We start from the raw sequence: 112,938 nt of genomic DNA on the forward strand, positions 1-112,938 counted from the left end.
GGCAGACAGACACTTATAATTTGTAAATGAAAATAAAATCTTTGGATTATTTTTTATATATTTGCCCTGTACATATTTATATTTGTACTCTTTCCAAACTGAGCTTTAAGGCTAAATTTGTTTTGTTTGCATTGTAATTTGATTTGCAAATGAACAGAATGCAAATTCTGACTTGACTTAAATTTGTTTTACTTCTATAAGCAAAACCCAAAGCAAAAGTGAATTGGAATTTTCACTTTTCTACTGCCACTTGTATGATATGTTTGTTTTTTCTTATAAAAAAAAAAGTAAATGGATTCGAATTGATTTTAGAATCTATTCGTAGAATCTGAGCTGAATCAAACACTGAAATTCTTGTCAAATTCGGATTGTGCACAGAATTGAGATTCCATCCAAATGGCATTTTAGTAAACAATGGAAAATGTAGAAAATAGAATAAATCAAAATTAACAACCAAAAAATCCGAGAGGTCGCAAACCATAGAGGGCAATCCGCAGCTCGCCGAGTCGCAGGTGCAAAAAAAGACTGTTGAATAACGCGTAAAGAAGCAAGGGTATATATGTAATTTTTCTGGTCTTAACTTCTCTTTAAAACCTTCCAAGGAGCGAAACAGGAAAAAAAAATTTAAAAAGAAATTCTCTGAGCTTTTCAATTTTGTTCGTCCATGGCGGAGGTTTCGGATCTCCACCTCTCTGTAGAAGATGACGAGGAAGGAGTAGAAGATATTGAAGATCTAGACTCTGTTCCTTACTGGTCCAACGACTTGGATCATGACGACATCTACGTCTCTGATTCCGACCCTTTCTCTCCCCGCCTCTCCGAATTCGTTCCTTCAGATCCGTCTGTTCATGCTCAGGTTTTCTTCGATGGGGATGACATCGACGAGCGGGAGGCCTGCGGTCATATTGGCGATGGAGACAGCTCTGATTCCGATTCCGTCGCCGATGTGAGTTACTTCAACCATGAAGATCGGGTAAGCTTCGTTATGGATTTGTTTGAACGCCGTGCGGAACAATCTCATATTGTTGGTAATAATGATAGGGTGGATAACCCGTTTTCGGAAACCCTAAACGACTCGAATTTTAGGGTTTTTGAGGGGAATGATGAAATCGGCTCTAATTTTCTTGACCTAGGGTTAGGATTGGGGTTGGCTCTTGATAGACATGCTGGGGAGGATGATGACAGCGGTGGGTTTATGATTCGGGAGCGTGGGGACGATTTCTTCGTGGGTAGACGACCTTCTGTCTCTGAATCTGGTGATGATTCGAACTACCGTTCCTTGGACCCATATGAGGAGAGCAGTCCTCGGCTTGTTAACATTGAATCTGATTCTGGCGATGAAGAGGTGGGAGTCTTGGGGATTGATTTGCAATCTGGGGATGATGATGATGATGGGTTGGATCGAGCTCCTGATGATCTGGGTCTTCCTCTTTGTTGGGATTGTCTCCATCTGGAGGATCAGAGGGACGCCAATGAAGATTTTGAGTGGGAGGAAGTCATTGATGCGAGAGAGGTTCTAAGTATGGTGATAGATGCTGATGAAGAGAGATCAGTTTCAACTGAAATCCATGAAGTTCGATCTGAAGAAGAAGCGGGTGAAGACAGGGAAGAAACCATGAGGAATTTGGAGTGGGAAGTACTTTTAACGGCCAACAACTTGGAGAGGAACCAAGAATTAGAACACGAGGAATCTTACCTGGCTGATCCTGATGCTTACATATATCCAGCAGAGTATGAGATGATTTTTGGACAATTTGCAGAAACTGAAGCTTCTCTGAAGGGTAGTCCTCCTGCTGCAAAAACTGTTGTTGAGAATCTTCCATCAATCTTTTTAACTCAGGACGATGTGCAGAACAACAATGTCCTTTGTGCAGTTTGCAAGGATGAGATTTCTACAAGCGAACAAGCAAAGCGGCTCCCGTGCTCCCACCACTACCATGGAGACTGCATTATTCCATGGCTTAGCATTCGTAATACTTGCCCTGTTTGTAGGTACGAGTTACCTACAGACGATCCTGATTATGAGCGGAGGAGGACCCAAAGAGCTGGTCATCGCCTGTCAGGTGATTCTCAGGCCAGAAATGATTTTGAAATATTTCCCCAACACTAGGATGTGCAAAATGTAGATACAGTTTCTGGAGAGAGTCCATTTCTTTTTTTTTTCTTTTTGTTTTTGTGACAGCAATAATGTTGGTGATTTTCATCCTTTCTGAGTAAGAATGTATGTTTCAGATTGCAAGTGTAGGATCTTTCTATTAAATAAATGTCGCATGATGTCTGGTTTGCTTGTACACCTACCCATATCATTTGGAATCAAATGTAGGTCTTGAGGATCTCTGTACATATGGGCATTACCATTGGTTTTTATGGTTTATTCTTCACATTATATATCTTGTTTTCAAATTCTCATGGGCATTAAGAGTATGCATCCTCAGGAAAAATGTGGATAATCCATTGGACAAAGCATTTGCTACTCTTTGTTATGTGGGATGATTTTTGTTTAGGGAAATCTTCAATGAAGCCCACCTCACAAATTTTTGTTTGTCCGTACAGTCACAACAAATTGTAAGTTTCAAATCCTCACTTTATGACACTGCACCCTCCTTTGTATTGGCATCAATTCCCCTCATTGTCACTGTTCTCAACTGTACAACGTAATAAAAATTTGTTGGATGGGGGTAATTGAAGATTGGCCATTTTTTTTTTAATACTGTTGAACGGTGCAGCTGTACTCTGTCAAATGCTACAAACCTGAGAGAGAGTTAAAATTAGCTTTGCATCTTCTAACCCAAAATTGCAGCTTAGGATTATGTTTTAATACCATATCGCCCAGCCAAGCAATTTTGTATACTGTCTTATAAAATGTTTTTATATTGTTATTTTTTTTAGACTATAATTATAAAATAGACATTATTAAACAAAAAATATTCATTTTTCGTGTTTATAAACTAATTTCTTTTTATTGTTTTCTTATTTGTTAGGATTTAACTAACACAAATATTGCTAACTGCTGTATTGAAGCCCCAAAGACTTCAAAATATGAACTAACAAGAGAAGAATTTAAAATTTTGTCTAATCAACACATTTCTTCTTCCACATCTTCTTCCATCTTTTCTTTTCTTTTTTTCTTATAACAAAAATAGGGGTCCAGTCCCTATATTTTTTTAATTTTCTTTTGTTTAGTCTTTTTCTTCTCATAAATATGTTGATTTTCTGAAATTAAACATGAAGTTTATAATTTTCTTATGAAAATTATGGATAGTTATTGAGAAAAAGATGGTTATGAAACTTAGGGAACTACCCTAGAATATGTGGTTTTTACTTAAAAATAATTCATCCCCTAGGCACAAGGCACCCCTCGGTTGCCTAACCTTGCCTTGGCGCCTTGAAAACTTTGTGCATATTATCTTGGTTGGTGCTTGTACATTACATATTTCTTTTTTTTTGTATTTATTCTAGTTTTTTTAAAAGCAAGAAGTAGAACCAAAGCCAAAGGGTTCCTAGTGTGTGAGACACAAGGTGCAAGGTGAAATGCATGCTTGAAAGAAGTGAGGTGCCACTAGGGATGCAAATGGATCGGATCGGATCTTTGGATCTAATTTGATCTGAATCCAATCTGATTTTTGATTGGATCATAGAATCTAATCCGAAGATCCAACCAGGGGTGATCCGAATTCGACCAAATAGATCCGATCCATTTGTACCCCTAGCTGTCACCTTTTGTCCTAAAAGGAAAAAAGAAAAAAAAACTTAGTACACAAGAATATATAAATAGAAAGAAATATAATAATTTAAAGTGCTGGTAGCTCTTGTTTGTAAGTTCAAGTCGTACATGGACTAAATTGTTTAAATGTTGAGCATCATATAACATCTTACACCATAACCGCAAAACTGTCAAGTAAAACTAAGTTTCATTCATTTTATCTTGATCTAACTCACTTGACATGATAATGTCTATTAGGATGCATGAACCATGAGAAAAAGATTTGCTCTGCTTGAAAGGAAAGAAATTTTGGGTGTGGTTTAAATGTTTCAATTCGAGTTGGTGGGCCTCAAATTTGGGCTTCAGGTAAGGCAGGCCACATGAAAACTTCAGATGAGAGGAAATATTTTAATTCTGGTAATTACTTTTACAGAACCAGACTTTTAAAACAAAATAAACTTGTAAGGGAAAGGCTTTAGATCCTGAGTGTTCCAAAAGAGGTTTTAAAATTCATGATAGAAATTTGTATATTTGCCAATTTGCATGCTTTGATTTATCAAAAGAAAAGAAAAAAAATTGCTACATTTGCAAAATCATGTTATTTTTGTTGTACATGACAGTTGTTTTTGTCCCGAAAAATAAATATTAAGGAATACCTAAAGAATGATAAATATTAAGGTTCGGTTTGGAAGGAATATAAATACAAATATGTAAAGTGTAAAGCCTTGTTTTCTGTATTATTTAGTATGTATTTATACTGTACATATGATTAAGTTAAGAGCTTCTGGAGTGTTTGGTGACGAGACGGTGTGCATCAAACTGTAGTGTGTTAAGAATTCTTGCAGCTGATACCTATCTTCTCTTTTCCCATCACTATATCTTCTCTTTTTCCCATCACTTGGGAAAAAAGTTACCTATATATGATATTATAAAGGGCTGCTTATTAATATAAACTATACTTACCTACCAATGATGTATAAAAGAAAAGATTTCCTAATCGGGTCAATTTGGGATGCCTATTTCTACCGGTTGGACTGTCCTGCTCCATCACGTAGAGTCCGTGTTCTGTGCACCCCATGGGTGCATTGGATTTGTGCACCCATGAATCATGTTCCAACACGTCCATCAGGGGAAGTATAACGTTAACAGTCAAAGGCCCGTTAACATGGGTTTGGCCGTTCAACTGGACACAAACCGCCAAACCCATACACACCAGTGACCATACCACAGCGAATGACTCGAACCAGCGGTTGTCGGCGGCAATGGTGAGAGCTCCGGCAGCACGTTCTGGCCTTTTCTTCTCTTCTTTTTCTTACAAGGGGCTTCTTGTGTCAACAAAAATCACCCACCTGAACAACCACCGACCATACAACCACCAACGGGAACGATGAGAGCTCCGGTGATGCGTTTCTGGCCTCTTTTTCTTCTTCTTCTTACAAGGGGCTTCTTGTATCAATAGAAATCACCCACCTGGACAACCACCTACTTGTAAGGTTCAAAATATCGATATGTCCAATACGTTGGTAGGGGTATATCGGGCGAATCAATTGTGTTTTTTTTTTTTTTTTTCTGAAACCGATTGAGTGGGGGCGGTTTAGGGCTCCTCCACCCCCTGAACCGGTCAGACCCCCAATACACCCACTATAAGGGTGTATCGGAGGGGTCCCGGAACAATAAGTATCGATATTTTGAACCTTGCCTACTTGGACAACCACCGGCAGGGACATTGTGGCCAGTTTGAATCCGGTTGAACCGCCAAACCTGTGTTAACGGGCCTTTGACTGTTGACGTTGTGCTTATTTCCCCGGTCAACGTGTTGGAATGTGATTCCTGGGTGCAATCATCCAGTGAGTGCACAGAACGCGGATTCCATCAGGGTTGGTCATTTCTTTGCACTCCTTATCACTTTAGTATAGTTTAAGCGATTCCCAGACAGTTATGATCTGTTTTAGACACTATGTTGCATAAGTATTGTAATCCGAAATTGTCAATATAAATGAAATGAAGGTGGGACGAACAAGGGGACTAAACAATCTTCCAATGAAAGATGCCCAGGAAATCTCAATATGACCCAAACAGCGTATTTCTTTAGTTAAATCTTGCGCTAGAACTAGAAGGGAGAGTAGAAATTTCCCTTTTAATACTACTTTTTGGATCCCTGGGGTCCCATCAAAAATTGCCTCCATGGTGTGGACTGCTGTGTTGAGCAAGTGCCTTAAGAAGAAAGAACCTTATCGTAAAAGGATTTGATACTGAAAGAACTTAAAGAGAAGAATTTTCAATGTCCTGTATAGTATTTACACAATAAGTTGTATGCGTACAGGATAAATACAAACAAAAGCAGACATAAATGTATTTGATTACAACAGTATACGAGTTTCTGAATTTGTTCTTTTATCTCAAATGCTGGGTAACCGAGTGCTCTAACACATACGCTTTCACCTTTGCTTGCTTGCTATCTGTCATCATGCCGGAGACTCCCAAGAAGACAAATCTGAGGTTGGTAGTGGCTTGCGCAAGAGGAAGATTATCTGGAGAACTATTTGGACTGTCTGGAGTTGGACAGAGTTGAATTTTAGATTTTTTCTTTTTAGATAATTTCTCTCAAGAGGATAAGGTGCCAAGGAAGGTAGTAACTGCATTCTCTTGGTTAGCTAATTCAGACAAAATATACAGAATTGTCCCTTTCCTAAAGTCCTCCGGGTTGTTTTCTTGGTGTCGTCTATCAGTATTTCGTCTGTTTGGGTATACAGTTTTAACCTTTGAAAGCCGTAATAAAAAACTAAACAAAGAAAAGAAAAGAGGGTTCATTAAAATGGTGTTGTCATGCATCCAGACCTGACAAAAAGTTGACCCAATCCGAAAAACAGAGTTAGGGTCTCATATATAGCTATTTGAATGTGAGAATGGCTCGATTCGATTCGACCAGATCCAAAAAATTGGGTTGGGTTATGGGTCAATCCGTTGACCTGATTGTCAAGTCTAATTGGGACTATATATGCATTATTAGAAGTTTTCACTCTTTAATTTTTTTATTTAGTCTTTACTCTTTATTGTTTACTCTTTAAATTGTTATACGTTCAAGTTTTTTTTTATTTTATACTTGGAATTTTAAGGTTAATTCCTTTAATTTTGGCATTTTTTATGTAGTTTTTCTTTAATTTTTTAAATTTCAGTTATTTTTTTGGAATGACCCAAATTGACCCATGGGTCAATCCTAACCCGAACATTTAGGGTCAGGGTCTAGCATTTGATAACATGACCCAAAATCAACCCAAAGTGTCTTGACCCAACCCGAACCCGACCCACCCAACCCAATTGCCAGGTCTGCATCTAATGGCTGAAGAAAAGAGTTTGAATTTTCTGTACATTTTCATGCACATCCTATCATAATGTGCCAGGTCAGTCTCATACTATTAAACTCTTACACGTGCAAATTGATTAACGAATGCTGGGAGAATTTCCGTTTCTTTGCTTTGATTTTTAAATATTAAAAACAATAAAAACAAAAAAGAGAAGAAACCTTTTCTCCTTTACTAATGGTTCTGAGGAGGATTTCTTTGACCTCTCTATCTACAATAGAGGAGAAACAAAGTAAAATCTGTTTCTAATATGCAACAAAGGGCAAACAACAAAATTTATTGTTTATTTACATCATTGCATGTTTCCTTTCCCCATTTCCCTCTACAATGGGAGAAGCAATAGATCACCCATGTCTTTTTGTGCAAAATACCCTGAAACAGGGTGTCTCCTCCGGTGCAAACAAAATCTAACCTGAACTTTCTAAGCAACCACAACAGATATGAGAACCTCCCATCATGTGATTTAACTTTATGCTTGGTTTGAATTTGGTCAGGGCTTCTATATTTGGCCGAGGCTATCATGCATCTTTCAAAGTGCTTGCAGTGCTCTAGAACGATGGAGAAGATAAGCTCCCAAATTTGTCTAAACCATCATTGTTGTGTCTTGAGTAGACTGTAGGCATCTCCTTCTTCCCATTCCATTTTTAACGCTTTCATCCAGTTCTCTTTGCAAAAGCCTTCTCACAACAAAAACAGAGAACATGGGCTAGAAATTTTTATATAAATCTGGCTTCTTAAAAGGAAATGGCAGTAAACCCCTTGAAGAAGAAGAAGAAGAGAGTTTTCTAATTCTTTAATGTATTTTAATATTTAAAAGTAAGGAAACAATGCAAAGGGATGCACTTTCACATCCTTAACTAGTTATAGAAATTTAATTGTGCGATGATGATCTGGCACATTATGATAGGATGTACGAGAAAATGTGCAGGAGATCCAGACTCCTAGGAGTGATTTGCTTGAATCTTGATCACCGGCTGTTCCAACAGGACTGACAACACTCCACTGACATTGTACATTTCATACATCACGGGTTGCACTTTTATGTAGGTATGTCATTTGGTACAATCCGATCCAGTCCAATGTGAGTCTATTATAAATGGACCAGGTCCAATCCAATTCAATGATTGTTTTGGATTAATTTGGACTGGTCCAATTCAATGTTTGGACTGTTCAAATTCATTTTTATTTAGATTGGTTTCGACCCAAATTCAGTCCATTCACACATATATTCTTATCTTATATTAATGGATTAGATATTGACTTAATCCAACCCAATCCAATATAAATTTGTTACAGACGGATCAAGTCCAATCCAATCTAATAAATATTTGGGACCAAATTGATCCAATCCAATATGTCTTATTGGTCCGTCCAATCCATCCAAATTGATTTTAGACTGGACGGGATCCAATCCAAAACCGATTTATTAACACCCTTACTTTTATGGTGGTCTCTAGTTTCATAGTGTAATCATCTCACTATGTGCAATACCGGATCAAGTTGGCAGGGTGTGGGAAGGTGTTTCATTGGTAGGAAATCCCAACTCGATTTGCTTCATGTTGAAGGATCTAAAAGAAAAAGAAAATGTCAACAGAAAGAATAAAAGGGGAAATAATGGTGGAAAAAAAAAGGTCTTTATGGTGGGAAAAGATTAGAATTTATTCTATAGCAGACAAGTTGTTCAAATGATTGGATGAGAGAGATTTCATTGAGCAAGAAGTTGAGAGGGTGTGGGGAAGAAGGCACAAGAAATGTGTGGAGTAGAAATGGTTATTCTGGTAGCAAGGGCTTAATTGAGGAGTCTATCCTATGAGGTGGATTAATATCTAAATAATGGGTGGGTAGGTAGGTAGGAAGATTAATTTTGCAAGTGGAAGGGGCGAGTTCGGGTAACAAGTAACAAGAAAGAGGTTGCAGGAAGGGAAGGGTAGGCGGCATTGTTGTTCGATTGGGATGGGTTGCTTCTTAAGCTTAAGCAGTTTTACTTTTCTTTTTTGCTCGCCAAGGTTCGCATTCAAGGAGCATGGTTTTGAAAATCAGATTGGATCAGACGATCGGATCGGCTGATTCGGAAATCAATCAGGTGACCAGTTCTGTTTTATTCTAAAACTATTTGTTTGGTAAAAAATTGTTGATTTGGTCAATGATTCATTTATAAGGGTGATTGAACCGTCAATTCGGATAATGATTTTTGACATTTTTTTTTAATTTTATTTACTTTTTATTTTTAAATTAGAACAAGCCATTCATTTGAATTGAATGGTTGGACCATTTGACTCAGGAATCGATCTCTAGAACAATTTCATATCCAGTCCAATTTTTAAAACCTTACAAGTGACAGTGGCCATGGATTGGGGCTTTCTTTTCTACTTTTCCAATTTTTTGGGCTGTGTGTATGTGCTGTCAGGATCTGGGCCGATCTGCTGCAAATACATGCCATGCAAAACGGGCTGCCTAATCAATCATGAGTTTGGTTATGTACCCAATTTTGCACCTGTATTTGCAGCAGAGCACACTAGTGTGTTAGCTGGCCTGTTTTATATGTCTATGTTCACAGCAGATGGAGAGTTGTATATGTGGGTAGGCCGGTAGTAACGGATAGGATGATTTTATTTTATATTTTTTGATATTCTTATTTCTTTTTTTTTTGGAGGGTTAAAATAGGGTTGTCTAGAGTTCAAATCTGCACCCCACAACGTCCCACAGTACATTCTCGCCATATATTGAAAATATCAGAACCGATGATATCATCATCATCAGGAGATATTCTGTGAGGCGCCCCCTTGTGAAGCGCAGATGTAAACTCGGTTCTCTGTGTTCACGAAGCTAAAAAAAAATGGAAGCGTCCATAATGAACCATCAGAAATCAAGCATATTCTTCAGCCCAAATATTCCTCGGCTAAAAAGTGGGCCTTTGTGTTTTCCGTTGCACCTTGCATTCTTGGGCCTTTCATGTACTTTCTCCATATTACTCGTGTATATGTTTTATTTTTTTCTTTTGGGGGAGGAGGGGCTAAATTACAGAGACTACCACTTACTTGTTCATCGGCCGAGCTGGGCCTTAACAGAAAATTATTATCCCGAGCTCAGCAAAAGTTGATTATATTGGATAAATCACTGTTTTGCACTCCCAAAGCAAAATACTTTCATCCAAAAGTTGGATTAGACTACTGTTTTGGAATATAAATGTTGGATTAAATGTACAGAATGACAATGGCGTGGACTCAAATACTTGAGAATGATTCCGCTCATACTGCCACTTGAATTGACACATGAGAGAGAGAGAGATCTTAGTTGATAGAGAATTGATGAAGTTTCCCGGAGATAGGCCAGCTTACAATAAACGAAGACTTCAGCTCTGTCATGGCCACTCTGGAAGACGAATGAGGTTGATCTTTTAACCCTGTGTACTGAATTTTACGGTTCAATCCAAATCACATTCTTCTTTTCCATTGAGGCTCCACACTCATTGTCAGCAATTTCCATTAGTTGCCTTTCATTCTTAAGTATATAGACAATGGATTATTTATAACATATGTTAGAGAATAAAAGCCTATTCTGGAACCTCATTTAATAGCTTAAGTTTTTTGAGATGGTATCTGAGTCGCTTTGACCAAATGGTATAGTATTCGATCCTAATTGTTTCCTATTATAATTAATTAAATGAGTTTCTATTTGTCCACCTTCAAGCCTGATGAACTTTTGTGTGAGTGGGCTTGATTGAAAATAAAAACCTAATCAGTGACTTCACCTAATAACTTAAGCTTTTAGGTTAAACTGTGTTTGAAAATATAACTTTATATACATACCACTCTAGTTTATATTTTCAAAGCTTCATTTGGATGGATTGAATTTGGGGATGAAAATAGCCCTTAAGATTCCATTTCAGCTGTTTGTGAGCATTATTGTATGAGTGGATTGGAAATCCCTGGGGTTCCACTAGAATGCCAAATTCAAAGCCCATAATCCCGTGTTGATGATTTTATGCCCACCCAAAATGGACCCATATGATGAAATCCATATATTCGTAAAATTGGCTATTCAAATTCTGCCTCAAAACCCAAATCCACCCAGCTCCAAAACACAATCTAAGGAGAGAAAGTCATTTCAAACTTCCTTTCTCGGATTTCTCCAAGGGGCTGCTCATTAAGAAAATTGCACAGTTCCATTCCTATAGCTTGATTAGAGTCAAAAAGAAAAACAAAATAAGTTGCTTGTAACTGTAGCTAGGGTTGAAATTAAACCCAAATAGAAGTGAAGTGGCCCATACCCTTTGGATTTGGAACAATGCGGTTGGATTATGAGAATCAAGAGGTGGGAATTTTGGCAGGTTTCCACAAGGCATTCCACTTTACTTTGCTTAATTGATATCTTAAAATCGCCTTTCCACAGCAATTCTCCATGTTTCATCCCTATAACCTTTTTTTGTATTGCAACCCAAACACGGCCTTAAAAAAAAGAGGATTTTGAATCTGTAGAAGATTTGGCTTTAGGCCAAGCACCCATATATGCATATAGAACAGATAGATAATATGAATGGGTCATATCATTATCATCATCCTCCCTCCACATGTCTGAGAAAAGGGGAGACGTTCCCCGAAGGTTTCTGGACATGCTTTCCACCCACAATGAGCCATCAGTTTTCAACGTTGAAGAAAAAAAAGCACTTCTCTCTCCTCTCCAGAGAATTGTTATCAGAGAGGGAGAGAGAGAAAGAGATCCCTCATGTTCATCATTAATTTGGTTGAAATTAAACAAAACAATCTTTCTAACTTCCAGAGCTATGGCTCATGGCTCATCAAACACACTGGACCTTACAGCATCTTCTTCATTGCTTTTTTTTTTTTGGTGAGTGGTTTCCTCTGAACAATCATCTTCTTCTAGACATCTACACTACAGTACCATCTATAAACTTCACAGTTTGATTCGATTTTGTGATTTGTGACCTGGCTGGTTAACCCAAGTACCAAGATTTGGTTCTGTCTTTAATTTGATTCGCTGCTGTGCTGTGAATCAGAGGAATAGGTTCAAGTGAATCAATTCGTGGTTCGTGGATGGATATGATGGCCATATGGGAACCTGGCAACTTATGAGAAGAGAGAGAGAGAGGCCCAAGAATTGTTTCTGGTTTGGAGAACGATGATGTGCCAATTAAGGGTGTTCATGAAAAATCGAAAAACTGAAAAATCAAACTGAATCGAGAAAATTGAATCACAAATTGTGGTTAAATGAATCGGTTGGTTTGGTTTCGGTTCAGAATTTTTGAACAACCGAAGGATCGATTTGGTTTTTGATTAACCTATAAAAAAAATCGACAATTAACCGAACCGATCAGTATATATATTTATATGTATATTTTATATATAATTTCTATGTATTTTATATAAATATATATTCATTATATATAAATATATACTTATATTATATTTATAATTATCTATTTACAAATATATTATATATTTTTAAAATATTTATAATATATTATATATCATTTATTATTTATAATATTATATTATATATATATATTATAAATATAAAAAACCAAAAAACCAAAGAACTGAACTGGTCAAAAATCGATTGGCAGACCGGTTCAATTTCGATTTGATGAAATGAAAAAACTGATACCACCAATTCGGTTTACAAAAAAGGGCCATGATTTGGTTAAATAGCTGAACCGTGGACACCCACGTTTGATCATGGCTGAAGTAGCTGAACTGATTCACTTATTGCTACGTCTTTTAGTGGATAACCAAGTGTTTAGGGATGTAGTAATGAGGAACCCAATGTAATTCACCCTCTTCAATGGCTTTATTCACTGAAAGACAAAAGAATAAGCCATTCTGAATGTCTCAGGTCCCTTCCCTTTTTGGACCCTAGAAATAAATCCATCCTGCTCCAAACCCTGATGATATTCACAAAGATCCGTATTGTAAAAATATATCCAACATTTTTATCCGAATCCGAAAACAATTTGGCCAAGACATGTGGCATGTGCTGGAACCGACCCATGAGCAGGACCGGTGTACAAAATTCCAGTATAGATTTGGACCTCTACATTTGGATCTGGACTAGCTGGGTCCTCTCCGAAGGACCAAAGCCAACTCGCTTTTTGGGCCCTGTTCACTCATTGTCCTTTTATGCTTTAGAGGCCCATGGCCACTGTGGCTCGTGGTGCTAGCATTCGTCATATTCGTCTAAACTTGTGGAACATATATGCGCCTTCCTGGATGTCAAGTCAACGAAAGCACAATTTAGGAATTGTTGTCGATTGAAGTATAAGACAGCCGAACAGTATCAGAAACTGTTATTGTATACTAAGTTCTCAGACTGGAGAGACTATTTGGCCCGTTGGATGCCAACAGAAGAAGCACAGAATGTTACGGCCCAGCTCTTTTCAGTTAGCTGTGGCAGTTCTTGATTCAACCTGCCAACCCACCTTTTCAAAATTTCTGTTTGTGTCTAAACCAGACCTGACCCGAATTACCCACCTTTCTCATTGGTAAACCCATTGACCCAATTGCACCAATTGTTTAATGCAGCCTTGGATAAGCTCCCTATGCTATGCCAATGCTTCTACAACATTTAGGCTGCTTTTGGTTGCATGTAGAATGAATTCCTCAAAAAATGCTATTCAATAGGAAGAATGAATTACTTTTACATGGGTGTCAGTTGAATCGAGAAACACCAATTTCTTCTTGGAAAATGACTTATCAAAGAGTAGAAAGGATGTCATTTTCCTACAACTACCCATTTTGAAAAATCATTTTCCTTCCATGGTCATTTGCTTAGAACCAAACACTGCAAAAAGTATTTTCCATGAAACTAATTCGTTTGCCTCTTGCTTTAAGTGCATTCAAATGAAGCCATTATCAATATCAAACCATAGACCCGACAATTAAAAGTTTAAAGCTCCTCAATCTTCTTTTACAAATTTCATTTGAATAAAGAAACCCACATGATGACAAACCGACAATGACACCCACACTTATTAATAGGTTTAGTGGTTTCTCTAATTGACTAGAACACTTATTGGATTGAGTGGCACATACCCACAACTTTGTTCGGACAAGTGTTCTGTTATTTTGACTGAGAGAGAGAGATAGAGAGAGAGAGAGAGAGAGAGAGAGGGCTGAGTAATTCAACCCAATTCAATAAATCAATATACAGTATGTTTCAATATATTGTCCCAAGGCAATTTAGCTGGAACCAAAATCCAAATTATTAACAAAAGGGGCCATGGGAAAACAAAGCTGTCCCCCTGACTGACGGGGAAGCAATCAACCAACCACTTATCCTCACTGGAGATGTTATTTGGCTTTAATGGGGGTTGGGTCTGGACGTCTAGTTCACAAATGGACTTGGGGGGTTTTTGGTTTCCGAGAACACTATTACAAGGATTTGTTTTTCATATTGTAAAATATATCAAACAGATTTTAAGATCTAATAGGGGAATGCATCAGTCATAAAAAGGGGTGGAGTTTTTAGGCTTTAGCTCAAGTTAATAGGTTGGTTTGAATCGATTTTTGGTCAGTGTAGTAGTGACTCCCCAGCCCAGCCCAACCTCTTTCTTTGGCAATACTTGAAAGAGGAAACTGAATCAAGTGGTTATCTGGGTTAATTGAGAACAATAATGGTCTTGAAATTCTTGAGCCAACTCGCCAACTTCTTGGATTTGGAGATAGAATTGGTGGCAAATCAACTTCCCTACGTACAGGATGGCTTGGATTGGCCACATCATCCATCCAAATGGCAAAAGTAAGGCATCCTATTTCCGATAATAAACCGGGTGCCATAGTAAAATGACAAAAATACCCCTACTTGTATTGATAAGGTTGAATACAGAGGGATGTTATTTCTTATTTGTCCTTTAAAACATTACCTTTTGACTATTAGTTAGGTTTCTTTTGGTAGGCCTCACAAAGTCACAAGCAAAAGAAAAAAAAAGGATTTCTCTTTTTAATCTGGCCGGCCTACTCAGTTGAGATTATTCTTTTTCTTTAATTTTTTGTGGGTGGGGTGCTTGATTGGTGGGTTGGTTAGATCAGTGATTGCCACCCTAGGCTCATATATATGCTAATATTTTGATTCTGGGGGATGACAATAAATATGATTCCAATCTTAATAATGAAGCCTCATGGTTTAGTTTGGGGTCGCTCATGATGAGACAATAAAATTGGGGGGGTTGGGACCATGGAATGGAAGCATCAGAATTCAGAACATGAGCAATATTCATCGAATATCTTCCATTAATGCCGTAAAGTGTTTCCCAGTAGGGATAACTTTCCTTTCAAACGGAAGCATCCTGAGATGGTGTGTCGCTGCCTGGCTACTTCTCCGTGGACTGTGCTTCACGGTTGATGACGATTGCATGGGGGGGCATTCAGCTTTTGAGCGTAGCCCCAAAATTCGATTTGTCACCGTCCATGAGAATAGTCACAAGTGAATGTGAAAGGAGGGACCCCGTTTGCCATATGAACAACCAGATATGGAATTGCCCCAGGACCCAGGAATCTTTTCACTTGGCAGTAACTTAACGCGGTTGCCCACATCAATGACTTTTTACACCATCCCCATCCTGTGTTCAGTGTTCATTCATTCAGTAAGTGACTAAAGTTCAATTCAACAGCCTTTACATCAACAAGGTGGTGTTTGATAACTGCTGATCAAATAGGTGCTTGAAGTGGAATGAAGTAAAAAGTAGTCAGTAACTAAATATAGAAGTTCACTATCTAATGGATATATGACTTGGAGTGATATATAGAACAGATCAACTAGAAAAGAAACTGGAGAGAGAGAGAGAGAGATCTGTCTACTTGTCTAGAAAATCTTTTACCCGAAATAATAATGGCTTAAGGTCAAAGGCCTGCTAACAATGTCTTGAGCTCCATTCATTTTGGAAATTATAGAACAAAGCAAGATCAGAAGGATTCTAACCAATTTAGAATCATAAAACAAGATAAGGGTACACAAATAAACAAACAGAAAGCGATGGAGAATGGTCTATGTAAGACAACCAAGTGTTTGCTATCTTGTATTAGATGGAAGTGGCAATGATGATCGACCAAGTCGAGCCAGATTTTAACTGGGTTGAAACTGTAGGGTCAAATCCCTTCTGGAATGAACGAAAGTGTCAACTTAAGCCAGATGCGGATAGAGAATGTACGTCAATACTCAAAAGCTAATAGAATCAAAAACTTAGTTCCATACTTCCATGCCTCATGTATAGAGAGAGACCTGCCAAGTGCCAACCAAACCCATAAACGAGTTGACCCAGTTTAGGTGGATTTGTGGCTGGGACCAATAGTTACATCCTTCATAACTTGGTACCAATTGACTTTGGCACTAGTTAGCAGTATGTGTCAGAGAGCGGGTTCATTAATAATCCAAGTCTGAAATGTTTGACATATTGCTAGGAAGGAATATTGGAATAACCATGAAAACATGGATGCCCAGATGACCACCGGGTGACATGTCAAATGAGCTCCAAGCTCGACATGTGGCCTTATATGGTAAATATCTACATCATAAAAGCAACAGCATCAGCATCCACCAGAGCTAGAGTGAAGAACTACACAACTAACTAGGAGGGAGATGATGATGTTATTTTATATATATATATATATATATATATATATATATATATATATATATATATATATATATGTAATAAAGTAATGCATGTCCCTTAAGATGACTATGATGGGTTAGGGTATTGAGCATTTCTAGCTACTTCAATAATGGGATCGATACAGTACAAAGAATCATGTCATTAATTCAGAGAAGGCTAGCTTAAAGCAGCTCAATGCGCCTGAAAATTTGAAAGAGTGGTTGCTTAATTTTTATGTGACTCGAGAGCGGTAAGCTAGTAGAGCTGGCTTAAGTTGACAGCTAATAGCGACGTTCTTAGGAGCTCCATTCGTTTTCAATGGATCATGGAATGAGATCAGAAGGTTTGCCTTGCCACTAATCATCCTACACAAAGCAAGATTATTCTCAAAAGACATGGCTCTGCATCAATAAACAAATCGAAAGGAACCTGGCATGGAATGAACTCTAGGAGACATCCAAAGGTTGCTATCTTGGCACTAGGTAGAGAGTATGGGGTATCAACAATTTAGGTCGGAAAATGCCCAACCTGGAATGTGATTTAAACTCATTAATTTGAGAGATAGTTACTTAGACCTGATGATCAGGTCAGTTCACACAAAATAATCTGGTCTGATCCATGATGGGTCAATCTGGATTAGCCTGAATATATATATCCAGGCATACCCCAAATCAGGCTGAAACTAAATTTGGATTTGGGATTATATTTATCAATAAACCCAATTCAGTTTTCAGATTGGAACTGAATTGAGTTGATTTTATCAATCCAAACCTGGAAGATGCCAGGTGAGTTTAGTGGATTGATGGGTCAAGACTGAGGGCAGAGATGGGCACTTGCACAATGGCACATCGCCACAGAATAATAAGTGAACGATAATAACTCAATAATCAAGAATGGTCTCCGCTTCGCATGTAAAAGGCGTAGGAGTTGAAAATGTAGCAATGTACCATAAATTAGGCATAATAGGTCTAGGCCATGTGCATCACAGCAAGGGAAACAGTAACAAAAGCAATGACAGCAGCATATGAAACAATGGAGAGAGAGAGAGAGAGAGAGAGAATGCAGAATTGAAATCCGAATAAACAATTAATCATATACCCATTTCCTGAAATGCGTAAAGGACTTTGTTAGTGGTTGAGGACCTTCTTGCAAGTACGCAAGAACATTTATATAATCATGCGTGCAAATTCGAATCACTCAACAAGGCACCCACCAACCACTATAAAAATTTAAAGAGAGAACAAAGATGAAAGATTATCGAGACACGACAAAGATAGAAAAGGTTAAACGAGACACATAATACTAGTTAATAACCCATGCCAAAAAAATAGTAGTTAATAAACCCATAAACTTTAAAAGCTGAAACCTTTTGGTGTAGCAAACAGATTTTTAAAATTGAAGAATAAGTTACAAGGCAAAAAGATGGAAATGGTGTGTGTGAGATGATGAGCTTATCCTCTATCACCCAATCACTTCGCAACTCATGACCTCACCAAGAGTGGAAAAGTTGATTTTAGTGGGCTGAAGTGGAAACAAAGCCCACATGGTAGTACAAGTGAGGGTACCACGAACTTGAAAATTCAGCCCCTTCATCGCCATCCATCATCATCCATCCCATGATAGGTGATGTGAAGGGTCCATAGTAATGACATAGAGCTATAGTCTGCACACATACACACACAGAGATTTCATTTAGCTTCTTTCTTTCTTTTGAGTTGAAGGCGGTTCAATCCAGTGGCAAGGTGGTGCCCGGCAGCCATGCGCGACTTTTAGAGGGACCCACTTATATTATCTACCTATCCTGCAACCGTGGCTCTCGGTTCTCTGCTTACTTCTGTTGGATAGAAAAGGATAACCGTTAAATCGAATCCTCCTCCGTACCTAGCCGAGGCGTCATTCAAAGGGCACCATGTTCCTCCTTCCCTCAGCAATATCTTTTCTCTTCACCACCCTCCTTTGGATGAGAAAGAAAGAAATGGTGAATTTTCAAATTCCCCCACCTCACAATTTTTTATCTATTTGTACAATTGGGAATAGTGACCAGTGGTGGAACCTAATAGAGTATATTATTATAAGTAGGGGTTTTGGAAAATAAAATTAGGAAACAAATAAAAATTTGTAAGGTGAGGTCAAGTAAAGTAAACACTGATAAAAAAAAGGTGAGGTACAGTAACGATTTCTCAAAAGAAAAGGCTCTAATCGCAGAGTGGGATCCCTCCCATCTAAAATTTTAGGGCTGCCCTTAGGTGCTACTGCAAATCTAAAGAAATTTGGAACCCAATGATCAAAAGAGTCAAGTCTAAGCTGATCAATTACTAGTGTGACTGCCATACTAGGAGAGGGGATGGGAGAGGAGAGGAAGTACAAGCTGGCGGGGAAATGGAGACTGGAGTTGTTCATTGAAGCCAAATCTTTCCTGTTTCAGCAGGGAAGGACAAAGGGGAAGGCTCACTTGAAAATCAGAGAAGGGAGCAGGGCGACGATTCTCCTACCAGAGGAGGCCTGTGTGTGGTTGAAAGGTTTTGTAGATGGAACTGTTAATTCCTTACGGGAAGAAGGTTGGAGAAACTCGCTGACCTGTGAGAACAAGAGGTTCGAATTTGTGCTAAAAAGGAATGGAAAAGGGTGGTTCATAATGGTTACCGAACTCTTTGGTATTAACAAAAGGCAAGTGTTGTGTATTCCAGAAGGCCTGAAGCGAAGAGGGTGGGCTTCCTTCGCTTTTAACCTTCAGGCTTTTCTCTTGGAGGTTGAAGGGAGAGTGGAAGAAGCCCCTGGCTTGAAGGATTGTCATCTTTCTGCCCTATTTAATCAGGTGCCCTGCTTTAAGCATTACCCTGAAGTTTTGGTGCCCAGATCGACTGCCCTTCGACGAGTAGCTTTGGAAGTAGGGAGTGGGAGCTGGGAGAAGAGGGTGGTCCTAGTGGCTGATAGGGTGATAGGAAATTGGATGAAAGTTTTAGAAGTAATTGCAGAGAGGTTGGGATTAGATGAAGATGTAATGTTGCTGCCTTTTGCTGAAAAGAAAGCTTTATTAGATACTGGAGATAAGAAACTGATCTTCAGTACTTTCCTTGTAGAAGGAAGTTTGATTCAGGCCTAGATTTGGGCTCCAGATTGTAACAAAGTTGAATCTAGAGCCGACAGCTTCTTGATTAAACTTCTCAGTCTTCCTTTCAACCTTTGGAATGATAAAATACAGAGGAAAATTGTTAGAGTATTGGGTGGAGTTCTGTTGGAGGTTAACTCAAGAAACTTGAGAGCTGTGGAACTTAAGGTTGTTGGGATTAAGCAGGAGAACTTGCCGCGGGCCTTCGAAGTTTTCTCAGAAGGTGCTTGGTACAAGGTCTGGTTAGCTTCAGAAGATGAAGCCTTGCTTTGGGGAAGACAAACAGAGGTTGAAGGAACTGACGAGCTTGCAGGCTGGTGTACACGTGGCCTCCAGGGGCTGGCGGGAAAGCCTGGCGTGTGTGGGCAAAATACAGAGGAAGGGGAACAATCGCAGGGGTGCCCCAAGTCTCGAAGCTTTCCCTTTAAGGCTTCTAATTCAAATTTTTTCGAAGAGGGGTTGTTTAAAGAGGGCGGCCCGTCCTATGCTGACGTGGCTAAAATGGGAAAGAGTCGTTTGTGCTCAAAGTCTTTCTCTGAACCGGCTTTAAAGAAGGTTGGGTCAGACGGGTCAGTGGGTGAGCCTTCACTTGGTTTTAAAAGCCCACGTGACAACTTAAGCCATCACGTGGGGCGGGGCAAGCTTGGGGAGATGATAGATGACAACATTCATCTATCATCGACGGATAGCCGACGACGCGCAACTCAACACTTTTGATCGCCCGAACTCACGCTATTCGAGAGGTAGTACATAAAAGAAGGAAGAGGCCGACCAAGGTTGGTTAAGCTGCGGCTCAGATTCTGAATATGATGAAAGTTCGGAAGCCTGTAGGAGTTTAGGCAGTGCGGCAGATGAAGCTCTTTCTAAAGTTCAAAACAAGGACCCTTTTAGCCTGGATTGTTTGTTCTTAGGGGATTCGGTGGGGGAGGGAAAGGAGGAGGGGGAGGAGCGGGTGAATGATCTTAACCCAATTCTGGCTGAGCCCCCCCTAGTTCTAGTGCTTTGCAAGAGGCCGAAAAGGAGGTAGCTCGGGTCTTCTCAGAGCTGAACAAGGGTACCTCACAGAGAGGTACATACTTGGGTACAGAAAGGGGTCATTGTGTTGATACATTGACAGGGATTTTCTTCCCCCAACTCTGGGAGACAGAGTGCTCTAATTTCTCAAAAAAGAAAGTGACTACCACTCCTTCGCCTTTGCTCTCTCCTCACTTCTCTGCCTCAGGTAAATCCCTCAACTCTGTCAATACAGTTTTGGATACTGATGAGTGCTCTGTGTCTCTTGTTCCAGATTTTCTTCCCAACCAAGAGTTAGAAGCCCTTGGTCTGAAAGCCACAATGTGTCTACAAGGGGGGGGGGGGGGGAGTGGGTGAGGAAACTTACAGAGAAACAATAATATGGGAAATCTTAGAAAGCCTTTTGGGTGAAGTGGAAAGGAAGGAATTGCAGAGAGGGAGCCTGGAGGGGACAGAAAGGGCTGTAGTTGGAGGTAATGTGAGAAGGAACAAGAAGTTTCCTAGGAGTGAGGAGAGTGCATCTTTAGAAAAAGAGGAAACTAATGAGGAAGAGTTAGTTGCAGAGTTTGTGAAAAAGTTGGGGTGCAAGCTGAAAAACCCAAATGATCTAAAAGCCTACATGCAAAAGAAAGAGGACGGCAAGTTGAAGTTTAGAAGGCTGAGTGAAGTGGAGAGGTTAAAAAAAGATATTGAGGGGGACAAGAAGTTTGAAGTGAAAGGGATTAGAAGAAAATGGTCTAAATAGATCTTGGAGGAATTAGGGTTAAGGCTAAGAGTTTTCAATGAGAATCCTAAGTTGGAATGTGAGGGGGTTGGGCAGCATTAGGAAGAGAGCAACAATTAAAGAGGTAATTAAGAAGTTTAATCCGGATGTGGTAATGATTCAGGAGTCCAAAAGAATGGATTTTGATTGCAGATGGGCAAAGAGTGTGTGGAGTTCTAGGGGTATAAAGTGGGTGGTTGCTCCTTCGTGGGGTTCCTCATGAAGGATTGTGACCCTGTGGAAAGAAGAGATACTCATAGGTGTGGAGGAGCTAATTGGAGATCATTCTGTCTCCCTAAAGTTCAGACAGGTGGACGATGGATATGAATGGGTACTAACAAATGTGTATGGCCCCAATGACTATAGGCAGAGGGAGAAATTATGGGAAGAATTGAGTGACATTAGAGGCCTCTAAGATGGACCTTGGTGTGTGGGAGGGGATTTTAATGTAGTGAGATTTACGGAGGAAACCAACAACCCCAGACAGAGAGTGACAACAAGTATGAGGAAGTTCAATCAATTTGTGGACTCTTTTGAACTCAAAGAACATCATTTCCTAAATAATAACTTCACTTGGTCCAACCTTCAATCAAGGCCAATTTGCTCTAAGTTGGACAGATTTTTGTTCTCAACAGATTGGGAGGAACATTGGGGCAATATTACTTCTAGGGCTCTCCCTAGACTTACTTCAGATCACTGGCCTATAGTGTTGGTCAAGGAGGAAATAAGAGGAGTAGGGCCTACCCCTTTCAAGTTTGAAAATTTGTGGTTGACTCATCCGGGTTTCATTGAGGAGATCAGAGAGTGGTGGGAGCAAGCTAATCCGGTAGTTGATTGGGAGGGAATGAGGTTCCACAAGAAACTCCAATACTTAAAATCTCAATTAAAGGAGTGGAATAGGCTGGAGTTTGGAAGATTAGAATAGAGAAAACAAGTTCTGGTGGAGCAAATTGAGGATTTGGACTTGAAGGAAGAGAGAAGCCCCTTTGGAGAGGAAGAAAGGAAGTTGAGATGGGTTTTGAGGAAGCAAATGGAGGACATCTGGTTAAGGAGGAAATCAGTTGGAGGCAAAAATCTAGGTGTAAGTGGCTAAAGGAGGGAGACAGAAACACAAGATTTTTCCATTCAGTGGCAAATGGAAGGAGAAAGAAGAATTGCATCTCTAATTTGGAAGTTGATGGAGCAATTTTGTCTCAACCTAAGGATTTTAGGCCTATTAGTCTGGTGACTAGCTTGTACAAAATCATTGCAAATGTGCTGTCTCTCAGGATAAAGAAGGTGCTCCCCTCTATTATTGCACCCAACCAAGGTGCTTTTGTGGCGGGAAGACAGATCACCGATCAGATTCTCATTGCAAATGAGAGTTTGGAGAGCTTTAGGAAGTCAAAGAAGAAGGGAGTGGTTTGCAAACTGGATTTGGAGAAGGCTTTTGACTTGGTTGATTGGTCTTTCTTGATGGAGGTGTTAAGGAGTTTTGGTTTTGGTGACAGGTGGTGTAAGTGGATCTGGGGTTGTGTTAGGACTTGCCATTATTCTATCCTGGTGAACGGGTGTGGTTGACTTCTTTCTTGTGTTGAGAGGTCTAAGACAAGGAGATCCTCTTTCCCCTTTTCTTTTCACACTGATCGTTGATGTGCTTGGGCGATTGATCCATAGAGCAGACTCGAGGAATCTGATAAGAGGGTGGAGAGTAGGAAGGGAGGAGGTTCCCTTAACTCTTCTATAGTTTGCAGATGATACTATCCTTTTCTGTGAATGAGGGAATTTCAATTGGATCTGGAATCTAAAGTTGACAATACAACTTTTTGAGCAGATATCTAACCTCAAGGTAAACTTCGATAAGAGTTGTGTGGCGGGAGTGAATGTGACCGAAAGAGACCTAAGGGAATTTGCAGGTGAGCTAGGTTGTGCAATTACGGACTGGCCCCTGACATATTTGGGCCTCCCTTTAAGAGATAATATCCTAAGAGTGTTAGCTTTTGGGCTCCGGTAGTGAAGAGGTTTGAGAAGAGGCTAGCGGCCTGGAAGAGAAATGATCTTTCTTTAGGTGGAAGAGTCTCTCTCATTAGGTCTACCCTAACTAACCTACCTGTTTACTATCTTTCAATGTTTAAGATCCCCTCAAAGATTTCAATTCTTTTGGAAAAATTAATAAGGAACTTTCTCTGGGAGCCTGGAGAGGAGAAGAGAGATCATAGGGTGAGTTGGGAGGTGGTCTCTAGGTGTAAAAAATTAGGAGATTTTGGGATTGGTAATTTCAAGAAAAGGAATATGGCTCTATTGGGGAAGTGGTTGTGGAGGTTCTCTTTGGAAATGGATAATTTGTAGAGTAAGATTGTTGCTAACATTCATGGGCTAGAAGACAATGGTTGGGATCCTGGAATCTTGGCAAGGGCTTCAACTGCTTCTCCTTGGAAATCCATCCACAATCTGCTTCCAGTTTTCTCCCATTGGATCAGGTATGGTCTAAATTCTGGTAATCGAATAAATTTCTGGGAACATCTTTGGGTCAGGGATTCTCCTCTGAAAGACTAGTTTCTTTCCTTGTATCCTCTTTTAGACTTGAAAAATGAACCCATATCTTCGTTCTTGGTCCCTTTAGCCTCCACTTCTGGCTTTGGATGGAACCTTGGCCTACGTAGGGCAATTAGGGATACAGACTTGGATAGCTTGGTAGATCTGCTAGCCTCCCTTGAGGGTGTCTTTCTAAACCCTGCTAAGGGAGACACCAGATTTTGGACCCTTTCTAGCTCTGGTACCTTTTCTTGTGCTTCATTCTTTGAAACCTTAACTCATCCTCCTTTTCCCTTGGGGTTGTCATTTCCAGTTAAGGAAATTTGGAGCAGGCCTATTCCTCATCGGGTTGGTTTTTTTTGTTGAGAAATTTTCCTGGAAAGAATCAACACTTTAAACTTATTTCAGAGAAAGAGACCCAACTATTGTCTACTTCCTAATAGATGTGCTCTTTGTAAAGCTGATGGGGAATCTGACTACCACCTCATGGTCTCTTGTAAGGTTGCTAAAACTGTTTGGGAGTGGGTTTTCTCCCGTTTTGGGTGCTCTTGGTATCCTCTGGAGACTGCCCATTGTTTGTTTTCTCCTTTTTTTAGTTGGCCTAAGAAGCGAGGGAAGACTATGTGGAGGTGTATTAGGGCAGCGATTTGCTGGTCTTTGTGGGAAGAAAGAAATTCATGCATTTTTTCTAACAAGGAAAGAACATTGGAAGATTTGTTAGATCAAATCCTTTTAAGAGTTGTCCACTGGCTAAAATCTTTGGAATTGTTTTCAGATTTTCCTATGGATGACTTGCTAAGAAACTGGAAAGACATTGCTTCCACTGCTAGATGCAAGAGGACTCTTTGTTCGTTCTGGTCCCCTCCCCCCTCGGGCTTTATAAAGCTAAATTTTGATGGCAGCAACATAAGGAATCCAGGGCCCTCTGGGATTGGAGGAGTCTTCAGGAATGAGGAAGTGATTGTTATTGCTTTATTCTCTGGCTCTATTGGAGAAGGTGACTCTCTTAGGGCTGAGATCCTTGCAGCGCTTGAAGGTATTCGAAGAGCAAAGGAATTAAATATTAGCCGCTTGATTCTGGAAGGTGATTCGAAAGTGGTGGTTAGTTGGTTGAAGACAGAGGACAATGGTTTGTGGAACTTTAACAATGAAAAAAAACAATTCTTATGGCTGGGTAGGGACATTGAGATTCAGTACAGCTGGGTGAAGAGGAGTGCCAATTCATTTGCAGATGGGTTGGCCAAGCAAGGAGTGACTAGGGAGGCTGTTTTTTGGGCCAGTTTTTAATATTTTTCTTTGCGTTCCCCGTGTTTTATGTTTTATCTCCCCCTTTGTATCCTTATTCCTTCTCTTCTCTTAATTTAATGAAGATGATGTTATTGATCAAAAAAAAAAAAAAGAAAAAGAAAAGGCTCTAATCATGAAAGTTTGCTGCAATCCAACCTTATACTGTAATACATTTACCCCATTTATGTTTTTCCATTGAGTTGGTATGAATTCTTGGTTGAAGATTTTTTTGTTTTTTAGAACCCAACAGGAGCAGATTGGCTAATCCCTGAACCAGAACCCAATATATAGTCCAGTTTGATCCAGAAACCCACATGTGCATCAAGCAATCCAATAAACTTGGCATTTGAACCATTAGAGCCTCGTTGTAGTTTATTTTGCTGTAATGATTCATATTCTTGACTCTTTGGTCCCCTCAGGAATGTTAGTGGGAGATCCAAATCAAAGCAAACACTCCCTCCTACCCAAGAAAAGATTTACCTCAAGAACAAAATAATCACCAAAAGTTTCTAAAATTTTTGGTTGATGAGCACTAAAACCAGCTTTGCAGATTGTCTATTGTCTCACACACGCATCTACCCAACTAAGAACAGCTGGGGCTCATATGTTGAATGCCCTCTAGAAATTATATTGAACGTGTAACACATCACCTTTCTTGTCCCCAACACATCACCTTTCCAGAGCCCAACAGAGGCTTCCATAGTGGAGAATAAGATCAGAACTTATTTAAAGCAAACACACAGAATACAGTTAGGAAGCTTAAGATACTGGCCTCATAGCTACAATATATAAAATTACAAGATTTGGGTGGCAAGTTGCTGCCTCTCAACTTTCTTACAAATTTATCCAACCCAAGTAGGCCATCAAGGGGATTAAAAAAATCCAAACCAAATAAAGAAAGCTAGAAGCTATCGTCTGAAAACAGTGCATCTAACTTGGATATGAATAAACATGAGGTAATCCAATCCATTTCCAAAATTGATAAGTATTCAATTCGAACCATCTTTACCACAAAAAACAAGTTGTCATTACATCAGAAAAGCTGTTAATTAATTGAAGGGAAGTCCTTTGTGTGATCATTCTCCTGTGATAGATTGATGGGTGTGATCATGGGTCCATTAATTTGCAGTGGTCGTTGAGTCATCATTAATAATTTTCTAATTGTGGAAACGGAGCTCTGAGCTCGATCATCTTCAGGCTTCAATCATCTCTGAAGTCTTACTTGTAATTACGTCATAAGTTTTAGTTGGCTAAGCATGCTTCGTGCAGAGGTTGGTTGGGCTCAGGCTCACTGGAAGAGACGATATTAAAAACTCTTTTAAGATTGACTTCATCCAGATCCATATAAAATATATATAAATAATTGACAATTCTCATCAGGTTTCTTTTTCCAAAACATTCCCCATTTCTGATTTCTACAAATAATTATTCTTCCCACCAATCTAACTTTCTTCCCACCGATGTAAGCATTATTTTTATTGGGTACCCTTGTTTATTTGATGTTAACTGATGGTACTGGTACCCCTACCCACATTCCCCATGGATGCACATACATGCATCTTTTGCATTCATTGCATGCATGCATGAACCCAGTTCCACCACCCACTGGACCCATTGAACATTTTCCCAAAAAGCTTAAGCTAGCTGCTAGCCAGTGTGCCATTCTCAGTTCCCACGCCTACTTATACATATGACTACATGCATACATGACATGCCATATACCCACATGCATGATGAAGTGCACGGCATACCTCTGGGCTGGGATGTTAGATGTCTGCTCTTTAAGAAACTCTTGGGCGCTGTTAATCTAGTTGCAGAATGTGGGCCACTGATCTAACTTTTCTACTTATATAAACACCTCCATTCCCCATGCTTCCCTCCCCTTCTCCTTCAACAACACCATCTGCAAACTACTTCCCTTGACAGAGCTTCCTCTCCTCCTATCTTCCAGCTCAAATCTTAGAAGAAACAAGCTACCTCCAAAATTCACTGTAGAGTTCAGACAATGCAGCCAGGTGAGGTTGCCGGACTCCAGTACATGGCACCTATGGACCCCAACCCCTACACGGCTCACTTTAACTTCAGCATGATGCAGAACAACATGCCAGCATTCCATTTCAGCAGACTGTTAAGGCCTCCTCCCAATCCTCAGAACCTTCCTTCTGTCCATGACTTCACTGCACAATCCTCTTGTCTCAGCAACAATTCAACCTCTGATGAAGCAGATGAGCAGCAGTTGAGAATCATTGACGAGCGGAAGCAGAGGAGAATGATATCTAATAGAGAATCCGCTCGCCGGTCACGGATGAGGAAGCAGAAGCATCTGGACGAGTTGTGGTCACAGGTCATCAGGCTTAGAACTGAGAACCGCCAGCTCATAGACAAGCTGAACCATGTCTCAGAGTGCCATGACCAGGTCCTCCAGGAGAATGCCCGTCTCAGGGAGGAAGCTTCTGACTTGCGCCAAATGCTCAGTGGACTGTAACTTGATAATAATCCTCATGCTGCTTTGAGAGATCTTGAAGACGTCCCCTGCAACACAGCTCACCTAAGAGTCGAATCCTCAAACCAACTCATCACTAGTTCCATGGATTTGCTTCATTGAGATGAGAAAACCGTGTCTACTCTCTTCTTGCTCCCCCCCCCCCCCCCCCCCCCCTCTCAGTTCTCTTTCTCTTTCTTTCATTTTGTGTTGTGTAACGTTGGTATTGAAGGCAATCAGATGCCTTCATTTGAGAAATATGAGGTTGAGAAATCATGCAAATAACAGCTTTTGCATCTAAGCTTTTATTATGATGTCATATATAAATATATAAAGGTTACAGGTGTCTGCATGATTGCACTCTGCATTTAATGTGATTTACATTTCTCTCTGTTCTCACCTCTTCTCGCCGCATAAACATCTTGCAGCTTGTAGAGCAAAAGTATGTGAGGATGATGTCAGCACCAGCCAGTCGGAGACACATCAGAGATTCCATCATCACTTTTTCTTCATCTACCATTTTTAGAGCTCCACCAGCCTTGATCATAGAATACTCGCCTGAGACCTAGATCAAGAAAGCCAAACAAGCCGAATTCAATAGAGGAAAACAAATAAAGATGAAATCGAAAAGCTTCTGCTTCAAAATTTAGTAATGATTCTATCAGGTTTACAAAAAATAGAGCCAAGGAATGTACATAACATCCAGAGAGAATGCCCCTTGAACAACATACTACAGTAACTTTGAAGGTAATTAAGGCGAGGTCCCATAACCGGTCCAGAGTTGGACATGGTAACAGTAACTGACGGTGGTGGTGGTCGTGGTCCATATGATACAACTATCACAATAAGAAAACACATTTGAAAGCTCATCCACGATCCACCAAAAGCAAGTACTGTTCCTGGCTTTTTTGTGAGAGCCCCAAAGCCTGTCCTGTCTCTGATTTTTGGCCAGACTGTTTCTCAATTCAGATCGAGTCAAGGGTAGTAGAATGTAGATTGCGCTTTGGTTGTTGCTCATATGGTACAGTTCTCTGAACAGTAGCTAAAATTATTATTCACTTGGTAAAGACCCCAAGATAAAGAGCTGCCCAGAGTGTTCCTTCTTTTCATTCTCCCCTTTTGTTTTACTCAGGAAAAATTTTACCCGTGGAGTCGGTGCATACGGGAGGAAGGAACCAGTGACCCCTCTTCTGACACAAATTACCGTGAAAAATGCACATCCCATCAAAAAGTTCTGAACCCAATTTTTGGCGAAAGCATAGCTGATTAGCTGACAGCTCCACCCAACTAGCTTCCTTAGTTTTGGACCGACTCTGGCATAGGCTGCTCTTTGGGTGTTGGTTCATATCATACAGCTTTGTTTAGAAGTGCTGTATCCTGTAGCGCTTTTAAACCAGCCATGTGGATTGGGGTTAGAGAGAGAGAGGGTCGGAATACCACTTTGTTTTATGCATAATTGCAGGTTGCAGCAACCAATCGTCAGCTTATTCTTTCATGCACATGCAACAATTTCTAAGCACATGTTATGACGTGTGCATGGTCCCCTTCTATCTATAGAGATGCCCCCCTTAAGCTTTGGGATCATGATTATCATTCTTGTCACTAAATGGGATTTAGTGCTGTGGGTGGGTCCGGTGTGGTCCAGACCAGGCCAGGGTAGACCTAGTCCCGAAAAATAAATGTGCAGAACCAACCTGAACCAGACCTTATTACTAAGACCCACAGCCAACCTAATTATTAAGCGGGACTATTGGGTTTGACCTATTAAGATCCGATTATAATTGACAGTCAAATTTTTAACTTGTAATTTGACAATAAACCTGCAAATTTATTAAATTGACATATTTGGACATAATCATATTAACTTAGGATCATTTTTATAATATGCTAATTTAACATATATGATTTACATACAATTGGTTTAGATCTTAATTGGTATGGAACAAGAAAAACCAACCCCAATCCAATTATAACTGGGGCATAATATCAAAATCCAGAACCAGCCCAATTATAATCAGGACACGTGATGCAGAATGGGACCCTATATAACTGGGTCAGATCTGTTTGGTTCTATTGGGTCTACCGACCCATTGACCGCCTTAAATGAGATATCTCACTAATAACAAAGAAATCCATACCAATATGTCATACTAGGAGTCTTGGACTGAACGTAAAATCATTTTGGTTACTGGCCATGGGTCAAACGGTCCAACCATCAGTTTGACTGCTCGACTCACTCAAATAAAAAATGTGCTAAAATAAAAATATAAAAACCAATAAATGGTTCTAGGCTGTGGGCTGTGTTTTAAAGCTATTTTACATCAAAATAAGCTTATAATAATATGTAATACGTGTCATAATACCTACTTAAACCCATTTTGGTTGCTGAATCCTGGTCCATATGGTCCGGCTGATAGGTCAGTTCGAAGTATGACAATATTGATTCATAGAACTTTCTTTTGTTATTGGTTTGATTCATACAACTTTTAACTGAACTACATCCAGATTACATAGATTTGTTTTATTGGAAAATGATTAAATGTATTTGTATAATAAGAAATCATATGTACATGAGAGGATGCACATGAAGCTAAAAAAGAATCCAACCCAAAATTTACAGAGGCAAACGAGTTTTCACCATACAAACATTCCCTTTGCACACCCGGCTTGGCTAGCCCATCCCATCAGTAAAAGTTTAATTCCCTAGTGATCCAACTGCAATGTCCCTAGCTCCCATCAATAAATGAGCCATCCTCCAGGGCCCACTCCAGGCTTTCCCATCCAGTTGATGGTATTTGCTGAGTCTCCTACATTGGATAAGGAAGACATACTGTCTGTTTGGCAATGCTTAGACCAGTTAATAGAGACAGCACTTCAGCCTTAGTGGAATCTGCAACACCAACAGACCCACTAAAAGACCAGCAAACAGTCCCATCCTTTCTAAAGAAGGCTATATTGCCTACAGCCCCAGGGTTAACAAGAAAGCTCCCTAGAAATTTGCCAATTTTGGATTATTTCATTTTCTTGCAGAGTGATGGACCAACTAGTGTTCTGACCAGCTGGTGAGGAGGTCAGAATCTTGATTAGGTTCCTCTTGAAAGTTGAAATCTCCAACAGAGATACCACTAAAGGCTTCTGAAGTAAGAACCCACGAATTATTCATATTGAGGATACGTGTTTCCAAATCTTCATAGGAATTGGCTTTGTAATCAAATATTCTTCTGTTTATTCATGAGTAACTGTCCTCTAAAGGATTACATTATGCTTGACTGTGATTCTGAAAACCAAGGAGAAACAAAATTATAATCCACTTCACAATACTTTCTCTTTCTTTTTCTTTCTTTGTTTTATATTGTTGAGAAGATAGATATGTGATATTAGAAAATATTGTGCATGAAAGATGTACAGAAGTACACAAGGAAGTGTCTATATAGCATAACAACAAAAAACTACCAAAGGTGTTGAACGTTTTCTGTACAAGAATGCCCTATCAACACAATCACACCCAATCTAGCCAGCCTGACTGCTATGGTAATCAACTCCCTCAGGTTCTGACATTTAAGAGCACTCATTCCATGCAGGAAACCATTTTCTTTCTGCATTGACTTTATAGTACGGAATAAATTCAAAGAGGTACTAAGAAGGATCTAGTTGCTCAACCAACAGAGATTTCTCAAATAATCATACTATTATAGATAGCAAGGATGCATCCCGTTCTCTTCAGTTAAGCTCAGCAAGAAACTGATAAATATCAATATTCAGAGGAAATCTAAAATTACTAAGAAGGATCTAGTTGCTCAACCAACAGAGATTTTTCAAATAATCATACTATTATAGATAGCAAGGATGCATCCCGTTCTCTTCAGTTAAGCTCAGCAAGAAACTGATAAATATCAATATTCAGAGGAAATCTAAAATTACTATTTATTACAGATTTTAGCCATTATGTACCTTAATTTTCTTCAGAATCTCATCCCTCTCATCTCAGGTTGGGCTTGTTTGTTTGGTAAATTTGGCAGTGTTGGTGGACCTCCAAAAGGAAGTGTTCATGTTGGGCACATGTCAGATTGCAATAATGGACTCTTCATAGGGCGATCATCTTGGCCTGGGCTGGACCAACATATAATGTGGGTTGGGCCCAGGCCAAGAAAACCCGCTTAGCCCAGAAACTGTGGTATGTATGTATACAAGTATATTCTGTATATGTATAAATACCATACGTACATGTCTGTGTCCATGAAATACTGGTAAGTGGATACATGAACAACTTCAAGACAGCATGCCACCTTAATTTTATTGGTGGATGGAAAAAAATACGGGTGAGAGATCCCACTGGATCAAACTTGAACCATGAAGTCAACAAATGCCAATAGGTAACTCCAATTTATCAGAATGAAATAATATAGCCAGATGCAAGATACTGGTAAAAGCAATATGGCATGGGTCAAAAGTGACAAACAGATCCTAATTATTACTTTATTAGGGCAATAATGAAATTTTAACAAGATACTTCCAATGGTTGTAAACTCTATATCATGACTATGAGATACACACCTAGGGTAATTAAATTTTAAAATATTAGCATAGAGAGGAGGCTCCATGAAAAGTGGAAAAAGTGAAATTCAAGTCTTCAAGTACGATAATATAACAAGCAACTGAAGTACCTGGTATGCAGCGATTAGTAGTGGAGAGTTATCTCAAAGAATCCATATAACATCCAAATATCGCAGCAAAGGTTTCACCTATGAATCCAGATAAATTACTGTTGGTATGAGCAGGGGCTTCTCTCAAGAAGTTGGGGTGACTCAAATTCACAGAAGAAGAAATTACTGACCAAAAGGATATCAGCTCCCTCATCCTCATCTGCATATGTCTCAACCAGAGCTTTTCTGTAGTTTTCTGGGTTCATCAACTTTTGTTCTTAATGACAAAATACCAAGCAATAGTAAGCATTTGTCACAGAAAACTTAAAAATTTGACAAAAGGAACTTTGATGAGTTCCATACGTTTTTTTATATCCAAAACAAGGATTTGAGTCTAAAGCTTCACGGTATGGACCATAAAAAGCATTTGCATACCTGTTGACAAGGCAGATTACATCAACATGCTAAGAGAAAACAGTATATGATGAATTCCTCCAACCAGGCCAGACAGATATAAAGGTGGGGAAAATTTGCATACAAATTTGTTGGCAGTCATTGTTGTCAGAAAGACAGAAGCAAGACATTGATATGCATTGTTGAGTTGGTTCGAGTTGTTTTTTATTAGTTAGGAAGTTGCTGGGCTTTAGGCCCATTAGTTTATGTTTTTTTAAGTTGTGACTGTTCAGCTATATTAGTAGCCACCCTACTAAGGGCATCCTTGTAATATCTCATCCTTTAAGTTAAGTATAAATATAATGAGAGGTAGGAGGCTAGGGTTAATTCAGAATCCTGGTTGACTTCCTACTCTTTTCTTCTTCTCCTTTCTTCTCTACTGCTGAAATCTTCATCTTCCCCTTCTTTCCTTTCACAAGAAACCCGACTAAATCTGCAATTAGTTATTTCTACTTGCATGTTGGACAAAGTAGTAAGAAAAGGTAGCAAACATGTAATATAGCTCTATATATTTAATAAAAACAAAACAAAATAAAATGGCAAGAAAATTATAAAAGACAGTTCCCAATTGAACTGAACAAAGAGACAAAGCCTTGTTGCAACTACATGGAAAATTTAATATTAATATTTTTGTTAGAAATAAATAGCGTACCTTTTTTCTTTATTTTCTGAGAAAAATATATGTAAGGACAAGAAAATAAAAATCATAATGCACATTTTCCAGGAAAAACCTTTGGCATAAACAGATACAGTTTACATTATCCGGTCCTGATTGCAAAGTTTGATGGGAAATTGGCAAAGTTCTATGATTCTTTCATGTTGTATTTGGATTGGGGGCCAGAATTTGAAATGCAAGATGGAAATGTAGAATGAGGGATGAGAATAACTAGCCCTGCTTTGGAGTCAAAATCTGATAAAATGGCAGAAAACATATATTGATCTATTAGACAAATAAAAAATATGGAAAGTAGTGGATTTGAAACTCCTTTTTCATCATGGTTTTCCATTTCCACTCCAATCTAAACGCTGCCTAATGGTTTTGAGTTGCATTGGATCAATGTCCACACTGAACTTTGATCATTAATGGTGCATGATGACTGTAATAATTATAATGTGAAAAGCTCATCCTCAATCAGGGATGAGAAAAGTACAAGAAACAGAATACTGTTGTTGCCCATTATATGCTTGACTTCCTTATTCACCTAGGGCCTCCAAACCAGATCTAGTCCTGTGAGTCCTGGTCTATCCAGAAAAACAGCTATACTATTGGCAGACCTTGGAATCCAATTGAATGAGCATTTCAAATATAGTGACAATGTCTTTGACTCTCTAATCAGATGTCTAAGATTCCAAGGAAATATTGCATTTAAGTAAACCACAAAATTATAACCTGGCAGTCTCCCAGAGTCCCACTACAATCAGACAATCTTAAATTAAATTTGCCTTAATATTTATTTAGAGATGATTCAGTTCCTTAACTCTATCTGAGTAGGAAGATTTTTTTTTTCATTAGAATAATGTGCTTGCATCGTGTCATATTATTTGACTTCAAATGATATTTATATAATTTAACTTCTTAAATAGGTACCAATTAGAAAAGTGCACTGCATTCCATCCAAGCAGGCACCAGAGCATGCTGACAATATTTTATTTTTTAACAACAATTAAAACAAGAGATTGTGAGGAAAATAGTGGGAGAACAAATTGTGTAACAGTAAAACATCAATAAATACTTTGCTGTATAAGACATCATTGGCACATGCTGAAAACCTTCAGCATCCAGAGCTGCTTGAATTACTCTCACATGGCCATCCATCATGTCATTGGGACAACATCCACTCCTGCTTGGGCCTATTGGCAGAGGCAAGAAAATAAAATAATAAATTAATCAGAAGAAAGTAAAACTGGAAAAATGTAAATATAATATCATCAGTAGAATAAAAATTTTAAATACATCTTGAACAAATAAATCCGTTGATATTACCTGGGAGACAGCTTGTTTACATAACTGATGAACTGTTTCATCATTCATTATAACTCCTGGAAATTATTGATAAAATGTAATCTGATCAATAATGATATTGTTGTAATCTTTGTTTCTTTAGAAAGCTTCATAATTTAGAAAGAATCACAAACTGCTTAGTTCATGCAGATGGCTCTCTACTGTAAGATATTGGAAACTGACTTCTAAACATAGTAACAAACATTTTCCCAACCAAATGCAAGATGAATTTATTATCACATTTTATGGTATTGTTACATGGTCTAAGTTTCACTATTTGAAATGAAGTTTGTGAATATTCCTTAAATGAATCTCCACTTAAATGGCGTTGCTAGAAAAGTTGAACAGCAACAGCAATGATTTCTTCTTAAAAAGATAGAAGAAAACCAAAAACAATGTATCTCTAAGAAAAAAGGAAGGAATCTAGAAAAGGAAACTGTGAATATCTTCTAAAGATAATGTGGTGATACTTCAATAGTGTAGACCAAAATGAACAACCCTATTAAAAGGGGAAGGGACAGATAATCTTTGGGGATCTAGAAAAGAAAAATATATGACAGGATGGTGGAAGGCCTAGCAGGTAACTAGAAACAAGGAAAAACATTGAAAAGTGTAAAGTGACAAAGGAAGAAAACTTACTTGAGGCCAAACTACAAGATGGTCAGTCAACTAAGTTATGTCATGTGAATTAAAGACCAACAAGTGAATCAATGAGTGATGTGATGAAAGCTCAAGATTTCTACAAATATGAGTGAAGGTGAAAAGAATGATTGGTCAAAGCAGTGAAACTTGACAGAAAACATGGTAACAAGATGGCTGTAGAAGATAAGACGGCAATACATTAAGAAAAACAAGGTTTTGATGCCAATGATGAAAAGAATGATGTAATTGTCATCTTAGTGCTTATGATGATGAATGCATTCAATGTTGATTGGAGATGTAACAATTCGTTTGAGACTGGTGATCTCATGAACTTTAGCCACCACTACATGCTAAATCATGGGAATTTTCCCTCCAGAGGAGGCATGCTCTGGCAATGGTGAAGTCACAGGCTGGAAATAGTGCATTACAAGAATTACCGGCAGTGGTGGCATTGGTGATAATATCATCAGCCTAAACTCAAGTCCTATACATGGTTGAAACATGTAAATGAGTCAGTGAAGACCAGGTTGCCAGATGGGTGAAACTGGTCCTAGAAGTTTATGACTGCATCTGAACATTATCCAACCTTTACATGGAGGTAACAGCTTTCCTTCATTTTCATCAAATATTTCTATAATACCAAATTTAGTAAATCAAAATAATACATAAAAGAAAAAAAATGAAATTTTGAAGAAAATGAAGAACTTCAGATATCCATCATACCATCTTCTCTAATAATGCTGTCATGCCCATCAGAGGAATATGGATCCAAAGTAACATCAGTGTGGATAACCTAAAGAAAGACAATTTTGCTTTGATCAATCTGAATGGTTATCACACTTTCATGCTGAAAGTGAAGCAAAGATGATCATAAATGGGACACAAAATATTTAGACTGATGAGGTCAGGATACTTGTCTTTGAGAAGCCGTATTGCTTGAGTCACTAGACCATTATCATTATAATGTTTCATCTCCTGCGGAGGACTGAAGGAAGAATATACCAATATTTTATGTTAATCCTTGTTAACAGAGGCTGTAGTAAAGCGAGATGGAAGAGAGGAACCTTCAACACATGAGGAACTTTAGGGAAAGCACAAAATTTTGCTATAGAGAAGCCAGCACATGTTTTCCTGAAAAAGTAAAAGTTTGTATTGAAAAGAAAAGAGAAGATTTACGAAAAGATCCTTCATACACGAAGGACCTGTACAGGGGACCTATATAACCACAAAAAACTAATCCAATCTCTCCCCTTCACAAAAGCAGAGGCCTAAATAAATAAAGTATTAGTGAATTATCAAAATAAATAAATGAAGTATTAGTGTGAAAAACCTGTTATAGGGTATACCCCCGAACACCCTATGAGTTGACAAACATGAACGTTATTTGCCTTTGAATCTTTTTATAACCACATCATTTGGGCTTGCTTTGCCTCCAAAAACTTTGTTATTCCTTTCAGCCCATAATGCCAATGCAAAGGAGCAATTTGAAATGCTTTTTCTTTCTATAGGTAGGTATGAATATGTATTAAGCTACAACAAAAGGACTGAGGCCTATGTATAAAAAGGTTCATGATAAGAATCTAAGAGTAAGTACATGGCTGTAGAGTTGCTTATTAAGCATTGATCCTCAAGAATTCCTTGAGAAGCATTTGATAGGATAACATATGCAAGTAATTAGAAGTTGGGTTCTTGCACTTACACAAACTGCCTAAATTAATTAAGTTATTCTGAAGCAGAAACGAAGTCAAAAAGGCAATGGAAGACAGTCCTCTTCAGCCAAGAGATGTAAAGGCACTATTTGCAGATAAACTGATAAATAAGATTCTTTATTTCTGTTAAAATATTTGCATGTGGCTTTTGATAAAATCAACAAACTTCTTAATTAAAAAGTACAAATAAGGAGAACAAACACTTCTAAATAAATACTAGCTAAATGTACCTCTTCTACAAGACCATGTCGCCATCCAAGTCCATAGCATCCAGGTAGAGCTCCAATTGGGGTGTCCTCTTCACCTGCATTCTTGTACGCTTAGAGACACAACAAAGTTAGACCCAAACATAACTGCAGATGGATAAAAAAGACAAAGAAAGGAAAGGAAGGGGAAACTTAGGGGAAAATAGAAAGTTCCATATATTACTACCAAGTTACCAACCTTCATGAATGAAAAGTGGATAAACAAAATTTGCAGGAGATTTGTTTCTTGGAATGCTGATCTCAATGCAGTTTACTTCTGATTACAGCGAGGACGCCTATTAAGTGGCTGGCAGAAACCACCGTATGAGAGCAAAAAAAAAAAAAAAAATACAGCAGTACACCCAGAACTTAAACTGGTCCAAAGGTAATAAAACCAGATTGATCAGTCTTTTAAAGTGGTGCATTAAGCCCAAAATTCTAGAGAGCATAATGACTAGAAAAAAGTTCTACTTAGAAAGTTCAGTAAGTTCACCAAATGGTTCCACTATTAACTACTTATCTTATTACTTAAAATTTCACTACTTTATACTTCTTATGAAATGCAGGTAAGGTAATGATCTAGATCAGTCATTGTCCTACTTACAGGTGAAGAAACGAGAGGCGTCCCAACTGGTGCTGCTGGTTTAGGAGGAACAGGTAGTGCTTCAGGAATAATTCCAGCCACAACAGCAGATCCACAGTCCCCAATGCTCAATCCAGATCTTTTTGATGTCTCTTGTTCATTGCTTGCTTTTATAACCAAGAAGAATCGAGAAGACGGAGTCTTTATTGCATGGCCAGCGTTAATAACAAACTTGACGTTTGTTGCTGATGATCTCAATCCAACATGTTTCTTACCATCTAAATGCTTACTTGCTGGAACATTGCTCGATGAGATAGATATAGAGCAAGCCATAACTTGCAATGAGCTGCACTCTTTGGCGCCTGGCGTGACATGCACAATCTCGCTGAGGGACTAAAAACCACATCAAAGAATATCCAAATACCGTGCATTGTAGAAATTCATGGCCACATAACAAAAATTTTCAATTGAAAATCAAAAGAAGTAGAACGAGCAAGTAAACTAGCAGGAAAAGAATTAAGCATATACTACATCAATGTCAATATCTTTAAAACCAGTTATCAGAAATACTCTGTGACCCATTTCGGTTGATCTAACACAGACGGGCAATCTAAAAGCAGCAAGAATCAAAATTTCCAACTGTGTCCCAAAATCAAGATGAAGTCTACGAATTTGATCTCTTTCAACAGCCAAGAAAATGTTGATCTAAAAGCAAGAAAAAGTCTACCAGTCGAACAGGATTTGGATTTTGGAAACGATTGAAGCAAATACTGTACAAAATTGACAAGGATCAGATGTTTAGAGAATTTACTTTGAATGCGAAGATAGACAACAGTTCTCGTGTATTAGGTGGTTTTGTTCGAGCGAATTCCTCACTCACGTATGCTGAGTTTGGAAGGAGTAAATGCAATATGAGTGCAAATACATACAAAACAATACAAAATACAAAGGTTTTAACAGCCGCTACTCTACATATTTGTAGTTGTACTCCTTCAAAACTTAAGAAGGCAGAGGATAAGATGTTTTTCATGCATGACTGAGATAAACGTGAACAAAATTCTCGTGGGCAGAAAATCCGGACTCCGATTTTATCAAAAAGGCATTTAAATACAGTTGCCTTGCCTGAAGCAACCGTGTACAATTGTAGTTTGGCCAACCCGTAACGCTAGCATCTGCCGTAATAAATAACGGCATTTATTGGTGGTCCAAGATTGGCAACGTTTAACCTATAACGAGCCGTCAGCTGTGGGGATCAGGGAGATGACTTTTTTCTGGTAAACAACAGACCTGGGAGATGACAAGACTCGAACTTTAATCAAACAATTAGTCCAATTATCCAAAAAAATGGTTCAATTAGTCGATTCAAATTTGATCTCAATCGAATAAGTTCAATTAATTATTCAAACTCGTTCGACTTAAAAGCTTAACTCACTTCAGTTGAGTGAGCTAGTGAGCTCGGTTTGAATTTTGATTACACTGTGAGTCTGTGACTGGGCCCTCACTGCTGGGAAAGATAAGTAGGCTACTAGTTGGGCTCATGGTACGTAAAGCCCGTAAGGCCAAAACTTGTAAATATTATGACGCTAAATTAAGCATGCTGAAAAGTGAAAACAAGTGCCGATTGACCCAGTTCACTTGGCTAAATATAGCTTGTAAATATTAAAAGTTTGGGCAAATTAACCTCAAACGGTTAGTAGTGACTTCATGAACTAAACTTATCGAAACTTTAGGTTCATTGTCTCTAATAATCAGTAGATACAACAGGGACAGCATTTGTTAAGCATCAGCTGTAAATGGCTTGGCTGGGTTTTCCTGGACTCTCCAGCAGGAGGCAGAGAAATGCGCATCAACTGCTGCTCCTCTTACACGGGTTTTTTCTACTTGAAGGGTTGGTGGAAGTTTCTGCTGCAGAAGGTGATGATTTGCATTGCTCTTCAAAACTTTGGACAGGGTCTGTAAAAGAATGCGTGCAATGCCATCTGGAAGAGGGCAACAGCTTAGCTCAGGCTCAGGCGGGGAAAACCATATTTACTTTAGAAATGACCAAATAATGTTCAAGTACCCACCTACCTGCTTGATCTGATAGTCTCATTGTCTATTGTCACATCCTTGTCAAATATACTGCCTGCAACAATGTCAGAAAGACTCTTTGTCTAATATTATACAAAAAAAAAAAACAAATAAATACTAATTGGTTTAGTCAATCAAATTTGAGAGAACCAAAGGCACTTACATACATCCCATGTAATATCTATTACAATTTACAAAACAATTATTAAAAGCATATTTCCCATTCATAGGATACAATTCCAATTCTTTTGCAAAGCAATTTTAGAGGTACTCAAAAATTGTAATAGAGGTGCTCAAATGCAATGCTGAGACCCTGGCTGAAGGGGTTACAATTGTCCTAAGAACACTCTTCAAAAGTAGAAGGCTAGCTACTAATCTTAAAAATTATATATTCCTCTCAAACAATGACTGAGTGGTTTTTGTTGTTTCAAATAGACCAACAGGAAGTTTATAAGAGATGCAGAACTTGGATCTATTTATGTTTCAGTATCAACTAGATCATCTTCCAAATACACTCAATACAAATATGCAGAACTTGGAAATGGTAAGGTAACTTTTATTGATCACACAAGAATACAGCCAGCCCCCAAGGACAAACCCTCAGGATGGGCAGAGATGATACAATACAACAAAATTACAAATCCCACAGGCTCCTAGACCTCAGCAACCACCGAAGACTTTGCTGATGGAACCCCTTAGCAGCTGAAATCCAAGACACCAGTTTACCAAAAGACAAAGAGATCAGATCATCCACATCCTTTGAGGTATGGTGGAACAATCTTCTAATTCTTTAAGACCACAAAGTAATAATTACAGCCACAGGGATACAACAGTTAGCTAGCTTTGAGAGGCCTTGCAGCTTCCAACTCCACAGTAGATACAAGACAGAGCTGGGCATGATCCAGGCCACCCCCAGAGCATTAAGATAGTGCCACCAGAATCAAGAGACAAAAGGGCAATGGAGAAAGAGATGATCAGTGCCCTCAAGATCCTGCCAACACAGAATACAGCTCTAATCCTGAATCTGGACCACCCCCCCCTTCTAATAAGATTTTATTTGAGGCACCTGTTTAGCTCTGCTGCCCACACTAGAGCATTAATTTTTAAAGAAGAGAGAGGGTTCCAAATTCTGGATGCAGGAACTGAGCCAAAGTTGCAATCAGTCAGCTTAAGAGTGAAAGAGTTAACAGTGAAGAGGCCTTCGCCTTCTACAGCCCAGATCCATGTCCAACCGTCATCCCTACTTAGAATCCACCACCTGACCCGAAAGCAGAAAGAGCAACTTAGCAAAATTTTCTAGCTCCAAGTCCTGAAAGTTTCTCCTAAAAGTAGGATTCTAGACCACAGCTTTCTCCAGAAGCTCGTAGCAGCCAGCAACCACTGCATCTTGGTCAACAGCCAGCTGGAACAACTGTAGGAAGACTTCAGCTAGTGGATGGTCAATTCACCAGGGATCCTTCCAAAAAGACAGTCTGCCACCATTCCCCAAAATTTGGCCTAATGCCTCTGCTGAAACAAGGAAGATTGGTCATAATTTTCTTCCAAATGCCCAGGGAAGGAAGGGAGCTAGTGGTTATCCAGTCCCCTCTATCCACACCATACTTAGCGTCAATTAAACCTCTCCACGAGCTCTCTCAACTCCAAATCTCCATAGCCACTTTCCTAGTAAAGCCAAGTTAAAAACCTTTGGTCTTCTGACCCCCAAACCCCCTTGCTCCAAAGGGGAGCAAACTTGATCCCAACTAACTAAATGGATCCATTTTTTCCTCTTCCCAACCTCTCCACAGGAAATCTCCCTGCAGCTTTTCTAGCCTTGAAGCCACCTTCGCAGAAATTGGAAAAGGAGAGATAATTAGAAGGCGAACTAACAAGGGAACTCTTCAGAAGAGTGATTCTACCTCCAATGGAAAAGTATTTTGCCTTCCAAGAAGAAAGCTTCTTTTCTAACCTCTCCAAAACTGGTTCCCAGATTGAGGCCAAGATAATTTGTTGGAAGATAAGTGATAACCTATCTGACAAGCAAGAATTCCAGCCAAAGAATCAACATTTTCCACATTATCCACTGGGATCAAAAGACTTTTACTCCAGTTGACTTTTTAAGACAGAGACAACTTCAAACCAACAAAGAACACCCAGAAGCACTTCCAACTGATCTTTCTCCGCATCAAGAAACACAAGGTATCATCTGCAAACTGAAGAACCTGAACCTCTTTACCTCCAGGAACCACAACAAAACCTTCCTAAAAACTAGCCTCCCCAACTTGATGAATGAAAAGAGTCAAGATTTCCATCAAGCAAATGAACAGGAAAGGAGAGAGAGGATCACCCTGACGAATCCCCCTAGAACTTCTAAAGAAACCAGCTGACTGCCCATTTACTAGGATGGAGAATTTTGGGGAAGTTATACAGACCTTCCTCCAATTCTGCCCAAATTGTGGTCATATGCTTTCTCCAAATCAAGCTTGCAAAGAAGGCCCAACTTCCCTTCCCTCCTGGAGTCGATCAACTCATTTGCCACCAAAACACTGTCCAACCAGGGACAAAAGCACACTGATTTTCAGCCACAACACTTCTAAGCAACTTTTTTAAGCCTGCCAACACCTTTGCCAAAGATCTTGTAAAAACAGTTTAGAAGGCTGATTGATCTGAAATCCTTTCTATTCACAGCTCCTTCCAACTTCGGAATAAGGGTGATGAAGATAGCATTCAAACTTCTCTCTAAGGATGCATTACCATGGAAGACCTTATTACATCTTCCTTCACCAGCTCCCACTCCCAGCACTTCTTGTAAAAAAGAGGTTCGTGAGACCATCCAACCCAGGAGACTTATCATTATCTAGGATCTTAGTCACCTGCCAAACTTCATCTTCTGAGAAAGGGCTTTCAAGTTCCCTTTGTTGAACCTCAGAAAGTCTTCTAAAGAGAATACCTGTAGGTAAAGGCCTACGAGCCCAAACTTCTTTTGAATTAAAACTTGTTTAGCTCCTTCTCTGAGTGGACAGTCTAGCTACTTGTTTGAAGGAGAAACTATATAAATGACCTCTGGAGATTGTCTTAGGACAACAGAGGACATAGCCAGGTGCCATTTAAAATTTATAGCTGCATTTCAGTTTTCTAAAGAAGGTTGAATTCATCCCTGTTCAAGAGAACGAAAGTTACCTATAATGTCATCCTATTCTCTCCAAAAGTGGTCAAAACACATAGAATGCCAAAAACCCATGGTGTGAGATCAAGATGTTAAGTTTTTCAACTACTTTTGGAAGACTTGGGTCAAACATGGGTAGATGATTTAAAACATTTCAGATGATACATCCTTGAAGAGATTGTCAAAGTGGTTAACAAGAGTTTTAGAAATCTCCAGAGGCTTAGTGGAAAATGGTTATATGAAAATTAATTCCTCAGCAAGCAGAATGGGGTGGGGTCACAACTGGTTTATCAGTCTCATTACCAATCCAGTCTCCCTTCAAGATTCTTACAACAATATCCACCATGAAGTTGTTATCTTTTTTTTTTTTTTGATAAATAACCATCAAGCTGTTAATTTCAGAAGGTATGATCAAGCTATGGTTCAAATCCATTCTAGAAATGTCAAGTTACAAGTTTTGAAGGGTTCAAATGCTAACTATTCTGGTTCACCACACCACTGGACATGCATAATATCTTCAATATTCAGGACTTGCTTGCTTGTCATTGTTCATTTCTTTCTTTCTTTCTTTCTTTCTTTCTGTCTCTTTATTTTGCCGATCAATATGTGGAACTGTGGAAGCAGATGCATAAAAGCAATCAAGTGAGCTTCTTATGCTCCTCATTCAATGAAGATGTGAGAAGCATACTGAAGACAGGATAGAGGGTTGGCTAGTTTTTGCTGGTAAAGGCAACCAAAATTTTGTTTTTTTTTTTTTTTTTGAAGACCATCTACTTTGGGATTTTATGTGGGTTTCAGAAGAAGATTCTTTTCAACCAGACTTAACTGAACATTATCAGACCCTTAGCTTAGTAGCAAGCACCTCAAAGCTAGGGAGAGTTGATGTAGCAAGGACCACAACCTAGAGGTCTATACTTGCAAGCTCAAATCCAAAAAGTATTGAAGTGACACAGGCAAGGCCAACAACATTAAGCCTACATGGTCACCTTAAAGAGCATTCAAGTAAGCTGGTAAGAGTCAAATTGAGGACCAGGGTATAGGAAATGAGACTCTTCACCATTGTTGCTCTTCATCCCCTAATTTTTTTTCCCTTGCTAAACTAGTTGAAACTAAATTATTTATTCAAGTCATGAGGGGTCCATTACTTGGTGTAATGGTAAAACCTCAGTCTGGCAAGCATGAAAACATGGGTTCAAGTATGAGGGCGGCAACTTTGTGCCAAAAAAAAAAATGTCAGAGGTTAGGCTAGTACCCAGTCCCTCCCAAGACCCCAGATAACTGGGACCAACATTGGGTAATGGCCTTTTTTTTTATAAAGTCATAGTTGTCAAGGTGACACCTAGGTGACAAGGCACCTATGAAGGGTTGCCTTGCCCAAGTACCTAGTTGCTTTTGTATAAGCTGTCATATATTTTTATTTTTTGATAAGCAATTATGATATTTTTTATTTTGTGGAATTACAATATTACAATAGGAATTATTTTGATTATCAACAAAAAACATAATATTACAATAGACATCATTACACCAAATTATTCATTTTGTGGCTTTACAATATTTTCATATTTTTTTGAGAAAAGGTAAAGTATAATTTTATTAATCTAACAGTCCTTTGTACAAAGAGAAGCTGTACAAAAACTAAACAAAAGGACCTCAAAACAAGGCCATCCTCAAAAAAGTACAATCAGATGTTTCCTCTTTAAAACCTGTGTATAATATTTTCATAATTCATATACTAGTTTCTTTTTAGTCTTCTTCTTTTCCAAGGATAAAAACAGGGGCTCAGCCATCAGCCCCTATATTTTCTAAGTTTTCTTTTCTTTCTTTATTTTCTTTACATAAACATGTTGATTTACTACATTTTGATATGAAGTTTTATACTTATTTAGCGAAGCTTACTAGTAATTATTAGTAAAAGATGATTGCCGGTTGCTATGAAACCTAAAGAATTACAAACCATTGCCTAGGCAACAAGGTGTTCTCCTCTCACCTAGCTTCACGTTGGCAGTTGGCACCTTGACAACTATGATTCCAGTTGTGAGATCTAAAACCATGTGAATGCTTGATCACCCACCATTCTCAAAATACTGTCTAATATGATTCACAAATCACACATAATGTCCTCAACAAGGCACAGCAAAGCACCAGTACTGAATGTGAATATTTTTTTTTTTTTTAATAATAGTTATGCTATGATATGTTAAAATCACATACAACCACGGAAAAAACATGTTATGGGAATGGAATTACCTAGTTCACAGGTCCCCTTACAGAGGTATTTTATTTGGAGTAAAGTCATATAATATATAAAAAAAGGCCATTACCCAATGTTGGTCCTAGCTATCTTGGATCTTGGAAGGAACGGAGTGGATAATGGAACTAAATTTTTTACACTTCTCCACAAAGTGGCCATTCTCAGACCTGAACCCACTTTTTTGTGCTTGTCAGACTGAGAGTTTACCATTACACCAAGCAATGGCTCCTCCACAGACACACACACACTCCCTGGCTGAACAGGACAAAACAATGGTTAGACAATTTACACACAAATGCACTTTCCTTGGGAGGAAATCCTATTAAGTTGAAAGCATAAGTAGTTGATGTAATTACCCTTAAATTTGTATAGACTAAAGGAAGAAGAATTATTTACTTGGCAGTTGGCAAAAGACTTCCAAAGTTGTATAGACTAAAAGGAAGTAGCCACTGTCAGATTTGAACCCACTTTCTTGTGCTTGTCAGGCTGAGAGTTTACCATTACACCAATGGCCCCTCCACAGACATACACTCACTAGCTGAACAGGTCACAAAAATGGTTAGACAATCTACACACAAATGCACTTACCTTGGGAGGTAATCCTATCATGTTAAAAGTGTAAGTAGTTGTAGCTACCCTTAAAGTTGTATAGACTAAAGGAAGAAATATTATTGACTTGGGAGTTGGCAAGAGACTTCCAAAATTCAAAGAAGACATTGGGTTTACTTTTTTTCTGCAAAAGCACATTCATAGTGATGATCAGGAAGAATGCTTATATCCTTAGTTTGACTATCAAAAGGCAACAAAAGTTGAACTTGACTGGCAAGTTATAAGGGCATATTTAGTTTATTTAATAATAAAAGGATCTGACCGGTCTCAAAGAGGAACTCTAGTTTATTTAATAATATAACATCTGATCTTATGTAGTTTTTTGTTTCGGTAGTATGTACATACTTTGTACAAAGAGGATATTCTTGTTGCTGCTGATAAAAATAACTCCAGAAATAGGGAAATATCTCTTCACACAAAAGATCTTGCCTCTCTTTTGGAGAATTATACTTCTCAATGAACAAGCTAAAATTGTGTCATTAGCTAAGATATTTGGTTCCTTATAAACTTAACCCAGCAATCTAATACGAAGCATATAGGACCATGGTTTGAAGTATCAATACTCTTGATATGCAACTTCTACATATCAAAAGTTCACTTTGACCGAAACTTATGTTTTTTTTTTGGTTTGGTATTTTAATAGAAGACCTGTCACATCACTCATTAAAGCCTCAAACTTGTTTTTTTAGGTAAACAAAGCCTCAAACTTTGTCAACTATAAGAAAAGTTAAAATGTTTATTGGTATCATATACAAATAAATGCATTTAGCATATCTTAAGTCATTTATTAGGATTTCAGAATGACCTTTACCTCCATATAAGTTCTTCTTAGAGAAATACTTGGCCTTTAGGCGCCGAGCATATTCAGCTTCATATGTGTTGCACTTCTCAATATAGTCGTCAGTATCTGTATCCCTGGAAAAGAAAACATTAAGATGGGGAACCAAGTTGAGAAGGTCATCAAATAAGAAGGTGAAACATGGAAATTTTATGTGAACTTGCACTGATTCCAAAATCATAAGCAGGAGTGACACCATCAGAAGAGGAAATTGGAAATTTTATTTCTGTATACAAAATTGAGAACATGAAATCTAGCTCATATACCCAGGCACAGTTGAACCAAATAGTTAACAACCAACAACCTTGAACCCTTATCTGTTAAAATTCTTCACAAAAAAGAGTTTGCTCATTTATTATCCTCGGTTTCTTCTTACACTAACAAAGACTCTAGTTATTAGGCAATTAAATCCATAAAAGTTTGTGATAACAGGAGCTTCATAATGTACATTGACCAATCCCAGCTGTTTGGACTCTGGAAAAGAAACTCTATAGTGGAAAAACAAAACCAAGAACAGTCATATTGTCAAGCAGATGGACTCGCCAGCCCACTACTTCAAACTATTGAATGTATGGTAATGCATATTGAGATAAAAAAGAAAACAGAAAAAAAAAGTCTTCATCTATCCTGTGAATAATGATTGCCCACTATTGAATGTATGGTAATGCATATTGAGATAAAAAAGAAAACAGAAAAAAAAAAGTCTTCATCTATCCTGTGAATAATGATTGCCCAAGTACTGCAACTTGGCTTTCTGGGCATTGAAGGAGCAATCACCATAGCAAATCATTTTTTTTATAAAAGTCATACCAGATATATTAATTCTAAAGATGACGGTTGGCAAATATTCAAATTGTCACACTGAAATCTTGCAATTAATTCAAAATACATTCATTCATAATAATTCCAAACTGATCAAAAACTCTCAAAATCATAAATAGAAAATTTGCATTTAAATGTATTGTAATGAAATACTAGAACATCAAAATTCTTGGGAAGTATCCTTATCAAAGCATTTACAGCCTGTCCATAGAAAATGCAATTGGAAGTTATACGAGCAAGAAAGCTAAATTACCTATCACTAAAAGACAGTCACATTAAATAGGTGTTGTTTCAGAGCTTCAATCCAGTGCCATAACAGAATCAATACCAAAGGAGAGTTGGATCCCCAATGTATTCTGCAATCTGCTCCAGGCGCACATTGAGCAATGCATGAGTATCAGCATCTCGGATGACACCAGTTTCACTCTCCATGTCTCTCTCCACTATGTTTCCAAAGATACCCTTGTGTTTCCACAGAGAACCAGAACTGGACCCCCACGCTTTGGAAGTGCAGTCTCCAAAATTTCCTGATCCACACACACTGGATAGGCTCCCTGCTCTCATCCATGGATATATCACATGCTGTTGGTCCTACAACATCCACGACCTCCCCTTTTTTTCAAATACAGCTTCCCACCTTTGAAATCTTTGCTAATTATTCTAACCCGGATATGACTCAACAACCAAGAAACTTGTGCTCCTGTTTCTTCTTCCCTGCAGCTACTTGATCAAGATGTTGCTCCATTGTCAATTTTCATTTCACCACCTCTTCTTCCCTCTTCTCTCTGTCTCTTATCCTTCCTCCTATAGTCATTACTTCCATCCCTCTTTTCTCTGTCATAACCATGGCTACCTGAAGTAGCTCTTCTCTCATCCCTGCTGCTTTTGTCATCCCTGGATTCTTGAATTTTCAACTCCACCAAGTTCTTCAAGCATTTCTTTTCTTCCACTGAACCCAACTCAGCAACTTCATTAACCTTGGAAGTGACCTCCTCTCTTCCATCCAACAGCTAAAACTATCTTTGACAAGTCAGAACTTGCAGAACCCAATTTCTCCACGACCTTCCCCTTCAAACCCATATGCCTACCACCGACAACCCTAACAACCATACCAACCGATACGCCATCCTTATCCTCCCTAGACGCGATCTTCTCATGCCTATCTGGCCTAGTTGTCACAGTGTGGTCAGGCCCAGAATTACCCCTTCCTGCTTCCTATCATGCATCTCCGGCTTAAACCCAAGTCCTTCCTTGGCAGTTCTCCTCTCATACTGCACGATCTTCACATCTTTCTTGGCGTTTCTTCCAACCCCTCTTCCTTCAATCCATCCATAACCAGCAAGTAAAGCAGCACCAAAACCCTCAACAGGAACAGTAGTGAACTCATCAAACCCCAGATCATCAGGCAGCCTCTTCATATCCTTCTTAACTTTTGCAAAATCAGATTCTCAGAGGATACAGGTCGAGCAGGTGCCTCAACAGCATCATTATCAGCCTTATCCCCAACGCCGTTGTCAACAGCACCGGCGTCACCCTCCTTGTTCAGTCTGAAATTCAGGCCATAAGACATGCCGGAATCAGGAATGCCAACAGTGGAGGGAGCCTCTAGCTCGAAGCGGATGTCAGGGTCGGCGGCAGTGGAATATTGAAACGGGAGATCGAGGTTTTTCATCTTCTTGGTAGGCCTCCATTCGTTCTGCTTTGGAGGGATTATGAGCTTTTCTGATTTGTCAGTTAGGGCTTTTGAAGCGTCAAACTCCGTAACATAGTCGAGCTTGGTGATCCCGGTATCATCTCTCTCGTCTCCGTCGTTGAAATTCTCCGATGGCTTCTGAGTTGGTTTCCCAGATTGCTTTGAAGGTAGAGAGAACGAGAGTTTAGAGAGAGAGAGAATGTGGGGAACGGTGGACTGACAACGATAATATCTCCGTCTGTCGGTCATCACCATAGCAAATCATTGATCATAGACGTGCGGCCACGGCCTGATTAAATCTCTGATGACCTAGGACGACACACACATACTACTTGACAGAAAGTTCCAATTCTATATTTCACCATGAAATCGCTGCTAATATAAATTGCTAATAATCTTCCCTACGTTCCACTATTCAACAATGCACCAAATCACTAACAATGCAAAACCAATCTCAAACAGGATGCCACAACAAAACCTTCAACAGGTCCGACACGAAAAAAAAGAAAAAAAACTATAGGGAACAAAGGAAATTTCTAAAAGAACTTACTGAAATCTCTCCACTACGTCAGGCTTTCTTTCGAGGACACTCATGGTATCGTCGCTCCCACCAGTCCTACGAGAGAGAAGAAGAAGAATAAATGAAAAAGAGGAGAGAGAGAGAGAGAGAGCGTTACCAAATCGTCAAATTCACATGATAACAAGGTGCAATTTTTGCTAAGTAGGTGAAGATGAAACGAAAAGAATTGCACTTGCTTGCAGCCTATGAATTTACGACGGAGAAGTACGAACACACCCAATCATTTCTGTTACCGAATAGTTATAAACATTCAAAACGTCAAAAACCCTTTATTACTCGTGTGGAATCTCATCATTGATTCTACAGCTAAACCATTCAACTAATCGAACGAGATTTGATTCTCATCAACTGATTGATAAGTATCTAAATATCTAATTAGTTTATAGTTAGATGATGTGCTCTCGAAAATTGACTATTTGGATAATAACTGATCAACCCAACTTAAAATTCTTAGCCTCAATGTACAGGAGATAAAATCTGAATGTGGATTGATGCCAAATTCTTAAGCAGGCTTATGGGGGGCTACCAGTAAACTATGAGGGGCTATAATTTCAGAATTTTTCATTGGACTGCAATGTACTTTTCCCACTATTCTATCTTACAAGACTGTTTGGTTAGAAGGAAAAGATAAGAAAATGGGAACTTATAAAAAATGGGTTTTATATTTTATCAAGCTAAATACATCCTAAATAGCATACACAAAAAAAAAAGTTATTTATAATAGATTAATAGCCAAAATCATTATAAATAAATGATCATTCTTCAGACTTGGATAAATAAAGGCTTTATCTATACCAGGAAGTGGTAGGGGTGCAAGTTGGCTATTCAAATTTTATCAAATTTTCAACTCAAGACCGTCCAAGTTGTTTATACAAATGTTACATCTACATCAAATAAAATTGGGTAAATTTCTTAAAACTACATTTATGATTTAGTTAATTGACTAAATATATCCCTACTATTTGAGTATTGTCTAACACTACCCCTACTATTTCGGAAAATTACCATTATCGGCAAAATATTCATCAAAGGGATGAAATGTTTGTTTTGCCCTTAAGTTAAATTGGAATCTTCACTTCTTCATCTTCCTTGGTCTAATCTTTGTTGCCCAAGTCCACTTAGCCCGCCTCCAATGCCAGCATTGTTAGGACCCGATAGACAGAAATCCATGGATCTTCCATTTTAACGCATTAGGAGTAGGACCATTTTACATGGTCAAATGGTTTGGGCTGCTCGATCCAATGATGTTTCTATTTGCGTTTTGAAAACAATAGGAACTAAAATGAAGATAGTAGGAACTAAAACACGGAAGAAAAGCAATATTGAATTCCATGATTCATTATGTAGTAGACGAGAGAATTTATACAAGTATAGAATTTTACAAATTAGGAGAAAAAGAATAGAGCGATAGCTAGCTAATTTACAGAGCATGATTACAGCCTAAATTATAGAAATTTACAGCTAAGATTATGATATATAAGGTAACAGAATATCTTCTAATATTCAAACGATTTCTTCAAGATCCCCCCTCAAGTTGGAGCATGGAGATCTTGAATGCCCAACTTGCGAAGAAGAAAATGAAAACGATCTCGTCCCAAAGCTTTAATTAAGATATCTGCCAGTTGGAATTGAGTTGAAACATATTTTGTAGCAATGATGCCAGATTGTAGGTGTTCACGAATGAAATGGCAGTCGATTTCAATGTGTTTAGTGCGCTCATGGAAGACGGGATTTGCAGCAATGTGTAAGGCCGATGTGATTGTCACAGTGCAAAAGCATTGGTTGAGAATGTGACAGGGAAAGATCAGCAAGTAAACCACGTAACCATATCAGCTCACTAGTTGTAGAAGCCATAGACCGATATTCTGATTCTGTAGAGGAGCGTGAGACTGTGGGTTGTTTCTTGGATTTCCAAGAGATAGGAGCCGCACCAAGGAAAATGTAATACCCTGTAATAGATCGTTGTGTCATCGGACAACTTGCCCAGTTAGCATCACAGTAAGCTTTGATCTGAAAATCACTGTTTGAAGGGAAAAAAAGACCTTGACCAGGAGAACTCTTCAAGTAACGAAGAACATGATAAGTAGCATCAAGATGAGGATGACAAGGTTTTTGCATGAATTGACTGAGAAGTTGTACTGCATAAGTAATATCGGGCCGAGAAACAGTGAGATAAATGAGACATCCAATTAAGCGACGATATTGGCTTGGGTCCTTTAACGGTTCACCACAATCTAAAGACAGTCGATGTTGTTGCGAAATAGGAAAAGAAGCTGGTTTACTACCAGACATTCCTGTTTCTTTCAAGAGGTCAAGAGTGTATTTGCGCTGGCAAAGAGATATCCCTAAAGGAGAACGGGCAAGCTCTAAGCCAAGAAAATACTTAAGAGTACCAAGATCCTTTACAAAGAAACATGTACTGAGATAATTCTTGAGCTTTTGAATCTGCAAAACATCATTCCCGACAATAATCATGTCATCCACATAGACAAGGAGAGCAAGAAAAAAAGTACCTCCAATCAAAGTAAAGAGAGAATGATCATTATGAGATTGTACGAAGCCAAATTTCCTCAACGATAAAGAGAACTTTTCGAACCATTGACGAAGAGCCTACTTTAGCCCATACAAAGTTTTATGAAGCTGACAAACATGAGTATCACTTGGTGAAAGATAACCCGGAGGAGGAGACATATAAACTTCTTCATGTAAATTATCGTGGAGAAAAGCGTTATTCACATCTAATTGATGTAATTCCCATTTTTTTTTGCAGCAGCAACAGCCAACAAACACCTAACAGTAGTTAATTTTGCAACGAGAGCAAATGTTTCGGTATAATCCAAACCTTCAATTTTGTGTATATCCTTGGGCTACCAATCGTGCCTTATAGCGCTCAACAAAACCATCTGACTTGTATTTTACTTTGTATACCCAACAAGAACCAACTGGTTTCTTCCCTAAGGGTAATGGCACTAAGCTCCAAGCACGATTTTTCTCTAGAGCAGAAATTTCCTGTTTCATAGCCTTACACCATTTCGGGTCTTTGACAGCCTGGGAAAAGGATTTAGGTTCACTAACAACAGAAATATTAGCAAGAAAAACTTGATGAGATGGAATAAAACGAGAATAAGACAAATGACATGACATAGGATAAAGAGTACCTGAAGAAACTGCATTGGATGTAGGTTGTGATAGCTTATCTACCCCAGGAAGCTAACACACATAATCATCAAGACGAGAGGGAAGGCAGCGAGTCCTTTGAGGTCGTGATGAGTTAGGAAGAGAATTTTGTGTGGGACTTGATTGTTCGGTCGAGATTTGTGTAGGTGAGTCTTGAGATGATGACGTAACCTCATGGTTAGAGTCAACGGAGGCAGGTGTGGTAATATTATCTTCAAGATCAGTTTGTGGACATTGTATTTGGGAATTGTGACAATGAGGCACAGCAGCTGATGTCTCCAAAGAATCAATAATTGGTAAAGGAACTTCTACATTTGGTTCTTTTGGAGGGTTGTGAGAATGAAAAGGGAATTGATTCTCATAAAAAATGACATCCCGTGATGTAAAGATTTTGTGTGATTCCATGTCATAAACTCTATATCCCTTTTGTCCCATAGGATAACCAATAAAAATACAAGGCTTGGAACGAGGTGCAAACTTATCTTTTGATCGATTTTTATCATGCACATAACACAAACAACCAAAGACACGTAAATGAGAGTATACTGGAGGCTTTGAAAATAACATCTCATAAGGACTCTTTCCAGACAATTTAGGTGTAGGAGTATAATTTATTAGATAGGCTGCAGTCAAAACACATTCACCCCAAAATTTGATTGGTAGGTTTGCTTGGAATCGAAGAGCACGAGCAACCTCTAATAAGTGACGATGCTTACGCTCTACTATTCCATTTTGTTGCGGGGTATCAACACAAGATGTTTGATGTGAAATACCATTAAGAAAAAAAAAAGTTAGACATAGGACCAGCAGTAAATTCTAGACCATTATCACTCCTAACTTGTTTGATACCACGACTAAACTGGGTATTAACCATAGCATGAAATTGAATGAAGTGTTTTTGTGCTTCTGACTTGTGTTTGAGGAGATAAACCCATGTGCATCTTGTGCAATCATCCACAATAGTAAGGAAATAATGGGCACCGGAAAGAGATAGGGTTTTATAAGGACCCCAAATGTCACAATGAACCAAATCAAAAGGGAAATCAGATTTATTATTGCTTAAAGGAAAAACATTTCGAGTTTGTTTAGCACGATGGCACACATCACAACATCTGTTCAAATTTTTTAAAGATAAACTAGATAATTCAGGAATTAGAGATAATCGATCAAATGAAAGATGACCTAATCGTTCATGCCATAAGGTGGATGAGGAAGGAAGAGAAGCAGCTGCAGTAAATGGTAATTGAAGCTCACAAAAGTAGTATAAGCCATCACATAATTCACCCATTCCAATCAGTTTCTTCGATTTGAGGTCCTACAAGACACAAAATGATGGAAAAAATGTGATTGAACACTGAAGAGCTTGTGTCAATCTACTTATTGAAAGAAGATTGCATTTGAAAGAAGGTATATAAAGAACATGATTTAAAACCATATTTGACAATCTAATTTGACCAATAGAGTGCACAGGAACAGTTGTCCCATTTGGTAATTTGACAGGTAAAGAGTAGGAAGTAGCATTAAAGAGAGAGGGTGCATCACATGTAAGATGTTCGGATGCACCACTGTCTAGGATCCAATCTGAAATATCATGAGATTGGGTGACCTTACCAACAAAGTTTGCTACATTCTAGCTAGCAGAGGGCAATAAGGACATGAGCTGCTTATATTGTTCTTGAGTGAGACTAAACCCTTTACCCGTAGACTGACTTGAACCTGAAATGGCATTATTGGATGAAGCAGATTCTATCTTCTCCTTTGAAGTTTTTGCTTTGCTTTGCCAACCCGGAGGAAATCCAACCAGCTTAAAACACTTTTCTTTAGTATGCCCAGGTTTGTTGCAATATGCACATTTTGATTTATTTGTCCATCTTTGTTGATTCCCTCTTGGCTGCTCTCCATTAAATTCCCTTGTCTGATTTCTAGAGGGTTGGACAACAAAGGTTGTTGCTTCTGTTGACTGATTACGACCCATTTAAGCAATGGCTTGTTGCTTTTCTTCTTTGGTTACAAAGGCATAAGCCTTGTTGATTGAAGGAAAATGTTCCATGTTTAATATTTGAGATTGAATGATTTCATATTGATCATTCAATCCCATAAGAAATTAATGAACTTTTTCCTTCTCCTGTTCTGCCACGACTTCTTTTCCAGCACCACATGTACATGAAAGGATAGAAGAATAGGTTGCTAACTCATCCCAAAGACCTTTTAATTTGGTGTAGTAGGCAGCCATAGTCAGATCTTTCTATTGTGCAAGAGAAATTTCTCTCTTCAACTCATGAATGCGTGGTACATTTCCTTGAGAGAAGCGTTCCTGCAAATGTATCCACATCTCGTAAGTTGTATCTACATAAGCAACACTATCATGTAATTCTGGAACCAAGGCATTGAAAATCCAAGAGATTACCATTGAATTATATTTTTCCCAAGCTTGAGTTTCTTGATCATCGTCATCTGGTTTGGGTAAAGAGCCATCAACAAAACACAACTTGTTTTTGGCTCGAAGAGCATTCATCATAGCACGTTTCCATGTTGGATAATTCTCACCTTTGAGGAGACAAGAAACTATAATTGTGCCTGGATTATCAGATGAATTCAGAAAATAAGGGGAAGAGGTATTATGTTCAGACATCAACCTAGATGCTGAACTTTTGGTTGTATTTGAGGAATTTTCTTCACTCATGGCGATTGAGGGTTGTAGGATTCAAGGATCAGTATCGGCTCTGATACCATGAAAACAATATGAACTAAAATGAAGACAGTAGGAACTAAAACACGGAAGAAAATTAATACTGAATTCCATGATTCATTATGTAGTAGACGAGAGAATTTATACAAGTATAGAAGCTTACAAATTAGGAGAAAAAGAACAGAGCGACAACTAGCTAATTTACAAAGCATAATTACAGCCTAAATTCTAGAAATTTACAGCTAAGATTATGATATATAAGGTAACAAAATATCTTCTAATATTCAAACGATTTCTTCAATTCATGAAATTAATCTAATTGCAATCCTTAGAGTTTAAGTTCTGAGATTACTAGAGAAAATGCAGAGCTCAGGGAGCTCGGCTTTGCAGTCGGAGGGTATATTGGAGTGGCTTGGAAGGAAATGGGGTACCAGCCCCCAGGGTTGAGGGTTCTTGTTGTAAAGCCGAAGATGGTTTATGGAAATTGCATTCAGCCTCTTCGGTAGCATCGTTGTTGTCTTCGGTTGTAGGACTATTGTCGCCATGGTGGTGATTAGGGGTTTCACCAGGGAACATGTACCCCAATGGATTTCAACCTGCAAACCTTGGCAAATCAGGGGGTCCAAGAGTGATTCAAGACCGAGGGAGATAATTGAGGCTCGAGAGTGAACCGATGACTAGTTTGGTGAGCCAATAACGAGGGTGAAAAGTTGATACAAATGCTACTGCTCAAAAACGGAGAGAGAGATAAGCCTCTGTAGTCAGTTGAAGAAATATGGGTAAGTGATAAGAGAATTGCTAAAACTCATATGATATGCAAAAGCAATAGATCATCCTACTGAAATTCTTATTCCTTGACCTATTAATTAGTTAGAGGGTTTGCCCTAATAAGATGTGAAGAAATGAGAGCTTGAACAATCATAGTTACAGAAATGGAGATGCAATTCAGTTCAAGATAAGCAAAAGAGCTCCTAGAGGCTTTTTCCATTGGCTATGTTGTTTAGTTGGCTTCGATCAAGCGTCAACAACGAACAATCCTGTTTCAAGCAAGCTGAGTTTTGTCAGTCTTTAGGGAAGCTGACCCCAATGGATTTCAACCTGCAAAAGGCCGTCGGTTCACTTTGAGATGGGATTGATTCAAGAGCATGATCAAACCAACGAACCTACTCATATATGAGATGGGATTGTACATAGGGGAGGTGGAGAGGGAGAACGAAAAGGGGAAGGGGTGGAGGAAGAAGATCATCGCCGCTGCTAGAAGTTGTAGTGGTGGCAGTGATTTTGATCGATATAAGAGAGAGAGAGAGAGAGAGAGAGAGAGAGAGAGAGGGGTCCACTATTGCAACTCGAGTTGCAACGATGGTGATAAAATAGGGGATAAAGAATGAAAGGGAAGGAGACAGAAAAAGAGGCTGAAGGTGGAGAGGGCTATTGCTGCCGTTGGTTAAGGATTGAGTCAGTTCGATTTGCCACTGCTAAGAAGAAGAAGAGGGATGAATGGTAAAATTAGATTTTAAAAAAATTATACGTCACGTGTGTATGAGTTATGACGGAGTATTAGCGGATGTTAACGGTAAGGGTAGAGCTAGTCAATTATCAAAAACAATAGGGGTAGCATTAGACAATAGCTAAACAATTACTTAGTCAATTTGCTAAACCATAAGGATAGGTTAAGAAATTTACACAAAAAAATTTGCACTATTAGTGAGTACAATGTGGAACTTTTATTACAGGTATTAGTAAGAGTAAAAATTATAGTTACAAACAAACAAAACTCAGCTCACATTTATACTTCAAAGGAATAGAGCCTAAATAATCATTTCCAAGAGGGAAAGTGCCAACAAAACGCTGGCCATATCCTATTGAGAGTTTGAATCTTGTTGCATTAGCAGATTGAAGATAGGTTGTTAAAGACTAGTGTGTTCACTCTTGATTGGTCTTGTAGCCTGTTGTACACAACTTGGTTTGTAATTCATCTAGCAGGTTTTCTGCTAAATTTGAATATTTAATGGATTGTAATTTAAAGTGGTTGTGCCAAATCCGTGGTAATTGTTCAATCTCCCTCTTCTCTTGTCCGAGCTGGTGTTACAACGCTCGCATCGTCTATTCCCTGTATCAACCAATAGAAAACTGCCACGCCACCATTTACATTTGAATTTTAGATTTAACATAGTTAGACTTAACTACTGGATTCTAAAATTCATTTTAAGTTTATGGGAAATTTTCACTTTGGTACCTTGAACCTTGGGGGTAATGTCAACTTAGTATCTAACTTTTAAACGTGTCACTGCAGTACCTAAACTTTCAAAAAATGTCAAGTTGGTCTAAAACCATTAACCAACATTAAGTATCATATAAAAGGACAAAAATGCCCTTCACCTATGGTCATGAGATATGTGCCTTTGATTCTTTGCTACTCTAGGCTGCGATTCTTCTATTCACCTAACATGTAGGGCGGGTGTACCACCCACTCCCCTCTCTCTCTTCCTCTTATCTTTCTTCTCCCCTCTCCTCTTCATCTCTTTCCCTCTGTCTCACTTACATCATCTTTTCCCCCTATTTTTTTTGCCCTCTCCATCTTTACTGTAACTAAACCAAGTAATCTCACAGCTTCCATTGTTGAATCCCTGTTAATGTCTCTCCACCACCAAGCTTTATTTCATCCTCGGCCGTGAAAACACTACTAAAGCAATAGTTAGACAATCTTGCTCTACAACCCCAAATCGGTCTACATTCCGACATCCTACAGCCAATGGAAATTCGGTCCTACGATTTGGAGTCATTGGAGTCCATTGATGATATCCTAAATACCCCATTTCACATCATTGTTTGTAGCACCAACCGTTCTCCATAGAATAGCAATGACCATCCATTCTTTCATTGTCAATTCACCTAAACACCAAACCCCTTTATATAAAGTTGCGAGAAGCAATTGAGAAAAACAGAGAAAAGGCACCTTTGTTTATTACAGAGTTCAGTATATATAGTTACATAATTACACGTGTTCTAACTAATGCTAACTAATGCAAGTTGTCAGTCCAGTTGGACAGCTAGACTAACAGAATCCATTCCAACAGATTTACATGTGCTTCTATGCACCCCCTCAAGTTGGAGCATGAACTTGGGTGATGCCCAACTTTGGAACTAAAACTTGAAACTGGTCTTGCCCCAAGGCCTTCATGAAGATATCTACTGGTTGTAACTTCGAGGAGATATATGCAGTAACAATGATTTGGAATTGAATGTGCTGGCAGATGAAGTGGCAATCAAGCTCAATATGAATGGTGCATTCATGGTAAACGGGGTTAGCAACAATGTGAAGAGCTGCTTTGTTGTTATAGTAGTGTTGCATAGGCTCTGGATGATGGAGGCCCAAATCATGAAAGTGATGTTTCAGCCATAATAGCTCGCTAGTGGCTGCAACCATGGAGTGGTACTTGGCTTCAGTAGAGGAACGAGATACAGTGAATTGCTTCTTTGTCTTCCAAGAAAGAGGAGAAGAGCCGAGGGTGGTGAAGTATCCTGTGGTGGATCGACGAGTAGTCGGGCAGCCACCCAGTCAGAATCACAATAGGCCCGTATAACAAGATCATTTTGTGAAGGCAAAAGAAGGCCATGATCTGGGGAAGATTTCAAATAACGAAGTATATGCATTAAAGCTTCCAGATGGTGTTGGCGCAGAGCAGCCACGAATTGGCTTAAGATGTGCACTAAGTAAGTGATCTTAGACCGTGTTATAGTCAGATAAATGAGGCGACCAACTAGTCTTCTGTATTGATCTAGATGATCAATGGGTGGTCCAGAATCATGTTGGAGGCGGTGTTGTTGTTCCATGGGAAATAGGCTAGGTTTACAAGCTAGCATTCTAGCATCCTTTAGAATATCCAACGTGTATTTACGTTGGCTAAGAAATATGCCACGATCATCACGAGATACCTCAATGCCCAAGAAATAATATAAAGGTCCAAGGTCCTTGATGTGAAAACAGTCGCTAAGATACTCTTTTAGGGCTGCAATGGCGGAAGCATCATTCCCAGCTAGTACAAGGTCATCAACATAAGCTAACACAACAAGAAAGCACCCCGGCTTGGTCATGGTGAATAGTGTATTATCAACAAGAGATTGCACAAATCCCCATTGCTTTAATGCTCGTGCTAAGGTATCAAACCAATTTCTTGAAGCTTGTTTCAGGCCATATATGGACTTGTTAAGACGACATATGCGTGCATCTCCTGGAGAAAGTAAACCTGGCGGTGGTAGCATGTAGACTTCTTCTTGCAATGCTCCATGTAGAAAAGCATTATTGACGTCCACTTGGTAAAGCTCCCAGTGAAGTGCCACAGAAAGGGACAACAGACATTGAACAATGACAATCTTTTCTACAAGAGCACATGTGTCAGTGTAATCCACGCCTTCAGTTTGCGTGTAGCCTTTTGATACTAGGCATGCTTTAAACCACTCAACACTACCATCTGCCTTGTGCTTGACTTTATAAACCCACTTGCAACCTATGGGCTTCTTTCTAGGCGGCAAATTAGTGAAGGTCCATGCATTAGTTCTTTCTAAAGTGGTTAGCTCATCAGCCATTGCTTGGCGCCAACAAGGAAATTGATGTGCTTAGGAAAATGACTTTGGTTCAGTGGGTGTTTGCATAAGGTTTATTTGGAAAGCTGAAGGTGAAGATGTAAGATAATTGAAAATGGAGTATCGTGCGTTGGTAGATGATAATGTTGGACATACAAAATCATTAAGATGGGATGGAGGACGACGAGAGCGAGTGGGTCGGCCCAAGGTAGGCGTAGACAAATTTGAGATTGTTACAGGGTCAATATGTGAATCAATCTCATGAGGTGGGTCAATATCAATAGTTGGACCATGGGTTGGTTGTGATCTCATGTCAGCATCATCACATGCTGGTAACGGGATCACAATATCTAAAGAGTAACCATTTTTAGATGAATGTCCAGCAAATGGAAATTGGTCTTAAAAAAATGACATCTCGTGATACAAATATCTGCTCAGTTTGTAAATCATAAAGGCGATACCCCTTTTGTCCTTGAGGGTACCGAATAAACACACATTTACGAGAGCGTGGCGCAAATTTGTCTCGGGCCACCTTGGAGGTATTAGCATAAGAGAGGCAACCAAATGCCTTCAAATGATTGTAAGAAGGAGGTTTGTGAAATAACAATTCATATGGAATCTTTCCATCAATCACTGGGGTAGGTAGATAATTAATCAAGTATGTTGCAGTTAGGATGCATTATCCCCAAAATTGTATGGGTAAGTGGGCCTGAAATCGGAGAGCCCGCGCCACCTCAAGAAGATGCCTATATTTATGTTTGACAACTCCGTTTTGTTGTGGAGTGTCAACGCAGGACTGCTAATGCAAAATACCATGTTCAACTAAATATTCTTTCATGGAACCAGAGAGAAACTCAAACCCATTATCTGAGCGAATATATTTTACTTTGGCTTGAAACTATGTATTGACAATTGCACAAAACATGGTAAAATAGAAGTACATATCTAACTTGTTATTGAGCAAGTAGACCCATGTGGCCCATGAGTAGTCATCCACTATAGTGAGAAAATAATGTGCTCCACTATGAGAAGGTGTACGATACCCTCCCAATAAATCATAGTGAATCGGTTCAAAAGGAGTTGCAACCCTTGTGTGACTAATGGGAAATGGCAATCTAGGTTGTTTTGCTTTCAAAAAAGTATCGCAACAATTATTCTTAGGCATCATGATATGAAAACTAGGGATATGAGATAAGCGGTCATAAGAGGCATGCCCCAATCGTGAATACCAAAGGGTGCAGGGAATTGTATGTTGAGTATAAAAAGCAGTAGAAGGGCTCAAAGCCTTGAAATGGTATAGTCCGTCATGCATCGTCCCTACCCCAATCAGTGTCTTGGAGGCAAGGTCCTGCAAGACACAAAAGGTGGGGAAAAATAAGGCCACACAGTTCAATTGTACAGTAAGTTTGCTTATGGAAAACAAATTGCAGTGAAAATCATGAACAAACAGGACATCACAGAGCACAAGATTAGTGGTCATCTTAACATCTCCTTGTGATTGAATTGATAGTAAAGAGCCATTTAGTAACTGCACGGGTTTATGGGTTGAAGTGGTATTAGAACCACTAGAGACGTGCTCAGCAGGTACCATGTGGTTTGTAGCGTCACTATCCAATATCCATTTAGACAGATTAAAAGACCAAGATGATGAATTTGTCTTACCAGCAAAGTTGGCTGAAACCAACGCTGTTGGTGGTCCAGAAAGAAGAATAAGTAGCTATTGATATTGGTTAGCAGTTAGCCATGTAACAGGAGAGGATTCCACAGTGTTGTTGGATGCTGAAGCAACATTAGATTGATTCCTTTCATTGCTGACCTTTGACACAGTACGTGGTTTCTTTTCCCAATTTTCTAGATAGCCTGCCAGCTCATAACAACAATCTTTGGTATGCCCGGTTTTCTTACAATGATTACATCTGAATTTTGGATGATCTTTTCCACTCTTGGAATTGAGTTTGGATGTGCCAATAACGTGAAGAGCTGCCTCCATCACTGGTGCCTTCTAGACAAATAAGAGCTGATGTTTCTCTTCTTGTGAAATTATGGAATATACTTTACCAATACTTGGTAGAGGATCCATTCCAAGGATGTTAGGTTTCACTGTATTAAACCGATCATTTGGCCCAAGGAGAAATTGATACACCCGTTCCTTGTCTCTTTCAACAAGGAATTCTCTGGCTGCACCACCGCATGAACATGAAGGCACATTTGTATAGATGGAGAGCTCATTCCAGAGTCCTTTCATCTTTGTAAAATAAGAAGAAACTGGGAGATTTTCTTGCCTTAGTAAGGTTAACTCATGCTTCAGGTGAAAAACCTGTGGAGCATTTCCTTGTGAGTATCTGTCTTCAAGATCCATCCAGATACAAGCACTTTCAAAATAGGCAATGCTTTGATGTAGATCTCTAGACAGGGCATTAAAGATCCAGGAAACCACCATTGAGTTGCACTTTCTTCAAGCAAGTAATTTTGAACTTATGGATTCATCAGGCTTCACAATTGTGCCATCGACAAATCCAACCTTATTCTTCACCCAGAGAGCATTTAACATGGCTCTTTTCCAGGTTGAATAGTTATCACCATTCAATGGATAGGACACGAGCACAGTTCCGGGATTATTAGATGGGTGCCGATAAAAAGGTGATGCCAGATTTGTGAGCATTTCATTGATGTTGCCGCTGCCGGTGTTAGCCAAATTGGTCACCATGATCACCAATCAAGAGAAGAAGCAGATTCGTGATTGAGGAAAGAAATAAAGAAACGACCACTGATCAAATCATATTGCAGAGAAAAAAACATAGAGATGATCACCGATCAAGAGAGGGAGTAACTACGTGATTGAGAAAAGAAACAAGAAACAATGATGTATTGCAAAGAAAGGAACCAAGAATGCACAAACGCAGTGCGAACCACACTCTGATACCATATAGAGTTGCAAGAAGCAACTAAGAAAAATAGATAAAAAGCACCTTTGTTTATTACAGAGTTCAGTATATATAGTTACATAATTACACGTGTTCTAACTAATGCTAACTAATGCAAGTTGTCACTTCAGTTGGACAGTTGGACTAACAGAATCCGTTCCAACAGATTTACATGTGCTGTTATACTTTATCTTCCATTTCTTTCCACTATTTCACCATCGATATGTAATCAATTGAGGTAGTAGTAGCCAAGGTTCAAAGTATCGGTCGATATGTATCGTTTTGGGACCCCTTCCATACGCCCCTATAGTGGGTGTATCAAGGGTCTGATCGGTTCAGAGGACGGAGGAGCCCTAAACCGGCCCCTGAACCAGTTTTAGAAAAAATAATAAAAAAAAAACAGTATCGATTCGTTCAATATGCCCATATCGGCGTATCAGGTGTATCAATATTTTGAACCTTGATAGTAGCCAAATACTAAAATCATTCTCTATTTTTATCAAATTTATTTGTTTCAATCGAATGTCAAATGTTCAAGCCAACACAAGGATTAATAGTCAAACCTATTACACTTCCTAATCTACCAACTAGTTCAATATCGAATCAATAGAAGCCCTTCTCATTCTCCCACCATTTTTTCTCCTAAAACCTTTCAATCACCTTAAAATTATCTCTCGGCATCTCGGTCCACTTCTATCTCTATCTCTCTACGAGGATTCCCTTCTCTATCTCTTGCATAGGCTTTTAAATCTATCGATGAACCTAGCCGTAGAAGAAAAGCAGAGGAGAAATGCTATCAAGGTTTAATGGCGTCATTGGGATGGAGGAACCAGGAGAGAAAAGGATGATGTTTCATGAACCAAGAACAATGTTGAAGGAGGTATAGACAATAAAGACAAGATGGGCTCTTTGTTAATGTTCAAGTCTATGCTTAAGGATGACTGGAACATGAATAGCAATGGAAACCCATCTCGCCGTGACTTTCAAACCATCCAAAACCATCACGAAATCAAAGGCATTGCTTTCTCAGTGTTATTATGGTTCAATCTTAAGGTAGAAGACAATGAACAATGTTTTATTTTCAAGGGTAGTTTTGACCTTTTGAAAAATTTTAAGTTGCACATGTCATCACGTTATAAGATAACTGACGAACTATTAATAGTAGGGACTAAATTGACACTTTTTGAAAGCTTGGGTACTACAGTGACATATTTGAAGGTTCGGGTACTAATTTGACACTATCCCCAAAGTTTAGGGCACTATTAAAGTGGAATTTACAACAATTCAAAATTATAATTCTGAATTCAACAGTAAGCCTACAACAATTCAAAATTATAAACACTACCTATAACATCCATACCCGCCTATAAATTGGAATCAATTCCGAGTTGACACCTACTCCTACTGTACGATGGAGCTAAGATTTTTGGGAGTGGACTGAATAATAAAAACCCCTATTTATTTACTTGCCCAACCTAGTCCCTCCCGGTTTGCATCCGCCCCCCACAGAGTTGCCCCCCAAATACATCCCACAAGTTGTGGGCACACCGTGTGTCCGCCTACACGCAGATTAAAGAGATTCATGCGAAGCTAATGGGACGGCCGTTAGCTCTGCCCCGTTAACTCCCTCTCGCCCAAAAGGGCATCATCCCCTAGGCTATTCTGTGTCCATATCCTCTTTCTCCAGACTCTAATCTCATAGCTGAAACCTTCACCTTCCGTAACCTGCCAGAGATTGCCCTCCTTCGAGTTCCGCCGGTCAACACCGACGACCGTTCCAACAGGAGGTAAGTATCCTCGACCTTCCATAAGTTTTTATCATTTTCTACCTTGTTTTTTTTTCTCATTTTCTACTGTTCTCAGATCTGAACTCGCTAGAGTGGGAGCCCCCTTCGAGTTTGTTTATTTTGACTTTGTTTTTCTTCATTATAATGAAACCAACTGATTTCTCCGCATAGATGGTTCCCTTGAAAAGCTTCTCACCTGCAATCTTTACAACTTTTTCCTTCTTTTTCACAATAATTTTAACTACTTCCATTGGCGATGCAGGACATGAACGCGAATCAGACATTACCAGTTTACCACCACCACCAGAGACTATGGTTCCTTTTTTTTCTCCTAAAAGGAACCACTAAAATCTTTTCAAGATCCCCAAAAGCTCATTTTGGGGTTTGGGCGACTTCTCCTTTTATCCTTTTCTTGTTGTTTGCTTCTCATGGCAACCATACCAAATACCACTACCAGTGCTGTTAGTGTTGTTATAGTTACACTAAATAAAATTCTTTCCTTCAAGAATCCAAACTGATGTGTCCACTTCCTCCTAGGCTCCCATGGAAAATGGGAAAAGATAACAACTTGTGGGTTAGAAACTTAGAGTTCAGAGAGAAAAAGAAAGAAAGAGATGAAAAGAAATAATTCCAAGTATGATCAAAACCAACCAATTTCAAGTTCTATCAATACACATTTCTGCAACTCAAAAACCAGAATGTCATCGCCAAGTATTTTCTATTTTTTTTTCTTTCCTATAATCAACATCAAATGAATAACTACATTCACTCTCCCCAGAAGAAAGAGAATTAAAAGAGTGAGAGAAAATAAAATTGAAAAAATGGAAATAAGAAATTTCTTTATGGGCTCTTAAAGGCATAGATCAACAAAGAAAACTCAACTCTCTCTTGGTCCTTCTGCAATGTCTTCTCCAATGAACATAACCGGCTGTCCAATCCACTTCTTGTCCTAAACATGAAAACAACATATCTAGAGTTTGGATTGTAGAACCAGTCATGAACATCCCACATCATATCAACTAGCAACCCATCAACAAAGATAGTCTGGTTCCCTCTAAAATTCCACTGCAACCTCTTCACTCGAATTACGTTCCTCTTATCGATATAGATTGATAGCACTGGATCCTTCAACCCTTCGTCTTCTCCACTGCATCTGATCAAAATGTCGTGGGCCGTCCCAATATCACAGAATTGCGCCTTGGTCGAATACAAAGGGTTCCCTGAGAAATGCTCTGTTTGGGAGACCAAGGAGAATTGGGCAACCGAGAAAGGCGGACACGTGATGCGCCCAAATACAAAGCATGGGATGTATTTGGGGGGCAACTCTGTGGGGGGCGGATGAGAATCCAATCCCTTCTCTCTCGTTCATTCCTCTCTCCCCCTTACCCTTCTTTCTCTCTTCCGCCGCCCCTCCTCCTCCCTCTCTCTTTCGATCACCACCACTACAAGTCTACAACCAGAGACCCAAACAGTAATGGAGGCCACCGAAGAAGAGAGCTTGCTGACTCCTGAAGATCGATTAGATCAACTACCCAAAACACAACCACTTCTTCCTCCATTTATATTAGCATTTGCATAAGTTGTACAATAACAGATACTCTGGCACTGGGCTGCGCATTCTTCAAGACTCATGCTTGTTGGGTTTCTTCCTGATTTTTGGTTTGAATTGCTACTTCTTTCATGATTGATTCAGAGTTTCTTTATTTTTATTTTTTTAAAGAGTTTAATTAATTAAGACATGGGGTCAACATCATTCAAACTTGGAAGAACAGAAGCTTGGAAAATTCCCATTTTTTTTATCTACGCTTTGTTCAAATGGATTTTGATGATCCTATGGCCTGATTGCTTTTACGTACTGCCAATGAATTTGCCCGGTTCTTCAGAATGAAAATCCCTTGCCTGTTCTGTATGAGGATCGATCATGTTCTTGCTACCAGAGGCCCCTATTTTTGTTACAACACTCCATCTGTGTGTGAAGCTCACAGGAAACATGTATCATCCCCTTGTGTATTGCCATGTATCATCCCCTCGTAAGTTTGGCCAACCATGTCTCTTTCTTTGCCGAGTATCAAAATATCAATATGCATTATAACACCATACCTACCTTATTACCTAGGATCTATTACAATTTAGTTAACGGAATCGTTGGATTTTATTTTGAATTGAACTGAAACCGTAAATCGAAACTGAACCAAAATCAATTAGTTAAACAATTGACCGATTCAGAATTATTAATATATAATATAAATTTATCAATTTTTTCAAGCATTCCTCTTCTAATTTTATCAAAAAGCTCTTGATGACTAGCAACTGTTCTTAATCATTAATCGTACTACTTCATTAACATAAGGGGTCTAACCCACTTGCAAATCCCTGCCGCAACCTCCTTGTTAAAAGGAGTAGAATTGGTAACCTGGGAAGTCTCTCCCCGGCGAGGAGGGCGAATGTTCTGGCGATGTGACAGATTCTGTTGATTTTGTTGCAGCGGAGGGAATTGTTGCTGATAAAACTGATGAAGTACTTGTTGTTAGTATAGTTGATACTACTGGCGATTTGGACCTAAATGCCCGAACACAGTGTACTAGGTCGTCGAGTTGGGACTGTCTGTTATGGGCCCGTGCATAGGATCTCGTCACGGGTCGGTCCACGGGGAGAAAGCCCTGTTTTCCCTTGCGTCTTCCCTTGCGTGCAGACCCTTTTGCGGAAACTGAATGGGTGATTTGTCCAAGAGACCACCCGAACTCTCCGAATGGGTGATTTGTCCAAGAGACCACCCGAACTCTCCTCACTCTTCTTGACTAGAAAACTGAATGTCTTTATTTCAATTCGTAGCTCCTTAAATAGGAGATTACAGAAGGGAATTCCTTGTTGGATTCGGCTAGGTTAGGGTAATCCAACTCAAACTTAAACTCCTAATTACCTACTCCTAATGGAAACACAACTCTTACTTAAGAAGATAAGATAAGATAAGGATAAGGATAAGGGATGAGGAATAGTGTGGCTAGCGGTGAGTTGGTGAGCAGAGCTGATGTAGTAAGATAAGTGTGGATCCACCCTGATGAGCTGTCATGTGGGCCCTGCCCTACTGCTGCTACCGGGCGGTGCGCGCATCTCGCAGTGCTGCTGCCGTGAGGTGCGTGCTGCTGCCGTGTGGTGCGTGCTGCTGTCGTGCGGTGCATGCTGTTGCCTAGTGCTGCTGCCGTGCGGTGCGTGCTGCGCGCTGCCGGGCGGTGTGTCCATAACACTGTCCGGCTCTAGGGGGAACCACAGACGATTCAGCGAATGTCGCACCGACTACAGGAGAGAGTGGCGCGTTCACTTGCATGGTCGCTTGAGGCACGGTCAGCGTTGGAACCCCAGCCGCGGTAAGCGGGATGGTGAACTGAACGATGCAAACAAAAGGGAATTGAGGCTGCCCCCCAGAGACGTTCATGTCGTTGTTTCGTCCGGCGCTGCTAGAGGAAGCCATGGATTTGATTGTGTTTGTTGGTGGAGAAAGGCTTTTTTGTCGCGTTCCCACAGACGACGCCAAATGATGATGCCCGACTTAGCTGCTCCCTGTTGGAGGTGATCTGGCTTCCAGGCGAACGATGAATAGTTGATCTGCAAGAGGATCAGAGAACTCGGGGTTGCTAGCCCGACGAGGTCACTCCGATGCTTAAGTCAGTATACTGGTTGTGAGCTAAAGATAGCTTAAGAATTCAGAGAGCTAGAGAGCATATAAATCACACGTACCTGGAACCACCGGGGGTGGAGCCTTTATATAATGGAGTCCTCGCGGGTTTTACGGATCGGTTCCGGGATCATCATTACGATAGGATCCGTTTCCGAGTAAGTTGGAAGATAATGCTGCCAACTTATAAGGTTCATCAGTTCTGCCCTAATCGGGTGGGGAGACAATGCTAGCCGTTACACAGCGTGATCTCGTGAGACCCGGGATCTGTTGGAGGGGTTTTCATGATCACGTAGTGGCATGTCGGTATCCCCGAACTGACGTCTTTAAGTCCCGAACTGGGTTGAATGCCGAAGTGCCTTGGCATCGAGCTGCTCTTGTTGCGATCTGGTACCGAGTCGAGTTCGTCCCGGGGTCATTTTAGCTCGAGGTAGTAGGGTACCTGAGCCCGATCTGCTGCGGACTGGTTACATTAAGATGAGCAGTCATTTCTTGGTCAGGTTGTGTCCACGTGTCCCCTCTTTACTAGGTCAGGCCAAATCACCCTTCATCAAATTATATAACAAAATATTTAATATTATGTAATAACATTAAAATAAATAAAATTTAAATAATGAAAATTTTTAAATATTTTACATATTATTTAAATATTTAAATAACGAAATATTTAACATGACTAAATTTTAAATAGTTAAAATAATAAAATTATGTAATAAATTAAAAAATTTTAAAAGTAGAATAATTATAATAGATTTCATAATATTCATATTAATAATAAATTAACATTTTACAAAATTAATAACGAATTATGTAATAATAGTATTAATTATAATTTTATGGATTATTAAATTCAATAAATAAAGAATATTTTAAAAATTTCAATAAAAATAAATAAATAATATTGTAAATAACTGTTTTCCCTTACATCAATTAATAATTATAGAAAATAACTTTCAAAAAAATAACATTCATTATAGTAGTAATTTTACAATAATAGTGTATATTCATTATATTTATATATATACTAAAATAATATTTATTTTATTTTTTGATAAATATGTTTTCAATAATTATTTATGAATCTATTTTTGTTTTGTTATTTAATAGTAAATTGTCAATAATTATTGGAGATTAAACAACTATTGTTTAACTTTTGAAATTTAATTTGTTGTATTTTTGTTATAAAGTTATTTTTAGTAATTATATTTTTTTTTATATTTTATTGATTAATATTTATTAGAGATTAAACTATTATTTGAGATTATACTATTTATTTACTTTTGTAATTATTGTATTTTTATTAGATATCTATTGTATTTTCATTCTAAATTTATTTTCAATAATTGTATAGTTTTGCTATAAATTTTCAATAGTTATTGAAGATTAAACTATTGTTATTTATTAAAGATTAGATTATTAATTTAGTTGAAATTAGGAGTGCTCAAAGATTGGTTTAGTTCGGTTACAAGTTGTTTCCCCAACCAAATCGACCTGGTTAGGTTGGGAGTTTGTCACCTGAAACTGATTGACCATTAGTGAAAACCTGCCAACTTGGGTTGTATCAGTTTGGGTCTATTTTCGGTCTGGTTTGTTTGTTTAAAAGATTTAAACTTAAAAATTAAATTTAAATTTAATAAATTATAGTGGTATTATTAAAAAATTAAATTTATGATATAAAATATTTTAGACTAAGAAATATGGGAATTTTCCCACTTTTCTATATTAAAAAATTATATTTAAAATATTAAATTATAATATATATCTATGATCGACTCAGTTTAGTTTTGGTTGATTTGCAAATGGCCAAATTGAAGCTGACCTAACTTGGTCGAGTTGGAAAATTGCTAAACCAAAGCCAGACGAAAATACTAGAAAATCGACCAACTCGAGTTGAGTTCGACCGGATTAGTTATTAAAAAGTTAAAATATAAAACAATTATATACTCCTATGTATTTCTATTGTTTAACTTTTGCCTTTAGCAAAGCCCGTGCATCGCATGAGTCCCTACTAGTGTGTGTGTGTGTGTCTATATATATATTAAAGGAAGTTCTTCAAGCAACAACTCCCACCCTTCTGACACGTGGCATTGTTAAACTCTAATCCCTAAAAAGTGGCCACTTCAAATGTTAGGGTAGTAACTGAATTTTATTCAAACACAACCATTTCAAAAGTAATGATTAAACAAATAATTTAACTTAAAAATATTCAAAATATTAAATGGATAAAAATAAAAATAAATGAAATTCATAAAAATGACTAAACAATTAATACAAATGGTGTGATTCATTCTTTTAGATTTAACGTTTTTTGGAAGCATAACCTAATTTAGCTTTTAAAAATAAATTTATCAAATAAATAGCAAATACCAATTAAAGTGGGTTATTGCTTACAAATAAGTCCTCATTTAATCTCTTAAATCATATTAAAAACAACATAAATTAGTAGTGATTTTCAAACAAAATAGATCAGAATAGATTGTCAATTACAAAGATATAAGACCAATAATGTTAATTTTTCTAATTTAATTTTTTATAGTTAAATAATAAATCTCAAATTAAATGATACTATAATTGCCACTTAGTATGGGGTCATTTTCTAGATAAAACATGATAAGTTTCTTAAAACAAATAAAAAGCCTAATCTAAATGTCTAATATAAATAATTTAAAAAAGTGAAATAATTCAAATTAATGATTCCCATACTTAGTATGGGTCATTCCTCATAACTAATGATAGGTAACCCTAACAGGGCTAACATGGCTAACCCCAAAAATCCAATATGACGTTTATCTTAATAAAAGTGAATAAAGAAATTACAAAAGTTCAAAATTATCTTGGGTACCTTGAACTTCTCCCCTTGCATACCTTATACCATCAATCCACCTGGGTTAATGCAAGCTTGTGGACAAGGAACCTCGATTACCTCTCCATGCAACGCCACAAATCTTTAAATGTTTCTTATTTTTATTTAGTTTTTTATAAACAGCATAAATTATTGGCTTGAAGATATTTTATTAGTTGTTGTATCATGTATGGCTGGAAGCCACTGGTGTACTTTGTTCAATGTCAAAAATTCTGAAATGCGTGGATCATATAACCATTAATTTCTCTACCTGAGGGAAAGCTGTAACACTGTAACGTGTATTATATATGTTAATCTAATTGATTTAATTACTCAATCAATTGGACCACTGAACTGGCTTAAAACACAACCTACGAAAATAGTGCTTCGGTTATTAATAGTTTAATTACCATACTTGCAATAAGCCAACAATGTCAAAAGGAGCAAGACTGATCTAGAAATATTCTATGGACGATCAAGTCAAATTTGAGAAGATCTCCCCCTCTTAAGGTTGGGAAGATCCACTCTTCCCTCCTCCCCACGAGCCACGAGGTCTTAGGGCCAATTGATAACAGCTCAAAATGCTAAATCGAAAAGCTTATCATTTTATTTTTTATCTATTAGATTTAGTGGCATTTGATAAATCTAAAATCTGAAATATGAAAAGTTAAAAACATATTAAAAGTGTCTAAAATCTAAAAAGAGATACATATGCTTTTCAATTTTTTAAAAGCTCTGAATAGAGAAGGTTGTTTGTGTTGGATCAAACCTTTAGCATATGAAATTCCTTAATTTTGCAATTTTACCCCTAGAAAAGACTATTTGGTAATTTAGAGTTCAATTTGTACTATTTCATAAAATAATAATTTATTAAATTTAAAATAATATTGAAAAAGTAGGAATAAATTATGATAAATTATAAAAATATTAAAATAAGAATAAACTTGAAAAAATATATAAATTTATAAATTAAAAATAAATTATTACCAATTAAAATAATAATAAAGTCCATGAAGCAATGAATTATTAAAATATTTAATAATTAATAAAAAAATCAAATAATTAATACTAATAAATTATTAAGAATAAAATTCAAATGCCGCTACCGAGAGTTGCAACAGTAGTGGTGGGAAGACAGGAGAGAGAGAGAGAGAGAGGGTAATCGAACGCCGCTGTTGAGAGTTACAACGGCGATGGCGGGAAGACAGGGGAGAGAGAGAGAGAGAGAGAGAGATCAAACACCACTGGTTCGCCGTCAATGAAGAAGAAGAAGAAGAAGAAGAAGAAGAAGAAGAAGAAGAAGAAGAGAAGGGGGGAGAGAAAGAAAAGGGCAAAGGGAGAAACTTGCGGTGGAAATCGAAGAAGAAGAGAGGGAGAAAGAGGGGCATAACGAGAATAGACATTTTTTGTCTTTTAATGTGGTTTGAAAAACATTTGAACGCATTAAGTCACTGGCCTGCCTCTTACAAATTTAGATATGAGAATGCACTTTAGATCTTTTTTCAGACTCAACCCAAACATAAGTGGCATTTGAAAATCACATTTTTAGACTTCAGAGGTCTGCAAAGTGTTATCAAATGCCACCTTATAGTTTGAATCAGAATGAGAATATTTCGAAATCAGAATCTCTTGAAATTAGAATAATGATGGGGGAATGCCATTCCACCTAGGGCTGTAATTGGATTGGGCTCAGATCGGATTCAGCAAAATCCAAATTCGATATGACTACTGAAATCCTGCACCCAAACTCCAATCGGATTTGAAGACATCAAATTCGAATTTGAATCCTAATGGATTTGGATTGGATTCAGAATTAATCTGATTCTGTTTTAATTTGTCAAAATAGCAAAAAAAAAATTTAATTATTTTCAATTTGTATATGAAATAAATTAATGTAAATATAACATACTGAAATTATTATATATTAAATTCATATTTATTATATATAAATTCATATAGAATATAATATTAGAATATATATTTTATAATTTTAAATATAATTATATAAATTTTATATATTAAAATCAATAAAATTTATAATATAATCATATTCAAATTTTAATCGGATTAGATGGAGTCAAACCTGAAACCAATCTGATTATGTAAATGCATAATCTGAATTTGAGATAATCAAATTGGGATTTAAGTTTTCAAATATCATTGACAGGCCTAATTCCACCAAGAATGAAAATTCCAGAATTATAATTGATTAAATGTCAATTTTCTATTTGATTGACGCTGTCTTGAGTTAAAAACAGACATAAAAATGTCTCTACTAAAATCATACATGAGTGGGGTGTTGGAGAACATTTCATCCATCAGTTGTCCATTTGGTTCACGAATACACCATCGGATACTCAAACCCTACCTTCTTTTGATTCTACACTCCATTAGATCTGCATATATTAATCCATCTGTATTTCTGTAATAATAAGTATGCTCATTAGAAAATATTTATTTTTAAAATTGACCATTGAACGAAAATCAATATAATAGGGCAGTATCACATTCAATAGCAAGAAATCAAAAACAACGGCCACACATGAACAAAATTACACCATTTTTACTGATGTAGCAATTGTATTTGTTTTCAAAAGCAAGAAAGTAATCATGTTATCAAACACTCCTTAAATGTTTGAAGCTGAAATGACAATGATACCAAACAAAATCAATTTTCAGTTTTTTTACCTAATGACATATAAAGCAAAAAATAAGTTTTATTTTAATTATGTTTGTTAACATTGTAACTTCACAATTCCTTAACTTGTTTTAATTTAATTTTCATTTTCTTTTTTCGGGTTGCATGTCTGACTGCAACTACCGCCTACAATGTCAAAGCTTCTACACTTGTACTACAGTCTTAGCCTAAGATATCCATACTGTGCCATAAATGCAACGCGTATGAGTGGGGGGTATTCTTGTTTATAGAGTCTTGTGTTTCGACTTTTGAGTTCTGGCACTCCCAATCTCCCAAGTCCTACCCCCTTACCCTGTAACCCTGTTTTTATCTAAATCTGACCCGTATATGACATGACGACCCGACTCATGAACAACCCAGCAGTAGTAGATGGTAGAACCAACGGTGCAGTGACCACTGGCCAGAACACTTCTCAATAATGTCTCTAATGGTGGGTTTTCCGAGGAACAATTAAGTTAGATTAATCAACCATAAATGGATGGTGGATGAAACTCTTTTGACTTTTTGGTGTTTTGATCCCTGAATTCCACCGTTTTGAATCCACCCCATAATCGATGTCCAACGTGTCTGTCTCTCTCTACTCGACTGTGTCGTCACCGCTCGTTTCTCCATGAATATTTATAGCATTTGTATCTCGTCTCTCTGAGCACCGATCGGTTTCTTTCTTTCTTTAATTTATATCTTTCATCAGTCCACTCGCCATTCATTGCTTACTACACCTCTACTCCCTGCCTAACCCTCCCCTTCTCACTCAAATGCATCTCCCACCGCCAGACTTGCCGGTTTAATCTCATTCTCAGCTCAAAAACTAGAACTACTCCTGCTTCCTTCGATCCAAACTTCCCGGCTGGCAATGGAAACATCAAAGGTCTTTGTGACCCTCCTTTTAGTTCTCGCACTAGCTTCTCTGTCTGCTGCTAGACCTCTTATCACTGCCACCAAGCCTACCATCTCGTCGGAATCTGACCCACAAGCCCTTATTTCATCATCACTGGTAAGTCTCTCTCAATCTCCCTCTCATGTTCAACTGTTGGTATGCAAAACTAGCTTTTCATATCCTTTTGTTCTAATTCCTTTGATGTGGGCAGGAGGAACCAAGCGTCATCAGGAATGTTGAATGCGAAAGTTTGGAGGACAAGGAGTACTGTCTGAGAAGGATGATGATGGTTGCTCATACAGACTATATCTACACTCAAGATATAAAGGGTCCTTGATTTTCTTCATTTACCTTTATTTTTTTTTTCTCCTTCTCTCTTGTAAATTGCATCTTTTATGTTGATGTAATTTTGGAGACATGAAAATTTCTTTTTGAGACGCCTGAGATTCTCTGTTAGTCCCTGCATCTCTTTAGGAATGGACTTGCCGGGTTAACCATTTGATTTGAGTTGTCAAGATTTGGACTAGAATGCAAGGAAATTCATGGTTTCCTATGAGTTTCTGGTGGATTTACTCAAGCTTTTCTGAAATCAGCTTCCGTTTCCCATATTGTATAAATGAGGCAAATGGGTATCTCAAAAATCTCAACTGCACCAGATAACTCCCCTCAACAACTCTCCTCCCCCAATTACCACTATCATCCTCCCCCCGGCCAAAATAAGGATGATGAGGAGGCAAGCTTTGCACCAACCACCAAGTGGACTGTGCGGTTGAATCCCGGGCCGAGGTGGTGATAAGGAAGTTGGGGAATTAATGGTGACCGGTCAGCCCATTGTCGTATTATATTCACAACAGCCACCCAAGCGGTGGAGATTGGAGTAGATGGATTGTCTCCTTACGCTCATAAGCAGTCAGGCCCTTAAAAATGGCATTAATTTGACCTAAGTTTTGTAGGATTTTGATTTTCTTAATTTAATTTGAGCTGAATAAAAATCGAAATCATCGGATTAATTCCATGCTAAAAGAGAATTAGACCACAATTAATAACTAAAAGGATTATGTAAATGTATAAAAATATCGATTTTATGAATGTATTGATGGAGGGTGATTTGGTATGACCATGCACGTGGATGTGATCTGTACGAAGGATGACAACTCAGCGAAAAGAGCCCAGTCAGCAATAGTTAGAGTTCGGGTGTTTGGTCACTTTGGCACAAAACTATTTCAACGTAAAGGTATCTCGGCACTTAATCTAGTTCGGGTTCAAGACCTAGAGTGACACATCATCAATTCCAATTCCAGAAGATGCCTAATGAACTCCGAACCTCACAGGATCACAACACATAACGGAAGGCCTTATCTTCTCCCTGCCCGGATCGGGCGGAGATGATAGACCTCCTTAACTAGTATGCTACTCTTTGACTAAAGCGGAAACGGACATCATCTACTCAGGCCGAAGATTCCCATGATCCATGGCAACTTAGTTATATAAGGGCTGCAATCCCTCCAAAGCCCAGGTATGCACGATTATTTACGTTCAAGTTCTTTAGCATCCAATACTCTAGCTCGCAATCACAGCACATTATTAACTTAAGCATCAGAGCGACTTCACCGGGTCTTCCACCTCGGATTCTTTGATCTATTTTCTTGCAGTTCGAACCAGTTCACTACGCAACTAGCTTTTAAGTCATCTTCTGGCTAGGAGCAGCCAGATCGCACATCATCAATAATATTCCTTAAAAACTTTAAAAATATGAAAATGACTAAAAGTATAAACTTCTCCTTTTCATTCGTGGGAATAGGAGTTTGAAATTGGAACCAGAATTCAATCAATTCCCATTTACTTCTCAATAGTGTGGAATTTTCCCATTTGAGAGAATGGCCATTTTCTTTCCATTTATTGAGATGAGAATTCATTTAACCTGATTTTAATTTCAATTCCGGTGGTTCTTGTCTGAACCAAACATCCAGTAGGAATAGACTATTTTGATTCGATCTGATGGGAAAGTAATCTTAAATAGCCTGATACTTAATTTAATTATATTTGTAAAAATTCAAAAAAAAACTACAAAATTCTAAATGGGTTGAGAAGCAATATGACAAATCTAACAAACATTTCAGAAATAGTAATAGAAGGGACTGTTGCAATGCACAAACTGAAGTTAAAAGGATGCGCATGTTACCACATTCGATCAGTTTATAACAATTGGTTCTGAGCGAGTTTAAATAGCCTTGCTGTTTTTTTTTTTTGTTTTTAAAAATAAAAAACACTGAAATTTAAAGGGGTTGGGAAGCAACATTAGGAATCTGACATGGACAACTGCACTTGAGAATATAGAATAGATAGATAAAAGAAATATAATAAACGAATTCAACTATAATGTCAGAAAGACATGATACTAAGAAAAGTTTTCCCAATCATCCAGTATCATAAGAGTGGTAATAAATTAGGTGGATTTTCAGCAAAATTCATTGGGGGGGGGGTTGATTGGTCATTACCTTTCCAATATCATGTCTTTCTTGCATTATAGATTTTTCCATAATAAAATATTATATATTAATTAATTTTTAAAAAATTTCATTTCCCTCGACAAAAAAGAAAATTAATGCAAAATTATTACATAATTAAAACTCTTGGGCCACTTTAATTCCTCCAATATGAAGCTCCATAGTTCATACCAAGTTGGATATAATTCATTTCTATACAATGATGCATTTTTCAACTTAAAGATCTACATAGAAGCATTTTCTTAAGAGGGCTGTGCTTGGTTGCAATGCAAAAACAAATATGTACTCTGCATAAATATTCTCTTTCTAGTTCAAGAATGCAAAATGGATTTATAATGTAAACTGTTTTTTGCATTCTTCTTGTTTGTTTGAAATCGGTGAAAAGCATGGGCCCCATCATTAAATGCCTTAAACTTTTGGTCAAATGCACAAATTATCAACGAGTACAAAAAAATGTATCCAAAAAATGGGTACAGTAATGTCCTCTCCTCAAGATACAAAAATGTCATAAAGCACATTTTTTGCCTCTTCATTGCATTTTTTCATGTCAAATAAACACTCACAAATCCGATCTGTGGTACATAAATACCCCAATTAGGCGTTTGTATCACAAACAAGCGCAGCCGAGAGAACAAATTTTGCAACTCTTGGAGTTTGTTTTTTTCCCTATAATATGCGCTTGCAAATATAATCCAACCATTTGTTTGGTCGGAATCGGATCCAATTCTCATTCTAGTTTGCAAAGAAGAAAAGAACTCATAAGAAAAAAAACCCCTAAACCCTAAATTAAATAATAAAATATTAGTAAAATAGTAATAAAATAGTACTATTATAATAAAATATTAATAAAGTAATATTAACAAACAAATATATTAATTATTAAGTAACAATAAATTATTAATAGACTAGTAATAAAATATTATAAAAATAATAACAAATTCATAATATTAATAAAATATTCATAATTTAATAATAGATATAAAGATATTAATTATTAAATACTGATAACATAATAATAATAATAATAAACTTGTAATAAAATTCATAATAAAGTGCTAATAAAATAATAATTGAATATTCATAAAATATTAATAAATACTAATAAAACAATAATAATAAAATATTTATAAACTAATACAAAATTAAAAGTTTTTTTTTGTTAATTCTAATTATGACTTCAAAGGAACCGAACAACAACGATTGGAATATAATCTAACTACGATTCTCATATGAACCAAACAACCGTTTGGCTGGGTGGAATCATAATGATTCCGGTTTCTAGTGGAATGGTATTTCCTCATGTGAGGGATTGAGATCCCATTCCAGTTGATTTTAATTCCAATTCTAATTCCTATAATAATCAGACAAGCTATGGGAATGGACCATTCTGATTCCAATTGCTAACAAAATGGACCCTTAATTTATTAAATGCTCTTTGAGGTTTTCTAGAAGATCCCTTAGGGCAACTTCATTCATCAAAAGAACTTGGTTTACATCTCTTGTACAACAATAAAGAAAAGGAAATTTGGAATTTTTGATCAAGTTTTTACTCTTGTACAAGAAGTAGAATGTTTGGCTACTTTGTGTGCAGCCATGTTTGTTTTTCTAGAAATATGGCAAACTGAAGAATTTGAAAAGCAACTCAGTAGATATTTGCACTCAGCGACCAAAGTGCTAATAGACCACGGTGGCTCTGGCAATCCACCAACAAACAATGATCAAAGGGCTTTCTTTCTGACGAGGAACCACTCTAGCAAAGAGGAATTCATCAGCACTGCTTCGAAGTACCATGCCACCACCAGACATGTTTATTCCAACAACGCCACCCACATTGAGTTTTACCACTCCCCATGGTGGTTTTGACTTTTGACCACCTAACTGTGCTTAGATCTAAAGAGAAAGGTAGAGTGTTGTGGGCCATGGCATCAGAGATAGAAGTTTGGATGATTGTTTCTGCAAGAATCTGGGCCCAGTTGATGATGATGGAGGGAGGATGGAAATTTGAGCCCTTGAAGACTAGATCATTTTGAGCTGTCCATATGAACCTTATCTTAATAAAAGGTGGTTTTCATTATTTTGTTGCTTGTCCAATTCCAGCCAGAGATCGATCCAATTAATAAGGTGGTTATCATCACTCTTCGTGTTTGAAAGTTTGCTGGATCCAAACGAGATGCAACGAACCAGCTGAACCAAAAAAAAAAAAAAAAAGAAGTTTCATTGATTCTCCTTCTGAACTGCAAAATGGGGCACAACTTTTCTGGTATGCGATCAAATCTGAAAAGGTTATCTTTGACGGACAGGAGATTGTATGGGTTGAGGATGACATTTTAAAATGATGGAAATGAACTATTATCTCATTACTTTGAATAAGAAAAAAACAAGATACGTAAATAAAAAGGTTTATACAGATATGTAAAATTAAGGGCAAAATGATCCCAACGGAGGGTAATTTGGAGATTCAGAAATGTTAAATAAATACAAAACAAATACATAAGAATATTTTTAAAAAATAATTAACGGAATGTTAACGGAGGGGGCAAAGTGTTAGAATCTGAGTTCATGGGAATCTTTGTGTTAAATATGGAAATAGGATTAAACTAACTGAATGCAATAGCTGTTTAGTGGTTCCATGCAGACCTGTTCATGGGCCGGGTTGCCTGGCTCAGCCCGTCTAAGCTTGGACAAACTTTTAAACCGGCGGGCTTGAGATTGGGCTTAATTGGGCTTGGTCTTTTTCAAATAAGCCTGGCTCAGGAGTCAAGCCCGCCCAGCTTGATAATAATAGGAAATATAATATATTATATAATATTATGTAATAATAATATTAGTAGAAAAATGTATTATATAATAAAATATAATGTATATAGAATATTATATAATATGAAAATGTTATTAATATATTGTAAAATATCTGTCTAGGTCGAACTTTGGGCCTTATATAGGGCCAGGCACGAGTTTAGTCAATTTCTGTTTATAAAGAAGCAAAGCATGGCCGAGCCCAGCCTGTTAATAGGTCTAGTTCCGTGGCCCCTAAGCCATGGTTTTCAAAATCAGATTGGACCAGATGGTTAGACCAAAAAATTCAGGAATCAATTCTGTTTCACCTTAAAACCATTTTTTGGCCAAAAATCATTAGTTTGGTCAATAACCCGCTAACTTGGGTGATCAAACCATCGACCTGGACAGTGGATTTTGACCATATTTTATTATTTATTTTTTAAGTCAAAATTAGCCATTTGAAGCAAACGGTTGGACCATTTGACTCAAGAACCGCCCGCCAAAACAGTTCTCTATCCAGTCTGGTTTTAAAATCCTTGCCTTAAACAGTAAAATTAGGGGTCGGTCGCAATGAAGAAAGAAAAGCTTGAAGAAAATTCACAGATATTTTTAGCCGTCTACGTTTATAGACGGTATGCAATCTCGATAAAAATACCGCCAAACTCTCTCTCTCTCTCTCTCTTATCCACCATATATCTCTTTAACATACTTGCATGCTAGTTCAATAATGAAATAGATATTTGCAGGCGCAACAGAACCCACTACTCCAACTGAACTTCACTAATCATGGCAACTTGTTCTCTAACTCCTATCTCTGCAATCTCTCTCTCCAAATCAACGTTGCATAATTCAACTAAAAGGTCTTCTTCATCTGCTTTGAGCACAAGTGCGATGGCTAAAGAGCTCTACTTCAACCATGATGGTTCGACCATGAAGAAGCTTCAGGTCACAATTTCAGTTGGGCTTTTCATTTTAGTTGTTTATTCACTCGTGTCGTGTTTTTTCATGAATTTCATGCATTTCGTGATGCAGGCGGGGGTTGACACGGTAGCAGAGCTGGTTGGGGTGACTTTGGGTCCCAAGGGTAGGAATGTGGTGCTGGAGAACAAGTATGGACCTCCAAAGATTGTTAACGATGGTGTTTCCGTCCTTAAGGAGGTAAACCGCGGATGCTTTTCAGTTTTTCTCTTTCTCTTAATTTCTGTTCTTTCATTCTTTTATGATTTGGTGTCCTTACTTGGTACTGATGTTGGATTATGCTGCTTAAATCATGGTGCTCCTTGGAGAGCACTGTTTTCTTTGTGTTGTTCTTCGTACTTGGGCCAATTGTTAGTTCTTATGCGTTCCTCTATTCTTCTTTCTGAAGATGTGGCTCTGAATCACGGTTATGAAGGGTGAGCCCTTGAAAAATATAAGTTAAAAACGGATAGAGAAAGAAACTCTGTTTTTCCTATTTCGTCTTATGTTTTAGTATCTATTTGGGTCTATGCTGCATGAAATAGAATTGAAATTTGAGAAGCATTGATTCAAATTACAGTGTTCTTTTTCTGAATTAGCAAAATGGTGGTTATTATTATTGTTCACATTGATCGGGCTGCTGATGTGTATGGCTTCCTACCGATTATGGAATAGTTTTTTCAGATTTAATTTGGCTTGGTGAAGCCGAAATGGAGGGCAGTGTTTTTTCTCTTCTCTTCTCTGATTATGAGGGTTCTAATTTTTCATTTAATTTGTTCCAACTTGAAAAGACCCTCAAAGTCAATGATCAGTTACTATAATGTCCAAGAGGTATTTCTTGTACAGGTTTTATTTTGAGTTTATGAAGGTTGAATTGACTGAACAAATTAATAATAACGAGTGGAAGTATTTCTGTTTTCTCACTGTATTTTCCTTAGAGAAGTATAACCCTTTTGGACCTTCTAGTTTTGGCCCTAGTTGGGTAAATTGTGCAACTCTTGTACTTCGTGCTGTTTACTTACACTCATGGGGGAAAGAAAAAGGGAGAAACAAACAAAAGAGAGAGTTAACTATCACTTCTTGCTTTTTCTATATAACATTCTATTTCTCTTCCACTTTAATTTGCTTTTATTTGTATTTGTTTAAGATTCAATTGGAGGACCAACTGGAAAATGTTGGTGCAAAATTGGTGAGACAAGCTGGTGCAAAAACTAATGATCTTGCTGGTGATGGATCCACCACTTCTGTTGTTCTTGCTCAGGGTCTTATCACTGAGGGTATGAAGGTATAAATTAAATCCTGTACTTTTAATAGTGTTTTTCTTTTTCTGTAGCAGAAAAAGGAAGGAGAAAGGAGGAAGTGTTCCCTTATTCTTTCCTTCAGTGTTTTGAAGTAGTGAAGAGCCACAGTTATTTTGCAATTCTGCATACTATCATGGTTGCATTTGTTTTTTATTATTTTTTTGATAGGTCTGGTTGCATTTGTTATTAAATTGGAAATGTACCTTTAGGATGACATTCTTTTTGAAGTCCATGAAACACTTTTAACCTTTGCAATATTTTGTTTTTGTGGTTTCCTTGGGTTCAAGGTATCAACATGGGCTCGTTGACAATGAGCCTAGATAGAAAGACTTGCACTTAAGAGTATTGCTTCTTGGCAGAAGAATTACTTGCTAATAAATAACACCTAAAAAGTTCAAGCTCATTTGTTTTTCTTAGGTTATCGCAGCAGGCATGAATCCTATTCAGGTCTCACGTGGGATTGAGAATACTGCAAAAGCCCTTGTTGCAGAACTTAAGTTGATGTCCAGAGAGGTAGGTTGCAGAATGAAGCTTCTTTATATGTTTGAGGGTAAATTCTGTTGGGGAGCTTCTTACATCATTGGTTCCAATTGGATTGTTGGGTTAATTCTGTTAATGGGGTTATGGGAATACCAATTTGCAAAGACGTAATTTATGCCACCAGAACTCCTGATGCGTGTTGTTTTGCGTCAATAGGATCTTAGAAAGCTGTCGTTTAACCAATTATCTCATGTACCTTGGCAATCATTTAGCTGCCAGGTCATCCCTGATATAGGAACCAGCAATATAATATTAGAAACTTTTGGTTCCATGCCAGCTATCCTTGATAGAAACTAAATGAGATGTTGACTGGATACAGACCTAACCTTTGTCTTTTTTATCATAATTTTTTTTGGCACAAAGTGGCTGCTCTTGCACTTGAACCTTTGTTCTCAAGTTTGTCAACCTGAGATTTTACCATTGCACTAAGCAATGGCCCCCTTCTATTCCTATCAAAACGAAAGTAAAATAAAGCAGACAGAACTATAAGGAATAAGAAATTAAGAATATAGTTTAAATTCAGAATAAAAGAAAATATGCCTTTTGACTTGGACAACTTTTATATTATCTCATGCTGGCTGAAGTTAGACTGCCAAAGGTTCTACACCATGCAGGTTGAAGATCATGAACTTGCAAATGTTGCTGCAGTTAGTGCTGGAAATGATTACGTGGTAGGAAACATGATTGCAGATGCTCTCCAACAAGTAGGGAAGAAGGGTGTGGTCACCATCGAGAAAGGGAGATGCACCGAGAACAGTCTGCAGATTGTAGAAGGAATGCAATTTGATCGTGGATACTTGTCTCCTTACTTTGTCACTGACAGGCAAAAGATGTCAGTAGAGTTCCACAACTGCAAGGTAGGACCCTGAATATTGTTATGTTCTATGCTGTCATCCTATTAAGAAATTAGAAAAATGGATTTTTTTTTCTTGCAGTTGCTTTTGGTTGACAAAAAAATCATAAACCCAAAGGAGCTGTTTAGGATATTGGATGGTGCAGTCAAGGAGAAGTACCCCATTGTGATAGTAGCAGAGGGCATTGAGCAGGAAGCTCTGGCTCCAATTATTAGAAACAAACTCAGAGGTGTATTGAAGGCAGCTGCTATTAAAGCTCCTGCCTTTGGAGAGCGCAAGAGCCACTACTTAGATGACATTGCAATCCTGACTGGAGGTAGTGAGCTTATTATTAGAATAATAGTGTCCTGAGTGTTCCAGATGATCTCTCGTTTATAATTGCTAGTACCATATAAACTTTGACACAATAAAATGCAAGTGGACATTCATAATTAGAAGAGGCAATAATTGTCATTTTTCTTTTTAATAACTGTATGAGATTATGAATCTTGTATTGTATGTAGGATTTTCCATTGTTTTGCAGGTACTGTAGTCAGAGATGACATGGGGTTAACACTAGAAAGGTCTGGCAAGGAGGTATTAGGGACTGCTTCTAAGGTGGTGATAACCAAAGACTCGACACTGATAGTTACTGATGGGAGTACTCAACCGGCTGTTAACAAAAGGGTTTCTCAGATCCGAGCCCTTGTTGAGGTCTGTACTCTTCCTTTTAGTGCTGATGCATGTTTCTTTTCTCCTCCATCAGTTTCAAAAGCACTATATACAAATGTCACAAACTACATTTCAAATTGGTATTTTATTTCTCTGTTCCAAGTGTAGTTCTTTGATTGGAGCAGAGCTTTTTATGTCATATGCAGGATTGAAATTCTGTTGTTTTCTTGAACTCTGTTTATCTTTCTACTACATCATAATACTTATTAAACATCTCCTACTCTCCCTCTCTGTCTCTTCCGTTTTCCATATTCTCTACTGTATCATGGTTTGAACCATTTTCTTTCCTTTTTCCAACTCTCTTTATGATATACTGAATTTCTGATCCTTGCAGAATACAGAGGGAAATTTTCAAAAGAAAATACTGAATGAACGAATAGCAAGGTTATGTGGTGGAATTGCTATTATTCAGGTATCCTATTTGATAAAAGAATCTTCAGAAGTTGGCGTTTTGAAAATTTGGAATCTCCAATGTTTCAATGCCTTTCGAATCTGCTATGTTTTACTGTATGCCCTGATGACAGGTTGGAGCACAGACAGAAGTTGAATTGAAGGACAAACAACTGAGAATTGAAGATGCATTGAATGCAACAAAGGTAACAGATTCTCATCTACTCATGCTTTTAGTGAATTTTCAAGTGATTTATTGCACTTCTCTAAACAATTAACTTTCAGGCAGTTTTTTTCCCCTGATTGGAAATGGTAAACTTTCAGGCAGCTATTGAGGAAGGTATTGTGGTTGGTGGTGGCTGTAGCCTGTTGAGGCTATCTCTGAAGGTGGAAAATATCAAAGACACGTTGGAAAATGAAGAGCAGAAGGCATTATACCTTTTCCTCTCCTTTAGATTTAGATATAACAATTGATCCTGTGGTAAAACTAATAATTCAATTCAGTTTTAGAGTGTTGGTTGTCTATTGTGTATTATGTTCTTGTTATCTAATTTTAAATTATAAATGTGGTAGCATTATTTGAGTCTTGATGTACATAAGACTAGGATATCCTATTCTAAATCACAAAACAGATCACTATTACAATTTACTGCCCAACAACACTGTCATGACAACAGCTAGTTGTAAATGCATTGTTTTCTTGTATTATTCCATCTGAACTGAGACACTGTACTCCTATAGAACTCAAATGTTATACATTATGCTATGTATATTTTCTTCCATATCATACATACTCTTCATACAGTCTTGTTGATTTTTTTTTTGTTTTGCTTAAATATTTTACATTTTATAGTTACTTCTTTATTTTTTTTGTTTTTTATTACTGTATTTGACTATGGGGCCAATGATATGAAGATTGTGTTATTACATATAGAAATTCTTTTTATTTTTGGGTGCAGATTGGAGCTGATATCTTTAAAAGAGCCTTAAGCTATCCATTAAGATTGATAGCCAAAAATGCAGGTGGAAACGGAAGTGTTGTTGTAGAGAAGGTCTGCATATAATTCCTTTTTGGAATACTTGAATGCGATTACTTTTTTACTGTTTTTTTCTCAACTTGTTTTCTCTTTTTATTTTGATTTTTGAATTTTATAAGAGCAATTATGTTGACATTTAACAAGATGTACTATTATAAACTATTTTGGTTTGCCAGGTCCTGTCTATTGATGATGTGCGGTATGGATACAATGCAGCAAAGGACTGTTATGAAGATCTAATTGCTGCTGGAATTATTGATCCAACAAAGGTATACTTCAATAGATCTTATAGAAATGTAATAATTATTCATTTATTTCTAATAGAAAAGTTCTTTTACACCCTCATAATTCATAAAATGTAGAGACAAGCAGTATTGCTAATGCAATGAAGCAATAACTAATCTCCTCCTAATCTCTTCAGCCACCTATGCGATGCCACATCCAAACTAGTGCCTAGATGTTGATAACATTGGAGACAAGTATTTAAATAAATATTGAAATACATTAGATTAGAACTGTATAAATGGTATAAAAAGTTTTCAGGTTGATGGTTAAGTCCATCTTATGTCTCCAAACTATGTTAGTATCTTATTAATAATAAAGAAAAACTATGTTAGTAACTTGATATATAGGTGTTTGATGATGGTTGACATAGTGTGCATATGGATGCATTCTATTTGTTCAAAGACCAATTCTAGTGGTTTTCTATTAAGCTGGACATAGATGGTATATCATACATGATTCTCCATTCCTAATTGATCCAGGTGGTAAGGTGTTGCTTGGAACATGCTGCATCTGTTGCTAAGGTTTTTTTGACATCTGATGTGGTCATTGTTGACATCAAGGAATTAGAGCCTGTTCCAATGAGAAAACCAATTCCAAGCTCAGGTACTTTCTCTTAATATTATACATAATTTATATTTATTCCCAAACACAACCATTTCTTTGTTTCTGTTTTTATTCTTATCCTCATGAGAAGGTCTTGTTGAAATTTTAAATTTTCAGCAGTAACACAAATTGGCAGTTTTTTTGTTCCTCTTTCTGCTCCTCGCATCATTTCCAGTGTCTTCCCCTGTTCAGCAGTCTATCAACAGTTGGGCACTTCTCTAGAGTTGCAGTTCACACCAGGAACTTCACTTTAGATGGAGATTGGATCTGCTCCCTGCACCTACTGACAGGACACTACAGCCACACATCGGGAACTTCTCCCATAGTTGTATGTTGTCATTCATGGGAGATGTTCCAATGCACATCTGTAGTGTCCCATGGTGCAGCTGGGCTCCAGATTGTGTGGCTAGGGAAGTTAATATTAGGATTATAGTCCAGTTTCTTGAAGAAGAATTTGACAGGAAAAAAAAACCGACTCATCCCACTCCCAGCACCTTTTATCTGCCTGCCCCACTTGTGGTGTTAAAGTGTGAATTCTTCAGAGCAGTTTTGCTGCTTGTTCTTTTTTCCTGACTTTCCTGTTATGACTCATGAAGTTCCTAGCAAGCTTTACAAAGTAATTATATTCTGATTTAAATAAAAATGAATTTTTAATAATAATCTTCACATCTTTCTAGTACTCTTTGCGTATCTTAAAGTTATGGATATACACGCCTCTGGCTTCTATTATGGTATGAAGAAACATCCAGGAACACAATTAATTTGACAGAATTGATACCCCAAGTTAAAAACCAGATATCACTGTATTGTCTTGACAATAACTAATCCAGTATGTCTTGTATCATGTAGGTGTAGGACCTGTCGGTTTGAAGTCTGGAGTCTTTTAGATGAGTTGGACTGTCAAAAGTTCAAATTCTCTGCTTCTTTGCTTTCAAATGAAAAAGACTAGTTCCCTGGCAGTGGAGATGATCCAAGAGAAGGGATTGAAAAGGATGATCTTCTGCACTGGTGGATTCTGGTTATCAATTAAAAATGCAGTCTAGAGATCAGATGAAGTTGCTTTCATGCACTTCTTCTCCCTGAATATGTACTGGGGAAAAAGGGTTGATGCAAGAGCTGGAAGCTCAAAACCACCTAGTTTTCAGCCTCAATTTTGGAAGGAAATGCTGCTGTGACCTGGTGAAGCTGGAGGAGGAAAGCCAGAAAAGAATGCCACTTAAGGAGATTGCCACCATCTTAAAATATGTACAAAATAATGAATTCATGTTATGGATCAATAATGAAAATCTTGGTTTTTTTTCCTGGTTTTAGTTTTAATCTTAACCCACTTTAGAGATTAATATTTGCTTGTGGCTGTTTTTTGAGGGGAGGAGTGTCAATTTGGTATCAAAATATTGCCGTCTTTTTTTTATTGATAACATCAACGATCTTTTGGTGGGTGTTAATTTTTAGCAGAATAAATCAACCTTAACCGGCTTTCAGGAGGTCGTAGGTTCAAATCTGTGGTCTTCCCACTTTCTGATACTGTGCCATGGTAAGGTTGCTTAGCCTAAACGTTATCACGGTTTCCTTGATGTTCTCTTGAAAAAAACTAAATCCTTAATTACCCACTTTCCAACAAGTACAAAGGAAAATATAAAAAAAACACAAAATAAGTGGTTGAGGGAAAGGGAGAACATCGAAAGAAAAAACATCCCCATATATAACATTACATGTATAATATCGTTGGAGGGAGATTCAAATTTACAAGAATCTCTCTTTTCCTTTTCTTGTGTTTTGTTCCTTCCTCTTTCCACCATTGAATGACTCTTTGTCCCACTTTGCTTGGGAAAGGAGTGGAAGTGGAATATATTTATAGTTTTGCTTAAATTGAATCTTTTCAATTCCATGTATGTGAGGTTTATAGATATTCCATGTATGTGAATAGACGTGGGTAGAGTTCTTGTGGGCAGGTGATCCAAAGTCTCGAATAAATGCATCATAAGGGACAAATACGGTTTTAAAGAAAGTGACCAAGTGGCACGACTCAGCCCTCTATCTTCTTACAATTCCTAGTTTCAAGTTCTTATAACACCTTCACAAATTGTAACTTTGGTTTGGAAAGCGATTATCAATAAATTTCATGTTCTCTCTTTACAATTTTTACAACAAATATTTTATTTTTTATTTATATATTTGTATGTATATATTATTTTATATCTATAATATATATAGAAGAAGCACATGAGCCTCGGTTTAGATCGAAGTATCAAACTGAATTGAACTTTTCAGAGAACTCTAAAAACTCGTAAAAAACTTGATTCGTGAAAAGCTTGAAGTCGAATAACTAGAATTGAGCTTTTCACATTTTTTTTAAGCCTTAAAAGGCGAAATTCGTTCATAAACTAAATGCTCAGATTTACAATCTATGAAGCATTTTCACATGCTATGATATCATGTTTGTAGTCTGTATCATATGAAACGGTTTTGGATATCTCTCGCTCTTTTTTTTCTGTTTGTTCTCTCGTTTCTTTGACAGAAATTCTCTTAAAACTCCCCTAGGCCCTAATTCTCTGATCCATTGAGCAAAAATCGATTAGAAAAACAAAAGAACGTTAAACTCTTTACTGAAGTTTTGAATAAACAAGACATTATCATTCATTTATTCATCATCAGTTTTTTTTTTTTTTTTCGTCGAGGAAAATAAGTTCACTGGATAATAAGAACTTCTACAAGGGCTAGGATGAATCAATAAAACAATTTTGCTTCTTCTCTTCGTTTCCTGTAACTCGGCAATTTTGGAAGGTGTTGCCTGTTTTCACAAGTGGAGAAGCGACAGACAGTCAGAGAATCCCAGTTAGAGTTTCCCCCCTTTTTTAACCAGGAAGCCAATCTAAGGTGAACACGAGTGAAAAATGATGGGAATTCCTCTACAGTTCCTAATGGATATGGTGTTATCGGGGTTTCTTTGATTATTGGTTTGGGAATCTTCTCATTGGTTGCCTTCATTCTCTGCTCTGTTGCTTTCCTACAGAATGCTATGGGCGTCTCTTAACTTGGAGGAGGTATTTCTTACGCATTTCTGTAAAACCTGAGTCAAACTCAAAGCTGTTGTTAATTTGCCGGGAAAGATTAGCAGTGGTTCTGCTCCGGACGAATAGTAAGACCAGTCGGACAAGGCCGAGAGAGAATCATGAAAATGGTTCACTCCACAATGAGGCGGTTTGGGTTTGAAGATCGGGTCGAACCAGATCCCATCCCGACGGTTTGAAAACCCTAAACCCTGCTCTGTAGCTGGTAAAAGCATAATTTCCAAAGGAAGTTCGAGACAAAACTTCTAGACAAATCAAGCAAAGAAGAGAAATCTGAAAGTCGTTGACAAGGAAGAAAGAGAGGATCGACTCCTGTTCTGGGCTTTCGGATTATTCTGTTTTTAAGTTGAGGGTGAATTTTTGAGATTTCCAGTATATTATATCGCTCTGGTCAGGTAGCTCTAAGCTTCTAACTTCTTCTTTATTCTTATCTGGTTTGTAAAATAGTCTTGGGTAGCTTATGAAACTGGAGTCTGGAGGCATGTCTTCTGGTTAGAGAATGTGAAATGATCCTATAAATTTTCCTTGTCCTGGGCTTTATTTGGTTCAAGTTGGCGTGCATGATCGAAGGCAGCAGTAACTTTGGTTTCTTCTCTTGCCATTTGATTGTTGTAGTTGTACAACAATGGCCATGGCCATAACCTCTTGCAGTCTTGCTAATGTAAATATTCTTGCATTTCTTAGTGAATAGCAGTCTTTGTGGAAGATTGACGGTTTACAGAGCAAGTTCTATAAATTTTCCATCAGAACTCCGAAGTTATAGAACAGGTAACTTTGAAATAGGTTGAGAAATTCAACTAAACGGAGAGAGAGAGAGAGATTTCAATTGCAGAGAATATACTGGATCGTAAGCTTCCAATAAACCAGCTGGTCGATCTACCGTAACCAGCTGGTCGATCTACCGTATGGAATAGAATACAATAGATATGTAGAATCTTAATACCGAAAATGCCCTTATAAAAATTCATTTTGCTCCCCCTCTCTCATTTGCTCTCTCTTCTCCGTGGTTTTCTCTCTGCGTCGCTAAACCCTCCAATCCCCCCCTCTCTCTCGCCAATCCCACTCGCTCTACATCTGTCAGAGACATTCTATCGCTCTATCTCTCTCCCATTGGGTTGTAAGCTGAAATCTTTATCTTGTAATTGTTTTGACAGCCATAGCTAATGGGTTTCGTGCTTAAAGCTCCAACAAACTTTCTGCGACAGGAAAACCTTGTATCTTTCTCCAGAAGCTCTAGGAGGAACTGTCTTACTCTTAGAAAGCAGAGACTAACAGTTTCAATGTCATCCGTGGCCAATACAGCAACTTCGATAGTCAAGCCAGAAACTGAGAAAAATCTTGGGTTTCCAATTATGGTACTGATGCATTAACATTTGTTGTCTCTACTATTACCTTTATGCTTGCTCGTAGGGCATTTCTGGGCATTAGGATAATTTCATTTCGATTTGTATTTTCAATGATGTACTTGTATGATCAAATGCCTCCGTGTGGCTATCAAATGCCTCCTAATTATTGTCTTCCTTTTTTCTTCTAAGAATTTCATTAGGCCTTTTATGTTTATTTATTTTATTTTATTTTTTCAGACGTTTCTACAATGCTAGGAACAAATGCAAAAGTTGTTTTCTTTTTTACCCTTTCTCCAGATTTTGGTAGAACATAAATGTTTTTTTCCCGGCTTATTTTACATAACTTTTTTTATTTCATTATTCTATATAATTAAACCTATTGTTAACATTCCAGCATGACCGCTGCTGTCTAGAAATATTTTTTTTGAACTTTATATTTGTGATAAAAATTCAGAAAATTTGAAGCTCTTTTTTTATTCTCTAATAAATATAACATGAGATGAAAAGGTTATAGCTTTTTTCTTTTTGCATTTTATAACAACCTCTTGTTATTGTACATTTTTTATTGAACTTTATGTATCGTTTTGTGGCAGAGGACTATCATATGTGTATGCATGTATGATTATTAGTTGTGTTTGTCTAGGTTAAATCGGGTTAATAATAGTTGACTAGGAAGTCTGACATTATTGTTCATATCATTAAAGTCATGTCTTTATATTCTTTTTCCTGATTGATGACCCAGAGGAGTCTTTACTGTTGTTTGTTCCTTTTCCAGGGGATCATGCTACTTTAATTTTTTCCTTTTTGGGTTTCAATGAAAAGAACCACTTAATATTTATTAAATCTTATTAACTTTCTATAGTAGAACATCCCAATCTTTGTTTGATATCTATGTTGTTGGGAAAAACAATGTTAAAGCAAACCATATCTTGTCAAGAATAAACATTGCTATATTCCCTTGCTGCATGTGGAATTGTAAATTAGCCTCATACTCTTTGGTGTAATTTTGTAGGTGAATGGCTGCACTGGAAAAATGGGAAAGGCAATTATACAAGCAGCAGTTTCAGCAGGACTTGAGTTAGTTCCTGCATCATTTAGCAGTCCAGAGGAAGCTGGTCAAGTTGTGCAAGCAGGTGGGAAAGAGATTCAGATATATGGTCCTCCTGAAAGAGAAGGTGTTCTTGCATCACTCTTTGATGAACACCCAAATCTGATTGCCGTGGACTTTACTGTGCCTGCTGCAGTGAATGGTAAGTTTTTATGTTTCTTTCTTCTAGAAACTTGTTTACTATGAATATGTTCCTTGTACTGGTGTCAAAACAATATAGCACTGATCAGCACTAGATATTGCATAGGTTTCCTAGAAAACTTCTTTTGACAGATAACAATGAGAATATACAGAGGAAAGAAGATAATATCAAGGTTATTGGTTTATTATTTTCATTAACTTTCTCTTGGCAATTTAGCTCCTAGCTATCCATATACATATATGCTTTGTCAAGATAATTAGATAAATAGGGATAAAATTTGACAAGCTCCTAATGATTTGAACCTCCATTGAACATGAAGGGATATGAGTATAAAAGATAAACAGCCTAAAGAGCTAAAATAATGGTGCCAACCTATTAGATAGGATTCTTGTATCCATTATCAGTGGCTTGGATATTTGAGAAATGAAGAATAATATCTTTTATGTTTAATCTTCTTATTGGTATCTGTATCCAGGCATCATAGCTGCTTTAGTAAATAACAAAAGAAGGAAAAAAAGAGATGCATAGACACTATGTTTACTTGTGGCTGATAGATCATGTAGGACCTCCACGATGAGATGGGATGCATTTAGATACAAACATTACAGCATAATTGCATGAAACTAAAACACATGCGTACTATCAGAAATTGGTAGATTCCATGAGTGGAAACTTATACAAAAGAGTTGTCATTAATGTTTTCTGATGTCTAATGTAACTTGTGACCGGTGCATGTCCAAACCTTGGTAATCTCAGAACTCAGAAGCTGGAGCTTGTTGCAAGTATTTATTGTAAATTCTGTTATTATAATTATGGTCCGATCTATACCTCGAATGTTATAAGGTATGGAAACAGTCAACAAAGCTCATAACCATGCATGTATACATCCAGGGTGTGTACCTCATCCTTCAGTGGTTTTCACCAAGGAGCCAGAGATTTCCTAGGCAAACTAACACAATGATTGATGTTATCTGACTAGAGTCAATGACCCCCATGGTTTCACCATAATTTTGTTGCCTATCCAAGAGAATGTGATGGCTAGGAGGCTATCTGTAAATTATTGAATGGTAGCCATGGCCAATTGATCAGGAAAAAAGGGGAAAGAAAATGTAGTAGTGAATCTACTTGGGTCAAGCTGTTTTTGAATATTCTGTAACTTAGCTATTTGAAGAAAAAAAAAGCTATTTGATGTTATTTTTAAATTTTACTGTTTTTCCTTTTCTTTTTCCCTCTCTTTGAAGTAGGACAGAATTCATTTTGCTGAGATCAAATAGTTTGGATTAAGGCTGAGTTGAGTTGAGATCTTTTTTTTTTTTTTTTTGATTGCAGGCAATGCAGAGCTATACTGCAAAGTTGGTGTACCTTTTGTAATGGGAACTACAGGTGGGGATAGGGAAAGACTGTATAAGACTGTGGAAGACTCAAATGTTTATGCTGTAATCTCTCCACAGATGGGAAAACAGGTTTTTATATTCCTTTTTACATCTTTTTGTTTTTAGTATAGTTGGGAATGTTTTATAGCTAGATTGTTCCTATTTCCAATAAAATCCATTGTGGTCGGTTTTTTCCTAGGTTGTTGCATTTCTTGCTGCTATGGAGATTATGGCCGAACAATTTCCTGGAGCCTTTTCAGGTTATTCTTTACAAGTATGGTCTTCTCTTTCTGGATTAATATATACCTTCTGGTGTTTGATTTTATACATGGATTTTCAAAAGCGTTCCTGATTAAAACTATTAAATCATGTTACCATGATGTTGTCCATGATGAACACACAGAATCCTGCCAGGAATCTATTAAAAAGGATCTGCTGAGAAGTTATATACCAAGAATATTGAGAATGTAAAGAGGCTTCATAATCTGCTAAGAGACTCCACCCATGTTGCTGTGGTTCTTGAGAGGCCTAGTTGAATTGTTGGAGATGTATGCAGCAGGAGAAGATATTTGTATGGTGCATGAGGAGAGGAATGGTGGAGAAGAAAATTAGAAATGTAGAGCAGAAGAATAGGGAAGTCAAACCTGATTACATTATTAGGAATTGGAGTAGCTTTGGGGGGGGGGGGAGGGTAGGAGGTATAGGAGTTGTCCCTTTCATGAGCCCCATTAGAGGGGGGAACATGAAGAGGGGGCTTAGTGAGGTAGTGGGCAGAATTTGGATCAAGATTCCCCTCACCCTGAAGAGGAGGCTCAAATAAAAGAGACCTCGATCATTAATTAATAAGCAACTGCCTACAGAAGTTGTATTGCGAAGATTGGCCTAGGTCACTAAATGTTCAGGGTCTTTTTATGGGAGGGGAAAATTTACAATGTCTATGTTTAGAACTTCAACTATGAAGATTTTGTTTGGTGACGAGTTTTTTATGACATGATAAAATAAGGAGGCTACATTAACTAGATTTGCCAAGGATGGAGGTAGACAGTGTCTGACATAAAATTTAGATAAAGGATTGAAGTTTCTGATACAATAACAAACCTTTATACAAGTATCAAAGTATCATAGTACTGAATCCTAGCATAGAAAAAATGGAACCCAGTACAGCCTGAGCTAGTAAAATAATTGAAAAGTAAGGTTACTGATAGGTACTGGGCTTTCTTTTTGTGGTGGTAGTATGGGACCTTTGTATGTAAATAGGATTTGGAGCATCTATTGTTGTTGTTATTGTTATTATGATGATGATAAGTCGCTGATGCTCCTCTCTCTCTCTCTCTAATTATGTGTGTGTTAATTGGGTGTTTATACTTTATTGGGTGCTTTCAGAATGGGATTGGGAGGAAATGGTTCTCCTGGATTATGTTATGCCACCTCTACACATTTTTCTATCTTAATAAGTTGCCTAAAGGTTAAGGCAGTTTGTGGTTTTCAGCCAGAAGATCCTTTGTCCCCCATGTGATTCATCATAGTTAGCCCCCAACTATGTCTATGGGTGAATGTGAACTAATTCACTTGGCTTGTTCTCTTTGTTCTACTACTTATCAGAAAGTGTAATCAACCCCAAAGATGGTTGTGTTCAATTGTGATTGTTTCGAAATATTGATGGTCATCTTTCACATAATTCTTAAGGTAATGGAGTCTCATCAAGCAAGCAAGTTGGACACGTCTGGAACAGCCAAGGCTGTCATCTCCTGCTTCCAGAAACTTGGTGTCTCTTTTGATTTGGATCAGGTATTTCTACCATTCCCTTTATAGTCTACTACTGTCTCAAAGTGAAAAACTTAATGCTCAACCGTCAACTTGGAAAACTTGACCTGGTTTTGGGTTGTTATTAAGTGATGTAACATGATAAATTGCTTATGTTTTCTCTAATTTGGTCTAGTAGGACTTTATAATTGAGGTATCTTTTTCCATATGTGCAGTAGGTTCCATTATTGTTCTTTATGCTTTATATTCTTATGTCTTATTGACAGATACAACAAATTCGGGATCCTAAACAACAAATTGAGTTGGTAGGGGTCCCAGAGGAATACCTATCTGGCCATGCATTCCATATGTATCACCTTACATCACCTGACCAGACGTAATCTTACTGTCCCATGTATATTTGTTGTAATCTTGGAACCCGATGTATTTCTGTACCTAAAATCTAATAAGCACTAAATGCTTTGTTTCTGCAGAGTTTCTTTTGAGTTTCAGCATAATGTCTGTGGGAGATCAATATATGCTGAGGGCACTGTTGATGCTGCCATTTTCCTAGCCAAGAAGGTCCCAAATACTTTCCTTCTCTTCTAGGTTACTCCATGCTTTTTATTTTCTTGTGATATAAATTGATCATAAGAGTTTCTAATAATGCAGGTTCGAACCAAGGCTGACAAGAGAATCTACAATATGATTGATGTGTTACAGGAAGGAAATATGCGATGATAGGTGGTTTTGATTTTTGAAGGTCTAATATAACTTCTAGTTGCTGTCATCATTGTTTGAACTTAAAGACATGATTGAAAATTCAAAGATGGAGGGCGGATGATGAACTTGCTTTATGGAATTTTATGGCAAATTAAACTGAGTATTTTCCTCTTTCTTTCAATTGGCCAGGCATTGGTGCGGTGGTAAAATCTTCAGTGCATAAGAATGCGGGTTCCGGCTGGCCATTCATGCAAAAAACTGCAGGGGGGGGGTAATTAGACCAGGATGCTGTGTACTGCTTCGAGTATGCATTTGCACATCACTTTTCTATCACAAACAGTCCAGAACAAATAACCCAATTTTGTTACTTCTTGGTAAAAAGAGCTTTCTAATGAGTTTTCTATCTTGTGCTTGTGTAGATTTTGCATTTACCAACCTAGGGTTGTCTCATTGGTGTGTTAGCTTGTTTGTTCCAGCGTTGACGTGGAATCAAATCTTGCAACGAGCACTTTGGGAAAAACCGAAAAATGGGTCAGGGGAAAGTTAATGATGAATTGCATTTAATTATGTACAACATATAGACCTGTAAAGTGGGCTGGGCTGCCCGCGGGAAGACACAGCCCAGCATGACTCAGGCCGTGCCAAACCCTGTGCTGTTCCGGGCTGGTCGGGGTTTTGCCGTTTTGATGCTTGTTTTCAATTTTATTATATTAATTTATTTTAATATTGTTGTAATTTTTTACAATTTTATTTTTATTTCATTTGAAGTGTTTTTTTTTCAATTTCCTGTCTATCTTGTTAATTTATCTTCTTCTTTTTTCATTATTTTTTAGTTTTTCTAAAAAAATTGTGCTGCCCACTAGTGAGCATCCCGCAAAAATGGATATTGCTGGTACAACATATTTTCACCTGCTGTATTCAAAATTTATTTGCCATTATAACTCCCAATGTCCCCACTGTGCATTCTTTGATCAACTATTGCAGATGCTAACGTGGATCTCATGTACTAGCATTGGAACCCTGTATCTGTAGTGCCCAGACTTTCAGGTATCTTTCTGGCTGACCAGCTTGAATCGATAACTGTTTTGTGTTTGGTATCGTATTCTGGGAGCCCATGAATGGTTGGTTCATTTTATTTGATTATAGAGTCTAGACATTCAATCATGCTTTTTTTTTTTAATCTCTTTTGAAGAAGGGAATTGGGAAAAGAGACAGCCATCAAGATTGATAAGATCAAGGCTAAATTTGTTAAGAAAAATTCATAATCCCTTGCGTCGATTTTGTTTTTTATTTTTTTTTTTGTTTTGGTATTTGATGATATGCACCACACCCATCCCCAAAATCAGTGGTTGAGGGAATCGAATCCACGACTATATCGGATGAACCAACTAACATATCAACTGAGTCACCCCTCTTGGTGCTGAGAGAAATTTAGGTATAGGTCGTGATATATAGGCCTCTTTCCTCGAGGGGAAAGTTGTCAAACTGTTGTGGGATTAAAATGCCTTTGCCAGCATGCATAAATTAGTGCTCTTTTGGGACATATTCCCGGTGAAAGAATAGGGCCCTAGTATTCAAAAATTCTAACACTGGGGAATTGGACGCTATATACAGATTATTTGCCATAAACAATTGAAATGTGCCTTTTGTAAGCAAAATTTCCTATTGCCTATCGCTTACCTGACTTCGGATCTCCTGCCCATGAGAACTCTGCCCACACCTACCCACAATACACTATCCCTTGTGAATTGGGAACATCTCCCCCTGCATAATACTATGCAGAGGATGATATGTTCTTCATGTATGGCTGCAATAAACGTGGGCAGAGTTCTCGTGGGCAGGAGATCCGGACTCCGCTTACCTTACCCTCCCAAGTCCCAACTCGTTTTGGATTGATCTCGATTGATTGATTTTACAAGGAATCTGTTTGGTTTGGTAAAATTCTTAGTTTACAATTTCACATGAAAATTATGGTTAATTGGAAACATAGTGCCTGTTTAGCAAGTATTTTTCAGAAGATATGTTACAAGATCTGATGGTTAAAAGACAGAGTGAGTTTTTGCAAATAGATCTTGGAAGACCAAAGATTGTTTGGTTGAAATATTTTACATAGATATCACAAAAGACCATAAAAGCTAGAAGACCATTTGGTAACGTGAATGTCTTGTGTGTGGGCTAACAAACCTTTCATTTAAGTATTTAACATATGAGACACACATACATTTTCTAAGGTGAGACCCACATACCATTGGTGGACATACATGTGGGGTCTATGTATCGACATGTATGTGGGGCTCATGTACATTTTACAAGGTGGGCCCAACATACCATTGGTGGCCATGCATATGGGGTCCATGTGTGGACATGTATGTGGGGCCCATATACATTTTACAAGGTGGACCTCACATCCCATTGGTGGACATGTATGTGGGGCTTATATACATTTTTAAAAGTGGGTCCCACATACATTTTCCAAGGTGAGCCCCACATACCATTGGTAGGTCCCACTTACACATTCAAATAGTTTTTGTGGAAAGATAACCCATTTTCTTCCAAGTGTGTGCATCGTACAACACGTTTGAAGAAGACGGGGCGCTAAAAGACCGTAAAAGCTTCATTTGAAGCTTCTTGAAAAAGCCTAAATTCGGGCTTCTGGCGTCTTTTATGGGCTGGAGCTTTCCCGAATAGATCTTTCTATTGCCAAACGAGAAAAGTCCAGAATTCAGGCTTTCGACCTTCTAAACAGCCTGAAGCCCACGCGGAAAGACTTGCCATACGCGGCCATATGTATTTAGTGTTGGTATCCAATTATCCATCTATAACTGAGTGATCTAAGGCTTAGTTTGGAAGGAGTACAAATGCAAATATGTACAATGTAAATACATATAAAATAAGGAAAATTACAAAGACCCCCTATACTTTGTTTTGCGACAATGACCCCCTGTACTATGACCATGAGACAAAGACCCCCCTTGACCATTAAGTCAGATGACAAAATGCATTAAATTACCAAAATACCCTACTAAATTTTTTCTATTTTCTTTTTTTTTGCCCTTTTCTCTTAAAACTTATTTAACTTATTATTTTCCATTTCTTTTCTTCTTTTCCCCTCCCTCATCGTCCTCTCTCATTCTCTCTCTCCCAGCTCTCCCAAAACAGAGCCAGAGACTCTCCTCCTGCAGCACTTGCGGAGTCGGAGCCGGCATCACGTCCCGACCTAAACGTGTTCGTCGTGGTTGGACTCGTGGACTACTTACTAACTACCAAAACCATTTACAGAAGATACGTGATTTTGGCGTCATCACGCCCACCGACTACTTACTAACTACCAAACTGTAGATTATGCAGATTTCCTTTCCAAGCTTTTGATTCTCCGATTTGAATCTACATGGAACAAACCTATTTCCTCCCTCCCCACTCTCACTCTACCCTTCCTTGAAATTTCTCTCCCCTTCCCATCTCAGTCCTCTGATTCTTTCCTATATATCCTCACTTCTTCCAACATTCATTGGAATATCGGCCTTATTTACTTGGTTCCTCTTTTCTTCTTTTTTCTATTTATCTCCATCTCATGTCTGTCGGTCGAAGAAGGCCACATGTGGAAGCAACCGATGCTTTGGTCATTCGGTTGACTCCTTGCTACCAGTCCGTGCTTGCTGTCATGTTGGAAAAAGCAGGGGTTTAGGCCGGTTTTACCTACTACTGGATTTGAACCAATGACTCTCGCCGCATGAAAGCGATACTCTAACTGTTGAGTCAAGTAGGTCAAGCTGAGTCAAGTCAGAGAAAATAGACCTAACAGAGAAAGCCGCACAACTAGAGTTCTCCGTGGGGCGGACTCCCTCTCCCTCTCTGCTCAAATATCTTTGAATCATGAAAGGAGAAAAATGGAGAACAATCAACAGTCGTTTTGGCAATTTAGCGATGAACTAAGGCTACAATCAACAAACTTGGCAAATCTTTCTCTTAACAATTCAATATGGGGGAATTCAATGATCAGCTGAGGCTACAACGATCAGCTGAGTCCATGAGCCGGAGCCGGCGTCACGTCATGGTTGGACTCGTGGACTACATATGCCAAAACCGCCTATCTTCTGTAAATAGTTTCACAGAAGAGAAGCAATGAAGAGATGTATTGTGTTCATTAGTTTCTAGAGGCTCCACAAGGCGTCGGAACGTGTCCCCAACTCAATGGAGAGAGAGATCGGGATTGAATTAAATGGGTTCAATCCCGATGCTGTTAAGGGGAAGGGAAAGAAGAGAGATCGGGGGAAAGAGAGGAGAGAGAGGGAAAGAGAGAAATGTGAAGGAACAGAAGGGTAGTATCGGAAGGTTGGGGAAGATGAACAGTTTTTTCTCCTAGTTATTGCAAGGGTAGTATGGGGATTAAAAAAATATTATAATGGCTTTTTTGGACGGAAAGCTAACGGAAGGGAGTCTTTGTCTCACGATCATAGTACAGGGCGGTCTTTGTCACAAAACAAAGTATAAGGGGGTCTTTGTCACAGACCCCATAATACCGGGGGGGGGGGTCTTTATAATTTACCTACAAAATAATACAAAATATAAGGTTTTGCACTCTACATATTTACATTTGTACTCCTTCCAAACTCAGCCTAAGGTCATTATTGAAGGCTATGCAGCAGCCTTGATTGTTAAAAGAATTTGCCTATCAGAGGAGATTTCCCTGCAACATTATTGCCCTACTTCACCTCTCATCTCTAGTTCCAACTCAATGAATTTTTGTCTCGATTTTTACAGGTGCAAATTCCCCATGCTTAGAGACAAGTAACGGCATGAAATGGAGGGTTAGGATGTATTGGACATAACAGCTGTGCAATGGGAATATATCCCTTGCCATTTATGGGAGATGTTCGTGGTGGTATTCTGTGAAAACAATTTGTGGTAGCAGATCTGAGATCTAATCCTGTTTCTTGTTGATAATTGGTAGGATTGGATCTTCACACAAGATTAGATTCAGTTAATGTAATATAATCCCATCATACATGTATTTCCTTCAGGGTCCAATGGACCTGGTATAGATACGAAGATATCTAGCTAAGGTCCAAATCCTTTTATTCCATCTAGATGGATATGGATTGTTTGGATCAGCTCCCGATCTGATCCGGAGCAATCAAATAGCTCAATGTCTCGTAAAGAAAGTTTAGGCCTCGTTTGAGAGCGATTATGACATATTTTTTGTTGGTAAAAAGGGAAAGGGAGGGCTGCTTCGGAGAAGCTACTAAAAATGACTTTACACAGAAAATTGTTCTCATAAATGTATTTTTGGCTTTTTGAAAAATTTTTCACCAAATAAGACTTTACGATTTTCTGTGTGAGGCTTACCTTACAACACCAGACCAGATCCACTATGGCGGTGTTTGGAACCGTGCCGTTGTTCCAGAAAATGGTGATATATTAGCGCCACATTGGAAAAATCGGTGTTCCAGGAAATGTCAATATGTTTGGAACCAATTTTCCATAAAAAAGGTGCTCTAAGCCATGCCTTGGAAATCAAGAAGGCATGGTTTAGAGCAACACTGAATTCGACATTTTCTCAGATTGGAGCTTGTTGCTGCCAGCGAGGATATGATGTGGTGGTGATGTGGACTCCCTATAATGGGTATCAGTGCTGAAAACATATATGAAGCATTGGTACCAAACAGAAGGTGTTTTTGTTGCTCCATGAAACTTCCTACCTGGCAGCAACGTTTCCAAACAAAAAAAAAGACATTGTTTTCTCAGAAAATGGTGCTTCCAACCCACATATAAAGCTATTTTCAGAAAACATCTTTGTATCTGCAACATCGAGCCAAACATAAAAGCCCTCCCAAACAAGAGATTAGCTGAACTATGCATGAGCCATTGAATGATAGTTAATTTTGGATTTTCTGTGCACACTCTGCTAGTAGTCTGCTGAATGGTGGCAGGACCTCTTGTTGCACAACATAAAGGAGATAGCATCTGCACCCCACAGGTGCCTCCCAACACATCCCAATCGTGTATTAGGAACATCTTCCATTGACAATTATGAATTGGGATCTGCTCCTTACACCGATCTCATAGCTACATTCTACCATGCGTAGAAAATATTTTCTATGAATAATAACATATAAGTATGAGAGATGTTCCAGATCCGATCGGGAGTTGTATGTGAACTCTACATTCTGCAAGCACATGAGAACATTTGATATGAATTTAACGTACATACTGCATACATGTAAGAGAAATACTGGCTGTCCGGCTGAATTTGGTCTCTCCAAGATGGGGAACTAAGGCCTCATTTGATAACACTTTTCAGATGTTTGGTGTTTGAAAAACTTGCTTTTAATCGAAATGGGAGGCTCTTAATGCGCTCAGACGCGTTTAAGAGCCATGAAAATGCCAAAAATATCCTCTATATTCTTTTAGAATGACGTGCATACCCCCGGCGCCCCCCAAACCCAAGACAACCCTACCAGACGCAAAAACCCCCAAACCCATGAAACTCTCTGCTCTTGTGAAAGCAAAGGTATGGCGGTACAGGCACTTGGAAGGTTCGTTTACAGTTTCGTTTCTTCTTTCTTTAGATTTCTTAACTAAAAACCTTTATTGTTTCAGGGTTACAGGCGCCTACCAGTTCGTTTCTTCTTTCTTCATCAAAGGTATCTTTATTTCGATTTTTGGAATTTTAGCACTTCTTTTCATGAGGGTTTGTTTCATTTAGGTTCGTTGTTATTGGGTGTAGTGATGATAATAACAAGGTTGGGTTTATTTATGTGGGTATTTATTTTTCAAAATTTACTTAAATGCCAGATCTTCTTGTTTTGCTATGCGATAATTGATGTAGGAAGTTGGTTTTCTTTTCTTTTTAAATTTCTTGAAAGAGCCTTGTTTACATGTTTTGATTATCAATTTTCTGGAATAGTCGTTTAGTTTGTTTCTCTTTTGACATTTGGGCAATGTAGAATGTTTTGGTGAATAGATTTTCCAATGAAGTAATTCCACCTTTAGTGGTGATGATTTTTCTGGACTTGGTCCTCTTGCCCTTTAATTTCAAGGTTTATGATGCAGGGACGTTTGCCCAAATAATTTCAAGGTTTAATGGTGGAGAATAAAAGTAAAAGCAATGGTGATGACATGTAGTACCACGTTTCTTTGAACACCCAGCACCCATCTATCTCTGTCTCTGTCTCTCTCTCTTTGTCGTGTGTGTGTGACTTGACTGTGTCTATCTCAAATTAATCTCCATTGACACAGTGGTTGCTATTTATAAAGGAAGACATGGAAATGAAGTATTAACAGCTAATTAATTTGCTTTAACATTATAGAATTAATCCATATTTCTAATTCGAGGGCGAGTGGATCTCTCTTTGGCCCCAACTTGTGCAGGGTATAAATTATCTAATGGCATCAAAAGCCAATGTTTATTCCCTTGTTAAACATTTATTATGTTATTTATTAATCATTTTATTATTTTTAATAGTTATTAATTATTTTTATTTTGTTATTTATTAATTATTAATTATTTTTAGTAATTATTATAAATTATTATGTATCTACTTATTTTTATTCATGATACTATTAATTATTAATTAGTAACTGATGAAGAAAGATTTGGCCCGACCTCGTAACCACTCAACACGTGGCAAAGGCAACAATTCGACACAACAGCTCGCCAAGGCGCGAGCTCCGAAAGGAGGAACCAGTGGTCCGAACTCCCCGTAAGGAGCCCGAGCTCTCCCTTAGGCCCCGAGTCTTACAAACACAAAGGGCAACAACCCGAACTGGTCTGCCCCAGGGCAGTTCGAGCCACACCACTGTCCGAACTCAAGACTTCACCTCACACACCACTTCAGCACTTCGCCCCCGGGACACCGAACTGAACAAACCGTACCTGACACCGAAGGAGTCCGTATCCAGAGGCGGCGCACCTAACTGACTTGGGATCTGACGCTTGACAGCCGCATTCCAACGGCCACCTGCCACCGCCACCTGCCACCGCCATCTCCAGTTACAGAGATGGCTCCGACAAGGAGCAGTGGCGGTTCTGTTCCAGCAAAGGTGATGACACCCGAACTGGCAGAAGCACAGAAGTAATCATACTCGACCTGACAGAGGCCTCAGAGTGAGTGCGCGAGGTGGTTATAAAAAGGCTCTCTACCCCCTGAGGACAAGGTATGTGAACTTTGCATCATCTAGTTTTATCTTGCCTTTGAGAGAATACTAACTTGAGCTTCGGAGTGATCTCGTCGGGTTCCTCCCCGGAGATTCCCCACTTTCTTCTCCGTTTCAGGCCCCCCTATTGCTCCAATTAGAGGCAAGGTCGTTGACAGCTAGGATCGGCCGGATTGAACACCATCAATTGGCGCCGTCTGTGGGAACTACGCTTCTAAAAGCCTCCCTCTAAAACTCTCATAACCTCTTTTCTCCAGAAACCCCAACACTCATGGCTTTTTCCAGCAATGCCGGACGTGGCACGGAGATGAACACCATCGGGGAACAACTTCAAGTCCCCGTGGTGTGCGTCGGACAGTTCACCATCCCCCTTCCGGTGGATGGGATCCCCAGCTTGAATGCGTCACAAGCAGTGGCGCCCGTAAACCTTCCTGCCATGAGCATCCCCTTTCCTCTCCCTATCGAAACAACCTTTACTGAACCAACTGTTGTCCCCCTGGCAACCATCCAGAACCAGTTGGAAGACCTGATGCAATGCATGCGGGCAATGCAAGCCCAAATGCAGAAATTCCAACAACATCAGCTTCAGTAGCACCAAGTACTGCACCACATCTCCCAGTATCACTATCAGTAGCAGTTCCCCCAACTGCCTCTGAACCAACCACTACTTCCACCTCGGCACCCTGCTCCAAAGCCGGTTAAGCCCTCCCCTCAGGGTGGACGCCGTCACCGAGGAGAGGCCTCCCAACCTCAGAACCCCCACAAGAGCCAGGCCTCATCCCCGGGCCGAGGGCGAAGAAAGATCACCCCCGCCTCGCAGCTCGCCGGCGGGTCAGGCACCTCGCCCACCAAGTTGATATCCCGACACTCCAAGTCTGAGCTCCCGCTGACAGAGAATCGGTTCAGCGTCCTGGCGGCAGACTACCAACAGCCCGGGCCCATCGAGCTCGGCAACACAGAGGCCAGCAGCGCCAGCACCAGGCCCACTCAACAACGAAGGCATCGACGAAGTTGCCGAACTGCCACCCGTGTCCTACCCGAGCTCAGAGGTAAAGAAGAGACGAGCTCGGACGAGGTAAAAGCTGCCCCAATTCTCTCAGTTCCTTCCCCCCTCGCATCAGAACTCTTGGCAGTCCCCATGCCCAAAGACTTCAAGCTCCCGCCTTTGGACAAGTATGATGGGTCCTTCGACCCCAACGACCACGTCGATGCTTTCCAATCCCAAATGCACCTCGCTAGGGCCAGTGAATCATGCATGTGCGTTGCCTTCACCACCACCTTCAGGGGGGTAGCCCGCACTTGGTACAGGAACCTGGCCCCCGGGTCGATAAGATGCTGGATCCAGTTCGTGCAGGTCTTCACCGCACACTTTGTCACCAGCAAGCGGTGCCCCAGAACCGAGGAAAGCATCTTCGGAGTAGTCCAAAGAGAAGGAGAATCCATCCGGGGCTACATCAAGCTGTTCAATGAAGCGTGCTTGCAGATACCGCGATTAGACCCCGCGGTGCAGCTCGCGGTGGCCAAGAGAGGAGTAACACACAAGGAGTTCAAATAGCACATGGTAGCTAACCAGCCCGCAACCGTAGCCGAATTCCTCAAGCTCGCGGATAAGTTCATGAGAACAGAGGAAGAAATCAACCAACGAACCAAAAGCGGGAACAAGAAAAGAAAGAGGGAAGGCGAGCCCTCCAACCCAGTCGACAGAAAAAACCCGACCCGGGAGCCGAAGCCGAACTAGCCGTTCCGAGCTCCCTTAGCAGTTCGGACAGATTACACACCGTTAAACACGAGGCGGACCGAAATCTTGATGACGATCAAAGACGCCCCATACGTAAAGTGGCCACCTCGCCTAAAGGGGAATCCAAACGAGAGAAATAAAAATTTGTACTGTAGTTTCCATAGAGACCACGATCATAGTACCGAACAATGTAATAATCTCCGGGACGAGATAGAGGGACTCATCCGTCGCGGATACTTGAGGAATTTTGTACAGCATGATGATAATGATAACAATAAGGCAGGTCGGCAAGGGGAGCACGGAAAGGATGCCCCCAAATCCAGTAGCAGGCCAGCTGAACCGTTGCAGCGATAGCCTCTGGAAGAGAGGCCAATTCGGGGAACCATCCATGTAATAGTGGGAGGTTCGGTGGTAGCAGGGTGTACTTCGGCAGCGGCTCGGACGTCAGTTCGCGAAGCAGCCCGAGAGGAACAGAACCCTCCAAAGAGACCGAAGACTGAAGAACCGATCTTCTTCACGGAAGACGATGCGCGAGGGGTCCACTACCCCAACGATGACGCGCTTGTCATAAAACTGAGGATCAGCGACTTCGAGGTCATGCGAGTACTCGTGGATTCGGGCAGCTCGGCGGACATCCTCTTCAAGTCAGCATTTGACCAGCTATAGTTGTAGAAGAGCGAGTTGAAGCCCGCAAACACACTTCTGGTGGGCTTCAGCGGAGAGGAAGTCAGGCCCCTCGGAAAAGTAACAGTACCTGTGGAAGTCGGCACGTGGCCTTGTGCGGTCAGACTCAACCACGATTTCCTAGTGGTCGCGACCCCCTCCCCATACAATGCCATAATAGGGCGGCAAATTACGCATATCCTGCGGGCAGTGGTCTCCACATACTATTTGGCAATGAAGTTCCCTACAGACTTTGGTGTGGGGGTAGCGCGGGGCGACCAGCTTGAGTCCCGCAAATGTTATGTTGCCGCCCTAAAGGGAAAAACCAAGGCGGCCGACGACCTTGAACTAGAGCGGCCTATGGAGCAAGGCGAGGAACGAGCTTCGCCCACAGAGGAAACGGTCGCAATCCCAACTTCGGCTATAGACCCAGCTCGCATGCTACAGATCGGTGCTTCCGTCAAGGAACCACTACAAACCGAACTGGTGAATTTTTTACTTCAAAATTTAGATATTTTTGCCTGGTCCGCAGCCGACATGCCCGGTATTGATCCCAACCTTATAACTCACAAACTTAATACTGACCCTGTAGTCAGACCCGTTAGACAGAAAAAATGTAACTTAGCCCCAGAGCGCTGGAGGGCGGTCGACGAGGAGGTCGAAAAGCTCCTTGCAGCAGACTTCATAAGGGAAGTTCATTACCCGAGCTGGGTAGCCAACCCAGTGCTGGTGAAAAAGGCAAACGGCAAGTGGCGCATGTGCGTCGACTACACCGACCTGGACCGAGCTTGCTCGAAAGATTGCTTCCCCCTCCCCAGAATTGACCGCCTAGTGAACGCGACCTCGGGACATGAGTTGCTAAGCTTCTTGGACGCCTACTCAGGCTACAACTTAATCAGGATGGACTAGTCCGATGAGGAAAAAACCAGCTTCATAACCGAGTTCGGCCTATACTGTTATGTAGACGACATGGTCGTCAAGACGCAGTTTTCACAAGAATTAATACAAGACTTAGATTCTGTCTTCCAAATTCTTCGTCAATTTAGCATGAAATTGAACCCTAACAAGTGTGTCTTTGGTGTCACCTCGGGTAAGTTCCTAGGGTACATTGTCAACCGGCGTGGTATTGAGGCCAACCCGGACAAGATAAAGGCCATTCTAGATATGAGACCACCCCGAAAAGTAATAGAGGTTCAGAGGCTAAACGGCCGCATAGCCGCTCTGAGCCGTTTCATGTCCAAATCAGCAGACCGCTGCCTGCCTTTCTTCAAAGCAATCAAAGGCAAAGGGTTCGAGTGGACCCGAGACTGCCAGCTCGCGTTCGACGAGCTAAAAAACTACCTCGCTAGTGTGCCGACCTTAGCCCGACCCAAGGAGGGCGAGGTCTTGGAACTGTACCTCTCGGCAAGCGACGAGGTGGTCAGTTCGGTACTAATAAAAGAAGTAGATCGGGTCCAACGACCCATCTATTATGTTAGTAAAATTTTGCAAGGAGTAGAGACAAGGTACCCGCAGATAGAAAAGCTAGCATACGCACTGGTGATAGCAGCTTGGAAACTCCGCCCATACTTCCAGGCTCACACTGTCATCGTCTTGACTGACAAACCTCTGAGGCAAGTCTTACTCAAGCCCGAGGTTTCCGGTCGACTGATGAAATGGGCCATCGAACTCAGCGAGTACGACCTCTAGTACAAGCCACGAACTGCTATTAAGGCCCAAGCCTTAGCAGATTTTATCGCCGAATGCATGTTCAGCCTCGAAGTCCCCAGGCCGGTCGAGCCCGAGATCCCCAGTTCGGGTGAGCACGAAGCTCCCAAGCCGACAGAGTCTGAACCCCGTGAAGTAGCAGCCAGTGTGGCATCTCTCCTGGTTAGGACAAACGCGAACTGGGATGAGGAGCCCTGGATCCTTCACGTAGATGGCTCATCGAACCAACAGGGCAGTGGGGCTGGAATAGTACTACACGGCCCAGGTGGCACAAAAATGGAATATGCACTACGCTTTGAGTTTGCGGCATCCAACAACGAGGCGGAGTACGAGGCACTGATAGCCGGACTGAACCTAGCGCAAAGAGTAAGGGCAAAACACATAGTTATCTGCAGCGATTCCCAGCTTGTAGTCAACCAAGTTACGGGCGAATACGAAACACGCGAGTTGACTATGATCGCCTACTTGGCAAAGGTAAAGGAGGCTCTGCTCAACTTCCAGTCACACTTCATCAGGAAAATACCGAGGCTAGAGAACACTGAGGCCGACTCCCTGTCCCGGTTAGCCAGTACGAGTCACAACACCATGAGAACCGTGTACACTAGGGCAGAGGAGGTCGCTCCCGTCCTTGAAGCAGAGCCGAGCTGGATCGACCCACTCGCGAGCTTCTTGCTAGATGGAACCCTACCTGCGGACCGCAATACAGCCAAGAGGGTGCAACGCCAGGTAGCCAAATACGTCATAATAGACGAACGGCTGTACCGACGGTCCTACACGCTGCCCTACCTGCGCTGCTTGCAACCTACCGAAGCCGAGCTCATGCCCTGCGACACTCATGAAGGTCTGTGCGGCGGACACTTGGGAGGCAAAGCCCTCGCTCAAAAGTCACTTTGACAAGGATACTATTGGCCAACGATGAAGGCAGAGGCCATCGAGCTCGTCAGAAAATGCGACAAGTGTCAGAAGCATGCCAACATCCACCATCAGGCTGCTGCCGACCTCAAGTACCTCACCAGTCCATGGCCCTTTGCGCAATGGGGCATCGACCTCCTGGGACCATTCCCGCCAGCAATAGGAGGGAGGAAATTCTTAGTGGTGGTGGTAGATTACTTTACAAAGTGGATAGAAGCTGAACCTCTGGCAACAGTTACAGCCCGAAACATACAGAACTTCTTTTGGAAGAACATAGTATGTCGCTTTGGTGTACCTCGGGTACTGATCTCCGACAACGGCAAGCAGTTCAAGGATATCAAGTTCCAAGAATGGTGCCAAGATATGGGAATTCGTCAGAACTTCACATCGGTCGCACACCCGCAGGCAAACGGTCAGACAGATGTAATGAACAGAGCCATCCTCCGTGGACTGAAAGCACGACTAGACCGAGCTAAAGGGTTGTGGGCGGACGAGCTACCAAGTGTTCTATGGGCTCACCGAACTACGGAAAAAACCGCCACAGGAGAGACCCCCTTTAACCTCACCTATGGCACTGAAGCGATAACCCCGGCGGAGATCGAAATACCTACACTGCGACTAGAAGCCTATGACGATCGAACAAACGGACACGAGTCACGTACCAAGCTCGACCTATTGGATGAGCTAAGAGACCTCGCGCACATCCGGACAGCAGCCTACCAGCAAAAAGTAGCTCGGTACTACAATGCTAGAGTAAAGAAGTGGAGCTTCCGCGTCGGCGACCTGGTTCTCCGTAAGATCATGGTACCCGAACCCGGCGTGGGCAAACTTGGACCAAATTGGGAAGGGCCATACAAAGTAAAGAGAGCGCTCGGGGGGGGGGGGGGGGGGGCATACGAGCTCGAAACCTTAGAGGGCAAACAAGTACCCCGAGCGTGGAACATCGTCAACTTAAGGCGATACTACCTATAACCACCAAGCGAAGTGGATAAAATCGCTATCAGAGCCCAAGGGCTAGGATGCCGAGCTAACGAAGTGGTGACAACGAACTAATAAGGACATCGGCATCTCAGAGACTAAGTATTAACACCAAAACAGGCCGCGCGTGTGCAGTAACCCGGGCAAGAAACAGATTAGGCATATGGTCAGTTCGGCAAATACGGTCAGTTCGGGAGAAAAAACTACCAACACTTAACCAAAAGAGATTCCATTCCAAACTAAGGGAGTGTACATTTCGAACAAAAACAAAATACATATCGAGCTCACAGGCCCGGAGGTGCTTATTCTTCATCAGAAGGCACTTTGACAACACCCGAAGGTCCTGCCTCGCCCTCAGAATCCGGCTCACCATCAGTGGCATCGGCCATCTCCTGAGTAATGCGCGAGGTGGATATCGCACTAATATCAAGCTCGGGGTATGTATTCCAGATCATCCACCAGCTTAGTTTAAAGCCCTTTCTGTACGAGTCCACCATCAGGTCATCAAAGCGCGACGAAGCAATGTACTCATCAACAACCTTCTTCTTGGCGTCCTCAATGCCTTGGGAAAAAATCTGTGTCCTCTCCCTGATATCCTCTTGAAGATATTCAACCTGATGTTGCAAGTCCAGCCTCAAGTCCGCCATATGCTTTACCACAACTCCCATGGCCTCAGCATCTCTCTGAGACCTCGCCTGCCTGGCCTGTGCGGCGCGAGCAACTGCCTCAGCAGCTTGGGAAGCCGCCTCGGCAGCACGGAAGGCCTCTTCGGCAGCTCACGCCTGCCTCGAGCTTCTTTCCACCTGGGCCGCCAAGGCATGGATTGAAGAATTCACCTACCAAAAGGGGAAGAACAAAATGATCAAAGGAACGACAAAAGGATAAAAGCAAAGAGCCAGACAAGAAATCTGACTTACCACCATGGCATGAGTGGCAACACGACAAGCTACCTGGTTCAAAGGAAGCTCGGATCATGCTGCAACCTCCTCAGGATAGATGGCCTCCCTACTCTTCTGCAGAGCGTGGTTCGGTGACAACACGCTCCTGAACTCACCTTGGGCCCTTGAGCCTGAGGGCCCAGCTCGCGTGTAAGCGGATTCAGAGTAAGTAGGAGACCCCGTATAAGTAGCTTCGGCATAAGGAGCCCCTGCTGCCTCATGGACTAGAGGGGCCATCTCGGACTCCCTAGGCGGATCCACAGACGGGTAGTATGGTACTTCGGGCTCCGCGTCTCGGGGCACCTCGGCACGAGTTTGTTTGGCAACCCGCTTCCTCCTCTTCATGCCGTAAAACAAGTGCCCACCGCGAGTCCTCTCTAAGTCCATCACACCTGCAAAATGAGTTCGACATCAGGAAAAAGCAAAAGAACAAAGCAAAACAAAAGACAAACTTGAGTAAGGAACCTGCCCGAACTCAAACCGGCCTCAATGAGCTTGGCCTTCGACAGATAATGATGGCATTTTAGCCCAAGCCGTGCCCATTGCCGGAGGCCCTTCGCCGTCTCTTTATCAAGCGTAACACCGGAGTCAGGGGCGGCCATTCCCCACCCGGTTTGGAACGGTCACCCCAATACACTTCGCACCCCGAAGTAGTCCCGCTTCCACGTCGGGACCTTGTTGGGAAGTTCATGTAAAAGCTTAAAACCCGGGCAGGGAGACAGGTAATACGCCCGCCTACGCCCGGGAAGGGGACCCGCTTGCTTCTTAAGCATTAGGATGGAAGAGAAGATCTCCAAGTCTAAAGGAAAGCCCTATTCGCAAAATAGGGAGATTGTCCCCACCAAGTTACAAATGGAGTTCGGGTGAAGCTGGCCGACAGTAACGCCGAAGTGGTTCATGACCTCAACAAGGAGGGGATGGAAAGGCAGTCGCAGCCCCGTACCGAGCTGCTCCCGGAATATCACGATCTCTTTAGGACCGTGTTCCCAAGGAAAG

The 112,938-nt window shown here is 39.1% G+C and overlaps 5 protein-coding genes, 2 long non-coding RNA genes and 2 pseudogenes across 14 annotated transcripts; 7 read left to right on the forward strand and 2 right to left on the reverse strand.

Moving 5' to 3' along the window:
• The first annotated feature begins 610 nt into the window (after positions 1-610).
• On the forward strand, positions 611-2,343 carry LOC104600329 (uncharacterized). Its single transcript, XM_010263216.3, has one exon. The coding sequence runs from the start codon at positions 665-667 to the stop codon at positions 2,108-2,110; it is 1,446 nt and encodes a 481-aa protein (XP_010261518.1). The 5' UTR covers positions 611-664; the 3' UTR covers positions 2,111-2,343.
• A 6,411-nt stretch (positions 2,344-8,754) lies between these two features.
• Positions 8,755-10,639, forward strand: LOC148800996 (uncharacterized). Its single transcript, XR_016084573.1, has 2 exons — positions 8,755-9,148; positions 10,272-10,639. It is a non-coding gene; the product is annotated as an uncharacterized LOC148800996 (long non-coding RNA).
• A 15,513-nt stretch (positions 10,640-26,152) lies between these two features.
• Positions 26,153-27,964, forward strand: LOC104600336 (basic leucine zipper 43 pseudogene; annotated as a pseudogene).
• Positions 27,965-27,997: 33 nt separating this feature from the next.
• LOC104600352 (delta-aminolevulinic acid dehydratase 1, chloroplastic-like) lies at positions 27,998-50,696 on the reverse strand (annotated as a pseudogene). Its single transcript, XR_016084109.1, has 14 exons — positions 50,100-50,696; positions 47,008-47,111; positions 40,189-40,243; positions 38,930-40,097; positions 38,140-38,511; positions 37,735-37,842; positions 37,521-37,594; positions 36,305-36,374; positions 34,922-34,977; positions 34,671-34,788; positions 32,848-32,919; positions 32,676-32,761; positions 32,506-32,583; positions 27,998-28,406 (listed from the first exon to the last, which is right to left on the reverse strand). The product of XR_016084109.1 is annotated as a delta-aminolevulinic acid dehydratase 1, chloroplastic-like (transcript).
• A 4,855-nt stretch (positions 50,697-55,551) lies between these two features.
• On the reverse strand, positions 55,552-55,989 carry LOC148800997 (uncharacterized). Its single transcript, XM_088900298.1, has one exon. The coding sequence runs from the start codon at positions 55,987-55,989 to the stop codon at positions 55,552-55,554; it is 438 nt and encodes a 145-aa protein (XP_088756424.1).
• A 9,166-nt stretch (positions 55,990-65,155) lies between these two features.
• On the forward strand, positions 65,156-66,035 carry LOC104600356 (uncharacterized). The gene is made up of 2 exons (XR_735666.2): positions 65,156-65,290; positions 65,553-66,035. It is a non-coding gene; the product is annotated as an uncharacterized LOC104600356 (long non-coding RNA).
• Positions 66,036-75,129: 9,094 nt separating this feature from the next.
• LOC104600362 (uncharacterized) lies at positions 75,130-75,879 on the forward strand. Its single transcript, XM_010263270.3, has 2 exons — positions 75,130-75,497; positions 75,592-75,879. Exons 1-2 carry the CDS (start codon positions 75,357-75,359, stop codon positions 75,715-75,717), a joined length of 267 nt encoding a protein of 88 aa, XP_010261572.1. The 5' UTR covers positions 75,130-75,356; the 3' UTR covers positions 75,718-75,879.
• A 5,478-nt stretch (positions 75,880-81,357) lies between these two features.
• On the forward strand, positions 81,358-88,660 carry LOC104600372 (chaperonin 60 subunit beta 4, chloroplastic). Of its 2 annotated transcripts, XM_010263281.3 has the most exons (14): positions 81,361-81,610; positions 81,698-81,823; positions 82,770-82,907; positions 83,341-83,436; positions 84,078-84,320; positions 84,399-84,633; positions 84,841-85,010; positions 85,363-85,440; positions 85,553-85,624; positions 85,743-85,847; positions 86,378-86,470; positions 86,632-86,724; positions 87,220-87,343; positions 88,193-88,660. In XM_010263281.3, the coding sequence occupies exons 1-14, from the start codon at positions 81,452-81,454 to the stop codon at positions 88,228-88,230; spliced, it is 1,770 nt and encodes a 589-aa protein (XP_010261583.1). In that variant the 5' UTR covers positions 81,361-81,451; the 3' UTR covers positions 88,231-88,660. The 2 variants fall into 2 exon arrangements, with proteins under 2 accessions (XP_088757574.1, XP_010261583.1); XM_088901448.1 differs by lacking the exon at positions 87,220-87,343 and having other exon boundaries at positions 81,358-81,610; positions 88,193-88,334.
• Positions 88,661-90,638: 1,978 nt separating this feature from the next.
• On the forward strand, positions 90,639-97,628 carry LOC104600380 (4-hydroxy-tetrahydrodipicolinate reductase 1, chloroplastic-like). 6 transcript variants are annotated; one of them, XM_010263293.3, is made up of 11 exons: positions 90,670-90,809; positions 91,099-91,182; positions 91,569-91,769; positions 92,773-93,010; positions 94,340-94,473; positions 94,583-94,657; positions 96,070-96,171; positions 96,414-96,523; positions 96,621-96,708; positions 96,799-96,889; positions 97,039-97,267. In XM_010263293.3, exons 3-10 carry the CDS (start codon positions 91,578-91,580, stop codon positions 96,865-96,867), a joined length of 1,008 nt encoding a protein of 335 aa, XP_010261595.1. In that variant the 5' UTR covers positions 90,670-90,809; positions 91,099-91,182; positions 91,569-91,577; the 3' UTR covers positions 96,868-96,889; positions 97,039-97,267. The 6 variants fall into 6 exon arrangements, 4 of the variants coding, with proteins under 4 accessions (XP_010261608.1, XP_010261595.1, XP_088757575.1 ...); XM_088901449.1 differs by having other exon boundaries at positions 91,109-91,182; XM_010263306.3 differs by lacking the exon at positions 91,099-91,182 and having other exon boundaries at positions 90,639-90,809.
• Positions 97,629-112,938: the final 15,310 nt, after the last annotated feature.

Source organism: Nelumbo nucifera, chromosome 3 (assembly GCF_055504915.1).
Source record: "Nelumbo nucifera cultivar China Antique chromosome 3, China Antique-T2T, whole genome shotgun sequence".
Classification (NCBI taxonomy): domain Eukaryota; kingdom Viridiplantae; phylum Streptophyta; class Magnoliopsida; order Proteales; family Nelumbonaceae; genus Nelumbo; species Nelumbo nucifera.

What these genes read in the sequence shown, in the direction of transcription:
- LOC104600329 (XM_010263216.3), top strand. Translation starts at nt 665, where the DNA reads ATGGCGGAGGTTTCGGATCTCCACCTCTCTGTAGAAGATGACGAGGAA.
- LOC148800997 (XM_088900298.1), bottom strand. Translation starts at nt 55,989, where the DNA reads ATGAGTGAAGAAAATTCCTCAAATACAACCAAAAGTTCAGCATCTAGG.
- LOC104600362 (XM_010263270.3), top strand. Translation starts at nt 75,357, where the DNA reads ATGGAAACATCAAAGGTCTTTGTGACCCTCCTTTTAGTTCTCGCACTA. An exon ending in CCCTTATTTCATCATCACTG is followed by an intron (nt 75,498 to 75,591) that starts GTAAGTCTCTCT and finishes TGATGTGGGCAG; the next exon opens with GAGGAACCAAGCGTCATCAG.
- LOC104600372 (XM_010263281.3), top strand. Translation starts at nt 81,452, where the DNA reads ATGGCAACTTGTTCTCTAACTCCTATCTCTGCAATCTCTCTCTCCAAA. An exon ending in CATTGCAATCCTGACTGGAG is followed by an intron (nt 84,634 to 84,840) that starts GTAGTGAGCTTA and finishes ATTGTTTTGCAG; the next exon opens with GTACTGTAGTCAGAGATGAC. An exon ending in AAAACCAATTCCAAGCTCAG is followed by an intron (nt 87,344 to 88,192) that starts GTACTTTCTCTT and finishes TGTATCATGTAG; the next exon opens with GTGTAGGACCTGTCGGTTTG.
- LOC104600380 (XM_010263306.3), top strand. Translation starts at nt 91,578, where the DNA reads ATGGGTTTCGTGCTTAAAGCTCCAACAAACTTTCTGCGACAGGAAAAC. An exon ending in TGTGCCTGCTGCAGTGAATG is followed by an intron (nt 93,011 to 94,339) that starts GTAAGTTTTTAT and finishes TTTTGATTGCAG; the next exon opens with GCAATGCAGAGCTATACTGC. An exon ending in TCTCTTTTGATTTGGATCAG is followed by an intron (nt 96,172 to 96,413) that starts GTATTTCTACCA and finishes TCTTATTGACAG; the next exon opens with ATACAACAAATTCGGGATCC.